At 36.9% G+C, this 144,179-nt stretch overlaps 2 protein-coding genes, 4 long non-coding RNA genes and 3 pseudogenes across 7 annotated transcripts; 5 read left to right on the top strand and 4 right to left on the bottom strand.

Annotated features, from left to right (window-relative positions):
* Nucleotides 1-16,064: 16,064 nt before the first annotated feature.
* On the top strand, nucleotides 16,065-18,936 carry LOC144343791 (zinc finger protein 862-like; annotated as a pseudogene).
* A 1-nt stretch (nucleotide 18,937) lies between these two features.
* LOC146747862 (zinc finger protein 862-like) lies at nucleotides 18,938-19,468 on the top strand. The gene is made up of 2 exons (XM_085497154.1): nucleotides 18,938-19,115; nucleotides 19,228-19,468. The coding sequence occupies exons 1-2, from the start codon at nucleotides 18,938-18,940 to the stop codon at nucleotides 19,407-19,409; spliced, it is 360 nt and encodes a 119-aa protein (XP_085353280.1). The 3' UTR covers nucleotides 19,410-19,468.
* A 1,911-nt stretch (nucleotides 19,469-21,379) lies between these two features.
* Nucleotides 21,380-22,622, bottom strand: LOC146747861 (uncharacterized; annotated as a pseudogene).
* A 14,862-nt stretch (nucleotides 22,623-37,484) lies between these two features.
* Nucleotides 37,485-40,965, top strand: LOC100377344 (uncharacterized). The gene is made up of 3 exons (XM_002739492.2): nucleotides 37,485-37,577; nucleotides 39,396-40,362; nucleotides 40,844-40,965. Exons 1-3 carry the CDS (start codon nucleotides 37,485-37,487, stop codon nucleotides 40,963-40,965), a joined length of 1,182 nt encoding a protein of 393 aa, XP_002739538.2.
* A 3,794-nt stretch (nucleotides 40,966-44,759) lies between these two features.
* Nucleotides 44,760-73,274, top strand: LOC144360711 (uncharacterized). 2 transcript variants are annotated; one of them, XR_013422291.1, is made up of 3 exons: nucleotides 44,760-44,878; nucleotides 67,825-67,985; nucleotides 73,054-73,274. It is a non-coding gene; the product is annotated as an uncharacterized LOC144360711 (long non-coding RNA). The 2 variants fall into 2 exon arrangements; XR_013422290.2 differs by lacking the exons at nucleotides 67,825-67,985; nucleotides 73,054-73,274 and adding an exon at nucleotides 46,251-48,074.
* Nucleotides 73,275-85,277: 12,003 nt separating this feature from the next.
* Nucleotides 85,278-85,644, top strand: LOC146747860 (uncharacterized). Its single transcript, XR_014928992.1, has 2 exons — nucleotides 85,278-85,357; nucleotides 85,582-85,644. It is a non-coding gene; the product is annotated as an uncharacterized LOC146747860 (long non-coding RNA).
* Nucleotides 85,645-93,484: 7,840 nt separating this feature from the next.
* Nucleotides 93,485-97,983, bottom strand: LOC144360697 (uncharacterized; annotated as a pseudogene).
* On the bottom strand, nucleotides 96,539-97,793 carry LOC146747859 (uncharacterized). Its single transcript, XR_014928989.1, has 2 exons — nucleotides 97,548-97,793; nucleotides 96,539-96,699 (listed from the first exon to the last, which is right to left on the bottom strand). It is a non-coding gene; the product is annotated as an uncharacterized LOC146747859 (long non-coding RNA).
* A 27,357-nt stretch (nucleotides 97,984-125,340) lies between the features above and the next one.
* On the bottom strand, nucleotides 125,341-127,015 carry LOC146747858 (uncharacterized). The gene is made up of 2 exons (XR_014928890.1): nucleotides 126,906-127,015; nucleotides 125,341-125,574 (listed from the first exon to the last, which is right to left on the bottom strand). It is a non-coding gene; the product is annotated as an uncharacterized LOC146747858 (long non-coding RNA).
* Between the last annotated feature and the right edge of the window lie 17,164 nt (nucleotides 127,016-144,179).

Here is a 144,179-nt window from a genome sequence, read left to right as displayed (position 1 = left end):
ATCTTCTATTAATCTTGTATCAACTTCATCAGCATCAAATTCATTCATATGTCAAGTCACAAAATTTTGAGCGGGGACTGTGTCATTAACAATGACTTGTTGACTTTGTCTTGAAAACCATTGGCCAGATTGCTTTCAGATTTATAATGTAGATACTTGGGGTGGTCATCTGTTATATTTGTTCATTTGGTGACATCTTGAAATTTGTATTTTTGCTGAATTGTTTCGTTATTATTTTGTATATTTTTGACTTGTTATCAAAAACAGTTAGCTGGATTTCTTTCATATTTGCTGCATAGGTACCTAGGGTGGTACTCTCTCTAATTGGTTCATTTGGTAGCATTACCTTCAAATTTCTATTTTTTTGTGATTTTTTTTGTTATTATTTTTTGCCATTTTGGGTAAAAAACTGTTATTTTGACTTCTTATCAAAACTAGTGTATTAATTGTTGAAAATGCATTGTCCCTTCATTTCTCAAGGACTGAAAAAGATTAGTACACGTTAGAGTTTATGACATTCTATCCCAAACTGTGAGGTTTAGAATGGTAAACCCATGATGACTAGTACATTGGCATTGTATATCAGCTACACTTGCATTCATATTGGAATTTTGTACTTGTATTCATATTGGTATTGTATATCAGCTACACTTGCATTCATATTGGTATTGTAAATCAGCTACACTTATATTCATATTGGTATTGTAAGTCAGCTACACTTGTATTCATATTGGTATTGTAAGTCAGCTACACTTGCATTCATATTGGTATTGTAAGTCAGCTACACTTGTATTCATATTGGTATTGTAAGTCAGCTACACTTGTATTCATATTGGTATTGTAAGTCAGCTACACTTGTATTCATATTCGTATTGTAAGTCAGCTACACTTGTATTCATATTGGTATTGTAAGTCAGCTACACTTGTATTCATATTGGTATTGTAAATCAGCTACACTTGTATTCATATTGGTATTGTAAGTCAGCTACACTTGTATTCATATTCGTATTGTAAATCAGCTACACTTGTATTCATATTGGTATTGTAAGTCAGCTACACTTGTATTCATATTGGTATTGTAAATCAGCTACACTTGTATTCATATTGGTATTGTAAGTCAGCTACACTTGTATTCATATTCGTATTGTAAATCAGCTACACTTGTATTCATATTGGTATTGTAAGTCAGCTACACTTGTATTCATATTGGTATTGTAAATCAGCTACACTTGTATTCATATTGGTATTGTAAGTCAGCTACACTTGTATTCATATTGGTATTGTAAATCAGCTACACTTGTATTCATATTGGTATTATAAATCAGCTACACTTGTATTCATATTGGTATTATAAATCAGCTACACTTGTATTCATATTGGTATTGTAAGTCAGCTACACTTGTATTCATATTGGTATTGTAAATCAGCTACACTTGTATTCATATTGGTATTGTAAGTCAGCTACACTTGTATTCATATTGGTATTGTAAATCAGCTACACTTGTATTCATATTGGTATTGTAAATCAGCTATACTTATATTCATATTGGTATTGTAAGTCAGCTACACTTGTATTCATATTGGTATTGTAAATCAGCTACACTTGTATTCATATTGGTATTATAAATCAGCTACACTTGTATTCATATTGGTATTGTAAGTCAGCTACACTTGTATTCATATTGGTATTGTAAATCAGCTACACTTGTATTCATATTGGTATTGTAAATCAGCTATACTTATATTCATATTGGTATTGTAAGTCAGCTACACTTGTATTCATATTGGTATTGTAAATCAGCTACACTTGTATTCATATTGGTATTATAAATCAGCTACACTTGTATTCATATTGGTATTGTAAATCAGCTACACTTGTATTCATATTGGTATTGTAAATCAGCTACACTTGTATTCATATTGGTATTATAAATCAGCTACACTTGTATTCATATTGGTATTGTAAATCAGCTACACTTGTATTCATATTGGTATTATAAATCAGCTACACTTGTATTCATATTGGTATTGTAAATCAGCTACACTTGCATTCATATTGGTATTGTAAATCAGCTACACTTGTATTCATATTGGTATTGTAAATCAGCTACACTTGTATTCATATTGGTATTGTAAATCAGCTACACTTGTATTCATATTGTAAATCAGCTACACTTGTATTCATATTGGTATTATAAATCAGCTACACTTGTATTCATATTGGTATTGTAAATCAGCTACACTTGCATTCATATTGGTATTGTAAATCAGCTACACTTGTATTCATATTGGTATTGTAAATCAGCTACACTTGTATTCATATTGGTATTGTAAATCAGCTACACTTGTATTCATATTGGTATTGTAAATCAGCTACACTTATATTCATATTGGTATTGTAAGTCAGCTACACTTGTATTCATATTGGTATTGTAAATCAGCTACACTTGTATTCATATTGGTATTGTAAATCAGCTACACTTGTATTCATATTGGTATTGTAAATCAGCTACACTTGTATTCATATTGGTATTGTAAGTCAGCTACACTTGCATTCATATTGGTATTGTAAATCAGCTACACTTGTATTCATATTGGTATTGTAAGTCAGCTACACTTGTATTCATATTGGTATTGTAAATCAGCTACACTTGTATTCATATTGGTATTGTAAATCAGCTACACTTGTATTCATATTGGTATTATAAATCAGCTATTTTGTACCAGACTGTCTTCTGCACAAATTTAGGTTTGTGTATATTGAGCTTCATGAACCATCTTAATAAAAAATTACAAAACAGCAACTTTAATTGTATTGTCTTTTATTAGGTTATGTTATGGTTACACGTTTATGTATATTGCATACTGTCACTGTCACTCATCTGTGATTATAACATCAGCAAATAAATCAATTAGTATAAGATGTAACATACATGAACTGGTTTAGTGATGAATCTTTGTAATTAGTTAAAAGTATTGAGTGTTGTAACTGAAGTCCAACAAATAAAACCAGTATGAAGGTGGGTTCAGTCATCGGTGAGCTATCAGGCCATAGTGAAATTCAAGCTAAAAGTTCATCACAAAGTTGACCCTCCCTACCCTTTCCCTGCAACAATAGCAAATGTATGCATACACACCAAATTATAAGGTGCATTTGTGATTTACATGATAAGTCACCAACTCTAGTGACAATCTATTTACTCTCTAGACTCATTCTCTCTAAAATAATCCATATATTTTTGGCATATTAATTTTGTATTTTGTATGTGTCTCTGATTGTTTCGTAGTTTGTGAATTGTTGGAACTTTATTGCAATATCATTAGCCAATGTTGATGCTAACCCTGTTGGCACGTTAGATAGCATATTCTCGTGTTTAGTACTCTGACAGTAATTTTTGTACCGAGACCGTAGTTGATTCATTCAACATTGGTATATAATCATCACAGTTACATTTTATTTCACAAACATCACAACACAGGTGTAGAGGTCCGTTTTCTTCTGAAAATCTATCACATAAAAACTCTCTCCTGCATAACTATGTTTTGCAGTATTTGCGCATGTCCTCAGTCATGCCAGATGCAGCAGGGCTACTGTCGGAGGCATTGTAGTACATATTCCTAATGCCTGTTGCCCACCTCTTCCAGCACGACCAAGTTCTTATGAAAAGGTAAAGATAAATAAATAAACTGCAATATTCTTTTTTAATAATTAAGAGATGCATCATTGAAAGAAAGATGAGCAATGCTGAGAAGCTGCACAATTTGTCTGCACAGAAATTACTACAAAATATGAAGATACACTGGAAAACTTGCACATCACTGTAAATTTAGTCTTACACTACTGTACACCCTATAAATCTGCTAGCCACCCTATCAGATTTAAAATAATCCAGCTTTTAAAAATTGACAACTTACTTTCCAAGCATTTTGGTGGTCCTGCATGTATAATCCTTGCAATATCAACATCATTGCTCATTGAGTATGCTTCTGAAGCAAAGAGTAGTCTAATTGCACCTTTCTGAATGGCAGTTCCAACTTCGGTTTTCATCTGAAAATTATATAACAATTAGGAAATACCAACCGACAAAGTACCGGTAGTACGAAAGGCTTAAAAAGTAAATTACAATTAAACTTGCAAAATAATGTTCCTTTATTTATTTCAGGGAAGACACATTTGGCTATGAGTATTTGTATAAAATCTGCTGAAAGTTTTATCTACACATGATAGTGTGGAGGCTGAAGGGGGAGCATTGTCATCCGAGCTGGGACTTTTCCAAACAAACTTTTTGCATATGTTATGAATTTCAATGTGGGTCGACCAGGTTGGGGGGGGGGGGTCCAGATATTTGGGGGTTGAGGGTGATTTGGGGTTTTCAATGACATTGACTTTGCATTCATGTTTTGTGGGTCCATTTTCCATTGTCTTATATAATAAACACTAATCAAGCATTGAAATAATTTACAAATAATATAGACTATAGTATCATAATTACCTTTGCAGTGCATGGTTTGTGGAACTGTCCTACCAGGGGTATAATCTCTGACAAAGAACCATCTGTATCTCTCCTCACTGCCATCTCATGGCCATAGCCACACCACTTGAGAGAGGAATAGACTATTGTCTTGGGGAAATTTACTTTGTTTTCCTTTCAGTTCTTTAATTAATGGCATGAATGTAGCTTCAGAACTTTCATTGACCGTGGTTTTCCCAGTTGAAGGTAGTCTTGTCTTGACTGCTAATTTTATATTTGGTCTGTCCACAGATCATGTGATAACCATAGCATTTTTCATGTTTAGGGCTCTGGAAAGCTCAGTTTGTAGATCTCTTGTAGCAGTGGCTATAATGGCTAATTGTACTGCCTTGGGGAAGACTGACTTTAAACGACATAATTCTTGGAAGGCTGGGCGGAAATCTGGTCCCCACTTAACAATGCAATGTGCTTCATCTATAACTATAAATATTTTCTTCTTTTTCCACACATCACTGCCACAAATATCTAACACTTCTTTTTTAATAATATGCTCTGGATATCAAAGAAAATATTTGAAATGCCCTGTCAACTTTTGAAGCCTTCATGGTGTGTCAACAATAGTAGATGTTATGATTAATGCATCATCTCCATACCTGTACATATGAAAATATAGTTAATAATTGAGAAACTTTATATGGCAAATGTATTTGACAAACTCGCAGTATTTTTTGTTTGTTGTGATTATTGGTGATTGTGCAAAGTGAACTGACTGACTATATACATGTACTCTGTAACATGATCAAAACACAAAGTTCAATTTTGCCATCAAAGATAAGAAAAACAAAAATTGCACTCTGGTAGATATAACTCTGCCCATTGATAAAAATAAAAATGTACCTCCAAATAGAGATAACAAAAATGTGTAACCTCAACTACCATCTTTGTATGACAAGTATTCTTCCCCACCCTGGCTGAGAGGACCCTGGTTACGACATTATATAAATTATATATATGTAAACAAATATTTGTCACACATTTTTTGGAGATAATTTTTTTTTGATTTATTCAGGAGTTGTAAGTTTCAAAAAACTATTTACAACAATCTGACAAAACGTAGAAATGTTAAAAACCTAACGTAATGTGAAATTATAAGTGTACAGATTCATTCAGAATGCATTTTAATAAATAAAATAACTACACCTAAGGGGTAAAGTTTTCCCACTTTCTATTGTAATTGGACATGCAGTTATTTTGGGGGGGGGGGGTAGAGGTCAAGTACTCAGTTCTCTTTACATTCACAATTGTTGTAAGTAACAGATTAAAGGATGGGATCAAAGCTTTAATTTACATTCAAAGAGTGATTTTTTGACAATAATCAGATATAGTGAGAATTTATAGCCTTTACCCACAAGTGTTGGAATGAGTTCCAGATTGAAAACGAACTTTCACAGTAAACAAAAATATCATGTCTATTAGTAGAATTCCTAAAATGTGTAATTTGTGTATAAAATGTTATGAGCAAGATTCCACTGAAATTCATTCATGTACATTTTAGAAGGTAGGTAAATCATGGAGGTACATTTTGGCGACACTAACATACCTTTGTTTCTGCTCGTTAATAATAGAATTAAGTGGACTGACCACAAGTACTGAGCACTGCGCCGCCGATCTCCCACTTGCAAACTCAAGTGCTTCGTACACATGTGGCAGAAGCTCGAAAATCAGCGATTTTCCATAACCAGTGGGAAGAACGCCAATGACATCTCTTCCACTAAACAATTCCTTCATGCATCTAGCTTGCTTCGGCTTTAGAAATGTAATGGGAGAATATTCCTCTTTGATAGGGCAATTTTCTTCGACAACATCAGATTGAAATTTGCCGCCATGTTTGAACAAGTGCCCCGGAAGTACTATTGAATAGCCAATTAGAAGAACCCATGTCCCGACCAATCAGATTTGAACCTACACCTTGTGACAAGACCATGCGACGGCCCTCGGCTCGCTGTTATGTTTGCGGTGAGTTGGGTCACCTGGCCAGGAAGTGCCCAACCAGATTCAAGAAGGTCACCTGCTACATCTGTGGCAAGCCAGGACACATCTCACCCAAGTGTCCCACTCGTACTGCGGAAGACAGGAAGTCTGGTAATGATGGTTCGTTAAGGTCCGGTAATCGGTGTCACATAGTTAAACGGCAAAGACGCGAGCGAAGGAAACCAGCCCCGAAACACACCAATAAGGGCAATGGTCAACCTCGCACTGATGAAGGCCCCATCCCTGCCTAAACGCCTTGAAGACATTAAAGTAAAGCCCCTTGATGATTCCTTTGTCGTCACAGGAGCTAGCGGTGAGAGATTGCCTTATGTAGGGTATATATATTGAGGTCCCCCTGTTTTTTCCTCGCTCGATGTTTGATGACGAGCATATCACACATTGGTGTTGATGGCGGTCGATAATGAGTACAACCGTTTGATTTGTACTTGGACAGCGATGGATTATCTGGTCAGTACAATAGGATAATGTCCATGCGAATGTCACAGTTGGGTAGAGAAACCTGTTGCGCTATCAAAGCCAGAGACAAGTTTGTTGGTCCTACTGGTCATATTGGTGAGGTTAAAGCTATGTGCAAGACGCCGCTTACAATGCAACCTGATACTGACCGCATTGTTTGGGGCAAAGTGCATGGTGGGACTCAGCGTGACAAGTACGTGGTCATGGTAGAGCCCAGCGACAAGACGACGTGTGATATAGCGACGAGTCCAACGGCGTGCGTGTTGAGTTGCCACAAGAGGAATTCGCATGTGACAGTGATGATCAGTAACACTACCGACAGGTCTGTGGTAGTTAAACCTGGTGCGATCATGGCATGGGAGAAATTGATGATGTGAGTAGGCATTTTGATGTAGACGGAGTGAACTTTGACATCTCCCAAGCCCAGCTCCATCAACGTCAGTTGGCTGAAGGGAAAGATTGTTTCGAACACAACGCAGAGGTTTTCTCCCAAAACGACAATGATTTAGGATCTTGTGACCTGGAGAAGCATAGGACAAATGACAAATGACAAATAACGAGCCAATAAGAGAACGCGGCATAGGCATGTACCACCTGGCCATTATGAAGAATTAAGACAGGTGTTGCAGGGAATGATTGACAGTGGTGTTATAGGCGAGTCGCACAGTCCCTGGGCGGCTCTGATTGTGATGGTGACTAAGAAAGATGGGAGCACGGGGCTGTGCATAGACTATCAGAAGTTGAATGCACGCACTATCAGAGATGTGTATGCTCTACCGCGCATTGAAGAGTGTTTTGATGCTTTGAAGGGGACGGCATTGTACTAAACTACAAGACCTGTTTGGCCTACCAAGATGACATTGTGGTGCACTCTGATACTTTTGAGGAACACTTGCACAGACGTCAACAGGTGTTCCAGCGGCTGGTAAAGGCACGTTTAAAGCTCAAGGCTAAGAAATGCAAGTTCTTCCAGAAGAAGATCAAATATCTTGGCCACGTTGTGTCGAAGGATGGCATACAGACGGACCCAGGGAAGACAGAAGCCCTGAGGGCCTGGCCAGTGCCTACCAACGCCAAAGAGATGAAGACGTTTCTTGGAGTAGCGGGATATTATCGCCGCCTTATTGAGGGCTATTCGAAAAATCGCTAGGCCACTCAATGAGTTAAGCACAGGGTTGTATGCGAGAACAGGTAAAGGGAGTGATGAGAGCTGGAAGAACCTGAGAAATGGGTGCATGGTCCAGCACTTTGCACTGTTACCATGGATGAATGGAGGGAACTACAGCGGAAGGATCCGGTGATTGGTAGACTGTGTTGGTATGAATGAAGATCCCACAGACCCTATCGGCAGGAGAGAAGCGGTGAGATTGCTGAGGTTAGGTTGGCGCTAAGAGAATGGAATCGCTTACGCTTCAAAAATGGAGTTTTGCATAAAGTGCGAACAGATGCGGAAGGAAAGGAGTGCTGTCAGCTGGTTTTGCCTGAAGCATACCGTGGTACAGCCATGGAAGCGCTTCACGACGACATGGGGCACCCTGGCAAGGAGAGAACACTTGACTTGTTGCGGTTTAGGTTTTATTGGCCCAGAATGGAACATGATGTAGATGCAAAAGTGCAGACCTGCCATAGGTGCACAAGGCGGAAGTTGACCCCCGAAGGGAGAAATCGTGTCCCGCTGGTAAGCATTAGGACAAGTCAACCCCTTGAGCTTGTGTGCATGGACTATCTCACCCTGGAGCCATCGAAGGGAGGATGTAAAGACATCTTAGTCATTACAGATCACTTTTTGCGGTATGCGGTGGCGGTGCCCACGAAGGATCAGACTGCAAGACTACAGCAGTGGCGTTAATGGAGCATTTTCTGCTCCACTATGGTTTTCAAGCCCGACTCCATTCGGACCAAGGTGATCCAAGAGTTGTGTAAGATGCTAGGTGTGGCTCAGTCCCGCACCACCCCAGTGGCAGTGTGAGAGATACAACAAGACCCTCGTTGACATGTTGGGTACGTTACGTGAAGATCAGAAAACTGACTGGAAGAAGTATGTCAGCTCGATGGTGCACGCCTACAACTGTACCAGAGGCGAGACCACTCGGTATTCTTCGTACTACTTGTATGGGAGACAGCCACGTTTACCAGTGGATATTTATCTTGGTCTGCAATCAGACAGTTGTGAGGGAGATGATCATGATGACTATGTGTCGCGCCTGAAAGAGTGATTAAAGGTTCCATATGACTTAGCATCAAAGGAGGCAGTCAAGCATCAAAACTACAACCGTAAACGTTGTGGGTTGAAGGCCAAGGAAGCGGCCCTACATCAAGGCGATAGGGTGCTGGTCGGTAATGTTGATATACGGGGGAAGCACAAGATCACTGATAGATGGGAGAAGGAACCCTATGTTGTGGTTCGTCGCATGAATCCTGATGTGCCTGTTTATGAACTGAGACACAAGACTGGAGGTGGAACTACCAGAGTGCTGCACAGGAATCTACTCCTTCTGTGTAGCATGTTGCCTATGCCTTACCCTGACAGACCAATGAGGGAAAGGGCTAAGAAGGTGCAATGGCGACCAGGTGTAAGGACCAGGGCCAGGTGCCCCCAAGCAGCTCAGAATCTGAATCGGAGTCAGAGTGAAAGAGTGCGAGTTCTGATGGTGGGTTTGTCTATTGGGTTGAATGTCCAGAGCCACGCCAAGTCCCCACTGAACCCAGGATAGCTGAACCAGTGGTGGTCACCCCATGGAAGCTGGTCTGGGCCAGCCATGCGTGGAGCCTGTAGTAGCCGAGGCTCATGACGATGTCCAGAATGAGCGCTGCAGTAGTTTGGCAGGTGAGGTTCCAGCTGTTGATGACGCCCATCACAGTCTGGAAGCAATTAGTGAGCAGCAGGAAAGGTCAGAGCTTGTTGATACATGTGCGTCGTGTCAGAAGTGCACGCGAGCGTAGGCCCTCTGTTAGGTATGGCTATGATTGTTCAAGTAGGTTTCGTTCAGGCATGTGCGACCCTTGTGATTTACTGAAGTTGTATGCCGAGTCGAAGAGGCGAAGAGGCTGCTTGAGATGAAGGCTGGTGAGGCAGATGTCATCTGTGGTGAGATGACCTGTCTGAGGGAGATGTTTAGCAATCAACTGTTAGATCACATAGAGACTCTCAGTTAGCAGACAGTCAGGACATTGTGTTGGTTTTCTTTTTCTTTTGTGCTCCTTGGTCGTGTTGTTCACTCGAGACATTCATATGGCACGTGGGTTGGGACATTGTGTTGCATTTCTGTTTGTCATTAATGGGTGCTTCCTTCTTTATTCTTTCTTCCTTTCTGAGTTGGACGCATCATGAACAGACGAAAGCCTGCCTGGATGGGTGATAGGCCAAGAGTATGGGCAGATTTTGTGTCTGGGGACGGTAAGGCTGTCGGTAAGGTGCAGCCCTCGCCTGTACACCACGACCAGTGTGCCACCAGGGCTATAGTAGACAAGCTAAGGAAGGAGATGAGTGAATTGCACTTCAAGCAAATCACTAAAATGGATGATAGAAGGTTCAGTCTAACCATTATGTCACAGGCTGAGCGGGCGGAGATTGCCAACTCTGCTGAGATCGCTGCCATAGAGATATGATTGAAGCGCTCACGGCTCGTATAGATGTTATGGACGACACACTTTTCGGGAGCAGCGGCTGGAGATAACGGACCTGAAGAGGATCCTGGCATCGTGTTCAAGTGGTAAAGCTGCGCCTTTGCCAGGGCCTCTTCGAGATGAACTCTCAGAGCATGAGAGAAGGAAGGTCACGCCATGTTGTTTTTGTGGTGAGCTTGGACATGTAAATAATCGCCAGAAATGAGTGGACAAGATGGCCGACTTCCGCCCTGGCCAGTGTTCCCCAGTCAAATAAACATCACAGAATGTGCCATAGAGAATGCATTGCATAAACATATATTAAAACAAAATTTAATTTTCAGTTTATATTTTTCATTCTTTCACTTTTGTGTGCTTCGTAATAGACAGGTGACGTTCCAAGCTTTCGATATGTTATAGAGGTTTCCATTAAAACTCCACCATTAAATGCCCAACTTGTCGTAAAACCTGATGATAAATTCTACACTGGCCCAGTGTATTACTAATGGACGATGTGTAATTGTGCCAGACTCTATTTTTAAAAATAGGAAAATGCAGTAACGCAGGTAACTGTTCAAGTTTGTTTGCTTCGTTCTGGATACTCTCTGGTTCAATGAACACGGCGATGCAGCTAACGCAGTTGTAGATGCAGTATTCACTGCCCAAATTAGTGTTGAAATTCATGCATTTTTTACACAGATGTACGATCCAGTTGATAGCAAATATAACTGTTTTAATCCAATTAACATCAGGAAGCAACCTGAATCAGAATTTATTTTATGTCCGTTATTCAATGTTAAATCACCCCACTTTTTGAACGCGAACCACTATCGCCATACTGCTTTTGATGCTAAAGGTCAGACCACAAGATCAATATATAAAAGAGTGGTTTCAGCACACTGCCTGTCCGTGAGTTGTGTATTGTTCCACGACAGTCTTGACTTTTGTTTTATAATGCGTCAGACAAACGTAATTTGCATACCAATCGCCGTTGACGACCACAATGATATTTACAAGATTAGTCTGTTCACATATTTTTGTATTAAGTATATAACGGGTGGCTGTCTTCAATGCCATCTTAAGAGTGTACCTAAGGGTATCTCGTCCTCTGGTAACCACAACCATTTATTACATTGCTTCATATGATCAAGAGACAAATACAAGTTGGCACAGAACAAAAAATTACCTCGCTTACTATTGTTTCCAACCCCAAGCTGTGAACTACTCAACATTACAATATACTCTCAATTAGACTAAACAATAGACCTTTAAAGTCTATGACATCATCCGGTGTCTTGAACAATTTTGCATGTAATTATAGTCACTGCAATGGGATAGACAGGAAATCTCTACTTGACCAGATTCTATTGTCAATTTCTGGCAATGAAGAAATGCAACAAGATGAAGAAGCTTTCCACGGTTCCAGACAGCCACATGACAGACAGAGAGAGAGAGGGAAAGTTGGTGGACCAATGGAGGGATCCCTATGGCTGGCCATGCGTAGATGTATGTTCATCCCTGTTACTATCGCTGGTTCTCGGGGACTCTTCTTGGTGGATACTGGGGCAACTGATGTTGCCATCTCGACCACTATGTTGAATGGTATGGTGCCGCACTTTAGGCCACCGCTGAAGTCCATCCCGTCTGGTTGTGGTGTCTGGGCGGCTAATTCTACTCTCATAAAGGTGCATGGGTCTGGTTACTTCTCAGTGACCCTGGGTGGACGTACTATCTCCACTCTGGCTATTGTGGTGGATATACCTATTGATGGTGTGATTGGTATGTTGCTGCTGTGTTCAATTGCACAGTCGACTTTGGCGCCAATGTCTTGCGTATAGGGAGGACGGTGGTTCGTGCTGAGGTCAGCAAGAAGGGTCAGCAAGCAACGTCGTCACGTTGAAGTTGGTTGTGCAGTTTCTTGGTGTTGAAGCAGCGTCTTTTAAATGTTTTTTATACTCTCTTTATATATATATATACATCCCTCAGTTGTATGTTTTGTTGGTTTCAGAGGATGTGTGTCTCCGGCTCTGTGTTTTTTTCTGCTTTTGTGTGGAATGCCCTCTTGAAATTAACAAACTAGCGTTGTTGTAACTTTATTGTTTGTCTGTCTGTTTTTTTGTTGCTCACAAGCCTTTGGGTGTGTAGGCAGCTAGTATGGTGTGTGTCTGTATGCATGTGTTTCACTTTGGGGTTTGGGCCATGAAGGATGATACCCGTAGTCTGAAGGACGATACATGTACCTGGTTCGATTCGTGGGTGTGGGTGTCACCTTGATGACCTGGGTTTGAAGGGGGAGGGTGTAACCCATGTTTATGCTGTGCTTCGGCCCTCTGGTTGTGCCAGCTTGTAGTCCTGTAGTCTGTGTGCACTGAAGCATGTGTGTGATCGGTTAGTGAGGGCGCCATGCAGCTCTGTCTACTGTGTATATTACCTTTGTTGGCTGTATGCCAACCTCTTTCGCGGGAACCTTTGTTATGAGTGTGATGTAGAGTGACTGTTGTTGCACCTATGATACTGTGTGCTATACTCTTTTAGATATGTAATTATTTAGAGGTTGATTTAGAAAGTAGTTCTTATGACATTTTTATGAGCATTTCTTGTGTTGTAGTTTACTGTAAATTACGGGACGAGGTAGTTTTTTGGGGTGTACAGGGCTGGGAGCCAAAGGACTCTCTCTCTCTCTTCTGGCGCCGAGCGGTTAGCAGCACTGAGCACGTTGGCAGCAAGCTACATTCTTTGAAGAAAAGAAGAAGAAGCAGGAAACCGGACGTGAACCACTGTTGTTGCAGTGCTACGATGGACAGCTAGATCAACCCGTGGCGGAACCTTGATCATGACTGGTAGGTGAACTATCACTATTCGGAGAGGGGCCCCGAAACATCTTTTGATTGCAATCAAACGTTGAACAATTATCACATTAACTGTTATTGCGTCAAAATTTTGTGATTTTCATCATTGTAGCTTTTTGTGGGTAGTGAGAGCACTTTTTCCCGTGCTGTGTAGTTTTTTGTGCGTGGCCGCGAGATTGCATCATTCCTCCGTTGCACGCCTCGTGAATTTTCCTAATGCCTTGCCTCGGCCGTTGTTAACTTTTTTTTATCCACACGCCCTGCTTCTTGTATAGCGTGGGGCTGGTGTGGGCGGCATTTACTGCTTTGTTCCGGCATTTTATTTGTACAGCAATTATTGCATTGTGTTCGGCGTGAGTGTTAGGCACTGCCAGGTTAATTTAGTTTATTTATAAGCAAGTTCTTGGCGGACTACTTTTATGTGATTTTATTTTTCAAGTGACAAGGTGCCACTGGGTTAATTTGGTCAGTCTGTTGGATTGGCTCAGTTTGTTCATTGAGCTGGTTCATTTGACCAGATCCTGTCAGATTATTATTGTACACCATCTTATAGCTGGTTTTACTTATTATGTTATGTGGTGAGGTTAATGTTGACGTTATCCTATTAAATCGGCAGTATGAGCCGTCTCTGTTTATAACCAAAATATATGTGTTGGCTGGTTTGTTTGAGTTGACTGATTCATTCCCTGACTGTGTCTGCATACCAACTCCTCTACCCCGGACCATCAAGTCTGTCTTTGGTACGTGAGACAGCCCCTGTGATCGTGAGGAGGGAGAAGACTATTGGTATCCTGCTGAGTTTATTTAGATTGGTGAACGGAAGTTTCATCATCTGCCTCGCCCCGTCGGAGTCCCATGAACGCCGGATGGCGGGGTGGCAAAGGCTCTAATGAAGGCCTTGTACTTCAAAGGATCTCCTGAAATTGGGGTTATTTTCTGTGATGGCAATGAGGCTCGCTTGTTGTGGTCAATTAGCATCTTCGCCACCTCATTTTGTCGATTCATTACTGCCTGAGGTAGCACTGCTGTGATGACTAGTACTCGATTGCGTTTCAAGTTTCCTGTTGTCACCATTACTGTTGTGTGTCTTTGAATTATCATCTCTAGGATTTACCTACACTGGTTCTTAGTCACATGGATAACTTCTTGTTTAACAACACCCACATTCGGCAAGGGTTTCCGTGGAAACAAACACTTTGCGATGTCACCTGGATTGTCTCCATCTTCATGTTGTTGATATGTTTCAATTTTTGCATTCTCTGCTGCAATTTGGGTTTTCAAATCTAACATTTCCTTTTTTCTTGCGTAATTCCTCCAGCTGGTATTTTTCTTGCAAATAACGCTCTTCTGTTTGTCTTTTTAACTGAGCTTCCTGCTGCTCCAATAAATACTTTTCTTCCATAGCTGCCATGTATACCAGCAACTCTGCTCGCCAACTGCAGCACTGACCTTTGAAGTTTCAGACTCCACACTACTGGTGCATGACACTTTACTACAATGGGATTTTGATGTAGTAGATGTGTTTCTATGTAGACTAAAAGCACTGTCTTCAGGCTTGATATCATCAAAACTCAAATTCATGTCATGGGGAGTATTATCATGAAGCCAGCCTTCAGTATGTACTCGAAACCTATTAAATTCCACCGAACGGGGCATAGACCAATTTATTATCAGTTTGTCTGAAGTATTCATAGGTAGTCTCCCACTCCAGCAACTTGTGTTTAACCTCCAACACATTGTTCTTATCCTTAACCAGCTCATTAATTTGGTTATTTTTTTTGCGTAACTTTACCGCACAAGGCTGCTCTACTTAACTTCAAACGATCTCTCTCTGCCTGTAATGCCTTTTCAGTCATGGCTGGTACACGCTTGTCAGTTTGAGACGCTAATAATAGACTGTCATTATTAGGAGAAGCCATTTTAATTATGCTGATAAGTAAAACCTAATACAATTACAATACAATGAGAGAATAGACAATACCTGAATTTCACCACCAAATGTAAACAAACAGAGACACCTCTAAATACCAAATAAATACCGAACAGATGTAATGTCACTAGTGGACCAGCCTAGCATTAGGATGTTGTGAATAAATACACTACACTATTAAGAAACAGAAAGCTTAGACAGATGGGAAAAGACCAACAGCCAAACACCAACAGCGAAAAATGCAATTAAATTTAATTAATTAAACTGCAACCTGAACAAGCCCCAGTGTTCTCCCCAGGGCCTTGAAGGATCACGATACCGTGACGCTTGGTCTCTCGCCCGTGATCCTTGACGGCTGGCCGTGACGCATGAAAAACACGCCTTCCCCCAAAAAAACAATAGCAAGGCACGCGACTGGCATCACTGTCGTGTGCATTTCCGTTGTGAAAACAAAGAGTTGATGTACAAGTATCGGAGACGTGTTAACGAGTTGTCTGCAGGCAACCTATCACGTAATCTTACTGGTCATGTGCTATCATGGTGTCTCATTAGGTGCGAAGTGACCCAGTGTTCGTTGGAGCTCGTGTATTGTCATGGGTCAGACAAAACAAGATTTTCTGTCTGGAAATAGGCATAAAAGTAGCCTGGCTAACAGGTACTCTCAGTTTTTGACGTCGATCGCCTTGAGAAGACATCACCATGCATCGTCGTGACATCGCTAGTTGGTTTTCTCCTCGCCCGCCGCTGCAGGCTGTTGTTGTGTCTACCGATAACACCGTTGAAGTTGGTCCGGTTGTTGATCGTGATGTGATCGTATCCACCGCTGCACAGAAACGTAAACGGTGTAATGAAGCTTCGAAAGATTCGCAGAAGAAACGTAGAACTGGTATCGACCCACAGTGGTTTAAAAAATATTCATGGTTAAAAGAAACTCCAGATAGCAAAGGTTTGTACAAATATTTTTGCCGGGTATTTTTGTTGACGTTTCATAGCGGGTCAAGAGATTATCTGAACACGAGGTCACGTACTGTGGATCTCCCGGGGTCACTCTAGGTTTATAATTTTCCAATGCTATCAATCATTTATCATTAATTTTCTTTCGAATTATGCACAATCTGTTGTTATCTCCACATTGTTTATACTTGTTCGAAGAAATGATTGTTTTTTTTTTTGATTTGCGACTACCTCCCGTGACGCAATTCGGTTCAAAATGGCGGCAAAAACATCGGTAAACAATGAGAGGTCAGCCTTGTATGTTGGTCTCGTGTACGTCAACAAACTATTTCCGTGTCGTTTGTAAGCTGTTTAATGTTTTCAAGATAATTCAGTATATTAATTTTATTTTTAATAGGAATGTTGTGCAAAGTTTGTGGTCGTTTTAACTTAACGGCACAGAGTGGATCTAAAGTCTGGAGCTCCGTCCCGTGTACGACGTTACGGAAGGCCAGTCTCGATAAACATGCAAAATCGGATATGCACAAGACTGCACTGGGGTTAGAATGTGATGCTATTGAGAACACTCCAGTTGATGAGATATTCAATGTCCAGAAAAGCATGCAAAGGATGGCACTTGAAGGAGCACTAAAATGTATCTATCGGTTAGCCAAAAATGAGATTGCGCACACAACTAACTACAGTTCACTGATGGAGTTGATGAAAGGCATGGGTTGCTCATACTTGCAACATTTAGACCAGGTAATTGTTTTCACAATCATAATTCCACTTATTATTAAACTATATAGGGTGGTAATGCAAACTACACCTCAGAGAGAATTCTTCAAGAATTCTTGGATGCAATTTCTGAAGTGATCAAACAAGAAATATTTGATGATATAAGACGCAGTCCTTGTTTCAGTATACTCATGGATGAAACTACAGATATAGCTATATTAAAACAGCTCATTACCTATTGTAGATATGTCAAGATTAAGCACTTTTCTTAAGCATTTTTTATTTATTTATTTTTTATTTCTCAGTGATTTTATTAATGAAAACATAAATATATATATTTTATTTTATTGTTAGGTAAAGACATCATTCATTGATATTGATGATTTACCAGATGGCAAGGCAGAAACTATTGTGCAAAGTACTGAGAGAATGTTTGGTGCCAATGATTTAAACTTCAACCAGTGTGCAACCTTAGGCTCAGATGGGGCAGCTGAGCAGTGATGGTTGGAAAGAGGTCTGGTGTAAGTATTCAGTAGGCTTTAAATACAAACAAAAGGAATGATCAATTGATGCCAAAATTATTTGGCAACTCTAAAAATTAGCCATGTTTTAGAAAATTACAATCCACTCACAATAATAAATATGTTTTTTTTTAACAGGTTGGTCAGAGATTGAGAGAAAAAAATGAGAAATTGTTAAATATTCACTGTGTCGCCCACCGATTAGCACTGGCAGCAGCTCAAGCTATGCGGGACATACCGTACATGAAAAGATTTAGTAACACATTGCAACAGCTTTATAAATACTACCAGAATTCATCTGTACGTATGGCAGGCCTCACTGAGATTCAGGTTGGTTTTATATAATGTTTCAGTAAAATTTTCTTGTATTTAACAGTTTATTGTTGTAAATGAATTGAAGGTATAAAAAATGAGCAGATGTAAGTATTTGTTTTATTTTTTGTAGAAAATATTGGGTGATCCAGAACTACGACTCAAAGAAGCAAAGGCTGTGAGATGGCTTTCACATCACAGAGCAGTGGAAGCCATAAGGAAGTGTTTTCCATCCCTTATTTTAAGTTTAGACAGAGAAGCCTCAGAAAGAGATGATCCAACAGCTGCTGGTTTACTATCTTTTGTGAAGAATTACAAGTTCATATCTACATTATACATGCTGTGTGACATTTTACCACATTTGTCAAGACTGTCACTTGTATTTCAGGTAAGAACTAATTTGTGATATATTAACTCAGCTTTGCTTATTCAATTAAATGATTTAGAATCTCTGTATCCTAGTGTTGCACTATGGCTGTTTATTTATGTATTTTTATTTTATTTTGCCTTCAGAGAAAAAACATTGACCTGTCTCTTTTGGAAACTATGCTCAGCAGTACAATATTCACAATCAAACAGCTTTTGACACATGATGAACAACATATGCAGAGTCTTGACAATGTAGTGGAGGCTGAGAATATCAATGTACCTAGACAAGGAAAAGAAGATTTTAGAAGTCAGGTTAGTAGTATATTGTTGTTAATTGTACCTTTGATTTTAATTGACAGGACAATCAAAGATCTTGGTGAAATGTTGTGCAACAATTTTATTAAAATTAATATTTTTATTTTATTCAGATATACAACAAATACATAGACAATGTTTGTTCTAATCTGAGTGAAAGGTTTCCAAACATGAATGTAGTCTCATCATTGAACTTTTTTGACCCAAGCTCAATTGAGGTTGAAGATGGTGTTGTATTAGATGCTTCACACAGAGAAAAACTTGAGGTAAGTATTCATTGTTTATTTACTAAACTGGTTTACATGATGTGCATATAGGTTGTGAACTATACTAAATGGTTGTTTAATTACTTTTTTCTCTCAGGTATTATCTGCTCACTATGAGATGGATGATGACATTGTATTTTCTGAGTGGGATATTCTCAAGAATGTCATCACTACAGCCTATAAAGATCTAGATTATAGGTCCATGCTAGATGTTATTATCACCAAATATAGAGATATAACTCCAAATATGTTTGAGCTGGCATGTGTTGCAGTCACACTACCACTATCTACTGCAGGTAAGTCAAATTACTAAATCACAGTGCACTGTCTGGTGATTGCTACCATCCTAAATGTGATTATAAAAAAATAAATATTGTCCTAATTTCCCCTAATCTTTGTTGTCAACAGACTGTGAGAGAGGCTTTTCAGCTGTTGCAAGGATAAAGACTATATTAAGGAACAGACTCAGTGAAAAGACCCTCAAACAGCTTTTATTCATTAGTGTGGAAGGACAGAGTGTAATGGACTTCAACTTCAGTAAAGCTGCAGATATATGGGCTGCAAAGAAGAAGAGAAGATTGGAGTGCTGAGGTGTGATCATGAAATCCAGAAGTCATATAAATATAATTGTAAATAAAAGATCACTGCTTGATATGTACATAACAGAATTTGGAATAAAAATAGATTTTGTTTCTTTGAAATCGGTAGTCTTTTTTTTATTGTTAATCAACTAATTTGCATATGCAAATGCTATGCAAATTAATTATGCAAATTTTCCGTGATGCTTGGCGTAATTCCTGGGGAGAACACTGAAGCCCAAACACAACAATACCTCCTGGTTATTGAATATCGTCAAGACTGGGTTCACATTCAAGTTAACAACAAATGTACGATTTACTTGAATTCTTGCTTTGTTGACCTCGATTATTTACCATATGTTGACGCAATAATTCTGGTTGGCGATTGCACTACTGCATCTACATAGAGCTTGACAGTGTATGTTATCTGACGAAGTAGGAAGCTATGTTACAGCAAACCGTCAATATGTTTGATAATATTCACGCGATTCCATTGAATAAGAGAGAAGTCGGCCAATCGCCAAGTCGGCCTGCAGGAGAAGTCGGCCAGTCACCAAGTCGGCCTGTCGGAGATGTCGGCCGGGTGGAGAAGTCGGCCACTTCAACTCTACTAATAGGCAGGGAGACTGTACAAATCTATGTTCGTAAGCTACAGAGCAAATTGCTGAGTTCATATAGGCTACCTACTATAATAGTACAACCACTGCATGTAGGGCTGTTGGGTACCAGGCGACCCCTACATCACAGCATTCGACAAGCAAAAATATTGACCATTCGCCGATACATGGCAGTTTTGGGACTCATTCAGGGTGATCGCAATGAAATACTTATTAGAAACTTTTGACAGATATTTATTAGTCATACGTTATCATTGGATCTTCATTTTTTTAAAACGAAATCTTGCAGTGACACACATGTGTGCCATGAATAATAAACAATGCGAACCTGTAGTTGAGAGAACGTGCCGGCGGCCATATTGTTACGTGGATAGCCTGGCTTTACCACCCTTTTCACGGGGGTGGCAATGTGTCGGTGCATGGTGATTACTAGAACAATGTTTGATTTTCTCTTTCAGTAAAATCTTATGGCAAAACGGAAGTTCAGTGAGGGAAGATTACCTGTAAGGTCATAGTTATTTAGCCAGAAAGAACTAATTATGTTTTGTGCATAAAATATAAGTCTTTTCGTTTTGCACAGAATACATAACAATGACAATGATTTATCTAAAAGGAACAAATAATGTCGTGTTTAATCACAACTATACTCATTGTCTAAACTGTTAATATTTGAACTTCCCGAGGGTGTGAAAGTGTGAAGTTATGCATCACAATGGAAGTGCTTGAACTGCCTATTTGAACTGCTACCCGTGAAGTGCGCTACTTTCATAGTTGTTATGTAAGTTCACGTCAACTCAACTGTTTGAACTGCCGAATGATTTTATGAAATGATGTACATTAGAAAACGTCATTTGTTGCCATTTTGCCGCTGAAAAAAAAAACACTAAAGAAATTTATTAGTCAGCATTTAAGTTTATTTCAAAACATGAAAAGTACATAACATAAAGGTAATCGAGTTGCGATGATAAACGAAAGTAAACGACGCTGAAAAAAAAACACTAGAGAAATTTATTAGTCAGCATTTAAGTTTATTTTAAAACATGAAAAGTACATAACGTAAAGGTAATCGAGTTGCAATGATAAACGAAAGTAAACGGCGCTGAAAAAAAAAACACTAGAGAAATTTATTAGTCAGCATTTAAGTTTATTTTAAAACATGAAAAGTACATAACATAAAGGTAATCGAGTTGCAATGATAAACGAAAGTAAACGGCGCTGAAAAAAAACACTAGAGAAATTTATTAGTCAGCATTTAAGTTTATTTCAAAACATGAAAAGTACATAATAACATAAAAGTAATCGAGTTGCGAGATTGTAATGGCAATTTCATCAAAGGACAGAAAATACATTACCGACATGGTTTCATCATTCTGTTGTCGGTGCTGCGATGTAAGGCGCTGCCTTCATCAATCTGGACGTTGTGATTTCTTTTCTTCTGTATCTCCGCCATAACTTGTTTAATTTTCCTTCCATGAGCCGTGTCTGTTTTTGCTGATAACGTCGAAGTTTGTCCTCACTGATTAGTTGTTGCTGTAATGTAATAAGTTTGGCATCTGTGTGGAGCAGCTGAACTAGTAGATAAAATTGGATATTTCCGCGTTGGGCTTTGGTGTTTAGTCGGTTATGCCATCCCTCCAGGTCGTTGTTGGTTCTAATAGCTCGTCTAAATACGCACCAAGTGTGTGGTTCCCATCTCCCATTCATCCATGTTTGCTGAACGTATTCACATAGCGGTCTGAGTTGGTCGTTAGCGGCGGTGGTCAGTTGTTCTAGAGTCGGCTGTATGTGTTCCACTGGTATATACGGTAACGCGAAAAGTAATCTAATAAAATCTTGGGCTGGTCCAACTAGGCGGTAGATTCCGGAAAGGCCAAGGTCTTGCACTTTCCTCCATAGAGCTTGTTTCCAATGAAAATTACATCCTCGAATTTGAATTCCGGGAAATTCGCTCTCTGCGGCGCGCCATACGGCTGTTTCAAAATCAACAGTAACGGTCAAAACTGAAAGAACGGGAAGGACTTCTTTGACGGCGCGAAAAATTGCCTTATAATCACGTTTACGGCGTCTTGACATAAAAAAAAGCTACCGGTACTTGCTTAACGTTGTCGCCATTATGATCCCCGAGAAAAGCGTGAATAGAAAAAAGTTGATAAAAAGGTTTGCGGATTACCTTAAAAGTGCCGTCAAGGAAAATACTAGTGGCCGCTGCTAGTAACTGTAGTTGTAAAACTGTGGCGAAAAATAGATGGCGGGCTCCTTCAACTACGATGTCTTTACGGAAAAAATCTGCGGGTATCCAATTTACGTCGAGTTCAAAATCAAGGTCCGTTGGTTCTGCGGGTCGCTCTTTCTGTCTCTGATAATTACTGCTTCGCGCAAGGTTGGACGGATTAGGACGGCTTGATGCAGGGTCTTCAGGTCGTAACTCGGCTAACATGACTTCTTCGATTATTGCTGGCGCTGACTGGAAAATATTTTCTTTTGCTTTCTGGTGTACCTTTTTGGTGACTTGAATCTTTGTTTTTATTCCTGGTTCTGCTGGATGTACGAACGAAGTCTGTACCGAAATGGCCGACTCCTCACTTTTGTACTTGACGCACGAAAACATATTTGTAGTCAATATGTAGTAAGTACCATGTCCAGTAATGATCGACTTTTCGGGAAAAAAAATGTAAATATGTTTGAACGTAGTATGTACGTAATGACCAACTTCTCCGATGTTTCACCGGCCGACTTCCCCACTGGCCGACTTCTCCGATGTCCACTGGCCGACTTCTCGCACTGGCCGACTTCTCCGTTGTTTTGCTGGCCGACTTCTCCTGCTGGCCGACTTCTCTTGTTACCGATTCCAACACAACAGATTGTATGCAAACATAGCAACACAAGTAGTACCAAGAAACTTCAATCTTTAATACATACGTTTAATTGCAGACTTCAACTTGACAACTTCACAAACCCTGCCACTGTACATGTTTTGTAAGTTTCCGTAAATAATCATACAAGTCCAAGGGCCTAAATATTACCAATCGCCAACTTGCCATCTATTTCCCTCTGACCTCTCCTAAAACATGACAGGTTTGTTCGCCCTGTGTTACCTCCACTTAGAATTAAATGTGCTGTGTTGGCGCCTTACCGACCTGCCAGCTAATAGGCAAATTTTGCGTCTACAGATAGTTAAATATTTCTTATTGAAATTAATAATCCCCATAAGCGTTTTCCAATATAGATAAATTGTAGTACGTAACAAACTGTATAACCCAGTCTCAACAATGAAATAAATAAATGTATATATATTTATTTACATTATTACTAATGCATTGTAGTCCAACTAATTCAAATTGAAAGAAATTGCAAAATAAAATATTCCATCAGTTATACTCCACAAAAGCATATTGCGGTCAGTGTTATTAACAAAAATATTTGTTTATAATTTTATAAACTGGCTTGGCAATACCAACCCCAATTAGATATAATGTGTAAATATTTTAATAAATAAAGATATACTAACAAAAATGAAATATTAATTATTTCATATTTTATTATATAACCTGCACAAAAGTAATCAATATCTAGTCTCATCGACTTTCGAGCGAAAAAGGGTTGAAGCCAAAAATAGGATAGGTTACTTTTAGAGGTGCTCGGGGAACCAAGATTTGTAACGTGAATCACTCGGGCGACGAAAAATCAGTGATACCTGTAATAACTACAGTCCATGTGTAATAACTAAGGGTTGAGAGACTATTTACCAAATCAAATATTTAGCGTGAATGCCTTTCCTAGCGAAAAATGGTTTAGGTCAAAACAAAAAAGATAAAGATAAAAGAAAAAAATTTCGCCCAATCATCCATTTTGGGGTGATATATCATTGATTCAACCCAGTGGTAACATAGCTTGTTTATTAGTGTCGCCCTGGAACCAAAACTTGGGATGTGAATGACTTGGACGACAATATAACTAAGAGGTGAACGACTACTTACCGCGGCGATAAGCTACGGTGATTTGCAACCCCAATAATATTTTAATTTTAGTAAGCGAAGGTAAAAACCGTTTCAGATCTTGAACGTTCTTTAGTGTAAATACATTGATGGTCTAGCACGGCGAATGCAATATAATGCAAGTGAATTACCCTACTAAGGTTTAAATATTGTACATGTATTTGTATGGGATGTCCAATATGGCGACTCAGGGCAAAAGCATTGTTATGCAAATTTGCTTTGGTTGAAAATTTGTTCGAGTTCTCTCGGTGATAGCTACGTGAATTTGAACCAAAATGTTATTGGCAAGACTCAGTCATTTTTGTTTGATTACCTAACGTTTTTAGGTTCATGTGCTGCAAGTTACAGAGCACATATCTAAGCAAATAATCAAGTAAAGGCATTTTCGAAGTCGAAATTGCCAAACTCTCCCTTTTTACGCAAACTGGGAAGTTAGAATTACTAAATTATATTTCAAAAGTGGTGTATTTTAAGTCCATGGAGGTACCTCCATGTTAAGTCTAACCGGACCGGAAGTGGGAATTTGTTAGTACTCTAAATATCCAAACATATTTTAGTATAAGGTAGTAACCAGCAGGATATAGAATTTCCACACTGCTATAAGTTAAGGCAATGCATAACTAGGTATACAGAAAAAATAATAGAAGTTGGATTTTGTGAAAAAAAAATAATGTAAACATATTCTGTGTAAAAAAAAAAATCAAATTCCTAATTGCAGGTCACGTGTTGCGAACACCTATTGGTCGTGTCTTGTACGCGCTAGACGTACGTTTTCTAAAACTCTGAGTCTGAGCAAAACCACTACATGTACGAGTTCGAGTCAAAACATGTCACCACGGTAATGCTCATAGTACTGTTTTATCATTTCTAGAATGTTACTATTAAATAACTAATTATATCCAAGAAGGAAAATATTTATGTATTATTTCTAGTATTGTATTAACCAAGGCACTTTTGCCTACCGCCCTTGAGCAGAAGGCAAGACGCGCACAGTCAGCTGGCAGCAGTGTCCTTGGTGTATATGATAGAGGGAAGTTGAGCAACCAAAAAAATAACTAAAACTTGCGGTTTTCATCATTTTTGTAATAAAGACATTGTTCGAAAAACCTGCAATTAGACAGCGAAAGTAGAACATTCCGGAGGGGTCAAACGGAAGTGCCAAATACAACTCGTACAAATAGAACGTATCGTGTCCAGCCATTGGTTGGCCACATAGAGGTCAAAATACGAGTTTTTGCCTTAGTTATTTAGTCACGCTAGTTAAAAAGGCTAGATTGACGATTATATTTTTTGGTAAAACGACAAAGAAGTCACTTTGCCAGTCTACCTGAAAAAAGGAGTATAGTTTATTTCCGGTTTCCGTCTTTAACATTTTCTCGGATCTGAAAATCCTAAATGGGTGTTTTTGAATATTTTTATCCAAAATAACCTCCCAACACCACTGAGCCTGCTCAGAATAAATAATTAGCTTAGATTGTAATGTAATTTTGGTGATGACCTGATCTTGATCTTGATCTGTGAGGGGGATTTTGAGAGGAATTATAGTGGTGATACTGAAACAAATTCAAGTCCTGGTAATAAACAAAGACCTGAATTAACTAAGTCAGGTTGTTATTAAAGGTACATCAAGGTTTACTCAGATTTATGAATGCAGTTTCTTGAGCATGTATTCATGTATGAGATATAGTTTGGTTGCACTTTTGTTGTACTCTGAGTTTTTCGACTCGGATCAATGGTAGTTTTCAGTACAATACTAGATTAAGGGAAATCACTTTATGATGAGTTGTACCCACATAGAGTACATAATAATTCAACTGTTTGCAGATGTTTCATGTATTATTTTAACACGAGTATTTTATAATTAAATGACGGGGGACTGTGACATTCAAGTTTTGTTTTCTTGTGAAACTGTTTACTGTGTACTCTCATCACACGGGAGTTTTTTCTAAGCTTCTTTTGATTGTGTTATGGCATATGTATAATTATTGTTCTTATGCTTAAATAGTGGTATTCATTCGATGTTTACTGTGTTGCAATGAATACGTAACAATGGTTACTGTATTTAGATAGAGATGTTATATGACTACTATTCCAAAAATTGATTAACTTTTTTTTATTACTATGATTACTGTGTTATGATGAATAAGTAACATTGGTCACTAATTTGAGAGAGATGTTCAAAGATTACTATTAATGATTACTTGTGACATATATTACATTGGTTACTATGTTTTGATAAAGATGTTTAATGATTTTGTTACGTTATGGCAATTGCATGTATGCAACCTTAAACAAAACAATATTTCTTAAACTTAGTAATTAACAAAGACTGCAATTACTTGGTTACAGTACCATGAATAAAGAATGCATTGAAAATCCCCACTCTGTATTTAGTAATACTAGCAGTGATTAAAAATTAATGGGCTTCTTGTGGCTATACCTCTTTGAGAAACAGCTCTGGACACACCCAAATGGATATTTATTGCATTTGCATCAATATTGACTGTTTATTGTTCATATTAAATCACATCTCAAAACAACTATGGTGATAATCCATCTCTTGGTGTATTGCTTGAATGAAATGCCCATCTCAAAGAAATAGTTATGGACACATTTGCAGTTTAAGGATTTTAGACAAAAAGGGCAGTAAATTCGTCAAATTTGATTGAATCGCAAAATAACAACTCACTGTATTATGTGTGAGTATTGTGTGCAAATTTTCAACTGAATCTGACAACGTTTGTGATAAATCGGAATAGACATGAATAAAAACAAAATGACCACCAGTCATCCGTTTTGTTCAAATCTGCAAAAAAGAAATGAACATGCACCTGTAACCCAATGTGCATAATCAGTTTGAATGAAATCGTTCTATCTTTGAAAAACTGCTTTTAAATATCGGAATTTAGCCACCAGTCGATCATGTTTTATCAAACTGTAATGAAAATTGACGTGCATATGCATGTCCCAATACATTATCAGGTTTGAACGAGATCAGTCGAAGCATGTCAAAAAAATGCCTTGTTCATACCCTATGTTCCGAAATCCCCATGTTCCAAAAATTGAAAAAAAACAAACAAATTACATGATAATTAAAACACCACAACGATCGGTCACTACTGAGGGCAGACTGGATATTAACGGGTCACCGATAGAGGGCTTATATGTCGTCAATTACCTTAGCGTCTCTATTGACCAGAATATGGAAAGCTCACATTGATAAAATTTGCAAAATTATTGCATCAAAAATTGGATTAATTTCACAACTACGTCATTTTGTACCTAGAAATATCCTTATTCTCTTATACAACTCCTTAATTCTACCACACATTACATATTACCTCGAAATCTGGGGTAATACATATGCAACTCTACTTCAACCAATATATCTCTTACAGAAATAATAGTACGCCTCATCACTTTCTCTGATTCGTATTCCCATGCTGCTCCTCTTTTCAAAAAACTGAAAATACTAGACATTTTTTCACTTTGCTAGTTACACACCTGTTTATTTGTCTTTGATCTCAGCAATAAATATTTTGTACATGATATTTACTACTATTTGGACCCATTGTCCCATAATTATCAAACCCGTTTAGCATGTAGCTTGAACTATTATACTCTAAAACTGAATCTTACACTCAACCAACACAATCTAAAATACTCTGCAACAAAATATTAGAACTCATTGCGTGATGAATTTAAAACCACCACTAAAAGACATATATTTAAAGCAAACATTCAAAATTAAAATAAAAAGAGAACATATTTTGACATTCTAAACATTTAATTATCGTGATCAATAAAATAAAATACTCTAAAGAGAAAAAACGACAAATCACAGTTACTAAATAAACGCTGACTTTCTGTTGAAAAGGATAAGTGCGTAAATGGTGCATGGTGTTTGATGGGATAGCCGGTAGGCTAGTTGGCGATCAGCTCCGATAAAAAAACGTCAATTTATAACTAAATGGGCCCCGTATACGAAGTTCAAAAAAAATTATTCAGTCTTTAGAAGTCACTTAGTTTATTACTAGAATATATTCTGCTGTTACAATTATTATTTCTGACCGTTTTGCGATAGTGTTTTCTAGAATGAAGGCAGCATTTACAGTTCATTCGAAGTTCAAAGTTGCGTTGATACGATTCGTTCATACAGTGTAACAATGTCGACGCCGGTGATCTCTTACCAGTGCGCAACGTAGCCAAAATAAAAAGCATGATCATTTGAACACTGCTATTACAAAACTGGTAGGAGGTAATAAATTTGGGGCGAAACTATTAAAAAATCAGTTTTTGGCTGTTGCAATGGCAGTGGTGGGCCAGGATTTTTTTCCAATTAGTGACGGTAATGATCCACCTGTCAAGTATGAACAAAATCAGCCAAGCCAAAAAAATCACAGAAGAATTAATACGTGAAACACTGGAAATCACACACACACACACACACACAAGTGATTTTAAGGGCAATCCTAGCGGAGCGGATCGCCAACAAAGTCAGAGTGGATTCGAGCAAAGATAATGCATTTTTTTTTTACATTTTTTTGGTATTGAGAAATCAGCACTGGTTATATTTGTGGAAATATGAGGGAATCATGTCAAACTGTCGCGTCATATCCACGTGCCGTCTATTAGGCATCTGTAAACATAAGAGTGAAAGTTTAAAACGCAGAACATAGTGAGCGTCAAACAGCAGTTTCGTCCGCGTGCGCTTTCAGTTTTCATCGGCGTCGAATTGGCAACCCTCTGCTTAGGGTTGGACCATTTAATTTTTGAGGGGGTCAGCTCAGTGAAAGGCAAATTTTTTTTATCAGTAGGTTTGCTTGCATTTTTTTTAGGAGTCCACCATATCCAACATTTTTTTTCCATCATCTTCAACGGAGATAGCAAAGACTTGATATTTTACTGCCAGGTGGGATGGATTGAAACTTTGATAAGGGTTGGTCCCTCAGACCATCATAAAACATCCATCCTCTCCTTCCATATCGGAATGCTGAGGTGTAATGGCCCATTTTAAAGAAAGTTACTCCATGTAATGTATACCTATAATAACAAAAATTACGATATTTAGATTTATGAAGCGAAAGTTTGCAGAAAGCACAAAGCTACTAGTTTAAATACAATTTATGTTTTCTACAAATTGCTGTTGATGTGCAAAAACAGAATAACTTCATAAACTCACATTTCTCTGTCCAGTTTCAATGTCCTCGGCAGATCAGATACACTTTGTAGGTGGTCAGACCACATATCAATGGTCAGTGGCAGTATTGGGGGAGTGGATGTGATAAATCTCCTTTGTCGATACTTTCTTAAACCACTACACTGGATAGGTTCACTGAAAAAAAATATGATAGAATTCCTGCATTAAATCCCACAAATGAAGCAATGTCATACATGAACCATACATGATATACAATATCAAATGCATAAAATTAAACAAAGACTCACTCTGTAGAATTTGATGCATCAGGGATCACCTTCCCACATGGTACTTTACACTCATCAGCCCATCTGTCCAACATGTTCTGCACTGGATTGTCACATTCATCTGTGGCACTGCAATCAAAGAAATAAAATTACATGTATATTCAGAAATATATGATACCTAACTAACTAGCTCCTAACTAATACTGCATTTCTGTCAAGTATGTTTTTATAATATTGTTGAAAATATAAAATAAATTAAATGGTATTTACATTATAGCAAGTACATTGTACTATATAACTCACCTTAAGACAAGTTCGTGTGATATCATATTTGTAACTCTTGATGGACAGTTTTCTGACTGGCACTCACTCCACTGAATGTTTTTCAGCCATGGACCAAATTTTTTTGTAAAGAGCTCTTCTTCTCCCCATACATCAATGGTAGCTCCATGGCTGAACTGAAAATTTAGAAATATCTTCAGCCATTCACATTTTCCTTCCGTAAAAAGTCCATGATCAAACATTTGAAACACGTCCAGTAAAGTTCCACAAAACACTTCAGTGCAGGTTGACAAACATTTAAAGAAATGTGATGAAGGATTCAGTTGTATATATATATATATATATATATATATATATATATATATATATATGTAGCATTGTTAACCAATTATCCACAGGACAAGTGTTGACAAGTTTTATTCTCATTCCTTCCACGGTGCATTCACCTCCCCATTTTGGCACAGTTGGGTAGTTATATGTATTTATTTGGTGTAATTGTTGTCAGTGAGGCTGTATCATCAATTATGTCATCAGTACTAATTTGGCTATAAACATGTTTGGTGATGATATCTTTTTTCTGTTGTACTTTGAAGCCTTTTTTCATTACTTCTTTCTTGGATATACCCATGATTTCCATTAAATAATTATTCAGGGTTACTACACGCAGATTTTTGAATCCTCCATGAACAATATCAAGCCAATTTAAATCTATTGCTGACTTCTGGTCCTGTTCTTTACTTTCTCTCTGTCTCTCAATTTCTTTTGCACATGCTTTGACTGCCAAATCATATTTGTGTTCTACTTCTCTCATGACCACCTCTCTAAGATCTTCCCCAGTATATTTTAGTATGAATTGGGTCTTTTGTATCATTTCCTTTTTTTTCTCATATGTATTGTTCTTGTCAATTTTAATTTCTTTGCCATTTTTACACTTAACTTCAATAATTGGATCTCCAACTTCTGCAAGGATCTTATGTAGTTGTACACTTGGGCAAAAATCACCAACTTCTCTATGAAGGGTGTCACAGAAAGCCAAAAGATCAAGTCCATACAAGGCTGGTAAGTTTCCTTTCAAGATTTCATCATTAGTTGCATACTGACATCCACTTTCTTTCTCGGCAGAATAACGAGGAACTGGTGCAGGTACTCGTTGGACATGCCCCTCAATATCATTCCAAGCATTGGAACTGTGTTGTTGATGAAATGTACACAAATTGTTACATGCAGATGAAATGCCCTCAATACGACAGTCATACACTCTATAATGTTTATTAAAAAAGTCCATTTGTTGACTATAGTATGCACTACCTGCACAAGCGGCTGATATGGCTACTGATGATGCTGACGAATACTTAAGCAAGTATATCTCATCGAAAAACATTAGCTGGTGTTTTTCATATTGAGGTGTATATGCCGTTATGTTGGATTTCATTGATTTTTTTCCATCAATTCTTGAAGCAGCTTGGTTGGCACAATTCCTACCAATTGCAACTTTGATATCCTCATCATACTGTCTGCGTTCTTCAACACTCATAGCCAGCTTTTCAGATCTAGTAGCTTCTTTAAAGTCAGCAGGTAGATTACAGTGTTTGAATCTGCCATCCCCAAGAGCTTCATTTATATCTCTCATTACTCTTTCAACAACATGCATCTTGCTATCTCTGGGAGCAAAATGAAACCGCACTTGCATCAAGAGATCATTTAACTGAAAATACTCAGAATTTCTGATTTTGACAACCTTTTCTTTGCATGACACACCAGGACCACCATCTGAACTCTGGATATTGATTGGTTTGTGTTTAGGCAACTTCAGTGAATCTAAAAACTCCCTAAAAGTAATACAACACTGAACTGCATGTGTATAGATTTCTTTTATTTGACTGGTTGTGAGAGCAGTACAATTATCTATTGTATCTTTGAGCTCGGTTGCCACTGTTGACAGAAATGTTGCCAACTTCTTTATCACTGCTGCCACAAGTTTCTCATCACCATACTTTTGAAGAGCAGTTTTTATTCGTTGAGTTAACACATCCAACCTCATTGTTTCTCTTTCCTTGTGATCACCAGGCCATGTATGTAAATGTGTCGAAATGGGCGTAGTGCGAGTGGTTAGTGCTAGTAGCACTAATCCGAAAAAGTACTAGATCTAGTACTAAAACGGCACTAGATCTAGTGCTAAAATGTGCACAGTGCGAGTGGCATTGTTATCGCATTGTCAACGACGTCGAATAATAAGAGGGACATCAACAACCACTTTCACCAGGCTGATTAATTCGCTGAAAATCCTGCTCTACTGTCATCAGTTCAAACTGAAATAGTGAATCTCTCAGGAAGATTAAATCAGAAATGCACAAGTTTGGCAGTGGTAGCAGTTGGTTATCTTGTACAGGTACCTCATGTTTCTCTCTGAAGGAATGTCTCAACATATACAAGTCATTTTGCCAATTAGTTGCACTGCTTGGATAGCAGATTTTGGGTTTGCATATTACTAATGGCTTACAGTTTATCAATTTCAATTTGTCTGATTCAGGAACTTCTTCCTTTTCATGGATTAATATCACACCAGGGGATACATAGCCAAGTCATATGCTGGTGTATCAAATTGTAATTTCTTATCTGTTGGCTGCACTGGTGGATGTACAGGATTAGAAAATCCCACAGATGTGCCTGCTCGTATATAGCTTTTATTATCCAGTGCTCTCCGAATTATATATTTTCGCAGGTGTTTGTTGCAATTTTTGAAAGCAAATCGTTCATAATTCCGGGCAAATGCACGGTTATAATGAATATTCACATGAGCATCTGCATAATTTTTCTTTGTTCTAAGGTAGGCCCATGCCTGTCTCCCTCTATGTTGCAAGCTTTGACGAGACCGTGTATTTTTTGGTTTGCCCCAAGATCTAACAGTTTCACTGGATTTTATCAGACGTTTTACTCCCAGCTTTTTCAGTGCTCTATTGGCTATTACTAATAAGTCTTTGTTGTACAGTCTTCTGTCCCTACCAACAAATACAGTGTTCTGTGGACCATGTCTCCTTGAATATGCTTCTCCTTGCTCACATAACACATCAATGATAGCATCTTCTGCCTTTCGGTCTATACGAAACAAGCCCTTGCCTTTCTGTGACCACTTTGACTTCTTCCACTCTGTTATCACATGCCTTCTAACATTTTTTTTAAACTTTTGTTGACCTGACAAAGATTTAAAATTTTTTAAGGTAGCGAGAAGGGAAATTTTCACTTTTTTCTTCATTTTTCAAAAATTGATAAAACGGTTACTTTAGACCTTGATACATCACCCCAGGTTTACAAAAGATCGAAATTGCGAAATAACGTTGCTCAAATTAGTGTTTTAAAACACTAGCAGAAAAGACTACAACTGCCGTTTCGTGGATATTTGCATGGTGTTTATCTTTGGAAGGAATTAAATGATAAAATCTTATCTGTATACTCTGTTGTTGACGATTCTGATATAACGGGTGATAAGCTTCCAGTTGCAAACAATGCGTGTTTATCTAACGTCCATTGTCAGCATTATTGTCAGTCGAGACTTCGTCGGAGAAACATGGTCATACAGTACTCATTTCGCTTAACCTTCCGCTATTACATCGACCGCTTATCGCTTAATTTCCGACCACGCGGTCTTGTCCGACCGGAAACCGACCGCATTTTAATCGCGTTTTTTTTTTTCGCTCGCTCGCTTATTGAAAACAACATTGACCGCTCGCCCAAACACTGAAAACTGGCACATGGGTGGTCGAAATGGTGGTTTTGATAGTGAAGTGTGAACATACAACTAGTATTAACTATTATTACATTCTGAACGACACTTCAAATTTAATAGCTGTATTACACTTGTATCGTGAAAGCAACTGAACTGGGACCTCTTGTTACGTGTTTTGGGTGCTTGTTCTAGATGTAATATTTTTATTTTAATTTTAATGAGACAGTTACGTGAAAAAAGCCTAGGTAACTCCTTTTGACAGAGCAGAGAAACGAGGAAATGTTAGTGATTAATTCCAAAAATAACGATATCGAATCCACATCGGTCCAAGTCTGGTAAAATTTGACATTCAATTTTTAAAATTAAGTCACGATCATTGAATGAGCTCGGTCTATACTGTATACGTACCGCAAAAGTGTTCCCACAAAAAAATATTTTCGACTAAAAACGGCCACATGCCCTGAAAAAATCAAACAGAGCTTGACATGTACGCATAATTTAATGGGCTTAAAAGAAAAATGTGTCAAATTTAGTTATAGCCATAACTATTTGGTGGCCAGTCGATGAACAATTCAATGTCCTTCAGGGCTGAAAATCATCGACGCTACTCTGGTTTACTTTATTTCACAACTTGCAGAGAAAACTGATTCGCGTGAGCTCTAATGTATCTTAGCCTAGTATGTTCTTTTTGAACTAAGGTCAAATTCCATCAGTTTGTCAAAATATATGTTTTTCAGCGAATAATTTTGAAGCCTGTCACAGCACAAACAACTATGTGAATCGACGCCGGAGATTGGATTATACGACGATCCTTCAATTAGCGTCAAATATGCTTTGTTACAACATCATTGATTGGCTGAGAGTCACCTGATCGGAGCACGAACTGGGTCACAGAACCATATTAATCCGTATTATCAACAGGACTTTGCAAAATAACCACACCCACATTTTCAATCTTTTTTAGCGCGGAAGTTGCCAACAAATGTAAAAAAAAATCGTGAATTTCATAGATTCGAATAAAATAAAGCAAGCGATTGATAAGGATGATTATTAATATTTTCCCCGATGCTCTTCGAATTTTTATTTTTTTTATTTCAAGGTAAGAAATGGCTAGTTGAAGTTGCATCGTCTTCAATGCGGTTGTTTCACCGCGAACAACTCTAGCTCTGTTTTGGGCATGGTTTAGTTTTGCGATGTAAAATAAAATATATATTAAAATAATAATACTTGATTAATTATTTGGGGTTTCAGCCCACAAATTACGGACAAGATCTCCATGAATTACGGTCAATGTTTGTCTTCTCTCGGCTGATTGTCACGGTGTTGATCGACGCCCTTCCTAAACTCAGTATGGAGAAACCAATGGGGATCGACATTCCAAACAAACAATCGAAATTATCAACGAAAGACGAGATTTTTCTAGATATTTACAAACATACTGTCATGACAAACATATGTAAAATTAACAAATACACAAAGATGTGTAATATTAGGTTTTATTTTAGGCTTAGAAATATTTTCTTTCACTCAGCCCATGCATGTAACTGCCATTTAGCTTTACGGTCCTTCAGCATCGGGGGAATACAACAATAATTATACAAAACACATTGCGAAGACTCAACAATCAGGAAAGAAACCCCAGACAACCATGTCGTACTTGTGTTGAAATACATTTTGTATTTCACGTCAGAAGATTGTTTAAAATAAAATATTCAGTCCACGCCAAAATCGAGGTCAAAGGGTCAGGTTGCGTGCATATAATTATATATAGTTAAAACAAAAAAGTATTTGAACTTTTGTCATCTGTTCAACATCTATAAAAACCAGAAAGACAATTATAAGACAATGTGAACCTCGGAAATTATTCTGTTAGTCCGAATTTTAAAAGCGCGCGAGCGAGCAGGTGGGCGGTGATATTTCGGGGTTTGCGCGGTCGAAAAAAAACGGAAATTGTCCGGTTGAATTCAACAAGCGGTCGCAAAAGCGAAAGAAAAGGGTGATTGGAAAGCGGAAGCGGGCGGGAGGTTGTGCGAAAGGAGTACTGTAACTTTGCACAACTTTCTTTTAAATCGTTTTATTTTCCAAGTCAATATTCTATTTTACTAATACATTTTTTTCTAACGCAATGGCGAAGAAAAGAAAGAAAGCGTTGACAGACGAGGCAAAGAAAAATCTGCCACTCAGTGTCGCACTCTGACACAGCAATTTTTTTTCAAACATCGGCCATTTTGTTTCACCATGAAAACCGTTTTATTAGATGTCTTATCTGAGACACTTGAAGGATTAGCTTGTTTGTAAACTGTCAGCGTGTACAGTGGGACAGTAATGTTTGTCAGAGGATTATCCCTCGTTGTTCGTTTGCATAACAATAGAAAACCCGAACGTTCCTGGAGTGCGGACTCAAATGCCAGCAGTTTTCTTCATTTTTCGCGCTCGAGCTTGAAATTATTCATTATCTGACACTCTTTATGAGTTCTATGATATCAGTGGTTAATATGTTTGGCCATTTTTAGTGTATATTTATAATAATGCAGCAAATCTACAGTGTTTTATTAACCAAAACTGTTTTTCGCGTTTTTCTCGAGTTGAAGTTTTGATCGAGAACGACTCATTGGGACCGCCGCCAAATCAAGTGCGTTCGGACTTGGACATTCAAACTCGCAGTTATCGTTCAAAAGATAATGATGGTGCGAAATATGTCTGGGTTTTTAAAGAAAATGCTTTGTCACAGAATAATAGTCTGTTAAAGGTGCCAAGTATGAAATAATTTGGGGACAAAAAAACAAACCTGCATAGAAATCGGAATAATAGGTCTTTTGATTATCGGAGACGCATTTCAATGGACTTGATTACGGACAATGCATAACTTAAATTTCACCAGGAAATTCCGCAGTGTGCTCTCGCAATCGCGTACTTAGTCATTTTTACAAGGTTCGCCATTTTTGATGTCACGTGATAATTATGTAAACAATGTCTGTCCAGTTTGTGCGAACTTGCACCTCTATACTTAGTCTTTTGATATATATAGCCTAAATTACTGTTCTGAACGAGACAACAGACAGAGAATGTTTTATTTAAAAACGTCACAAAACCTTCTCGCTACCTTAAGTGCTCTCCATGTACTTCAAAAATCTCTTCCTCTGAAATATTATTTTGTGTCATCAGTCTCTCAAGCCTATCAACGATATTGCTATACCTAGATTCTGCAGTCTTGTCTGCATCTATATCTACTGTTGTCAAATCATATTGAACTTCTTCCATTTCCTTTTTGACTGATGCAATGAAATGTTCATTAATATGAAAGTTATGACGTATGGCAGTTGAAGACATTATTGATGATAATAAAAACAACACTTATTGATGATAATAAAAACAACACAACACATCGATCACGCATGCTCTTATGTAAATAAGACATGTTTCTATAGTCAAAATACATCATATTTTAATAAATCAGTATACAATCAATGCAATTGTTGCTGGACATGTGCTTCTATCGGAGATGCTCTTCTAATAGAGCATATATGGTATAAAATCTAAATGCAACCAGAGTGAAATTGTTTTTGAAAATAATATTGAAACGCAGATAATAATTTTCCCTCTGCTATTAATTAATCCACAAACCAGAATCATTGACATCCATTGATATATGACCTAGTTTCTTCTTGTACTCTGTGCTCCCTTTTCTTGGCAGGAAGAATTGGCATATTATTATGACGCAGTAATTCAAGTGAATCTACTGTGTTTAGAGATGACACGACAACAGCTGATGGAAACATTTTTTTCCCAAAGTCATATAGTGACATTTTTTTTTTTTTTACACTGGTGAAGTAACAATTTTTTTTTTGAAGAACCCTTCACTTTGCAATTTTTTTTTTTAATTCTGACCTCCCCCCTCAAAAATCAAATGGTCCAACCCTTAATTGGAAACTGTGTTTGCGACTCGACTCTGCGCTACGGTCGTCTGGTAACTGTCAAGAAGAAAGTTCTTCACATCTCTTTGATTGTTTCTGCATACGGAGGCCTGTTGTCGTTAAGGGCCATGGCGTTTCTCCAGCCAGGATTGAGGGGCGGAAATACACGATGGATACAGGTACCAAAAGAACAAGGTCTGGAAACAGAAGATTTTCTGGAGGTGCTGGAGACCAACGTGCAAAGCTGGATTGCAGACACTGCTGTTCGACGAAAGAGCGGCGCGGTCAAGAATACAAGTGATTGATGTAAGTACAATTACAATTGGCACTTAGAATCATAGTTAATATAACATCAAATTTTAATGCATCCCTGGAAGATGTCTTGCTCTTACGTTCTCATCCTTTCGGGAAGGGCGCGAGATTTGTTAACACTGGCTATCCTCGGGGGCGGAGCTACGTCACGGACGTTCTACGTTGCTAAGACGCACACCACTGTACCACGTAGACGTTGTGATTGGCTTAGATGGTTGTCAATTAGAACACTCATTAAAATAATTACCCGTTGAAAAATCTGACGGGTTCCTGCAGTGTCGATAGAGGGCTATGCAGAATAAACCAGTCGGGGTGATTTCGGGGTGATTTCGCAGTTACAGGTGATTTCGCGCTAACACCATTTTGCGATTTTTTTTATTGTATTTAAACTACAAAAAAAATTAATCGCCCCGACTGCGCCAGTCTATGCGCACTGCTGTGGAACGCCGGTGGAGCCGGTTAAAACTCGAGAAAACAACACAAACTAAACTTTGAAGTAATCCTGAACAACCAAATTCATATATGTTACACACGTAGGGCTAATCTTGTTACACTGTTCAGGGGACTCTCAACAACCATCGCAAAGCGTGGGATGATGTCACACGGGGTGGGATGACGTCACAATGGGGAGCCGTGCATAAATTAGCATAAATGAGCGACCATGGCCGTAAAGGGGTCATTTTAACAAGGATGACGTCACACTTGGATACTCTGAATACATTTGCATACATAAAATACATGTGAATATAAGGTCGTAATGAGGTCATCGTGAATACATTTGCATAAATTACCATCAATTGTTTTAATTATTTTTAGGGGCCCAAGCCTGTAGGGCGTGGCCCCTATTCTTATTGTTCGGTTTTTTTAGGGGTCCAAGCCCATAGGGCGAGGCCCCTATTATTATCGTCCGTTTTAGGGGCCCAAGCCCGAAGGGCAAGGCCCCTATTATTATTGTTCGGTTTTTTAGGGGCCCAAGCCTGTAGGGCGTGGCCCCTATTCTTATTGTCCGTTTTTTTTAGGGGCACAAGCCTGTAGGGCATAGCCTCTATTCTTATTGTCCGTTTTTTTCTTCTTTCTTCTTCTTTCTTCCGTAACTTTTTTGAGAAAACCGCTGAACCGAATAGTCTGAAAATGCTCTGTGCTGATAGTCTCTGATATGAACTGGTCCAATTAGTTTTGCAGCCATATTGGATTGACCACTTTCTGAGGGTCTAGGCGTCTAGATTTTTTTATGGTATATAGTACAATTCATGTGTAGTGAATATCAGGAATAAAAACTTTAGCGGTCATGTGACTTTTCCCGCCATTTTGTTTTTTACTATTACTATATGACCTATTCTGAAGGTAAGAGAGGTCGCTAGGATGTAGCTAACGTGTAATGGGTGGTAGTCGTAGCACCGTGCATGTGGGGAATTTGTATGGATAAACATTGATTTTCCCATAATCCAATGCGCTCTTCTAATTGAAATCACAAGTGTGAGATTTGAACTGGACACGACTTGCACTAATTACAGCCGATCACTCCTTTGATACCTTCCAATCAGCTGAAAAATACCTAATTAAAATTTAGTAACATCTCACTTTGTGCTCGTTGATCTGCACAACAGCCATCTTTGCTTATATGAGACCCATAAATCTTGCGCATGCGTGGCGCTACGACTACTGCCCTTTAATAACTTGATGCAAGTTGGCTGATGAAAATTTCTATTGTTTTCGTTTGATTACAGGTGTCGCCGCATGAGAATCATGGCCCAGAAGACGAAGCCATGAAAGCAAGAGCGGTAATATGTCGGATGTCGGAAGCCGTGGAGGCCGACCTATCCAGACCCGCAAGAAGAGTCTACAACGCATGCGTGCAGGACGAGCAGCAATTGGAGGACGTGCCGAACTTCGGGACCGTCCGCACCCAGTTAGAGCGCCGCCGAGCTGCCCATGTGCCCCCCATTCCATGTGACATAGAAAATGTGGTAATCCCAGGCGAGTGGGCAGAGACGTGGGGTCGTGGACGGCAGTTTCTCAGCCACCAAGACAATGACTGGGGGATCATGGTCTTTGCTACTAACAAGAACTACCGAAAACTTCGGGAATGCAAAGTGATGTACATGGATGGTACATTTAAAACGTGTCCTCGCCCATACAGTCAGTTTTTCACCATCCATGGACTGTATCAAGGTAGAGTACTGCCGCTCGTCATGGTCCTCATGGCGGACAAACGAATCGGTGCATATCGACAGGTGTTCCAACACGTTAGAGCCAAGGTACAACAACTAACTGGCCATCGCCTGCATCTCCAGCGAGTGGTTGCTGACTACGAGATTTCCTTGATGACAGTAATCGACACAGAGTTCCGACGTACCAGAATCTCCAGCTGTTATTTTCATTTTTGCCAAAGCCTGTGGCGTCGCATCCAACGCCTCGGCATGGCAAGAATGTACAGGCAGGACCAACGCCTTAAGAAGTGTATTCGAATGTTGATGGGTATAGGGTACCTGCCAGTGGCAGTCGTGAGGATGAACTTCCAAAACTTTGTGCGCCGCCAGTCCACCCAGCGCCTGATTGTGTTGTACCCAGCCCTGGAGGACTTTATCCACTACATGGAAACAAACTACATCAATGCAAACGTCACATTCCCTGTCCACCTGTGGAACGTGTTCAACAGAGACCAGGACACAAGGACCGACAATCATGTTGAAGGTAACTTCAATTACTTTACCCAAGAATGTTTTGTTTTTGGTAGCGTGTGTATTGATGCATTAAGTTTGTTTGGATGTGGTTTAGCACCGATTGGTTGGATGTGTAGTTATTACTCTCCAGCTGTTTTTGACTTTTTTATGCCTCTTGTCGGGCGTTCTGTATTGTACAATTATTCGTCTCGCGGCCAAACAGAGACATGAAAACAGTATAAGTAAGAACGACTGACAAAAATGCCTAAAAACACGGCAAAAACAGCTGGAGCCAAGCATCTGGCTCTGCTGGGTACTATAGTAGAACTTCCCTTTTTCTTGACTCGTATTTTGGACATGCTAGGGTCACGATTTTTGGGTGGCAAATAATTTTTGGACTCATTAGAAGGTAGTAAACGGTTATAACTCATTTCAGAATCAGACATAAAATCCAACGTTGATAACAAATTAGAAAATAATCATTGTGTTTTGTCCATTGTTGTCCCTATTAGGCTTCCACACAAGATGGAACAACAATGTTGGACGCGTCCATCCGTCCCTATGGTTCTTCATAAGAAAGATGAAAGATGAGCAACGACTAGTCGAAATGACACTAGCAGGGATCGCCAGATGAGACCCTTGTCCCCCGAGGAAGCGGAAATGGCGAAACCTGCAGGCCCGAATCTCAAGGCTCCGGGAGCAGTACAACAACGGGGATCGATCCCTGTGGCGTTATTGGCGCGCAATAGTTTACAGTATGAAGGAGTTCGTCTGATCACAGTGATCTCAAGCATGGAGGTAAAAGAAAGTTTTTTTTTATTATCTCCATGTCTCAAGTAAGCTCACTCAGTCGGCCAAATAAAGCTGTGTGTAAGCAAAATGTGCATTTGCAAAAGATCTTCCATAATCTGCATGAGTTTCTTTCGTTTCTTGACCTATTTCTTGTTTGTACATCCTGCGTATTCCAGGGGTATTTACCCAGAATGTTCTAATTACCGATGCCTACGTATGATGAGCAACGTAATAGTTGATTTGTGTTCTATTTTATTCATTCATGATCAAATGTTGATTACGATCCTTCGGACGTTTAATATTTGATTTTAGGATGAACATCAATTGAAAAGCGATTCCTTTTGTATTTATTATGCCATATATATTGTACTGTTTTTAAAATAATAAACCTTGTTTTTGTTTCATTGATTTCATCCGTTCGCTCTCTTCATTTCATTCTCGACAAACTTGACATGCGTGTCGGACTCGTGTTCCAGAGCTGGGGTAATTACTCTTCAATTACTGGTGTAAAGAAAATCTCGAAATTTTTGCGTCGACTAAAAAATTATAAGCTATGAACTTAAAGCACCGAGACTTTTGCATCTGGTGTAAAGAAAGTCTTCAAATTGTAAAGACAAAATTGTGGGAAAATAGTATATTTGGGCGTAAGATTTTTTTATAAAACCAGATGTCCAGCAGTCAGACACGACACATACTTAATAGCGTATAACTAGTTGTTTATTTGAAGCACGTGAACATAACATAGAAAAGACATAAATCAGATACATTGAGTGCTTACATGTTTATACCCTCGTGGGGATTCTGAACTTGAGCGGGAAACGTTGATACAAATATTGGCGATCCGCTCCGCTAGCTCCGTTTTGTGTGTGTGTGTCTGTGTGTGTACATTTCCAGTGTTTTCACGTATGATTTCTTCTGTGATTTTTTTGGCTTGGCCGATTTCGTTCAAACTTGGCAGGTAGGTCACACCTTCACCCTAGTTATTAGGAAAAATCTGAAAAAACTGATTTTTGGATAGCTTCGCGCCAAATGTATCTCCTCCTACAAATTTGGGATAAAACACTTCAGACATAGCTCATTCTACTCAGCTTGAGTGTGGGCACAAAGTTACTATTTGAATTTTTGATATCTGTTTTCATTACCGAGAAATTTGACCCCAAAGTTGGGGTAACTTTTCACCAGCAATGGCTTTTAACTCCTCTGTGATTTTTTCGGCTCGACTGGTTTTGTTCGTGCCGTCACTAATTGGAAAAAAATCCTGGCCCACCACTGCCATTGCAACATCCAAAAACTGATTTTTGAATACTTTCGCCCCAAATGTATTACCTCATGTATTACCTCCTACCAGTTTTGTACACAGTCAGCTGGCATCGGTGTCGCTGGGTGTATATGATAAAGGGAAGTTGTGCAACCAAATTTGTCGAGTTCGCCGGTTTTCGCCAATAAAAAATTAACTAAGGCAACAACTCACGGTTTTTCAGTATTTTTGGAATAAAGACATTATTAGTCCCCGTTCGGACGTAGTTCGATTAAGTTCAAACTTCACTCATACATCACACATTATATGGGACATATGCACATGCATTTTTTTCATGATCCGATTAACGATAGCCGAATAGCGGCCATTTTAAGGCCGAAAATGCATCAAAATCGCACATTTTCACCATTCCGGACCCGGATCTCAGTTATGCATGGACAGATTTTGTTCAAATTTGGTACATACATTAAACATAATAGGACCTTGATGCACGTCATTTTTTTTGGATCGGGTTCGAAATGGCCAACTGGCGGCCATTTTGTTTTAAAGAATTCAGTTCTGGATCCGTATCTGAGACATGCTTGGATTGATCGAGTTCAAACTTCACACACACAAGGTACATCATGTCACAAATATGTATGTGCATTTGTTACATGATCTCATTAACGATAGCCAAATGGCGGCCGCTTTAAGGCCGAAAATGCATTGAAATCGCACATTTTCACCATTCCGGACCCGGATCTCAGTTATGCATGGACGGATTTCATTCAAATTTGGTACATACATTAAACATAATAGGACCTTGATGCACGTCATTTTTTTTTTCGGATCAAGTTCGAAATGGCCGACTGGCGGCCATTTTGTTTTAAAGAATTCAGTTCTGGATTGATCAAGTTCAAACTTCACACATACAAGGTACATCATGTCACGAATATGTATGTGCATTTGTTTCATGATCCGCTTAACAATAGCTGAATGATGGCCATTTTAAGGCCGAAAATGCATCAAAATCACGTATTTTCACAATTCTGGAACCGGATCTCAGTCATGCATGGATGGATTTTGTTCATATTTAGTGCATATATTAAACATAATATAAGCTTGATGCACACCAATTTTTCTTCGGATCAAGTTCAAAATGGCCGACTGGCGGCCATTTTGTTTTAAAGAATTTAGTTTTCGATCCATATCCCGGACATGCCTGGACAGATCAAGTTCAAACTTAACATACACATCATACATTATATCATACATAAGCCTGTGCATTTGGGCCAGTCCTTTTAAGGTCAAAAATTCACCAAAATTGCACATTTTCACCATATTGGAACTGAATCTTAGTCATGCATGGGCAAATTTAGTTTAAATTTTTTTTTGAATTGTGTTGAAAATGGCTGACTAGTGGCTATTTTGTTTTACTGAATGCAGTTCAACATCCACATTGTTGCGTATAAGCTAATCAAGTTCAAACTTCATACACACATCATACATCATGGTATACATAATGGGACCTTGCAGCACATCATTTATTTTGCAGATCTTCATCAAGTTTTTCAGATGAAATTTTGACTTTTAACGAATGTTGTATCATGGAGCTTTTCTCTGAGTGCAATCAAAGCATGTTGTATTTTCAAGGTCTGATTCAATATGTGTGACTCATTTTAGTTTTGTTTACTATTGCATAACAAAGATATGTCATGTAAGGCAGGAATGACAGAACTCACTTCAGTATGTGTCATGCCTGTCATGAGTGTCATTCAAAATAATGAATAATAAAGAATATTATGAGTGAAGTGGAGAAAGAATCACACAACTGACTCCAGTATGTATAATTGCCTGCATGTTGTATCATGAGTAACAGAATAAATATATAAATGTCATGTACAGAATAAAGGAAAAAATGACACATCTAACTCCAGTTTGTATCATGCCTGTTATGAGTGCCAGTCAATCAAGAAGATGTGAATATCATGAGCGAAGTAAAGGAAGAATCACACAATTTACTTCAGTATAATGCCTGTCATACGAGTGTCAGACAGAATAAATAATGGAAATATAACTGTCATGTACAGAGTGAATGAAGGAATTGTGAAAACTGAATCTAAATAAATGCCATCCATGTGATTTATGTGCATCAGTAAAGGTTGAAAGAATGTACTGAAGTATATATATAACATGCACATGTTGGTTGAATTTTGAAATACATTAGTTCCAGTGTTAGCCGTAATTTTTTAGGTTGACATTTAATTGTTTTTAATTTTTGATTGAATTATGTTGGTTTATAAATAATAGATGAAGTACAACCTGTGATCTCGCGTATTTCTTTTACGAATTTGGCTTCTTATAAAGACAAAGTAAATGTCACCATTGTTATAGAGGGCGCTATATATTCACATGCGTCACTCTGTCATAGCTCCAGCCATATGCTTGGTATTTCTCGGTCGTATTCATTGTCGGCGTTGCGCGGAATTGCTCTATTGTTAAGGATCCGTAGAAAACGGTGAGTTAATAATTATGAAAGTTATGTGTATTTGCTTGTTATTTGAGTCTTTATCCTGCGTTACTGAAAGTGATTATGAAAGGTGTGCGACCACGCTTTCAAAATGGCGACTGCGAATGAAACAAAAACACGTGTTTGTCAAAATGCGTGTTCATGTACGTAGATGGTTATTTGTAAGATAAATTGTCTCTTGCGTTTAATCAACTTTCGTAAAGCCTTCGACGTTCTCTATTATTATAATGCTATTGAATATTCTTTGAGTTGTGTCGATATTTACGATTATGGAAGTCAACAACCAAATATGATGTTGGAATTGCTGCTGTTTTAGCATCTCGGAATGGCCTACGCTAGGCAGTTGTTATTAGTTTGTACAACGAATTTTATTTTAAAGTTAAAATGTCGTATATATTATCCAAAAGTTTGACATTTTCATTTATAATTGCGTTATTGACAAACATTTAAAATACTGTATGAGAATATCGTTAACAGACTCAATCACTCATGGTATTTTCCGATTAATTACTTTCACCTCAACATCATAATTTACAGATTCCATGGGATGGCCCACTCGTATGCAACATGAATAAAACATTTCATCCCTTTGACTGCCACATTGCTTTATTTGTTATTGGTTTTAGGTTTTGATAAGCATTTTGGTGAATCAAAAATTGTGGGTTCCACTTTCATTTCAGCCACGGTTACTAAAAAAGACTGTTAAGAAACGCCATTGTTAAAAGTTGTGAATTTGCCTAATCCCTCAAGGATTTGCGTCGCTGTGTCTCTATTGCTTGAGATTTCAAGGCCCACCATTTTTTTCATTTTTGTGTCGATGTCCCGCGAATTTGAAATTTTAAGCTCGTTTTCGATAGAATATCCACGTTTAGTGCACAAGCTCTACGAACTACACGTACATTTCGGATGAGTACTCTTTGTGACTGATAACATTCAGAATCGAGAATCGTCATTTATCGTTTTTACTGTTGTCCTGAAAGTAAGCTTGGGTCCCGGAAGAAAAAGTGACGAAAATTCTAACCCCTATTTGGTAATATGGCTAGTAATTCATCTCTCCCAGGGGATTTTTACAATACTCTGGAAACTGCCTTAGACATAGTTTTCGAGATTTCATCGTACAATATTATGGTTATCAAAGGCTTTGGTATTGCAGTATTTACAAATATGTCGCGTTTCTATGTATTTGATCCTCATAGCAGGAATAATGAAGGACTATTGCATTCTGATGGACATGCAGTACTTGTTGGACTTGATAACAAAAATGACCTTTGTGCTTATTTGAGAGAGTTAACATTAACATTAACAGAAAATACACTTGATATGGTACAATTTGGAATTGCACCAGTAACATTTATTCCAGGCGAGCAAGATAATTTAATGGTACATGAACTTGATGTAATGCAGGTTGATGGTAGTTTTTTAACAAGTATAGAACAGTTGCATGGAAAGTATTGCAGAAAACAGTTGGATGACAGTGGATCCAAAAAACTTTCGAAGAGGGAAAAACAAAAATTACATAAAGAGAGGGACAGAATAAGAAAGAAACTGTTTTCCACAAAACAGACTTCATGTGCTGCACAAAAGCATGCAACAAACCACACTAACACCGATTGTTTCATTATTTGTGAAAAACAAGAATATTCAATTTTCAATCCAGTTGATCAGTCATGGCAAACTGAAAAATCTATTGTTTTTAGTTTATCCCCATCTGAATGTATTTTTAATCAACGTGGAAATGGCCTCCCATTAAGAGAGCCTGTAACAAAAGGCATAGTTGCAGATGGCAATTGCTTTTTTAGAGCTATATCTTACATTGTTACTGGTTCTGAAGTACATCATGCAATTGTCAGAGCAAGAGTAGTGGAACACATGATCAAACATAAAGATAAATTCAAGAATATCCTGAGAGTTCCAGGACAAACTGTAGACGAGTATATACAAACCAGTAAAATAGCAGACTTGGGTAAATGGGCAAGTGAAGTTAAAATAGTAGCTACATCTCATTTACTAGAAACCGGTGTTTATACATACATACATGACTGACAAACGTTGGGTACAGTATTCAGGTCAGATGGTAGACGATTCTATGGATGTTGAACAAAGGTCAATTTACTTAAAACATTGTAATCTCAATCATGAGGTTGTTACGCAAATGAAAGATACGGATATGTCACTCATGATTAATAGTTATTTTAATCAACAACAAAGTCAACAGCTTGAACATGAACGCAAACGCAAGGCTTCTTTTCAGCATGCCACACCACTGAAGATTAGTAAAATTGAAAATGATAGTAAACAAAAGACTCCTACAAAAAGACAGAAAGAGCAATTAAAAAGGAAAAATCACAAATTAACAATGCAAACTCACAGAGCAAATAGATCCAAACTGGAAAAACTAGAGGACAAGAGTAATGACAGAAAAAGAAAACAAAATGTTAGAACAAAAAGATCTGAATCACAAAAACTTGAAGACGAGAGTAATGACAGAAAAAGAAAACAAAATGTTAGAAAAAACATCTGAAATAAAAATAAGTGAAGACAAACAAAACAAGAAAAGGATGTAAATGACTAGAACAAATAGATCTGAATCACAAAAACTTGAAGACGAGAGTAATGACAGAAAAAAAAACAAAATGTTAGAACAAATAGATCTGAATCACAAAAACTTGAAGACAAGAGTAATGACAGAAAAAGAAAACAAAATGTTAGAAAAAACAGATCTGAAATAAAAATAAGTGAAGACAAACAACAAAACAAGAAAAGGATTTACATGACTAGAACAAATAGATCTGAATCACAAACTTGAAGACGTGAGTAATGACAGAAAAAGAAAACAAAATGTTAGAACAAATAGATCTGAAATAAAAATAAGTGAAGACAAACAACAAAACAAGAAAAGGATGTACATGACTAGAACAAATAGATCTGAATCACAAAAACTTGAAGACGAGAGTAATGACAGAAAAAGAAAACAAAATGTTAGAAAAAACAGATCTGAAATAAAAATAAGTGAAGACAAACAACAAAACAAGAAAAGGATGTACATGACTAGAACAAATAGATCTGAATCACAAAAACTTGAAGACGAGAGTAATGACAGAAAAAGAAAACAAAATGTTAGAACAAATAGATCTGAATCACAAAAACTTGAAGACGAGAGTAATGACAGAAAAAGAAAACAAAATGTTAACAACAAAACAGGACAAGAATGGCAGAAATAATTTCTAATGAACAAAAACAGATATTAATATCAGATTTCCATTCAAATCCTTCAACGAATCATCTTGCCTTTAAAATGGTTTTAGAAGAATATTTCAGTTCTATAAAATCGGGTTCAACTTGTATATGTAGTTGTTGTAATAGATTCATGTATAAAAGTGCAGTAGTTACATTTAGGAGAGATGAATTCAGCCATGTTGATAAAGATTTACTATCGCAATGTATTACTGATGATGTAGAAGAGGGACATGTACAGTGGCTGTGTTTGACCTGTAAAAAATACTTAAAATCTAGTAAGCTGCCTGCTCAAGCTATTGCTAACAAATTGGAACTACACTCAGTGCCAGATGTATTATCATCACTATGTCATTTAGAAAGGCAATTAATCAGTAGAATTATACCATTTATGAAAATAGTAGCTTTACCAACAGGTAGTCAACATGGTCTAAGAGGTCAGGTAGTTCTTGTTCCTAGCAAAGTGAGAGAGACTGCATTAAGTCTGCCAAGACAAACTTCAGAATCACAAGTTATAGCACTAAGTTTAAAACGACGTTTGTCGGACAAACATTCAGTCACCAAACAGTTCATTCGGCCAAAACATGTCAACAATGCTTTAATGTACCTTCAGCAATACAATCCACACTACAAAGATGTCATTACAAATACTGAATGGACTGACATCAGTAGAAATGAAAATCCTGAATTTTGGGAAACAGTTACTGAACCAACACGTGAAGACAACCATGTCCCTGAAACTTCAAATGATAAAAATGAAAGTGTTGAACAACAATCGGGAACATCTTCACCTGAGGATGACACTGCTTCTATCATAGACTCAGAGGATGAAGTCGATGAAGACAATCCAGAACATGTAAGAAGTGAACTTGCACTGAGAAAATCAATGAATTCATCGACATGTCTTTACCCTAAAGAAGGTCCTACTATTAAAACAAATGAAATATTACATCTTGCGCCTGGAGAAGGCCAAAGACCTACACATATTTTCTATGAAAAAGACTGGGAATCCTTGACATTTCCTACATTATTTCCGTGTGGGAAAAACACATTTAGTGAAAAGAGAGAAACACAAATCTCTGTTAGGAAATATATCAATGCAAGGCTACTTGTAAAAGATGGACGTTTTGCTGAAAGTACCGAGTAAACTTTTCAGTGCTTACATTGGGCAGAAACAGTTGATATAGCAAATAGTATTACCATGATACTAAAAAAGACAAGAAAGGGGGATGATCTAAATGCTGCTAAATTAAGGAACCCTGAACATATTCAAGCTATGTTGAAACAGGATGAATTGTTTGCCTCATTTAAAAAAAAAATACGTGGTCCACAATACTGGAAGGGAATGCAACAGGACATGATAGCAAAAATAAGACAATTTGGACCTTATACATTTTTTCTTTCTGGATCAGCAGCTGATCTATATTGGCCAGAATTAATACAAGTCATTGCCACACAGTATGGAGAACACTATACATTGGAAGAAATAACTGAAATGAATTGGGTGACAAAACGTAACTGGATAGCAAGAAATCCTGTAACTGCTGCTAGACATATTGATTACATTTTCAACAAAACCTGGAAGTCTGTAATATTGAGTGGTATTCACCCCATAGGGCAAATTCTGAACTACGATATCAGAAAAGAGATGCAAAACAGAGGTACGGCACATTTTCATGCTGCTGTTCATGTTATAGATGCACCAATATTGGATAAAAATACTGATGAAGAAGTCATTACTTTTATTGACAAATATGTAACATGTTGTATTCCTAGTGAATTAGATGATGCAACTCTTTATGACCTCGTGATTTCACGCCAAACGCACCACCATACCAAAACCTGCCGAAAAAAGAAAGATGTTGAATGTCGATTTCACTTTAAAAAACCACCATCTTTCACAACAATTATTGCCAGAAAAGGAACATCAGATGATTCAATTTCAGCAGCAAAAAATGTTATCAGTAAACTTATGGAAGCTTTGGAAAACATTGGTACAGATGTTACATTGTCACAGTTACTAGAAGATGCTAATGTATCCGAGGATGATTACAATACTGCAGTGTCGGTGTCATTGAAACGTGCAACAATTATTTTAAAGAGAACCCCATCAGAGGGAAGTATAAATCCATATAATCCATACATTTTGAAGGCACTAAGAGCAAACATGGATATACAGTATGTTACTGATGTATCGGCATGCATTGCATACATTACTTCCTATATGTGTAAACCTGAAAGGGAAATGTCTGAACTTATGAGGAATGCTGTCAAAGAGGCAGACACAGTTATTGACAAACTCAAATGTATTGGAAATACATTTCTGCGCTCACGGGAAGTTTCACAGCATGAGGCTATTGCACGATTGCCACTAAAACAAACCAATACAGCTGTACAGTTTGTTTCTACAGGATATGAACATGAATGTACTAGAATGTTGAAGAGTATGTCACAACTAGAAAAGATGGAGGATAATGATGAATGTGTATATATGTCAAACATTTTTGATAAATATGCTGCAAGACCTAACAGATATTTTCCTTGCTGAGTTTGCTTCAAGATACACCTACAAAAAATCAGTTATAGATGACGACGATGACAATGATCCGGATGATGTAATGCCTGATATGAATGAATCAGAACCTAAGTCAAGAACAAAAACAACATACATTAAACTTTTGAAAGGACTTGGGTGGATTCGTAAAAGACAGAAACCTGTTGTACTTCGTTATTTTTATGTGTCAAAGCAGAGAGATTCAGAACGATACTAACTGAATGATAGCTATGAAGCTAAGTTTTTGGTGGTACATCATTCTATAGTTGACACCATTAAGAAATTTGAACCTTGTATAGACGAGATACAGGATGCTTATGAAAATGCAGTAGATACTTATGAAGTTGATAAGGAAATATGGGACAGAGTAGCACCTGTTCACGCTGAACAATGCAGAGATGAGGAGATTGCAGATGACAACAATTATAATATGTTAGATCCATCAAACTTGGAGCCTGATCAGATGATGCAACCACTTATTACAGTCAATGCACCATCAAACTCAAAGCATTCGGTTACATTACAAGATATATTGATACGTGATATTGACTATTACAAGTCAATAAGAACTTTGAATGATAAACAGCGTAGAATTCATGATTTCATCTTTGTATGGTTTACTAAATGTAGACTAGCTAAGATACTTGGCAACCCTTTATACCATTCTTCTTTATACTGTCTGGTGGTGCCGGAGTCGACAAATCCCTTACCGTTAATGCAATCTTTCAAAGTGCAATACGACAGCTTCGTACAGTAGGTACAAGTCCTGATATCCCTACTGTCATATTGACTGCTTCCACTGGTAAAGCCGCAGTGAACATAGGAGGAACTACACTTCACAGTGCATTTAAACTTCCTTTCAGAAAAAAAGGTGAATCAAGTGAATATCACCTAACCATCTGCACAGACATTAAATAGCTTAAGATCAAAATATGCAATGTTGAAAATAATTATTATTGATGAAATATCAATGGTTGGTGGTCAGACATTTTCAAACCTAAATTTAATACTCCAAGATATTTTTGAAAATGAAAGTCCATTTGGAGGTGTTTCCATCCTTGCTGTAGGAGACTTATTACAGTTAAACCCAGTGGGAGAGAGACCTATATACAAACCATCAAGGGTAATACATACCAATGTTTTCGCAGGATCTCCATGGCTAAATCTATTCAAACTACACGAGTTAACTGAAATTGTACGTCAGCAGAATGATCCCGAATTTGCATGTTTACTTTCAAATTTGTACTGATGTTATAACTATTCATGCACAGGATACTACTAAAGACTTACATACTGGAAGGGCGAAAGTAACCATTATTTCAAATAATATGCATGACACAGGTGGACTAAAAGATGAAATACAAATTGCAGTTAATGCTAGATATATGCATTTGAAAAATACAGATCTTGCTGATGGTCTTGTAAATGGAGTGACAGGAAAGATAACGCATATAGATATAGATCAACAACAGCCATTGAAAGGGATAATATATGTAAAATTTGACTGTAATAGCACTGGAAAGGAGGCTAAGAAAACAAGTAAATACCCTGATTCAGTTCCTATTAAAGCTGTCACAGAAACATTCTCTTTCTCAATAAAAGCTCAATCAGTTAAAGTAGATAGAACACAGTTTCCTGGTACTCTGGCATGGGGAATAACTGTTCATAAATCACAGGGCAGTACGTATGAGTATATGATTGGTGACATGAGTCCTCCTTGTCGTACATCACCTGGTCAAATGTACACTATGTTTAGTCGAGTAAAATCAAGATCAGGACTTCGTTTAGTTGATTTTCAAAAGAAAAACATCAAAGTCAACAAGTCAGCACTCAAAGAAATGAAAAGACTACAAGATACAATGCTACTCAATTATAAGTGGCCTATTGAGACAGTTGAAAAACAACACTTTCTTGCTGTTGGACATCTAAATATAAGGTCAATGAAATCACATCATGCTGACTTGAAATGTCACCCCTTTACAAGTAGACTGGATGCAATTTGCCTGACAGAAACAAGGCTGAAAAATGGAAATAACTATAAACTACAAAATATGGAACATTTCTCTGTTGATAGTGATCATGGATGTGCTATTTACAGTGCAAAACATGTTGTTCATGATTTTAATTATAATGCTTTTATTGAAGCTGTTGGCATAATTACTGGAAAAACTCTTATAGTGTGTGTATATATTCCCCCAAATCAGCCATGGTATAGAATTAATGATGCAATAACACAGTTAATTACTGATTGTATAACAATTCAGCACAGTAAACAATGTGACACTGTTGTTATAACTGGTGACTTCAATGTAGATATAAATGATCCAACTGAAAAGATAACTCAAGTTTTTGAAAACCATAATTTGCATCAGCTAGTTAATGAACCCACACATAGATTGGCTGGCACTCTTGATCTAATGTTCACCAACCATACTGACACATCTCAATTCTGTTATCCAGTATATTTCACAGATCATCATTACATTGTTACTTATTTTCACTGAACAATTTCAATAACACAATCATAAATTTTAACATATACAACGAAAGTATGTACTGTACATGTCAAACATTACAATATTGTAGTATATAGCTAATATATGAACAACATGTTATTTGATGTCACTGAAGTATGCTCATCTTACCAATACCTCAACAAATGTGAAATTGATTAACTTGTGGTGACTTTATTGTCATACATGGATATAGGTTCAATACAAAGAAAATAACACTGAATACATCATATTTGCTTAGCAATGATGCAACATCAGTGTGCTACATTCATCTGTTTACATCCTTAAGACGGCTGCAAACAGCAGCATGGGATGGGCCAATTACTGGCAACTGTTGTACTGTCCTACATGTATAAGCCATTCATATAGGACATGTACTACAAGCCAATACATTTTACAATTATTCAGTATTGGCATCAACTGTTACACCACTCTACTGCAATAATCTACAATCATACTGGTAACAAGAATAGTTACATCACTCTACTGCAATAATCTACAATCATACTGGTAACAAGAATAGTTACATCACTCTACTACAATAATCTACAATCATACTGGTAACAAGAATAGTTACATCACTCTACTGCAATAATCTACAATCATACTGGTAACAAGAATAGTTACATCACTCTACTGCAAGAATCTACAATCATACTGGTAACAAGAATAGTTACATCACTCTACTGCAATAAGCTACAATCATACTGGTAACAAGAATAGTTACACTACTCTACTGCAATAATCTACAATCATACTGGTAACAAGAATAGTTACACTACTCTACTCTACTACAATAATCTACAATCATACTGGTAACAAGAATAGTTACACCACTCTACTGCAATAATCTACAATCATACTGGTAACAAGAATAGTTACACCACTCTGCTGCAATAATCTACAATCATACTGGTAACAAGAATAGTTACATCACTCTACTGCAAGAATCTATAATCATACTGGTAACAAGAATAGTTACATCACTCTACTACAATAATCTACAATCATACTGGTAACAAGAATAGTTACATCACTCTACTGCAATAATCTACAATCATACTGGTAACAAGAATAGTTACACCACTCTACTGCAATAATCTACAATCATACTGGTAACAAGATCAGTTATATCCACAAAATAGTTCTATTTATAGTTTTATCGTTTCCTCATAAAATCTGAAAGAAAATCACAATTCGCCTTGTGTGACAACAAAAAACGTAAAATCGTGAAAAAACCCCGAAAAGTATTCCAAAATATCACAAAAAGTGGCCATAAATAACAATAATAGGCATTAGTACAGCCACAATTCTGTTTTTGGCACAAGTTCGGCGCGGAGGAACATGCACAGAAGCAATGCGCAGTGATTCATCTACCCATTGTACCGATTCGACCATCCTGTACGCAAGGGTTCTACGCAGCGGACGGATGGTAGAGATTGTGATTCGACCTATCACAAGCTATCAACTAATCACGTGCGTGTTGCCCATGCGCAGTGAAACTATTCTCGTAGTTTTCTCGCATTGATGTGTGCACGTTTTAGTATTGTGTGTTATAATATCACATATGTATAGTAACTGTAGTAGTGCAACCTCTCTTGAAAGAGAGTACTATATCTGTTATGACCTATGACCCAGGTTGTTGTTGGCGGCAGCCATTACGGTCAGTCTCACTCGTTGTAAACCAGACTTGTTTTTACTTGAATTAAATGAGTTCAAACCTTCATGCTGCATCAGAAACATAACATTGTGGTCTAAGTTTTGTCCACTAGAAGTTTTCGTTTACATACAGAAACATGCCTAAAAGTGCTAAAAACTCTGTAAAATTATTTGTAATTGAACCCGTTGACCGTCGACTGACCCAATATGGTTCTACCGGTTATGTTGGGATGGTGATTGCCAGTGATGCCACGGATCACATCAAATCTCTGAGATGTACTGTCTTCCAAGAAACTGACAGAAATAAGGAGTCAGTACAGAAGTACAAGCAAGTCGGCGAACAACGTGAGCTTCTCAAGGAAAATACGTTTGTCCTACTGACAAATGTAAATAACTCATCGGATATCATACGATGCACGGAAAATACAAAGGTAGGCTAACTTTTTTGATAGTCATACGACAAAATCCTGTTCGCGCGTTACTACCAATTGTCTTAACTTTGCGCTGTGGACGTTTCTCACAATATTTACTCTACTTCACATCTTTATAAAACTATTTGATATTAATAACGTAATCTATGTTCCTAACTATTAACGGAAGCTTACGACACTAGCGTAATCCCTCCCGCCATTTTTATTTTTTCGTCACCAATGCCACAGAAATTTGAACAATACAGAGCCGCCATCTTCTGATCTTTATCGGTTCAAAGTTTTCTCGTGACAGAACGTTCCTCCCCTCCAACATTTACAAAAGACGTTCCTACACTCCATATGTTTACAAAAGCCTAATTACCAACTAACTGCCAGAGAAACTGTACGAAACTTAAATTCGAAAGTTATCTTGATACAAAAGACGGTTTAATTTTTTTGGCGCCTTTGCATTTTGGAGTGGTATTTTTGATGATTTTGACTTTTTGCTATGCATTGTTAAACTTTTTCTATGAAGATCAACTACCGGTCCGTGTGTGTGTGTATCGTTCATTTCTGTGGGCACTTCTGCGTTTTCTTTGGCGCTTTGCATGAACACGAGATACCTACATTCCACTCGGCTCTATTTCTCATAGTATCTCACGAGATTGTATGAAATGAAGTATGAAAGTATCGAGTGATTTCTATATTTTAGCAATTTAGACCAACAGATTGTTTTAGTTAATACGATTTAAAAAGTAACCCAAACGTGTCAAGCACTAGATGAAGATGCTGTGTTGCTAGTCTGTTCTTTTAGTTGTCTGGCGTTGCTGTGACTATGACATCCTTCATGAATATTTCTTAAAGTCAACCTTCCTCCCCCAGAATTCCTAATTGTCAAATCCTTATTACATCTGTTTAAATAAAAAAATCTTTACTGACCTAGTATTTTTTACTTGCTCATATTTATCATATGTTTATTTAACTGTCCGGTTACTGGAAATAGCATTTATATTATTTAGTCAATAGTATGTTGCCTCATACTTTACCTATTTTTGTTCACTATCTGTTGTCATTTGGTGAATTAAGTTTCAATCAAACGGTAGATAGCTAAAGTCCCTGAGTAACCAATTCTCCACTATATTTGCAGCAGTTTTATCAGCTGCAAACTGGCCTACACTTGAGCTATATGGCCTGGGAGCTACAGTTCCATTCCTCTACAAGTGATATGAGAGTGAACACATACTATTCTTTTCCATAAATAATCCATTATAGAGTTGAATGCAAGGTTCCAAGTGATAACTTCGACAAAAATTGGCAATGATGTTGACTGCCAAAAAATCCAACATGACAGATATGAACATGTTGATCTATAATCACACTTTCCAGTGCAATCGTAAGTTATATGCACACAAAAATTACAGCAGTTTATGAAGTGATATACATGGATTTGTTTCATTTTGAATGTTAATGTACCATGAAGTACCAATTTGTGACACATGTTAACAGCCCCGTATTGGTAAAAAACTGCACATTACTCTATTAATGGAACTGCTGCTCCCAGGCTGTATAGCCCAAATATAGGCTATTCGGAACAACTAAAACTGCAGTAACAATCATACACAGCAATACTTCTAATTTACAAAACTGTCTTGCAGGTATTTATGAAAACTTCTTCATTTCAATATGACAAACAAGTTGTTGAGGAGTTTAAGACTCCACCAGTCATATCGATACCTGACATTAAGTGTTCGCCTGACAAAAGAAGATGCTCTGTTGTTGCCACCATATCTCAGGTAAGAATATTTTTTTAAATGCCATCAACATGGGTTTTAGACATTGAAATAAATTTACTCCACTATTGCTTATACCCCTTACCCCTTATGTATGGAAAGTAAGAATATATATGTATTAAAGCCGCAGTAGCTGCAACTGGAACATTTTTACTTGTTCAAAATGTTCAGCCTTCGTTCTGTCAGTCTCCCTGTAACTAGCTGTAAACCAAGTGCTAAATCCCGTACGTCACCTTACTCGTGCTCTACACAGACTACAAGATAATTTAGAACTGGCCCTAAATTCCAAGAGCCTCATTTGAGAACCGAACGAAAAGGACACCATCAGAAGATTGGTCTGATCTCTGACGATTTTATGTGTCATTTGCCATAATTGTTTGTCGTTGTCTACAGTCCTCATTACGTGACTGGTATAAAACAAAATGGTGACTACTCTACCCTTAGTTTTCACATCGCATTTAATGTAATATTAACCTTGTGTAGGTTCACTATGCACATCCAGTCATGTTCAAAACAATATTTCACTAAGATTTGGACATCTGTATATGATTATTTTTAAACTGAAACATGTTCAAAGTCGCAGCTATTGTCGTTTTAATGGACTAAATGTTTTTTGACAAAAGTTTAAATTAGTAAAAAACTATACCAGTTTTTGTAACCGTTCCATGTCTCTCTATTAACAGGTTAAAGATTTAGACACAAGCACTGTTCCACGTAGAACTGTGGTTTTGAAAGATGACTTCAACAGAACCATAGATCTTAAATTGTGGGGGAAGAGAGCAGCCGAACCGGAGCTCAAGGAAAATGAAACTGTGATGGTCAAACGTGTTATGGTGGATTTGTGGACCCCGAAAGACAGCACTCCTCGGTGGTCATTAACAACAACTGCAGGAACCAACTTTCAGGTACTATTAGCTCTTCTACAAAACTATATATAATATCGTTAAAATCAGATTACAGACTTTAGCAAACGGCCAATAGCTCTCAACCAATCACAATCTCGATGTCTGCAAGTGGGCGGCAATAATTAGGATCTAGTAGTTGTACAATTCAGGGTACCATTCAAATAACTACTCCAGTTCAGTAGGCAAGTTCCTGTGTTCTAATCAAACATCTTTTAACATGAAAAGTATTTGCTATATTATTTAAAGTCAGTTCTCTGTTAAATATGATATCCTGGAGTTAATTTAATTCTTTTAGTCATAGTTCAAAAATGCGAAGCTTTATGCATGTATCTGTCCTCGTCAGTAGAAATTCATAGATTATGCAGATTGGAATCTCTTGATATATCAATAGAAAAATTGCATTGCTGTCCAAACAATAAGTCAGTTTATTTCACAACCTTCATTCCTTTTAAACTCATTTAAAACTTGATTTGAACTTGACATTCACGGGCTAGGTCAACAGTAGTTTTTTCTATGTTTTGTATTGTTTTTATCAAAGTTTAATTTTACTTTTTGCAAAAGATATCCTTAGCTGCAAAATGAGGGCTTACAGGGAACACTGATAAGTGTAGTCTTAGTATAGTTTCTGGGGCTCCCCTTTGTATTCGATCTTGCTGTACACTGTAGTTTATTTATTTTTTACTCTAGGAATATACAAGTGATGATGAAGACGATGATGAGGATGAACTAGTTGAAAAAGTTATAACTATTGTAGCTTACAATGACAAGTAAGTTGTCTTGTTCATGCCGTTTTTTTGTAATCTAAGGCTACACTGATTTAATTTTATGGATGACATCCTCTGGAGGCCCCAAAACTAATGCGAGAGGGCGAAGAAAAAAAAATCCTGCAAAAAAAAAAAAATGCTTCTAAAACCATAGGACTACGATGTTGGTATTACGAATTGAACCACAGAACACAGTGTATCAAAAAAACAACAAGAAGTCTTTATTTGTAGGAGGCACATGTTGATTACACATCTCGTACTGTATTACTGTCACAGGTATCATCACCTTTGATTTTGAAAAGGCAAGAGAATAAGGCAGATGTTAGCTTTGCCAAAGGCATACACATCAACTCAATAATAAAGAAAAACGTACTGTGTTGTATTGAAACAAAAAATTAAAAATGAACAATAAGTTTGTCAACAGCAACCTGGAAATTAACTTCTTTGACATTCAAACTACAGCTTTTAAAGTGACATTTCAGATAGTCTAAGTGTAGACAAAAATGCTCTAGACCTACTTCAACTATGTAACAAATTATAAGAGGCTCAATATTGAAAAAAAAACACCAACAGAGAATCAACAAAAATTTGCATGCAGAAAAATTATGTACATGTATCTTGATGAAAATTCGTCATATGATCAAAATATTACTCACTTATCCGAATCAGAAAATGCAAAAAAAAAAAAAATAAGAAACGCGGCACAGCCACTCTGGACAATATGTACTTAAAGTTGTCTGGGCGAAACTCGCTTGCCGCTACCAATCTCTCGTATAGCTGTGTAAACGTGACATCTCCCTGGTCGACGTCAATTGCGTACTAGTCTACAATTCGTCTATTTTTTCTCTGAACTTTCATGCTCACGTGTTTTGGTGGCGTAGTCGCCATGTTGGAATTCCGGCAACGCAATACGCATGTGCAGAAGATCATTTACAACAAAATTTGCACATTTTGAGGTAGTCCAAAACAAATTTTACGACAAGCCAGCGCTTTGCGCCAATATGAGTCAGCAAGTTCCATGCAGAAAACCGATCTGTGAAGACTCGTCGTTCGAGATTTTTTTTTTGAGAACAGGCGAAAACTAATGCGCGTGCGGATGTCATCCATAAAATTAAGTCGGTGTGGCCTAACTCAAACCTACAAATCTAAGAAAGTTATTCTTTGTTTGACATTTTGAAATCAAAAATCAATGTGAGAGGCAGGTTTACAAAATTTTACATCTTTGTCAGCCAAGGATAGGCTATTTGGCCACAAGCCTCAACATTAACCCCAGGCAGATCCTGCTGAGAAATTGTGTATTTCAGAGCGTCCTCTCAAGGTGATGGTGTAAATTGTTCTTGTTTGATAATCGATTGTATTATCTTCCATACGTTTGTCAAAATCCTGCAAACTTAGAGTGCTGCTGTTGTCAAACAAAGAATCACTTTGCGTAACCCAACCTTATTCTAGAGTTTGCCTTCAATTGAATCATCCTCATGATTGTTTTCAGAGAAGTTGTAACAGAGGATGGAGTATTCTATAAACATGAAATAAAAGAGTTGACTGAAATAACATTACCATCTGTGGTTTCTATCAAAGCAAAGAAAGCTGAAATAATCTCCTTTGTAGTTGGGTAAGTTCAACCACAAATTGATGTCCATATACGTTTTCTTTTGTTCTGTAAGGAGATTGTATTTGCCGAAATGTTATTTTCTGTTGGCATATCCAAAAGTTTTACACAAATGTTTGGGAGATATTTTTTTGAAGACAAGAAAATTGATAAGTTTGATGGAAATGTGAATCTTGTTGGAATCATTTTTACCTTACCCATAACATCAAAGATGGAAGGGAAAGGTATATTAAGGGAAAAATTTCTGTCCGGCGTTGTCGTTGTCGTCTTTGTTAATGTTATTGTGTGCATAATAACTTTATTAATTCTATTCCAAACTTTATCAAACTTGGTCACCTTATTCATCAGTATAAAGTCTTTCCTGGGTTCGAAGAACAGATGTCTTGTATGAGAATATCATGCAAAAATTGAGAAAATCTGATAAAATATTTTCTACTTGACTGATCACTGGTGATGCACATTCAAAGGTCCCAGTGTGAATATGCATTGCTGTATGTGTTCAATGAAGCAACTCATTTATCTTGTAATAATATCCTTGGTAATGTATATATATACTAGACTGGATTTCAATGCAAACTGATGGAGAGAGTTGTTGCACAGCAGTCTGATACAGATTTGCAAAACTACCAGTAAAATCTTAACAGAAAACAAGATGTCGGATAATCAATATAAGCACTCCTATGAATTGCGTACCAAACTTTTGGTCAAGATCTGAAGCCGATAGAAAATTATACTCAAAAATATGTATTCTGTATTTGACATACAGTTCATTGGAAAAAAACACAAAAACATTTCTTTGTTGAAGTATATAAATTTTGAGAATTAAAATTCACAGGAATTTGCCTCAGCTATTAGGATATAATTTATAGAGCTTTTAAAATACTAATTTAAAAACACACTTCAAAGAAATAGTGTTAAGGGATATCCCCACTTTGTACTTAATTAGAATACAAAAGACAGAAAATAAAACTATTTATAGTAGTGATTTCCATCTCAATAAATCAATTCAGTAACAATTAAACATCAATTGTACTTCTGTATTCTGTATTATTCAGAGTAATTCAGATATTTTAATATAAAAACAAATGCCTCAACTCAGAAAAAAAGTGCTGCATTTAGACATGTACACAATTGTACAACATGCAAGATAACATACAATGTAATATTTTAGTTGGATTTTGTACAGGTATCTCTGTTAAAAACTAATGATTTACTGAGACAAATATGAACTGTCTCATTATATTCTTTGTACCATGACAGTATTATTTGAAAAGTAAAAAGCGCCCTCTCAGGTTAACTATCATGTTGCCAGCTCTGCTTTGTATGCAAAGCAACTTCAGCCTTGAAGTATGTACCATGTTTATAAAATAGTTAGTTGGTGTCCAAAGAGAAGTCAACAGTACTGTTGCCTCCTGAGAATCTACATCTTTGCAGTGATTATTCTGTGTATTTAGTTGCATTTTCTGATTCTACAGACCAGATTATTCATGACATTAGATATCTTATGAATTGCTCTGAAATTCAATTAAATACTTTAAAATTGTTTGAACATTTTGAGCATTATAGAAATAATATCCTTCAATCAGATTGCTTACATATGATTCCTGCAATAAGTTTTCAAAATTTAGGCCTCATATGTTATCAAAATGTCATCATACAGGTATTAATACATTCTAAGTCTAAAAATCACTTGTGCAAAAAAGATCAGTCATGCTTATTATGTGATTTTAAGCATTTTATAGAAGACGTGTGTTCAGATAAACACATATTTATTAATCCAATTTGGCTTCAAAAATACATCCGATCGAAAAAACAGTTCAATCCATTCATACAAAATGATGCTCATGAATTTTAGTATGTCTTATTCAACTTACTAGATGACTGTGACTTAAACTGCAATAATATGCCAATGCACACTGTTCAAACTATATTCATTGGTGCATTTTGTAATTTTTGTAAATCCTGCAATAGATCTAAATGTACTTTTCAGACAGTGAATCTGGAAATGTTTAATGTTTTACAGGTTTCTGTTATAGATAGAAAAAGTTGTGAATCGGTTTCCCTTTTACAATGTCTGGATGATTATTTCTCTGAAGAAATAATACATAATTATGCCAACTATTTAAGTTGATTTGTATACAAAGCAGAGCTTGCAACATATTTATTCATAGAGGGTGCGTTTTACTTTTCAAATAATACAGTAGTCACACAATGAATATAATAAGGCAGTTCATGTTTGTCTCAGTGTATCATTAAATTTTGACAGACAGCTGCCTTTTGTCTAAGTATTTTGTACAGGTAAGATTTTATGTTATCTTACATGTTTTATGAATCTAAATGCAGCACTTTTTTTTCTGAGATGAGGCATTTTTTTTATACTAAAATATCTGAATTATTTTGAATAAAGCTGGAAATTATGTCCCTTAAAATAATTAAACAAATTAGGCACCAATGTTTGCGTAAGATATTTACATCTATCAAGGACATTTGGTAGACTGCTTTCCCACTGTTGTTTCAACCCCAAAAATTGTTTGTATTCAAAATTAATTATGACAATGCATATTCATATTGAAACCAACGATGATAAAGAGAAATCTATTATATAACAAAGGGCAAGGTCACCAGAGTTCAATGTTTTTTTTGGGGGGGGGGTTGTTTTATTCAGTTCCAAAAAGTTCTATTCAAAATTTCTGAAATTGTGTGGAACAGATTGCCCTTGCATACAAAACCTATCCTCTAGTTGTCAATGATATCTTTTAGAATACCGATCCAGCTTCTCTATCGCCCATAACCATATTTGACCATTTTCTTGTTGGCATGCATTACTTCAGTTATTTTCCCATATCATTTAATTATTACTAATACTTGGTCCACAGGCCCACAAGATTATATACACACGTAATCTGCCGCTAATCATTCTAAATCCTCTCTGATTGGCTGGCTTACAACCAATCTGAGAGCGGTGTATTTCGTGTTTTGAACATTAGTTTCTGCCTCCCAGTCTATTAGAATTAAATGACAAACAAATTTCCATTCATTATTTATCTACATGCTTGCTTCCTTTTTGATTTGAACGAGTCAAAATTACAATATTAAACTTTCATAGCAGAATACATTATATTCATTTCATTTCTATACTTTTTCTTAACAGAGATGTTACGGTACTGTTCAAGCATGCTATCATTACGTAGCGCTATGAAAGCAGGAGCAGGATCGACACGGACCACAGCAAATGGGCCGTCGAGTGCACGCATTTCTATGACTAAGCGGGTTATACCTTCACGTAGTGCGGTTTGGTTCTCACTATCAATAATGGTGGATGACGTGTAAGACGTAGCGGTTTCCCTTAGGACGAGTATGAGTTGGCGATTGCGTTTGATTACATCAGCTGCGAAAGATACTCCGACTGAGTGTGGTGGGTCCTCAGATGTTTGTTCTATTAGCGTATCAGGCAGCTTACTAAGCGACGTACAGACATGACATTGTTGTGACACTAACTCTATGGATTTGTCCAGGTCGAGAGCGTAGAAGTTGCGTTTAAAGACCTGCTTTAGCTGGTGTTTAGTTGGGTGATCTAGTTTGATGTGAAGTGCAGTTAAAAGTCCGTTAAGAACAGCGCGTGGAATGATTAGATCAGATGACACTTGGAAGGGTTAGTTGTGTTTAACGACGAGGAGACCATCTCTTGCGATAGTAGCGATTGAGGTGAGTTTCCTTAATGGTCTTGTTCCTTGTTTTAGGTGAGCGTGTGCACGTCGTAAATCTGGACACTGTGATTGTGTACTTAGCCACGCTGATCTGGTGGTAAACGGGAGGCGTAGTTTGCCGTTAATGATGTCTGTAATAGTGGATCCCCTTACAACCGCATCCTCAGTGCGCTGGATGAAGTGACAAATTTGGCAATTTGGTTCGTCACACTCTGGTGGATTGCGACTCACAAAATCGAATGGCACGTTGGCTGAACCTGCAAGGTGGCGTAATGCCACTGACAGTAGAAAGAAAGGAAGTGACACGTGGGCTTGATGAGAATTCCCCACGGCAGAGTTTGTCAACTGCCTGTACACATGGCTTGCTGTCAGTTAGAACGCAGGCTTGGTGCTCTGATTGGATAATAAACGGACTGAAGTGCTTAACTGATGCCGCAATACATAGTGCTTCGATTTCACATGGTAGCCATGTAACTTGGTGTTTGCATAGTTTGGCACTGAAGAATCCTGCTAGTGAAGTTTTGTCATTGCGCGTTACGTAGAAGGTTGTGCCAATGCCATGCTTGGTTACTGAGCCATCGGTTACAATCCATAGGTGATCTGAGGGACGAGGAAGAACAATTGATTTGTTCTGTGCGAGTGAAGTTTGTGCTGTTTTAAAGCTATGTAGTAAGCTCTCTGACCACTGAATTTTGTCTGGTGATGACAGGCCTGCAAGTGCTGACTCAAATGGAGCGATTATAGCTGCACAACCTTTTATGACACGGCTTAAAACTTTATAGGCGCCGATGAATGAGCGTAGTCCACGGACAGTGTCAGGAGGTGCACATGATGAAAGAGTTGCAATGCGATGAGGACTCACTGAAAGTTGACCCTCTCGCCAAATCCAACCCAAAATGGTTGTGGACTTTGGGCAGATCGTTGTTTTGCTAGCTGACAAGTGAATGTTACACTTACTTAAGGCTTGTAAAACGTTTTCCCAGTTTTAGAGTAGTTCAAGTGGGGTGTTCCCTCCGCAGTATAGGTCATCAGCAAGTTTTGCGACACACCCTTGTTGTATATAGTCACCCAATATGCGACACATTAGCTCCTCAAGAGCAGTTTCTGACCCGGGCATGCCCATGGCCGAACGCCTATATACTCTCACACCACGAAAAGGTGTTGCGACACCGCAATATTTCATCGAGGCCTTTGCTAATGGGATTTGGTAGAAAGCACTGGTTAGATCAGTCTTGAGCATGTATTTCCAGCATGCGATGGTTCGTAGTGTTGAATCGACATCTGGCATTAGCGAAGGTTGTGGTTTGCTGTAACGACCGACGTCGGCGAATGCAGTAACAAGTCTATAACCGCCGTTTGGTTTTTTTGACCAGAAATGATGGATTTAGATACTCTACGGTAACTCCAACGTCTTCAGGTCGACGGAATACCCCCAATTTTTCAAGGTCGTCAAACTTTTTCTGTAGTTCTACGAGCTTATCCCGAGCGTATTGAGGGACGCGCCCCTTTCTTTGAGGAGGCTCAACAGGGCCCATGTTGACAGACGTTTCAAATTTACCACATGCACCGTTGTAACCGGAAATTGATGGATTGAAGACATCGTCGTAAGTACAAAGTAGACTTCGAAATTGGGAGCGCTCAGCGATCGTCAAAATTGCGTCAGGGTCAAGGTCGACACCATCCAAGTGCATTGTTGGTGAGCGTGGACGAGATTTGTCAGGAGTGTCCTTGACTGGTGTACTAGATGCTGCTGATGGTGGTGATGTGGTATGACGAATTTGGCAAAAGTGGTCATTGCGCCGTATTACTTTTGGTGACATTGAGTTGTTACAAATGCGAATTTTGCCTGCGACTGATTCAATGATATCTGGCTGAGGCCATCTATGTGACGGTTTGAGGTTACACATGCTGGGTGAATCGTGACGCGACTCAATTGCGAAAGTTTCATCTTCTTCAATATTAGGTGGTAGTTTAATTTCTAGAAATTCGCCAGGCCAAATAACAGATGAGGCTGGTGGGGAACGCAATACCAATGCCTGTGTGCGACGTACTTTGTGTGAATGGAGTGTGTCGTCTTCGATTCCATACCTAACAACATGTGTGCCTTTGATAGTTATTTGCTGCATAGCTGGGCATACGGAAATGTCATTGACTGTTATGAACGGTGTGCCAGCTAAAATGTCGACATCCAATTCTTCGATGACGAGTGTTATACGAGTCTCACAGATAACTCGAAGTGGTGTCAGCCCATCGACCTGGAGTGCTTTTTGCGAACTATTTTGAATAGTAGCTCCTATATATTTAGCAAGTGAAGACCTAATCATGTTGGTTTCAGCCCCAGTGTCTAGTGTTAATTGCAGAGGGTGATGGTGGTAGAAAGCCTTAAAGAATGGTGACTGCTTTGTGTTAACTCTGCAAGTGCGAACACTATTTTTTGGTGGTTGGTCACTGTAGTTATCAGTGGTGATATCTTCACCGTCACTGTCAGACTCATCATCCTGGCAACTTATTTGTCGAGATTTGCTAATGTATAAGCGATCTTCTGTCGGAAATGTTTGTATTTAGGACGACCAGCTTGTTTACACAATGGGCATGATTTAGTGCTCTGGCGCTTGGTTGATGTTGTAGTCGGTTTTGGAGGGTCCTTGGTTGTGTATATACTGATTGGCAACGGAGCGCAAAACCTTGGCGTCAGCTGAAGCGTGAACCTCCTCCAGAAGCAAGTCTAATGCCTGGGAAATTTCTGGTTTTAGAGTAGCAAGCGTCTTTGAGCGTAATTCAGTGCCATACCGTTGTTTCACTAAGCTTGGTAGCTGTGGGTGTAATAGGCGTAACCATGTGAGCACAATGATGTTTTCTAAGGAAGGTGTGAGTTCTTCATCAATGGTGGTGGTTTCCCCATGATGTTTTTTATCACTGTCACGATGTAACAAATTGTCCTCAATAAATGAAACCAGGCGTTGGTATAGGTCTTCTGGGCGCTCGTCAGCTTCTAATTTAATATTATTAAAATCCAGGAAATGTGAACCCGAGGTCTGGAAGCCATAGTGTAAACGAATTGCTTGCCAAATTGATGACATGGATGTGGACGACTTTATGATGGTGTTGCGTGAAATTACAGGACAATAATTGGCAATTTGACCCAGCATTAATTCGAGATGCATGACCTTTTGTTGAGCGGTTCGACCTTTCGGTTCTCCGACACTTTCATCATCGTCGGTAAAACCACGCAGTGGCGTGGCATTAGACTTCTTATTCCATGTATAATCAGTGGCAAGAAATATATCAAAATTTGGATCCAATGACAAAATATACTGCAGATTTTGCCGCCAGGCTTCGAACGACGTTATTGACTCATGTTTGGTCAAACTCCACTGTTTTGGTACCCGTACATTATATGCCATGATGACAGTTCAATATAAAGCGACACACTAACTTAAAGTGGACTTCTTACCGCTATAGTAGAAGCAAGTTCACTGGTGATTACATGAATGGCCGGACTTCTTAGGAACGATATTTAGCGTCGATTTCGTATTCCGACGCTGCCACCACGCCAGTAACGATACAAACACCGGTGAACGATAAGAAACAGCTTTATTGAAAAGCAACAACAATGACGGAAGACACCCGTCATGCACAGCGCTACTAAAGGAGCGCACACAACTATAAATACAAGCCGCTGGTGAACTATAAATACTAGCCACTGGCGGCGCACAAAGGATTGTGGGACAGAGTCCTTTATTTGCTGGCATTCTTGACTTTTGACTGCAGGTTTTTTTTATATTTTAGAGTAAATGCTTCTGATATGCTCTGAGGTTGCTTAATATCCGTCTGAAATTCTGGACTGGTCATATTTTTCAATTAGGAGTCGTATATTTAAACAACTCATCGTGACTAGTGTTTTGCATTATGAAGTATATTATTATGAAGTTCAACACACTGTACTTTAGGTAAATATTTACCTTTTCGTTATTTCATTATTTCGCTTTCCAGCATTTACAGAAAACGCTTCATTCTAGAAAATGCTATAGCAAAACGGTTGGAAATAATAAATGTAACAGAATACGTCCTAGCACAGTCACTCTACTTCTCGAACCAGAGTCACTCTACTAGGAGAGTGACTGTGGTTCGAGTAATAAACTAAGTGACTTCTAAAGACTGAATGGTGTTTGCAAACCTCGTATTAGTTATACATGAAGCTAACGTCGGTTTATATGTCACACCATGGAAACAGCCAAAAACATGTTGCTTGTTTTTGAGCGTAACGGATCGCCAACCAGCCTACCGGCTACTAGAGATAGTACGCCCATGTCTAGACTGGCTAAGTTGGGATTTTTTTTTTGTTTTACAAAAAGAAATAATTAAATGTTTTAAGTCCTTTTAGCGTGATCGTGAAAAAGATCCCCATATATCCTATGTTCCACTTAGTCCGTTTTATATACATGTACAGTACATTAGGTCCTAGGACTACAAGTCGAATACAGATTCGTCTATATAAGGCACAAGACGTAGCGATGACGCAAATTCATTCAGTGGCGTGGTGGGGGGTCGTCGATCTTTTGACAAGCGAGGAATACACATCAAACACGCTACAGAGTACTCACAAGTCCGTCGATTTATTCCTTCATACACAATACTCTCTCCAGGTCTTTATAGTTCTCACACTACTTCTAAATACCCATAAAACGATTTTCTGTTTCCTTACTTGCACAACACAGTCGATATCTAAGCGGCCATCTTATACACACAAATCTGAACCCCTATGTTCGTTGTGTCGTCACCGGGAGCGCTGTCCCAGCACAAACGAGCGGTTGAATTTATTTTTGACTCCCGTGTGCTAAGCACAAAAGAGAGTCTTTGCAGTTACCCTGTCTGTATGTCTGTATGTATGCCATTTTTTTTGTTCCACCGTTATCTCAAGAACCGCTTATCAAATTTTAGTGAAACTTGGTACATAGATGCTCTGGGATAATGCGCAGATTTGATTAGGTTTTGGTAAAAATCCATGAATATTAGCTACTTAATTTGCATGATAATTAACTGATTTTAAGCTGTTCCATGACTGTTCCACTGATATTAGGAGAACCACTCATTGGATTTTGGTGAAACTTGGCACATGGATGCTCTGAACTAATGCGCAGATTTGATTAGTTTTGGGTAAAAATCTCTGTTTATATTAATTACCTAATTTGCATAATGATTAATCAATTTTTGGCTTTTCTCGAGTACTGATCATAACATTTCAATAAAAACTTGGTACATAGATGTCATATGACACTGCACAGACCTGATAGTTTTTAGGGTACAGTACATATTAATCACATATTCAGAGACCGAGGATTGGCTAAGCACGCGGGAGCACACAATGAATGGTGATGACAAAGTGTATACAGTTAACTAAGCTATTTTATTCTCTAAACCTCATCAACAGATATTCATACTCAGAAATTAACATGAAACTTGTGCACAAGAACTTATCACTAATAAATCACGTTAATCGACAATCGTTAATCAACGACTTCAATCTATTATCCATTTATGCGAAATACAACAATATGCTTAATACATAGTTATGTAAAACTAAGTTGGGCCATACAAGGCCTTCGGGTCAGGGAATTAAGGCAAAGCAAAACTTTGATAAAGTTAACAGTATCAGTGTTCTATTGTAGTCCTGCAGTGTTCTGTTACGCTCCTCAAAACTTAGCATCGACGATACTTCAGCTACCATCCACATCAAGTCCATAGAGCTTCTAACACTGCCTGTGCCACCAGTAACCGATCCGGGTAGATATAATAGAAACCATTCACCACCACCAGTTGCCAATATTAACGTACGTCCACGATACACCAGTTCACAATCACCAAGCCAAGGTTGATATGCCGTCACTCCTCCCTATTCTATTCAGCAAAGGACAGGACCTCTGAAACCAACAAACTCGTCCTGTCTGTACACAGGTATAAACGCTACGCTGGTTGACTATTAGTCGGGTTCTGCAGCATGAGCAAGGTGACGAAGAGCCTGAAATGCCCTTACAAACTGCTGCTAGGCAGAGCTGAATACGGTGCTCACACTTCGATGACTCATGGTGTACTGACTTGCCACGTCCACCACACAACTCCCATGAATTTACATAACAAAGCCACCTGCAAGACGCATGCAACCTTACATTCCCATTCATACGCAAATACCCACATCATACGCTGTACAAAGCAAATACAACACTTGGCTTGGTTAGGCTCGACCAAGGGTCGGGCCAATTTTATTTATAAATTTAGCTCGCATTTACATGGCATAAAAACTAGGCTGATTTTTCTACAACAATCACCTAATTTACATAATTAATTAACTGTCAGCTTTTGATATTTTGAGTAGTAATGATCACGTTTCAATGAAATGGTACATAGTTACTTGAGGACTGTGCAGAGACTTAATTAGTTTTGGGGTAAATGTTTGTGCATATTAATCACCTTATTAGCATAATTAGTTAATTTTCAGCTTTTCGCCTGATATCTCAAGTACTAATCATCACATTTCAAAGAGACTTGCGACATAGATCTTCTAGGACTATGCAGAGACCTGATTAATTTTGGGATAAATAATTTTTTGATGTTCTATGGCTGTTGAACTGATTTTTAAAGAACCACTCATTGGATTTTAATGACACTTTTAAAGAGTACCATCACACTTCAATGAACCTAGGACTATACACCATATTAGTTTTTGGTAAATAGTTATGCTTCTTAATCACCTAATTAGCATAATTAATTAATACTGATATCTCAAGTATTGATCATCACATTTGAATAAAACTTGGTACATAAATGCTCTAGGACAATAGACAGCCTAATTAAGGGACAACATCAAAAGTTAAATGTAGAATAAAAAAACTTAATTCCTTTAGTTTTTTTCCAAACCCCCCCCCCCTATGAAACTTAATTGATAAATATTTACCATGGCGTCAGATTACATTCACTATTAAATACAAACTGATAATCCGACAGTAGTATGGCGTAGTAGTTGGTTGTCGGATGGGTGTAAAAAGACTTTACACTCGGACCAAACCATTTTCTCGTCTTGGATGTTTTTTTTTCATTTTTGTCCATGATTGGATGAGAAAAAAAACGAATTACAAATACTCCAATATTTTTTTGATTTTATTAATAAATAATAAAATCGTTTTTTATCCGATTGACGTCGTCCTTAATTTTGGGTTAAAATCTGTTCATATTAATTTTCTAATTAGCATAATAATTACTAATTTTTTGGTTCTAATCATATTTCAATGAAACTTGGTACATTGTGCAGACCTTATTAGTTTTACACTTAAATCTGTTCATATTAGTTACCTTATTTGCATAATTAGTTTTCTGCGTTTCCATCAATATCTCAAGTTCAAGTAATTTGTGTCTCCAATACTCTCAGCACACGGGAGTTCTTTCTAAGCTTTCTTTGATTTTTATTTGATCACAAACATGGAAAAGGTATACGGCAACAATAATCGGTGTAGAAGACACCGAACTACAGCGTCAATGTCCCTATGTTAGTAAATATGAACACGACCCGGCAGCTACGCTTTGAGGTTCGATATGGCCTCTCGTCTCACACTGAATTCAAGTGAAGTCAAACTAAATTCTTAATTTCCGAGTTACTATTTTTCGCACGAAATTCGATAGATGGCGTTCTCAAAGTAACGGATGACAGTCCGTTCAACGTTCGTGGTGCATGGTGGGGTTGAAATTTAAGCAGCGTCTGCTGTAAGCAATATACTATTGCCGAAGTCTTATTTTTTGCAAGAATTGGTCAAAATGGTTAACTGGTATTGTAATGCCCCAGGCCATTCCCGGGGTTCGATTAAAAAGAAAAAAACAGCGAAATATCCTGAGATGAAAGGCGTAACTTTTCATACATTTCTTTTGTCCAAGAAATCAATACTTCAACGCCAGTGAACTCGAATGCGTCGTCGGGAACCTGAGTGGACGCCAAGCTATATTCCCGGGTTTGTTCACGGCATTTTCCATCCTGCGCCAGTATTTTTTAGTTCAATAACTGGAGACAGCCGTCTTTCAACCCCAGTTATACATCAATTGAAAAACGAAGACTCTGTCAGCTTCCCGAGACGAGCGCAAACGAAAACATTGAGCCGGATTTGATGGAAAATTCGCTCGTTGCCGATTCCCACATCGATCTTCTTGTTCAGAATCCTTATGATGGCATTCGTTGCGAAGTTGAAGTTAAAATAACTACGAAAGGAAAAAACGTGTGTCCATTTATGATAACTGCATCTGCTGATCGCCTGGTGAATAAAATATTAAATCAAACTTACTCTACACAGTTACACCAGAAACTATTTTAGAGTTTGATTTAATAATAAACCATGGCTTGTAAGGATTTTCCTTCATGGACCATTGCCGAATACACTCTGCCATAAAGAAAATAAATTCTGTATTCTGCACATGATGAAGCTTTACGAAAATGATGAAGTAAATAACCATTATCAAGTCGATATTCTTTCAGTCCAGTCACTTCGATGCAACAAATATGCGAACATATCAGCTATTTCAAACAAAGGCAAAGTATGAAGGTCTTTTATGAAGATTTTACGTTACACAGATCTACCAGAGTTATCGTCGACTCACCGTGTTTTACAGTACGACGATTGTTTGACTCTTGGCGAACATTTAACTCGTTTCCTAACTCAACAAGTTCAAAATGTTTAGCTTTATGAACATTGCTGCAAGTTATACTACGGTCCTGAAGAAATTTGCGGAGTTCTGGATTGTTTTTGCCTATCCAAAGTCAGAGTGAATTCAGACTGGTGAATTAGTTCATCCTAGACTTTGGTAGAACATGTTTAAAATAGTACAGTGTGAACTGCAATTTCTTTCTCACTGGTATAAATTTATTAGGTAATATTTTTTCGTACTAAAAAGACTCACATTTTTAATTAAATCTAACAGCCAATGGGAGCACATATACTACAACCTCTGCTTAATTTGGACTAAATGTTTTTTTCGCAGGTGCAGAGCCAGAATGTTTTCTCAGAAAGCAAAGCCACTGGAACTGCATGTATTACAAAAACATTTTGGTAATATTCGCTGTGTGTCTGACAATTGTATAAAGTTTCGCAGGTCCTCTTTTTTTTACTGCTGTCAACCAAAGCATAAATATGTGTTTCTCTGTACATAATATTTCACATGATTTGTTAATATTAATGTATGATAATAAAAACTTACTAATATTTGTCTGGATTTTTGCACTTTATTTGTATTATTGTCGTATGAGAAGTAATCTTGTCCTTATTAGAGATATTGAAACTAATCCAGGGCCACTAACTAGTTTATTCAAACAGACTCTACATATTTACAGATCTGATTTGTATACTTCCTTGTCATTTTACCTGTTGTACTGGTTTGGTGCTATCTGGTTTCCTTGCTGAGAATAATGCTGACCTACATGGAGAGTGCTATAAACTTGAAAATGCCATAGAAATCATGTTTGCAATTTATGTCCATGCAACGTTAGAATGACAACTAGCGAAGGCTAGTCATTCATGACTTGTTATCATTTATGTCACAAATGCCCTCGTCATATACCTTAATAAATATTTTCCAATATATTTTAGGGAAACATACTCGACTAGCCATATTGTGCTATTTCTGTTTCCCTGCCATAGATTATTGAAAGTTTATTATTATTATTCATTTATTTCCTTGTAATACTTACAATCTATGGCGAATAGATATTATTGAGAAATTGGTCTACCATACACAGGTGGAAAAAAACCTGTATATCCATAGTATGAAAGTGATGCTAGGCAAATCTTCAAGAATTGTATCAACGCATTGATACAGACAACAGTAAGCCCATAAAACAACAACTATGTAGATCTACTGCTTTGTACAAGAAGAAGAAGCACATCTCAAAACTATGCTAGAGTCTGGTGTAATTCAACCGTCAGTGTCCGAGTGGCGTCGGCTCCAGTGTAGGTAAGAAAACGAAATGGTAAAGTGCAATGGTGTGTTGAATAATGTCACTGTGAAAGATGTTTCCCCTACCATTAGTAGAAGAATCAGGTAACAAATGGTTTTCGAAACTGAATGCCAATTCTGCATATTGGCAAGTACCTATCGAACCAGATAGCCAGCATAGGGATAATTTTCGTAAAATGTCCTTTGGTGCCGAGAGGTGGAACGATTTGCGGGTTTGGCAAATTATCATTAGTCCTTTATCAAGGATTATGCCAAATTGGCAACCCCATTGTATAGTATCACTGGTTCGAAACCCTTAAACCCCTTAAATGTTAAGAACAACAACAGGTGGCTTTTGACGCAATAAAAAACCCATTAATTTCATCTCCAGTACCCATTAGAGTAGACCCATTTATCCTGGATACAGATGCCTACAATTTGACCAGAATTAATACAGGTCCAAGAAATTGAAGAGTGATCTCATGTGGAAGCTTTGCATTATCAAGCGAACAAAGACGGTATTGTACAACCCGAAAAGAATTGCTCGCCGTAGTACGTTTTACAATACAGTTTTGTCCTTATCTTTTAGGCAACCACTTTATTGTTCATACTGGTCATGGTAGTCTTACTTGGTTATTGCGATTTAAAGAACTCTGGAAGAATTAAGTCAGTATGACAGTAGAACATTTTCCCGGTAAAAACATCCCAAAGCTGATGTATTGTCAAGGATTTCCAGTGACACGGGATGTAAAGAATACCGCCATGGAAAGCGCCTGTGAGATTTACTATCTGGAAGGTGTGAATATCGTTTTAGAGTCCATGAGAACTGGTTTGGTTTTGTATGTGACGTAGATGACGTTATTTCAGCTAGAAAAGATAAGCTGGATGGTGTGCAGAAATATCTAAACCCTATTATAAAGAATCCTTGACACTAATAATGGCGGTTGTGAAATCCTAAAGAGATGAGAACGTGTACGTATTCTAACATTGAAATCGTGGTTGACCCAACCGAAAAAAAGGCTCTCCAATGGTATCAACGTGTGTGGATAACGACTAGGGTAGAACAAAATTAAAACAATAATTCTACATAGAAATATCCAGATGAGAATTCACAGCAAGCTCAGTTAAAAGATCCGGAACTCAAGACTTTGTTTGATTGTATGAAATTATCAAAACATCCATTTGAGAATGACCTATTCCCTGCAGTTAAGCACTACTGGAGTAATAGGGTGATATGGAAAAATAGGTTGAAAGATACTCAATTACTGGTTCCACACTGAAAAGTATTGGAATTATATCCAGCAGCAGAACATCAAGGGAGTAATCATACAACAGCCCGTATTATTGAAAAATACTACTGGTTTGTTATTTTACAAGATATTCAGAATTTCGTGTGTTGAATATGCAGAGAAAGAGAAATAAACACATGTAACCCATGTTTACGCTGCACTTGGGCCCCTGGTTACACCAACTTGTATTCCCATAATCTGTGTACATTCACGCATACACGTAATTGGTTAGAACTGTATGGCGCCCTCACTGTTGGTGGTGTCAATTACTTTTGTTGGCTTTGTGCCAACCTCTTTCGCGGGAACCTTTCTTGTGAGTGTAATGCTGTGTGGCTATTGTCGCACCTGTACTACTCTGTGCTATACTCTTTTTAGACATGTAATCATACGTTTATTCAGAGAGTAATTTTTGTAACATTTAATCATTTAATAAACATTATTTGTGCTGTAATTCACTGTACTGTAATTCACGGGACGAGGTAGTAGTTTTTGGGGTGTACAGGGTTGAGAGTGAAAGGGCTCTCCGTCGATATCATCGAGCACATCTGCGGGAAGCTGTAACTTCTTGGAAGGGGAAAGAGAAGATCAGAAGCGGATCCTGGAAACAGACTGAGACAGAGTACACTGTTGTTGCGGTGCACGTCCGTTAAGTTCAATCCAAATTGTAGACAAGCCTGTTTTATGATTGCATTCATTTTTTAATAGACCAAGCATGTGTTTCACCAGTATGTCTTTCCCAACACGAGCCTTTCCACCGGTATAATTGGAAACACGTAGAACTTCCTTGTCAGAGTTTATCTAACAGTTTAAGAATTAACTGTTGTCCAGTTGCAGATCTCGCTAAAAGTTGTTTGAATGTCTTTAATCGCATTTCTATGCCACTGTTGGCACTACCTAAAATAATATTGTCCCCGTTCAGTGCTGCAATGATGGTGTCTCTGTGTGTCGTGGTTGGTGGTGCAACGATGTTTCTCACATTCCTGACTATTATGGATGACGGATGTTAACTAGTTACATGCTCATTGACAGACTCGGCAGGATTTGTTGTTATCTCTGTGCCTGAAGCAGGGTTTCCTGTGGGTTGTGATGTGACTGGCTCGATGGTAGGGGCGGAATTCATTACTGTGGGTTGAGCCGTTGGATGGTTGACAGTGGTTGTTGGTGTCGGTGCAATTAAATCCATCGTCCACAAAATATTCCTGATCTGCTATTTTACTGACGTCATTTTCCAGTACACATTGTCTTGTATAGCAGTTATCATGGCCAATGCCAATTTGAGGGTTGCACCTATGTTGTCAGTTCCAAGTTGACGTTCTGTGGGTTGTGATGGTGACAGTGGAGAAAATGTCAGTTGCTGGAAAAACACGAACAAATGGGAATAGTTAAGAATTGGATAAAATCACATTAACTATATATGTATACTATAGAACCCCGTTGTCTCATTAAATAACCAATGAATATGTTGGGAGTGAGCCAGACCTCAAACAGATGCCACGTAGAGTTTTAGTGAATATACTGCTGTATTACTTCTTTAGTCATTGTTGTGTTATTAAATAAATATGCAATGAAACATTGAACCTATTACCCTGAAAAGTAACGAAGTGTTGCACAAATAAAGTATAGTAAAAAGTGTGTTTTGGCCGACAAACACCTATTGTGCAAGTATGCTTCCGTTTTTCTCGGTTAAAACGAAATAAAATATCAGTATACAGGTCCAAGCTGTTCAATTAAAACAAATTGTTTAAAAACAAACACAAAATACCAGCAAGTCAATGTCAAAAATGGCGACACAGCTGTAGGGTTTTGTTGATACTCGTAGTATTTGTCTACATGTTTGTTCAAAAATGCGAATACTAGTCATGTAGACTGGTTACATATTACCAGTTCCCTGATATTACTAATCCAAATCTCTGTATAACTCTGTATAAGAGTAGCTATGAATGAGCCCAGACTACAGCCCGATGGTGTGAAATGTAGAGCCATAGCTACGAAAATCAGTGAGAAATGTACAACGTACACAGCTACGTGGCCGAACTGTAAATGTGTATATAAAAACCTGTTTATATCTCACCATATAGTGCAACTATGTCGACGTCTAGTGTCTCCAATTTCTGTTTGTCCTTATCAAACCATCTTGTCTGAGCTGTTTTCTTTTCTTCTATGATCCGCTTTACTATCTTCTTTGTCGACGGGGCTGCTGACAGCTGTCAGCGTGAAATAAAACTAACGCAAATTTGGGTCGTTGTGAGGCTCGTCTGTTTGCCATGATGTTGAAGTCTCGAGACAGATTTTAGGAATGAAGTGTATACGATTCTGTGACCCCTTTTATTGTGTCAAACGTATTCATTGTTTTCAGGCATCATTGCGGGGCAATAATCAGGTCCTCTATTTTTATATACACTCATGAAAAAGTGACACGAAATTACATTTTTCATTTATTACATATACCTTAATGTTCTGTTAATGGATTATTTTTCTGTGCCCATATTTGTCCCTGGAATGTGAAAATGTAATTCGGACAATTTTAAGTCTTTATACTGCTGCATATACAAGTCCTTTTCTTCCAGCTGATCCACTGCAATGGCTTCCAAATGTGTTATAAAATGCCCGGGGTGATCTGTATTCGGTATTGGTGATGACCATTTCTGGCTCGAATGAAGACCATTGCGTTATTTGCTCGGACTGGATGTGTTGAACAGTACTGCCAGTCCCCGTCCTCGCATTTGTAAATAATCACTGCCCCCGTTCCCTTGTCGATGTGTTTGGCTGCGAATCTCAGTTCAGCAATAATGACCTTGTATTTTGCATCTCTGGTTCTGTCCAAGCTCCCCTTTAACACATTATGAACTGTGTCGTATTTGTGGTATGTCTCCATTTCTGTACACTCTTTATACGATGATGTTTCTGGGAAACCATTAAAACGACATTGGTTCCAGTAATTGTCCACCGTTTTCTGGGCACTGTCAAAGACCCACAAAGTGAATAAAATTATTATTATCAATTTAAAACACGCTTTTCTGTGGTATCATAATAAATTACCAGTGGACTATTTTACAGACGACGTGCTCGTGAATAGAGAAAAACAGTATTTGCCCTACACAAATAATAACATAGAATATGATGGAAATACGGCAAAGTAATTACGACATTGCTTTTTAGGATGCAGGTATAAATTTATATAAAGAACATAAAGCAGTTACATTCAAATACATATTAAAGTTTGTAATAATGCAGTACGTGTATTATTGGTTAAACCACCAGCATGGCTGGGAAATACAATGACAAAATATATTCCTACCTGATATTCTTTTTCTTCCAACTGGTCTTTTGTTAACTGCCTTCGTTGATCGTATGGCGATCAGTTGTCGCCCGGTACTGTGTCAGGGAGAACATCACCACCTAATTCGTTAGCCAATTTTGCCCATGTATATTATGTTAAAAGCAGAGTACCCTGGGCAGTAAGAAGTGATGATCAACGCATCCAAGTCTCTCTCCATAGTCTCTTCCACCATCAACCACGTCAACAATTATGGTTTTTCCGTCTACAATCAGTCGTAACACAGGGAGCAAGTCGTTGACATGCGTTTCAAAGTTGCATGTTTCGACCCTGGTAATCTCTGTCAGTGGGCTGGTTCATGGAAAAGAATAATGTTTTCTTCCTAATCTGTCGCAAGTGAACTTAGTGGTCTCGTCATCTTGTAGCACAAAATAGCCCAATGGTGTTATGAGATATCCAGGCTTCGGAAAGTCGTGATCATTGAAGTTAGGAATGTCGTCAACAATGAAAGAAAAAAAAGTGGCTTACAGCTGGTGTGCTGACGTGTAACGTGTACATGTTATCTGAAGACAAAGAACAGACTTCATTTTTGAACTGCGCAGCGAATTCCAAAAACATATTTCATACGGGCAAAATAACACTGGGCATCAACATTGTCTGTTCTTTGATTATTCTTATTTGTAGCCACCTTTGTTTCTATTTCTCTATCATACAATCGAGCTGCATTTTTTCGTCTATTTGGGGCAACCATCAACCGTGCTATTTGGGGAGGTCAGAATGTGTGTGTGTGTGTGTGTGTGTGTCTATTACATGTTTTCTTATTTCGTGTAGATGAACACCGCACTTCCCTGCATTTTCTCGTCGACGCTCGGTTGGAATTATCGTTGGATGTCATTGTGAAATCTTTCAGGGACGATGATTACATTTTAAATTGGTGCTGCATGGCCCTTAAAAGTACCGGTATTGGTTTTGTATTCTGACGTGTGACGACGAAACATCCAATATTCAGATAGAGCCATGTCAAGAACGTGTGCAATCTCAGGGCACTAAAATAAGTATACCTTACATAAGACCCCGTATTATCTCTATCATTAAAGTAAATATGTTTAACTTCCTGTCACTGAAAACTTGTGAAACCTGAATAGTAAATTGTATTGAACTGTTTTTTAGTCCCCGTTCGGACGAAGTCCGAAAACGGGGACTTATAATTCGGTCTCCGTCCGTCCGTGTGTCCGTCTGGAGTCATATCTCAGAGTCCCTTGGACCGATTCAGTTCATTCTTTGCATGTGCCTAGTACTTTATGTGGGACATATGCACATGCAGTGGTTTAGCGATTCGATTCAAAATGGCCGACTGACAGCCATCTTGTTTTTTGAAAATGTCGTATTTTGGACATGCTTTGTCAGTTTTCATTCAAATTTACTACATAGATCATACATGTTAGGATACATGTCCGTCCAACCGTCCATGTGTCCGTCTGTCCCTGCGTCAGTCTATCCAACGTCATATTTCAGAATCCTATGGACCGATTCCGTTCATTCTTTGCATGTGCCTAGTACCTTATGTGGGACATATGCACATGCAGTGGTTTAGCGATTCGATTCAAAATGGCCGACTGGCAGCCATCTTGTTTTTTGAAAATGTTTTGTCAGTTTTCATTCAAATTTGGCACATACATGTACTTTATACATGTTAGGATGCATATCCATGACAATTTGTTTCAAAATCTGGTCAAGGATGGCCGATTGACAGCCATCTGACTTTTTGGCCTTACTACTATATTTCCACAGTTTATGTACCATTTTCATTCGTATTTGGCACATACATCATACATATCAGTGTGTTTCATAATCAGATCAAAGATGGCTGAATAACGGCTGTTTTTATTTTGGCCATATTACTATGACACAAAACACGTGTTTTGACAATCTGTTGTATACTTGGAACTCAAGTTTCAAGGACACGCTCGCGACAACCCCTCCGCTTTAATATGACGAGCACAAAGAGAACTTAACGGGGACTGTGTCATTTTCAATGACTTGTTTTTAGCATATCTCAAGCTGTCATTACCAGAACTTTAATTTCCTGTCGCTGAAAACACAATAACGTACTGAATACATTCCGAGAGTAGAAAACACAGAAATTATATATACTGGTATCTGCCATAAATCCACCACGACCTCTCGTGCTATTTCATGTCTTTAATGGCATGGCCGTGTAATGTTATGAAAACATAAAATCAGGGCTCGCATTGTCATTGATAAGACTTACTTTATTCGTTTATAATTTCTGAACACAGGGACTGTGATGTGAACTCCAAATACATGAATAATATGACAGATATCATTTTGCACTACGTCTACCGATGAATTCGAAACGACAAATTACGGTTACTGTGGATAAATATAAAACACAATTTTTTTTTATCAAGTTGCGTAGATTTCACTAATTTTTTTACTCCCTCTTTGGAAAACTTATTTTTATTTCTTTTTTGATTGACTACGTGAGAATTTGTGTACAAATTAAATATTTAGGAAAATACGTTTCAAGGATGCCAAAATGAATACGAGACTGTTATGTCTAGACTAAGTACTACTACATATATGGCCAAACTCATGAAGCCCTAAAAAGCTAAATAAAATAGTATTATTGATATTATTCAAAATCCTGTTTTTAGGAATTCAGTTTGTATATTAAACTTCGTGTGATTCTGGTGTCTTTTAAAAAGGCCGAATGATGACAAGTGCTCGTCACCTACGCGAAAGTTTATATTCCCAATGAGCATAATATATTATGTAAGACATATTTACATTGGCTCAAATGATCACAATTGTGTCTTTCCGACCAAACGGAAACCCTGTTACAAACATATTCCACTTCTGGGATGAGTGGGTGTACGCTTCGCCAATTCTGAACATTTCCAGTTTGTTTTAGAAATTCCTCAACAAAACTCAATTTATTCATCACTCGTTAACATTTTCAAGAACATAACAATATCCATATCTGCAGAGCGGGTCACCACACTTGCCGGCTCAAGTCTTTTAGAAAACGGCGATAACGTGAATCTGTCTCCCTAATTGGATAAAGTATTTGATGCCTGTCAACTACAAATTCTTCTCTTACTTCCCCCCAATTTTTGCCATGAACTATGATTTCAATATGTCGACTTTTAGAAGGTCAATTTGCGTTCAAAATAAAAAAAAATTAAATCGCTGTAAATTCCTCGTCCGATCATTTATTTGAACAAAAAGCACCGTTAAACTTTTTCAAGGATAGTACTCCTCCTGGCCTCTACCATGTGTGGAGGTAAAACCACTTCCATGCCTCACGTAACAGTGAACTATTTGACCTTTTTGTTCCGGTGCGCACTGCTTGATCATATACTATGGGCACACTGTCGCATACGACTTGTTTACCACTTCCGTGTGACTGACAATGTTCTAGAAACCGTACTGTGTCTGGGTGGAATTTTTAGATGTTGATTGAATAGGTAATAGGACACTGTAGAAGGCAATAGAAGGTAATGGAACATTCTAGAAATTTGTAGTATGTTCCGGACTCATTATTTATGCTGATGTAATGGTCTATTTATAGACAGTGTGGGTATATATAGGGGAGTTGTTCAGCACTGAGGTCAGATCGGAGATCTCGTTGAATTGTATTGGAGTTTAAGTATCTAGTTATTGGAGTAGTGGAGTTTTACCGCGTTATTGTACTTGATGTTTGCAGAGTATAATAATACCAGTACCAATTGAAACCTCATCTGTTGGCTCTGTGTTCGTATTTTATCATCACCGCCAGGGAAGTCTTTTTGTTACTGTTGCCATTTTGGTATTTGAACCATCACACCTGTACTATACCAATTACGGTAATATTACGTTGCGTGTGACACACACGCACCGGAGAAGGTGCTTTTTAGGACGATCTTCCAGAGAGTATTTCCCTACAACTACATGGAAAATGCGGCCTTTATGAAGATAAGTTATGTTTATTCACCGTCACGGTCATTGATGACATACCTTCATACTATGCACATAGCTGTCACATGTCATGTATTTCCATTCTAGTACTGTAAATGCCGAGTTTAATCTTTGATTCTGTTTTGTCGTCTCGTCCCGATCATGTTATTTCAATCCGGGTTTTGACATACATATACGTCTTCGATAACCACTTGATTTTATCAATGTCAGAACAAACATGTCTTGGCGCTTTTACGATCAGTTGACAACGTGTTAAATTTGATCTAAAAACTTGACACACTAAAGTAACTACGATCCATTTGAAAGTCACAATAAAATAGTGGCTGTTAAAAGTAAATTACATCTTATACCTGTTCCAGATTTGCGTTAATTTTAAAGGTCAAAACTGAACGTCTCTCTGACACAACCCCCACGTTTTGAATAAGTTTCAATAACAAACATTTTTCCTTTCGTATCAGGGAACAAGTTTTTTTATTCGGATGCATATGGTAATTATTCCTTTGTTTCCGTTTGAAAAGTTGTGTATTTTTCAACTGCGTCTCCCCCAGCCTTTATTATGTTAATTTCAGTTGCTTGCAGCTTCCTATTATTATGTTTGGAACCGTACCGATTACAGTTAACTGCAGTAACTGCGGTCTAAACCGAAAAGTTGAAACTGATATGACCCCTAAGACAGGTGTTGCAGGGAATGATTGACAGTGAAGTTATACGCGAGTCGCATAGCCCTTGGGCGGCTCCGAGTGGAATGGTGACTAAGAAAGAAGGAAGCACACGACTGTGCATAGACTATCGGAAGTTGAATGCACGCACCGTGAGAGATGCGTACCGCGCATCAAAGTGTTTTGATGCTTTGAAAGGGGCGCTGTTCAGTATGTTAGACTGGAAGTCTGGGTACTGGCAGGTGGTCATGGACAATAGAGATGTGGAGAAGACGGCATTCAGCACACCATGCTTCCGATTGGACTGGCAACCAGTGCCAGTTAGTTTAAGTGGGTTATGGAGAAGTGTTTGGAAGGACTAAACTACAAGACCTGTTTGGCCTACCAAGATGATATTGTGGTGTACTCTGATACCTTTGAAGAACACTTGCACAGACTTCAACACGTGTTCCAGCGGCTGGTAAAGGCGGGTTTGAAGCTTAAGGCTAAGAAATGCAAATTCTTCCAGGAGAAGATCAAATATCTTGGCCACGTTGTGTCGAAGGATGGCATACAGACGGACCCAGGGAAGACAGAAGCCCTGAGGTTCAAACATCTTTCTTGGGGTTGCTGGGGTTGATAATATCGCCGCTTCATTGAGGGCTATTCGAAAATGGCTAAGCCACTGAATGAGTTGTACAGTGTTGTATGAAAGAACAGGTAGAGGAAGTAAGATGAGACTGGTCCCAGAGAGTTAGCGGCCACATTTTGAATGGACTCCAGAATGCCAACCAGCATTCAAGACTTTGGTTGAGCGGCTGACGACCCCACCGGTTCTGGTGTATCCTGACTACAGCTAGCCCTTTGAGCTCCACACAGATTCGAGTTTGTTGGGTCTGGGTGCGACCTTGTATCAGAACGAAGGAGAACAGTTGAGGGTTGTGGCATACGCAAGTCGAAGACTAGCCAAGGGTGAGCGCAACTATCCAGCTCACAAGTTTTTGGCGCTGAAGTGGGCTCTCACATAAAATGTCACACCATTTGTTAATATTAATATATGATAATAAAAAAAACTTGATAACATTTTTGTGGATTTTTGCACTTTATTTGTATCATTGTCATATGAGAAGTACTCTTGTCCTTATTGGAGATATTTAAACTAATCCAAGGCCACAAACTAGTTTATCCAAACAGACACAACACTGACTCTTCTACATATTCGCAGATCCGATTTGTATACATCCTTGTCATTTTACCTGCTGTACTGGTTTGTCACCATCTGGTTTTCTTGCTGATAATAATGCTGACCCGGATAGAGAGTCCATGCGAATTTAAAATGACAACAAGTTAGTTAACAACTTTACTCCCACTACCCGGCCAATATGCAGATTGCTGTGTGTGTCTTTACCCACAACATATTCCGCAACTATTTGGCTACATAAAGTTGTGACATAACACCCCACGTTTGGACAATTCTAGTAACAGTTTAATTTCTTTGCATCAATTTTTTTCCAAAGAAATTGCACCGCAATTGACAATTCATTCGTATTTCCTTCTCCTCTCTTAGGTTTTATTTCGTATCTCAGTTTAAAATCCACTTTCCACTGAATTTGTTTTCCATTTCAGCGTTATCTTTTACAACCCTTAACTACGTTTTTTTCCGGAGCTGCCACGCTGGTTCCCTCCCGCCTTCAAGTTAATTTCTCCGTTTAATGTGAAGATCAACAACTTGGTTCTCTGTGATCACATTGGTTTGAATCCGTCCATCTAAACTGAAATTGCCCACTTGCCTATCGGCTTTTAACCCTTTCAAAATTCTAAACACTTCCTATACGACGTAACTTTAGTTTCTTTCAAAAAAAATATATTATTGATTTTCGTATATTCAGTAAATAATAATATTCGTCCACACTTGTAATTTGTCACAATTCCACCCTTCCACTTGTCAAAACCACGTTTTCAATTGTATTAATTCATTATTTCATTCATTACAGTGAAAGCACTAAACAACAGTTCTCTTTTCTTTATGACAGGTTTTCCCGCATGCATCTCCATTCTATTACAGTCAGGAGACTGACAGCACATAATCATCCACCAATGGTCAGCATACCAGATGTGCAGACCAGCCCAAACAAACGTCGTGTTGCTGTAAAGGCTAAATCCAAAAAGTATGTATTTTCGCCCTTTTTTAGTTTTAGTTTTTACTTTTTGTCATAACAAACTAATAACATTTGCAGCCCACTATGTAATCATCTCAAATAAGAAACTGTTTGCTAGTAAGTTTGCTAAAGGTATAAAACCTGATTTATCAGCTACAGCTTAAACTTTTATTTTGATCAATTTTTAAAATGTTTATATTTCTAATCTTTCATGTGTTTTACATGGGTCAAAGATATGGTTGTAGGACCACACCACAAAAGAAGATTGGTAGTCCCAACATATGAATTTGATAGAACAGTAGAAATGAAGTTGGGGGGCAAACATGCCGAAAGTTGTACCCTCACTGCCAATGACTAGTATACAGTTTATTTAACAAGAACAAGCCAAGTCTGGATACCACTCCAGACACATCTATAGAGGCAAGTATTCTACTATTTCTTGCTAATTTCAATATGCTCTTTTATATAAACAGACATATCCCAAATATATTATACATTTTTTACATCCTACAATACTTAGGTCATATTGCTTTAAATCTAACATGCATATCACCGTTTCATAAATATAATTGTTAATTTCTAGATAAAGTCATTGCATTTACTGACAAGTAAGTTTGTAAAGAGTATATTTATACTGTACTCTCATTAACTGAATACAATTATAGCAACAACAAAAACATGCTACACTTAACATCTAGCCCAATTCATTGCACTGATTACCATAAAATCAATCAGATGCACAAACAAAAATACTCTAATACCATCAGAGAAATGGAAGTATTTTTTGTAAACCTTATCCAGCAACATAAAGCTAACAAAACATTATATTAATTGTAAGTATAAATCATACAGATTGTCTAGCTACTCTACAATATAGCCATAGTTCATTAAAGTGGTTTCCTGTACACAGCATAATGTATACTTTGCATTCTTTGTTGCATCTGAAATACCAGTTTTTTTTTACAAGCTTGTATTTTTCTTCACCCTTCACAAGCTGTATTTCTCATGTTTCCAGTGAAAAACTTACTGAAGATGGTTGTACATTGAAACCCGAAGGGCGTGATTTGCTGTTCTCTGTGAAACTGACCATCACTGGAAATACAATTACCGAAGTTCATGAAGATTAAAAAGCACTGTAAGTTTAACTTTTGGGACCTTGCAAAGAAAAGACACCATTGGACACTGAAAATATATTGAGCCAGAACAAAAAATGTTCATATTTAAGTTACTAGTTTTCACAGGGAAGCCATGAAGCTGTTATTACAAACCTTATTGATTCCAGGAAATCTGCACATGCATCAACTAAGTTAACCTCGTGAGCGTTTAGACACCTGACGGGATAATATTAGAACACTGAAATGCCACTAAAGAAAAATACTGGAAGTGAGGGTTCAATGGGAAAAGACAGGCAAGAGAGAAGGGTCGATAACTTGATTAAAGCGAACAATGAAAATCTGGTGATGCAAGACCAAGCTATCCAATATGGCGACCTGACGAAAGTAATGAAGATGACGAGTAAAGACAGGTCAGAGATAACATTGAAATTGTTGTTTCAAATCAAAGCAAAGGTAGATAAGTTTGAATCTATGAGTGCGCCGCTTCAAGAAACTAATCGCAAGGTGACAGAAATAGAAGTGTCGTTGAATTAAGTTCATGAACGAGTTGAAGAGGTAGAGAAGACGTTGAACACGGAATCAAGTGACAAGGAAATAGACGATTTGAAACACATTTGTAAAAGAAATGGAAAACAGGATGCACAGGGCGGAGAAAAAAAAACGAAGATATTGAGACGGTTAAATTTCCTGGAACTTTCCAGAGGGCGCTAAAAAAAGTTCATTAGGAAATTTGTCACCGAACACATGAAAGTTAGGGGGATCGACCAACATGTCGCAATACAAAGAGTTCATAGGGTGCCACCCTTTCCACTGCGGTCTGGTAAATCGAGATCAATAAGAGTAGCAATTGTTGATGCCAGTGTCGCCCGTACAATACTGTTTTCTGCTTCTAAGTCGCTCAAGCAAAACAAGTATTAAGGAAATGATATATGACGTCAGCAAACAGCTGCTAAAGTTCCGGAAATAATTTCAGAAAGAAAACCCAAGAAAGAAAAGTTGCATAGCCTGGAAAGTGCCCGCAACTTGCATGATTGAAGAGGACAATGGTCGTATGAAGGCAATCACAGTGAAAGAACTCGCATGAACTTGAACAAAGAGGAATTCTAGTAAATCAATTGTGGTAAAACAAATCCCTGTAATCTTTTCTTAAGAATGCAGATATTATAACTCGGTGTAATTACATGTTTATAAAGGGAATAAGGTATAGTCAGATGGCAGAAATTGAGTTGATGTATAATTACAGTTTTGAGGCCGTCCCAAGTTGTAGATATGAATATTGTCAGATATTGTCTATGATTGTTTTGTGTTTGTTGTTTGTGTTGTGTTCATATGTTTGTATCCAAGGCAGAAAGAATTTATGTAGGTTCGAAGTGAGTAATATTTCAGAGCAGGCTTAATTTTTGTCATTATTTCTGATGAATTACAAAACATTGTCAAAACGGTTGAAATTATTCCAGAAATTTGCTCTGACCATACTGCCAAGATTTTATTCATAAAGAGTGACTATCAAAAAAGTGGGCCAGCATATTGGAGATTTAATTCATCTCTAACTAAGGATGGGATTCATAGTGAGTTACTAAAAGAAAATATGGCAACTGGGCTAGGGAATTGAGGGATACTCAAGATAAGAAAACTAGATGGGATATGATGAAATATAAAATAAGGGAATTTTCTATGGAGTACAGTACAGTAGGAACAAAGAAAAAATGAAGGAATTGGAAAGTAAAGTTAAAAACGCACAAACAAAATGTTCAGAAACCCCAGACGGGGAAAATTATGCAAATTTGGAAGACTTGGACAGAGAATTAGACGAATACTATACATATATAACAGAAGGGCAATTTATTGGATTCAGTGCAGCCTGGTATGAAAAGGGTATTTTCTGGGATTAGAAAAGTCTAACAAAAAGAGATCGAGTATTAAACAATTAAGAAAGAACAAATATACTACTATTCTGAATCAACCCAAAGAAATCAAAACTTTCTATTCCAAGTTGTATACAGAAGGAAAGGCAAATACAATAAATGATTAGTTTTGAGGAAATTTGGAATGAACCCCAATTGTCTGAGCCTTCTCAAAAAGTCTGTGAAGGTCAATTAACAGAGGGAGAAGTGTTTAGTATCTTAAAATGATGAAAGAAAATAAAAGTCCAAGAAATGATGGTCTGACCATTGAGTTTTACAAGACATTTTGGCCGCTGGTTGGTAAGATGGTGGTAGAATCCTTAAATTATGCATATGATAAGGAGAGTTCTCGGTTTTACAAAAACAAAGTATGATTACTCTAATTGAAAAAATCTAGAAGAGACAGGACGCCAGTTTTTCAATTGTAGTATATTTCATTGATGAATGTGGATGTCAAGTTGGCTTCTAAATGTTTGGCAAAACACCTGGAGAAGGTCCTTCCTGAATTGATAGATCTCACACAGACTGCTTTTGTGAAAGAGTGCAATATTCAGGACTATGTCCGATTAATAGATGAGATTTACCTCTACACGAGGGAAGCTGAATTGAATGCTGTTCTTTTAGCAATTGACTTCGAGAAAGCTATTGATATGGTCAGTTGGGTGTACCTATTTAAAGTTTTTGCTTGATTTTGGGCGCGATTTTCAAAACTGGATTAAAACACTTTGTAATAATATTGAGGGATATGTCATGAACATTGGTGTCAGTACTGATTTCTCAACTGCAGAGAGGAGTGCTTTTGTTTTGATACTGGAAACATTATTGGAAACGATGTGATATTTGGGGTGAAATGGTCCACTTCCCCTATCCCCTTATCAAGATTGTAGGTATACATTTAACCTACAATAGAGAGGAGCGGTTAAGTGATTTTGTCTCGGAATACTCGGGGAAACAAAACCGTATCTTGAGAATACGAATCAATGTATTTGGAATAATAGGAATATTTTGATAAGGAGTAACATGATTTCCTTTGAAGACTGAGCAAAAAGGGATAAGTAGAGTATCAGATCTCTTCAATGGAAATCTCCTGATACCTTGGCAAAACATTGCTCTCATTACTGCAAAAATTGAAATGGATTGGACTAGTATCAGCCATTCCTAACAAATTAAAAAACAAAACAAATGTATTTAATGGAATTTGTATAAAAAATATCAGACATCCCTACTCAACTAGATGCAATATCCCCTCAAAATTTGAAAAAAAAAAAGAAATGCGAGACAGAGCCTTCACCCTGCCGATTAATGAAAACAAACTATGTGAGGAATTGAACATTAACACGTCAATACATTGGAGAAAATTATATAATCTCACGTTAAAAATTACTACTGATTAAAAACTCTTCATAACATTTTGTATACAAATAGAGACTACATAGAATCCACCCAACAGAAATATCCTAGCCCACTGTGCACCTTCTGCCAGAGCGAAGCAGAGACCTATAAGCATCTCTTCCATGACTGTAGATATACAATGTCCCTATGGAACGATTTGCTGTTCTGTTGGAGTTCACCTCCCAGCAGGCATTGTATGATTGTATCAGACCCAGATAAAACATTTTTGTTGAATTTTGTCTTCTTGTTAGGAAACATGTATATTTTTCAAAAATGAATAGAGGAAAGCCCCAATTTAGAAGATTCTTGTATTTCGTTAAGCGAATATATATTTGTGAAAAGTATATCGCAAAACGAAATGTCTGGATGATACTATATTTTAAAAATGGGCCTCCAAAAATAACATGTGTTAGATAAATTATTGGAAAAACAGAACACTACAGAAATGTAATTTTTCAAGTAAAATATGTATATAGAATATGGTAAACAAACAAATGTAACCTCGAAATAAATGTACCCAATAAAAATTATATTAAAAAAAAAACTGTATTGGTCCCTTAAAGAGCTGCAACAACAAATGGCAGATACATTTTTGGCGGTGTTTCTGAAGTTTGGAATAGTCTGTATTCACAATTTTTAGGTACTTTGTTATATTTCCCCAACAATAACTATGTTATATTTAAGAACAACATTACAAGAGTTGTTACATTGTTGTTTCTCTGAACATAAGTTATTACATTTCTGAATAAATATAATATTTACAATCAAATAGAGTTGCTTGTTTTCATTTTAAACTAACTCTGATTTAGGCGGGTCACAAAAGCACTATTTCTTGCTTCTTCCTAAGCAATTACCAAAGTTCATTACAAAATAGTACGCAAGGACACACGCAGGCTCAAGTGGCACCAGCCGCCCACTCCTTCAACACAACTCTGCTTGCCGATATCACTGATTTTTTTGAACAGAACTAGCATAACATTAAATTTTCGCTACAATATAGAAATGAAAATTAAAGTTACTCCTGTCCATTTTAGTTATTTTGTTGGGTATATTCTGCTCAAAAATCTGCAATAAGAATAGGTTTGTTAAAGCGGGAGGGTCGTCGCCTGCGCACGCGGGGGAATTGAGTTTCAAGTGATGATAACACGTCGTTCACGTAGCCTACCCAGTTTGCATTGCGACCTCAATGTGTTCAAAACAGAAAGTCGGCTCATTCGACGCTCGGCTGTCATGGCTAGTACATGGCTAGTACTGTATACAAACTATGCAACAACAAATGTCAAGAGATTTTGACGATGATTCTCGTCTACTCATTTATGCCGTAGATCTTAGAAAAGTATTCATATATCAACCACCATGCGCGGCTTCATTGTGTATTGAGCTATACATGGCATCAGCGAGTTTTTTGGACAATTTGTCTCATGTTGGACACGTACGTCTTTTTGAGGGAGGATACGCTGGCCGCGATGAAAGATAGTGTTTTCGCAAACTGTGGAAGTGACCAATGGTTTTGAAATGGCGGTAAGTTAGTTAAAGGCTTCTATTTATGAGCATTAATTTTCTACGGATTATTATACGTCTTTAATGAAAATACGGGAAACAAACAACAATAGACAAGTACCATGTCCTGTCGCGGAAATAAACAATAATGCCTACATTGAATGCACCCTTGGACTTTATAAAAAGTGGGATAAAAATTCACACCTTGGCTGGTTTAACACCTTGACGGAAACGGACCATAAGTTCACTACCTACTAAATGATGTATTAAAGTTTTAACTTGTTTCTTTTTACGATTTTCCTCTGTACAAGTTTTGGGAACAATTATTCTATTTATTTTAGCATGTTTTCTTCTCTCATTAGAATGTTGGTCATTACACGAGATGTGATTTTGTCCTGAATTTATTCATGCTTATTTCTCAATAAAAAAAATATGGGAATATCAATTGATGTTCCGTGGTCCCTATACAATTCAGTACATTTATTAGAGAGCATCCCACAGTATTAAATAAATTTATATATATTTTTTTCTGACAGGCAGTGTACAGTCATGATGATGATGGGCCAGAATTTCAAACAGACTATGTGAATAGTTGCTTGTGCATATGGGAGTGGAAAAATCTCAACTACACTACAGTGTCAATGAAGAAAAAAAATGAAGCAAACCAGTATTTAACATCCTTGAAACGAGATTATATTGAATATTCAGGGGATGGAAGAGTGGTGCATATAAACATCAGTGTGAAAGACATCGAGAGAGTTGGCTATGAGAAGAAAATCAACCGCCGTAATTCTACAGAAACCACCACATCAACTGTCGCTACAACACCAGCTCCAGCAGCTTCTTCATCAATATGCGAGTCAGCATCCAGGACCAACAAATTATTACAGGGAATAAGAAATCAACAAACAATACACACTGAACGATTTGAATTAAAAGGATGCAATATAAGAGAAAGCTGCCAAATTGCCCTGAATAAGTGTAGGGAACTCGTGATAAACAAAACCTATTTTGAGGTGAAAGATGTTTGTGAGCCAGATAACGTTGTGGATACAAATGCATTGAGATTTGTAGCCAAAATAGATGGTAACTGGGTATGTTTCAGTGTCAAAAATGACACATGCATTAAATAAGCCAGAATTAGTCTTAACAGCAAAAGTAGCTGGCTATTTTGCCTTTGTTTTTGTATCCAAATATAACCGTTGGGCACCAGATGTTGCAACCAACACATATTGTGTAAGATCCTAATAGGGGCCCACAACGGCTAGGATTGTCAAAATTGCAGCAGTTAACATTTTATATTGTTATAGGCTAAAAATTAAAAAAAAAATGCCTTTCGGCTTTGCCCTAAATCATTTCATTTGTTTTGAGTAAATTTCTTTTGTATGTGAACCACTAATCTTTTTATTAGTTTTCAGTATAGATTTATTTTACAGGAATTGATACAAGTCTAAGTGAGTGAATCATGTTGGACTTGATGCATTTTTGTTTTATTACGGTTGCATTATATAACGTTGGAAAAGATCTATCAATATGACAGAATGGTTACCAATCAACATGACATTGAAATACAATTTCTGTAAAATAAGTTGTAAGCGTTTTATGTCCAGTAAATTAAAAGTATTTCTGGAAAAGAATTTTGTTCAATGCTCAGTAAATTATACTCATGATAAAAAGAATTGCACAAATTCTGTAAAAAATGTTCTCCCGCCCATTAAGTTGCAAACAAAGAGCTAGTTCTGTACATTGCTCAATAATACTCCCACGTATTAAAACCTCTACAGAATAGCTAAAAAATACACGTTTTTCAAACAAAGTTCATAAACATTGACAAAATTACAAACCCAAATTTGCTAGTTGGAAGTGTCACTGCTAATAAATTGCTTTAGCCAAATGGAAAGAAAAGTAATCTCAGTGATGCCAGCAAAGCCCCTCAACTCCATAATTCTTGATAAACAATAGATCATAATTACTATATCAAGGGAAACAATATAAGTGATTAACAAAGTGATTAGCAAAGACACACTCTTCTTGGGCAAAGTTCATAGATGTTGGCAAAATTGAAAAAATGCAAAATGTTTCTGCTAATAAAGTGCTTAGCCAAAGTGCCAACAGGGTATGAAACACAGTACAAAATAAAAAATGTCCTTGAAATAAGTTTAAAAAGTGATATTAGTTTATATTTGATTAACAACACCAGGTGAGTTATGGGAGAGAGATAGTGATTAGTACACATGCTCAAGTGTTCTTTCATAGCATGGAGGTGGAGGCAGGTCTAGTGCTGTTCTGTGAAATCTTGCTCTCACTGGTAGGTAAGCTCTTCCAGCTGTAAAAAGAGAACCATCCTCTCTAGATTGTAACCTCACCGAATGAAGACGCTGTGTTTCATCTTCATCGTCAAAGCTGGGTTGATCTTCATTGGTATAGCGGGAACTTACTGTATGATTAAAAAAAAGGGCAAATCTGGACTTGCTTTCTTACAAAACTCTCTGTAATGAAAAAAAAAAATATTTTGTGAGTGAATACAAAATTCAAATACTGTAGGGTATGACCCAGTTTTCCAAGTTATGAATTTTAGCAAAATTTTAAACATAACCTATAAGTGATCTCTTCAGTAGTATGTAACTTACCGACACATTGCCCTCCAGCAGCACTTGAACCCTTTATGTGAAAATGAATCCCCAAGCTTCCTTCTAACCATACTGAAAAAGCACTCAATGTCATCAGTTTTGCCAGCTCAAGGATACTGAAAGTTGTCACTACATATGTCTACTTCGAAACTCTTGTGATGATTCAATATTTTTTACAATCGCATGCAATTAAAGACTCCCTCGATAATCCTTTAACACCCTTCAAAGGCCTGAAAAATAAAAAAAATTATAAATTTTGTATTGAGATGTGAGAACCAATTACCATAAGGCTGAGAAAATAATATCTATATTTCCTGTTTCCGCGCACATCATTTTGAACTATGCGCCTCGGACGTGTTTTTTCTATCTAAAGCATTCCAAAATGTGCTTGTACTCGCACAAATTTCCCCTATCTTAGCTCAGTAACAAAAAAATAGTCTCGCCGCCTCATTTTAAAATTTCCATGTAGCGAGAAACAGATATTTTTTTTTCCTGGCCTAACATTAACTATAGTCCATTTGCATTGTACTGAATATATGAAACTGTAAGATGACTAACCTCACGGTACGAGGTTTTACCCAGAATTCAACACGTTCTGTACCAACGCATATTGCTATGCGCAGAACTGAAATTCTGGCATCGTTCTGCGCAAAAACCGTTTTTAGCGCTTGAGTTGTTTCCGGGTTAGCCTTCCATGTGCTTATCGTGCGATTTATTGTACCAATATCACATTTTCTGGACGTATTCCTACACAATCATGCTAAGAGTATCCAAAAGAGTCAAGCAGGCAAGTTTAGCCGCAAACTTACGTGGGAAATTGGCTTCAACTGCTCACTCGATCGCCGATGTTGTCCGTCGGCACACAAGGTCGTTCGCTTTCTGATCTTTGACTCGAATATTCGGGTTTTGTTGCTTTTTTAATGACAGTGATGACTATATATCACAGTTCGAGAAAGTTAAAACGATGTGCTCACTTCGAATGGTTTGTAGGCGATTTTATGCTATCGCGTCGAATGATTTGTTCGTTATGGGAATGACGGCAAGCTCTATTGCCAGCCGTGCTTTTCACAGATTTAAGCTGATGAAGGCGAGATCGCTCGTTGCTAATGAAATAGGGCAACTTTCCGATTTGATCATTCAAAAAGGGCCATCTCAAGTAAGACAAGTGGTGAGAAATTTGCTGTAAAATTTAAAGGGTCACGAATGGGATGATTCAAAGAAATATTTGGAAGTCTCTCTTGCAGTTCTATTTAGCACGAAAAGATCAGCAATTTCTAAGAAAGCCACTGGGAGTCGAGCCTACATCAGTAAAATTTTAAATCAGCACCAGGCAGTAGGTGAAAAGTTGTCTGGATTTGATGAGAGTGCCCTTTGGCAATTACGATTAAATAAAGATAAAACATTTGCCAAATCAGTATTATCTGTATCATTTTTCAAGGAAGCCATTACATCAGATATTCTGCCTCCTTCTGTTAAATTGGCTTTATTAGCAGCACCATCTTCCCAGAAATTAGATCAGACTACAAATGACACTAAATTATGGAATGATTCTGAAGCAGAACACATATTTATCCATCTAGGGGGCGGTCTATCTGAATCTGACAATGATGGTTTAGAGAAATCTCTGAGAACACAAGAAAATGTTTCAAGAATTCTCAAATTAACCATTTTGTGAAATAATTTGAAATGGTGTCAGAAACTGCCTCTCAAAATAAAAAGGGCTGGTTTGTTCATGATATTGAAGGCCTGGTTTGGAGAAGTGTCCTCAACATATTGACTGAAAAGAAATTGGATTATGACCTTGATGATGAAAATGAGAGACAGAAGTTAGAAATAGTTGTAGGTGAGGGTGGCCACACTTTCCAAGATTTCAAGGGAGTGTCCCAAAATTTCAAAGTATTTGCCATCAGTGGTGCTATACGTCTGATAAAATATCATGGTAATGAAGTATGGAGAAATCCAAATCCAGTCTTCTGATGCAAGCCGCATTCCATTTGCCATTATAAATGCCCCAGAAAGTGATGCACTGATAGAAGTTGATATTCTTCCTGTTCTGGCATGCACTGAAAAATTTGCCCAACATGGTATAAAGGGGATGAAATACTGTAGAAAACTGGAAGGAGATGAAAAGTATAAAAGTTTGGTCTTGCAGGGAAAGAATACCAGTTTTTTCTGCAATTTATGTTTGGCTACAGTTCATAAATGTCACAATCCAAATCATGAATGGGATATGTCTATCACTCTTGCGGATATGAATTCATGGGCAGCAGAAGAAAAAAGTAATGGTCAGAGTATTCATCCTCTTATAAAGTATGACCCCCATAAATGAATACACTATGGATCACCTTCATGCTAAATTGAGAAACGTGGGTAAACTAATTGACGAGCTCTTCAACGAGGCTCAAAAGATCGACCAACAACTGGAATTTATACAACAGTTTGCAAAGTTATCTGAAGATCAAAAACATGATGTGAAGCAATATGAAACAAAACTGGTCGACCAATTTGATACCAAGGTTGAAATTAATGAAGCAAATCAATCAGCAAAGTTACTTCAAGTTACTAAAAAGGATGATCTTAACAAACTTGATAAGAAATTTGAAGCAGCTTCACTAGCATTTGAAATTAAATACACTGAACACATTGAAGTGAATTTGTTGGATTCTGCTGAATCACATTTTGAAATTTTATTTGGCACACACAAGGAATACAAAACACTATGTGCATCACATCTCCATGTTGTATATAAAATCAAGCCAGGTATCACTCGTCACATGCAAACTGTCCATGGTAAGTTCAGCACAAAAGATCTGAAACAAAACACAAGATGCATTACTAATCTCAATATTTAATATCAAAAATCTGTCATAATAATAAATTATTATTTACACTTGGTAAAACTATTCCAAAGTCAGCCTAAATTGTCAAATTTGTAATGACACTATTTTCTATGAAGTCTTTGACTGTAAAAAATGGGGCATGTGGAGGGGGCCTGGCACATTTTCTTTGAAAATCATTTATTAAACTAATCTCAATATTTAATATAAAAAATCTGTCATAATAATAAATTATTATTTACACTTGGTAAAACTATTCTAAAGTCAGCCTAAATTGTCAAATTTGTAATGACACTATTTTCTAGGTATTAATTCTTCAACTTCAAACACATCAATGTGTGTCACGTTTACTGGAGAAATGGGGCAAGTGGCGCCTTTTTTTTGAAAATCATTTGTTATTAACTATATTCAGTATATTCTCACTTTAATATTACATAATTTATTATGAATAATATGTCAGAAAATAATATTGAGAGAAACGAATGAAATGCATTGGTATCAAAAACAGATACATGAAAAATGTTCATTTTATCCCTATACCCATAGTATCTCAATAGTGTATATATTATCTCAATAGTGAATATATGGTATGCAAATTAATGACAAAATACATTATGACACTTTATTCACTACTCCTATGAGGGACATAACGTGTATATGGTCGATCTACATATCGTTGTAAAGCTCTCGAAATCCCCAACAAAATTCATTTTCACGACCAGCATTATTGCAACAAAAAAGGCGCCAACAATTGAAGAAATCGAACGTTATTTTCTAAAAATTGCTTTTTTTGTGTGTAAAACGTAAAAAAAAGGACTTACCGAACGTAACTTTGTGAGCCGCCATGTTGACAATCCATAGGAGGCACTCTCGCGGTAATTCTAACATAACAGTGAGAGGAGTAGGCCAAAAACCACCAAAAATGCAGTAATTTCGCATAATCAATTATAGTCTATAACTATTTATTGAAATGGTTAAAACGATCCGGGTAAAAAACTTTAAATACATCAAAAAAATGAGAATTCCAGTATCAAGTTGGGAATGAGGCTGGTGGGTCAATTGAGGTCATAGAATGGAAATAGCGTGTATGCTAGTTTTTCTTTCAATTTGAAATTGCGCCCTCGTGCGGAGATAAAGTGTATATTGGATGGTACAAAACGCATTGAACTCTGGGATATCACATCAACCTGTTCACATCAATAGTGGCAAAGACATGCCGTGCCATGGCATCAGATCCTGAAGTATATAGTTTAACATTTTATAATTGCTTTTCTGTCGTTGTAGCTGAGACAAGCCTCTTCCATCACTTGCTTAGTGCCATTCAGCTACCGCTTTAACATACTGTGCAGTTTCATCAAACCCAACAGCAAATAATAATAATTTCCCGGCATCTTCAACAACCCTCTTGTGGGAACTGGTTTTGACGGATATGTTGCAATACTTAAATTGCACTGTTGGTCTGTCACTTGTGGCAATGTTACTTGAAATACATACCTTCTTCAGTGATAATCATTTCTAATAAACTCTTTGCCTGCAATCTGGACATCTTATCCTTGGCCATCAACAATCTAAAGTTGGTTTACCAGTGAGTCCATTATATCGACAACGGTTGAATTCTCCATCAGTTAAACTACCTATTGAAAATACTGTAATGTAAAACTACTGTAATTTTCCATTTAAAAATTAGCTTAGGCTAAAAAACATTCTGGTATTATTAATCCTACAGCTGTCATAAATCTGGGTAACAAAATTTTTATTTGGCTGAAAATTTGATTAAAATTGCAACTACATGTAATTCATAATATCACATTATTAAAATTGATCAAGGATATTGTAAACAATCTAAAACATAGTTCCAGGAAATGAGATGAAAACAAAATTTTCAACATGCCAATTGGTTTTAATCCAATTTCTACCATATCTTACAGGTATTGCATATGGGTTTGTTTTACGCTGCTCATCCGCTATCATGAAAACCAATACATGAGGATGCTTTCCGCTTCTTATATAAATAGCGGAGGTAGTTGAACATCTCCGAGAGTTCCTCATGGAAAGCCATTGCAATATTTGGGCCATTTTGTATGTTTTCACTGATGCGCAGCAAATAACCTTCAGTGACCACAATTTAGTGATGTGAGTACTGATAACTGGTAAGCTGCATTCATGGATGAAAATAAGTCATGCATCACTGATGACTTATCAGCACCGGACTGCATATACATCAGGGCTGTACATCATGGGTTGTTAGTAGTTTTAAGGTAGCGGGACTATTATTTGCATACTTCTTTTCATCTTCTAATTGTGACTAAATGACTACAAATAGACCCAGGAAAGTATATATTTTTAGAATCGCCAGACTTCAAGTTTTTCACAAGTGTATTTTGCATGCCCGTATCTGCATTCTACGACGCGTTACTCAATCAAAGGTGAAAAATTACTTTTTCTGTAAAAAAAAATAATTACGCATTTATGCTGACGATAAGAAGTATTTTTTTCACTTTTCCTAGTTGTTCAATAGTCTGGTAAATTGAATGTGTCTGGTCAGTTTTATTCAAGCAACGCGTTTTAAAAAATAGTGTGCTGAATTTCAATTACTGTTTTAGTCGCATTGCCCCCAACTCAAACCACAACTCGTTGGTAAATAATCGATGAAATAGTTTGTCTGGACACATTCAAGTTCCTCTCATTGTCACCTTAAAGCTGTGAAAATTTGGTGTTAATCTGACGACAATAAGTATACGTTATTTTTTATTAAAGACCTTGTATTTTGAAAAACATAAACTCCTAGAAAACGTCCATGAAGTAACAGCAAAGATTTTCAAGCTTGTTTATCGGCACAATCAATTTGTTTTCCCATCAAGGTCTGTTTTAACATGTGTAGGGACATCCAAATGTGTAAGGCTATTGGAAACCAAAAAAATAAAGGAATGGGATAGCTATATTTGGATAAATTCGGCATATGAAAACACCAAAATCAATGATTTTTTTCAGTGGCTGTGTGACCTTGTGTCTGACACATTCATATGCAAATGACTAAACTGTGAAACAAACAGGGGCGGAGACAAACCACTCAAATGTTTGGAAACACTCATTGTGTTTCAGATAACTACTGATAACACATCCTAACATTGCTTTGTCTTGAGTTTATCTTTGAAACTTATAGGCACACAGATTAAACCTGTGTTGTTGATTTTGGAAAACACTACTGAGGCTGCCTTGCTTTCCTTCAGAAAATCTACATTTTAACCAACTTACATGACATTCTATGTTATGTTAACTTTATCACATGAAAGTTTATAGTGCATTTCATCAATTAATAAATAAATGTGAAAATCGTAATTTTCAACACAAATAATAGTCTCGCTACCTTAATGGTGGAATATCTTTATTTCTTATTAGATATGGTGTAGACTTTGAATGTGATTGGTTGTTAGAAGCATTGTTAATAATGTGGTTAGTGTTATGGCATATTTCATAACATTCCCATACATATGTCACTTCAGCATTTTCCAATGTCCTATACTTGGACTTAAGAGATTTTTCCCCATCAACAGTGTGCTGTCGACAAGCATCAACTAAAACAGAAAAGTCAAATTCAAATTGTTGAGATCTGTATCAGTACCTACAGTGTGCATGGTTGGCACTACATACTACATATATTTCTTATATGCACTAGTACATAACTTGGCCAGTAGTAGATAGAGAAAAGCATAGAACTTCTACACATAACAGGAGCTCTCATTACAGTTTTTGCTCTGTCTAATTTTACTGTAATGTTTAGCCACTGTTGCTAACTCAATTTCATTATTATAAACTTTAGTCAAAATTATTGTTGTACAATATGTTCCCCCACCAAATCCTACTTTATTCAAAGAAACTGTAGCATCACACCAATATTTACTGCTCCCCTTCATGTATGGCCATTCATCAAATTCAAATTCAAGTTTTGATAAGCTAATATATTGCACAAGAGCATTCTCTTCATCCTTTGTCCATGTCCATTTTATGACCTCTTCTCACCTGCCAATGATATATATATTGTGGTCTGACCGTTATAAAAAAATAATTTTAATATATCTAAGAAACATAATATTAACTCCATTTGCAAATAATTAACGGTTTACCCGAACGCACGGCAGGATGGAAATAAAATAACATGGCAGCACAAGCCATTTCATAACTATTCCAAATATTTAGACATTTGAATGTTAATAACGAATTCTGATGTGGAAAAAAAAAATAAACACACACACAAACTCAAAACAAAATTATTTAAATTAAAATGAAAGTAAATAAAAAAATTCTATCAGGAAATAGATAAAAAATAATACTACCTTGGTAATAATAATTTAATATTTAATAACATGTTCAAGTGACGGCTACAAAAGCATGTATACTTTCGATGCAGACAACAAACCCAAACTCTGCCTTTTGAACATCTCAGAGAAAGCTATGTATCATAAGTAGTGCAGCTGCAAGCTATCCCAAAGAAACTGGACACTGACCCATCAACATGGATTTGCAACCATGTTCACCCACGCTTCACAGGTAATGCAGCAACAAGACATTAGACAGAACAATGAAAATACTGCACGATAACTTTATGAACAGGTAACTGGACAGAAGGTACAAACAACTGGTTTAGTTGTATGCACAAAGAGAGTTGGCTTGGCGCAAGCTTCGATGGCATTCATGATTGTGGATACCTCAACAATATTAGAGATCAAGTGCCCATGCAACTGAAAGAAAGCTGCAGAAACATGGCGGAACTGTTCAAGGTCTGATCAAGAGTGGAAATTATGATATAGGCTACAGTAAAGATGCCAAACAGCCGCAGCCAGCGGTTACTATACCCAGTACAATTTGCAATGTTTTGCCCAGGAAGACCAGAACAAAGTACAAGTTTCTTGTTTGGGCTCAAATTAATGAGATTGCTGATGTTCCACTAGATTTACCATGAGTACAAGAACAACATCACCATGCACCTCAAGAGGTTTTACTTTCATCATCTTTTGCCAACACTTACTGACAACAGAGCTTAAAGTCATTCATGTTGTAGTTAAATACTCAATTATGATACTTTTATTTACATGCACCTTGTGATATAAAAACAGCCAGGGTTGAAATTCGGCTGTATCGCATAGCAAAATGCTCCACATTTTGAAGTAACTGCTACCCAAATTTTGGCTTGTATAGCATTTTTACAATGCGTTAATATATAAAAGCACACCATGTGATAAATCAGCTAAAAACTGGTATACAAAATTTTCAAGTGAATTTGAGTCTTGTAAAATACATTAAGGGGTAAGTTTTGACATCATGTACAGTAATTATAAACACCGACTCTGCATGAGAACTCAACATGGTGCTTTACATTGTGAAAATACACCAGTAAAATACATGTACAAACAGTTGAATTGCAAAATTACAATGAGAAATCTAAATGTTCATTATTCCAAGTGGTCCACATTTCTTGAACAGGAAGGGTCCAACACTGTTTTACGTCGAATAGTTCAATAGTTCAGTTGTAATCACATTGAATGCAAAATCACGAATTACATTTACATTAACATGTTTGTTTACAAACGAACCAGAATAATTAAAAGCTGCCTTCACGTAATTTCATATGATACTGCCGGTGTTGTATTATGCTTCAATACTCATACTGCTATTACGAATACAAAACAAACGATGTGGATCGGCGAAATTTGCTTTGTTCACAATTTTGTGAGACGCGAGCTTTTCATTTGTATCGCTAAACATTCATTTTACTGCTATAAATCGTTCTATTTCGACTTACCCGAAACATTCCTTAGAAAGAAGTCTTTCTTTTGTATAATCTGCTTCTGTTGCTTGGCAGATTCCCTTTTTTTTCTGTTAAGTTGGAAACCAGTGCATTTGGTGAGGCTGCCTCCGGGGTGGCGGGGTAGGTGGGATCACATTGAAGTGCTATATGTATATGTGCCGTCAAAAGGGGTTCCAAACGCACCACTTCTGTCTGAAAAGGGGTATGTTATTTTACCCTGTCTGTCTGAAAAAGGGTCTCCTTCATTATTTCTGTCTGAAAAGGGGTCCATATTTTCCAAAGACTGTCTCTAGAGCTTGAGTGATCCAACAATCAAGAAAATGAAGCTGGTTTGTTCTTTCTGTAACTTCATTTCAATCTAGGTAAATAGAAATAGCTGACCCTGTGTCAAATATCCACAGTTTGTCTGAAAAGGGGTAGGCAATTTGAGTTTATTTTTGTCTGATAAAGGGTAGGGGTTTCAAACTACCAGCTATTCACACCCCTGTCAGTATTTTTGCCTATACATGCACTCCTCATGTGTCTTTCAATCGTGCATCCTAGAAACTTAGTTTCCTGACCCTCCCACGATCATAAAAACATTAAAAACACTAATTAAAATTACGACATGGAAATTTGATCAAACAATTTTACATTGGCGAAAGATTTCCACTTGTTGCCTCCCAGTAATGGCGGCCGTGAGTGCGCCGCCTAGGGGTAGGGGTAGTTCATCTGCTACTCGGATTCGTCTATATTCATTATTTTTTTAATGCTTTTTATTAGTATTCGTCCTTGGCTTTTAATATTATCAACACTTTGAAAAAGTTGAAATAAGTATACAGAATAAAAAGAAAAGCCAGAACAAGGAATATTGTCAGTTCTCTACTATGCCAATTGCCCTTCACGCCAATTGATGTATGCATGGAATTTGTGTAATTTACCTGTGCTTTTCCCTACACAATTCCCTTCTATATTGTTTAATACTATCAACCTGGAATGAGAACCAAATGCTGAAATCATTTTATAGTCCTATACAGAGCAGAATTTAAAAGACAATTTGGCAGAACTAGTTTTTCTAATACTAGTGGAAATGGAAGAAGATGACAATCTTAAGGTGAATGGGAGTGTCAATGGTTATGCAGTTGCTGCAATTGTACATCAAATCGCCAGTAAACTGAAGTCAGGATCGCTGTCTTTGCTATTTCTGGTAACTCAATTTTCCGCACAACTATGGGAAGCAGTGACGTCAGGGGATAGGGAGAAAACATATTTGGACTGGGTTTTATCAAATTTTTCAACAAAGCCACGACACAGTCTTTAACATTTTCAAAGTATGTTTTATTGATAATGTCCAATATGTACAGCTGTTTCAAACAGTATTATTGTGTTTACTTAATTTAGTCACCATAGTAAAGCTTAAACGAGACAGAACAGACTGTTTCATTGAAGCCAATGAGTGTTGATAAAAAGAAAGCTCTTCGCTACTTTTCTGGTTACTTACCATACAATTTAAAATTGAAATATTCTAGAGGCAAAAAAAGCACAAGTCAAGCCTACGTCACTGTGCTTGATGATATGGAGGATACTTGCCACAATAATGTATGTGAAAGTAAACTGTGGGTCAACTTTCTTGCTTTGTAAAGAAGTCAACTCGACTGACCATGTTGCTGCATTTAAGCTCCATTGATGAAAGAAATTTTAGGGCGACAGAAGATGCATCAACTATTGTCAAGTGTTGCACGATAGGTCATTTGCGAATATCAGGTGTTTTTCCTTTGCACGTAGCATAGTAGAGAACTACAAACGTTTGAGATGACTAAATGGTAAATTGTGAAAAATCATTTTTGCATGTTTTATTACACTAATAATAAGAGTGGAGAGAAGGTAAAATCTGTTTCATTTGCTGGAGAAAATGAGGCATCTGCCTATATTGAGGTAAATAACAATGCAAAAGCTGAGGATGGAACTTTTTACAATTTAACTATTCGATTAGTTGATTTTCTGCTGATAACAAGACAGGAATAGATGCTGTAAGTACTCATCTTATAGATCAATGTTATCAAAAAGAAAATGTCGGGGCCAAGAACAAAGCATGCGTACAGACACTCATTGTAAAGCCAGTATCAGGTATCTTAACAAGACAAAATTACAAGCAAGAGCAACACATTTATACAGAGAGAGATCAAATGTGAAGAAGTCACTCATAAGTACTGAAGGTATTAGTGTGGGGGGAATCCTTACAGTCTGATTTAAGTCCTTTAATGAAAGACAATTATAGTGAAGTTACCAAAGCATATTCAGAAGACTGTTTCCAGCGCTTGTTCTGTGAAGAACAGTTGAGGCATGCCAAATGTACTGCTGGCAGACAGATGCGATGCCATCCAACTATTATACTTTGGTGCTTGTTTCTTAGAGACAAATCAACAGCTGTTGATGATGCTCTTCGGAGTTCTGGTTTTATTAAGTGATTATTCCAACTTTATAAAACCTAAGCCAGGTATTAACAAAGTTGTACTAAAAGAACTGATCAATGAAATAAATACTCATGGAAAATCTGACAGTAACAAATGGTGATGGTGCATCCTGGAATAGGAAATTTTATAAAATACACTGTCATGGGTGCACCAAGAGACACTTGTGTTCAAGTGCTGCAACATCTGGACTATTGAAACCAGACCTATTTTTCTCTGATGTGCTCATCTAGTTAAGACAACGAGAAACTGTTGGGCTAACTCTGAAGCACAGAAAATCAGTAAGTTTTTAAGGGCTTGTAATCAATTTAATACATACAACATGCGGTATTTACTATCAGCCTTATTATTGTACCTGTTAGAAATGTGCCAATCTAAAAAACAATTGGCCAAGTCTAATTTTCATATTTTTTTGTGATTAAGTACACCTGATTACAAAATAAATTCTTGGTTAGATGAAAGTAGAAATTTTGCACAAGGAGAAAACACTGATGGGTAAACACTTAATGTATTCTGTGTATACAGAATGGGCACCCACTATTGTGGAGTCACCTGACCAAACTGGTAATAGAGAACCAATCTAGGGAAATTCATTTACTACATATAATATAATGTGACCATATAAATATTACTTCATTTTCAATTATGATTGTGAATCTTGTAGCCCAGGCAAGTACAAATTCATCTGCAACATTGATTTTAATTAATATATATTAAAAAAAAACTATAGATGAAAATACTGTTCAACCCATGTGCCAAAGCCAAACCTTGCTCTGTATACAGATGTAAATGAGATCCTCGACTTCAGGCAATATGTTAATTATAGTGGTTCTGTGACATGCAAGCTTTCCCAGATATTTGTTATACTAAAAATGAAATTATTTTAAAGAATTTATGAAATCTAATGTCAAAAATAAAAATGTTCTGTTTTCTTTTAGTGGCTTGAACATTTTTCTGATTAGAAGGAGCAGATTGCAAGATGGCGTGACAATTACACAAAATAACAGCAGTACTAAGATTATCAGCCACCAAACAATATTTAATGTATTATTGCATAATATATAAATAGTCGCAAAATTATTTTTTTTTACATAGGTGGACTGTCAGAACATTATGGAACTTTATGTTTACCGTAATTGTGTATTGACAAACAAGTCAATAAATATAAGGAAACACAGCAAAGTTAAGTTGTCTTTACTAGCAATTTTAGAGAGCAAATTTGGTAGCAACTGTTCAGGCAAGAATATTGTTCTGGTCATCAGCCCTTTAAATCTGATCCAAGTGGATCAATTGATGATATTAAAATCTACACCAATATTATAAACGGCATGTAAGCTTGATATAGAATGTATGTGAGCAATGATGATAGTGATTTAGATAACAGTGCAGTATATAATTATAAATTAACAACTGAAGTTAGTATGACGGATATAGCTGATGGGGAAGTATGACATCATCGTGTGTCATCCAGAAGCACTATTGAGTACTGCAAAGGATAGAAACCTTCTGGATAGTGAACAATTCCAAAAGAATATCTCAGCAATAGTCATTGATGAATGTCACACCATTGATATGTGGTTAGTATATTTTTATTTTACATTTGGTTTTCAGGAGCAAAAAGTTCAACTCTGCTTCGTATTTATTGAGCAGCATTTACATTTGCAATGTACATGCGAGAACTGTCTCAGCTCTAAACTTGGCCAGGTTTAAATCACAGTTTTATAAATGATCCCATAACAAATCTTGCGTGTACAGTTGCATTCCCACTTTGCATATAACTATATACATCACTTCGAATATGTTTGGCTGTAAATCTTGAAAATTTGGAGTACTGAGCAACCACAACATTTACTCTTAAAGAACCCTATAAATTCAATTTTGGGATATTGCTGGTAAAGGTTGCTAATTTGCTCACTTCAATTTATAGGTATCGTAAGCTTGAAGGGACAGCCATTCATGCTAAATATGTAATTCAGATGATAGATAAATACTAGTACTGTTATTGTGTTTTAAGGTTGTCATACTCTGTGTATTTGATTGAGAAAATTAATTTACTGTTTGATATTCCTTGCAAGTTGGAATCTCTTTTAAAGGTAAAAATTGTTGTTTCTATAAGTTTCACCATAAATGTATTACAATACTAATATTATTCATTCATGTTCTATGGAATAATTTATTGATTTTGAATGTTGAGCTTTCATAATTCATTCTAACGGCATTTTAAATTCAAGTGACAAAAGGGTTGCTTTGTGGATGTTAGCACTGTCTAAGCTGATACAATGAGTAAAAAACGTAACCAACAATGGCTTTTACACAGGATGACTACCCACTTTAAGTATCGTTCATGCAACCTCCTTTGATTCATGTGTTTTGTTCAGCTGGTTACCCCAACATAAGGCTAAAAAAGATTTTGTAACGCCATGAATCCTTTTGCTGTGGTAACTATCAGTTGTATGGGGCAAAAATTCCATTTCGTAATTGCTCTATTAGAAAGGTGTCTCAAATAAAACCTCTTATAAACTACAACATGCATTTATTGTATACTAAAATACGACCTTAAGTACACAAGCATGTGTGCCACTTAGTTAAAATACCATTTTCAGATTAGCAATTGTGTTGTATTGTATATAAGGCAATCACTGTCAGTAACCTGTAAATGAAAAAATCATATACCTTTTACAACTGTGCAGCTTTTTAATTGTTGCATATGATGACAATAACTATCTTCAGAGGTAGATATAAATTCAGCTACTACATTGCATTGATTATTGCTATTAATATTTTGTGTTTTTTTTTCTCACTTAAAAAACGTTTGTTTTAAGTTAAAGTGGTCTGCAGTATAATACAATTAATGATGTAGTTAATGTTGTGCCTTCAGATCACATGTAGTCCAAAACGAATCAGCGGCCTTGGTTTGACAGACGATGACAGCATTGAGAGGCTATTGTCTTACTTGGGTCAGTTCTCGTCTATAACTAAAGAGATGTCTTCTGAAAACAGAGTTAACCTGCTCACAGAAGCTCTTCTGTATCAGGGCATGAAGTTCAAGTCAAAGATTGGCAAGTCTCCTTGACTTTTAATCAGTGTGTGAACGTAGGTCCAGGCATGTATAACAAACTATTTTGTTCAAAGATAGTAGTGTATATCACTAAAAATGTGCATGTTGATAAAGATTAAACTGTTTGAACCTAAGTATCTTAAGTCATCTTCATGACTTTAATGCTTAATCAGCTCAAAAAAGTCATTAATTAAACAGCTGCATATGCACAATTTAGTGGAGTTTGAAACCTCCTTAGGGGTCAGCCATTTGATAAGTGGGGTGGGGTCAACTCCTAGTCCTTCCATTAGTATGATTCAGAAGCTAATTCAGTAATATTTATCCCTAGCAACAGCGATACATGTAATACCATGTAGCCCCCACCCCCTGCTGCTTGTACATGTAACTATATTGTAAATTTGTTTTTTTTTTCCTTCAGGAAACTTATTGGTAAAGAAGTTGATGAGTGCCTATACTATTATTGAAGAAACTGAGTCAAGCATGCATAACATTTTACAGAAACTGGATGGTGAGTACAGTACAGTATGCTGACTTTTCTTTTTGCTTGTCTGCATGATAAGCCCCCCCACTCCAAAAAAAAATATTACATGTAGTTGCATATTATGATATGTGTACCTTAGTAGTTTAGATATCTGTTCCTTTAATAAATATCGATATCCAGCTACAGGGAAATTTTTCGAGTGTTTTGTTGGAAACATTTATTGCGTTTTGTTTACAATAGTAAATTAGGAATGAGACAAATTGTTAAATCTTGACTAAAATACTCCGAAACTTTTTATTTACATTTGAAAATAATTGATATACCAAATATAATCTAGGATATGTTACACCATTCTACCTTAACCTTTAGGTGTGAACATAGACAATGTGAAGCAATGGATTATATAGGAACAAAGTATGCCACAACCAAGACTACAAAAAAGGTATACTCCCTAATTATCTAAAGTAACATTTAACATGCAAATATATACAGCTATTCAAATTTCAGTATCTCTGTTATTGTTTATTGTTTTCAGAGAAGCTGTCAAACGAAGAAGAATATGTCATTCTTTTGGAGAAGTACAGGTAAAACAACATTTTTTTATAACTGTCATCTTAATATACATTTTTGTTTTGTTGCACAAGACATATCAACAAGGTAAACTTGTCATTAACACCTGTCTTTCAAACATAATCCCGTGTGTTTGGAAAGTGGGAGAGACTGTCCTCTGATTTATACTGATGAGTGAGTGAACATACCTCATTTCACTGTAAGGGCATTCATTGTTCAGTAGATTTCAATTTTGCTATGTATACGTGAAATTTTCTCAAGTAAATCCATAGGAACATTTCTAATTACAATGGAATTCATTGCTTCATCAAAAAATCCATGGCAGGAAAACATAACTTTAAATTTTAAATTAGTTTTCCATGTTTTCACTACAGTTGGTCAAGGAATTGCAATACAACTGTCGAAACAATTAAAAAAATCCAACCATCATGTTGAAGAAGAATCTGGAAAGTTATCATTTGATGATGTCAAAGAGCCAGAATCACCATTGTTGCCCAGGTTCCAGCTTCTACTAAGCGAGAACTCATCAACAGCTACTTAAAATGTGATCGTGCAAAAGAGGAAGTTGTTCTATGTCAACAGGAAATGAAATCAGCGTGATAAACTTAATAGTATTCATGATAGGTTAGAATCCGAATATGATGTTGGTTGTAAAGGTTTACTTTCATACAAAATTATATGTATTAGCAGGGGAATTGCAAATCTTTCAAGTAGTTTCTGTGGAGTTTGTTGAATTCGCAATAGCAAAAGATGTTGTCTTGCCGATAAATGCAGAGTATAATGTGGTAGAGTTGGGGGAAACTGATCCTATTGTACAAGAGTTGTCACTTTATTTTGAAGAAGAAAATGAAATTGATAATAAAGGCAACAATAGTGATGTTTATAATGAAAGTTGTAGTCATCTGATGAACTATGAGAAAGTCATCATTACAATGACGAATACATTAGCTATGTTTGCATGACAGCGTTTTTATTGGAGCCAAACTTTTGCTGCTCCCACCAATTGATTGCTTTGGCGCATTTATATGCTAGACTAATTTTGGTGATAGCTATACTGGAACAGTACTTGTGATTACTAACCTGTTCTGTTTACAGTCAGGGCCATATTTGTAAAAATACAATATTTTTCTTGGACTCCAGATTTCACCAGCAATTACATTGTACTTTATCATTCAGTCATGATTGTGGTTCCATACAAAAAAATGTGTGTTCTATTTGTTTATGCTAACTTAGACATAAACTCCTAATTTTGGTGGGGCCAGGAAACTTTCGTGAAGAAATTGTGTTCGTCACTAATAAGTGCATTGCAGCAATCCTGTAGACAGATGTGTACTGAATTTGTTTCTGGTATTTGTTAAAAAACACCTTGCATATGTATAAATGTGTCTTTCCATGCAACTTCATGATTTGTGAATTTTAAAGAATTTTAGCTTTGCTGTTATAAATAAATGTGAGTTCAGCCAGATGAAATGAGCATTCTGCTGGGTCAACTTTTCTAATGTAATACCAGCATATTTGAATTGGCTTCATTGTCATGTATAAAGCATACAATAGAACTTGTTGTAGTTACCATGTAGGCGTTTGATATAAATATTAATCTAACCTTAAACTATCACCACCCCCACTACCAAGCAAAGCTGGCTTGGTATTACCCTATCTGTCGCAGAGTTGTATTATGCTAAAATGCAATTTTATATATAATTGTAATTTAGTTGTGTTTAATCAAGTTCATATCACAACTGTATAATATTTATATGTATATTAGTACCCCCCCCCCCCCCAGTGGGCAGGGCAGGGTGGGCAAAACAGCCTTTAGGGAAGGGTATAATAAAAAAAACGCATTGGGGGAAATAACATCTGCTAAATGAGGGCAGCCGTGTGCTATCAATAACTGAAAATGCAAGTCAACCACTGATCTGCCAATGTATTCAAGAAGCCGATAAAAGCAATGACTCGATGAATTACGCCACCAATCGGCACAGCAATGTAGGCAAAAAAGTGTTTTTTAATGAGGGGAGGGGAAAGATGAATTTGATCAATAGGAGGACTAGAAAGGCAAGTTAGTAGACAAAAAGTATTTTTTTTAATGAGGGCAGGGGAAAGATGGATTTGGTCAGCAGGAGGGGAAGACAATTTATCTTCAGGTGGAGGGTAGCTTTTAATTCTCCCCTTTCCTTTATATTAATTAGTCAATTCTCTGGCCCTTTTGAAGTATGCTATTTCAATTTATTTTATTGGCTGCACCTGATGTATGTATGGGTCAGACCGATGGGTGCGTGTGCGCGCGCACCTGCTTCACAAACATTTCTATATTACCTTAAAGGGGAGCAGAGGTGTGGCTTTTGACACTCTGTACATGAAATCTGAGATCTATGAATGGATTCTGTCGATAAAAATATCTTATATGTGCTGCGAAATGCCCTAAATATCGGGTATAAAACGGGCTGTGAAGCAGACGACAAACTTCCGCTTTTCCTGGTGTCATTTCGCCTCTAGAGGGCCAGTCAAATGACGTCATCAGTGAACACTGATAATTGAACGCATTCGTGCTAGTACGCCAATCCCATAATGAAAGACCTTGTTAACTGACTACTTAAAAGTTGAAACATGGCGAGGTGTTGTGTTATGAATGCCGTAACGATTCATGTTATGTTTCTCGAAATCCCAAATAAAAAATCACGTTGTTGGTTGCGAGAAATCGGCGGAAGAACTAACCTGAAAGTGAAGACAGTACAGCGTTCTGGCTATAGTAAACAGTAAGTGAATAAATATTCTATGAGTTAAAACTAAATGAGAAATATGCTAATATCACTTAAACCACAGTACTCATTTTGCCCAACTTCCCACTTTTTAAACGATCGCTTAATTTCCGACCGCACTGTATTTTCCGACCGGAAAACGACCACATTTTTACCGTTTTTTTTTCTCTCGCTCGTATAATGAAAACACCGATCGCTCGCCCAAACACTGGTCACCGGCATAGGAGTAGTCAAAATGTTTGGGGATATACAACAAGTGTTAACTATTATAAATTCTGAACGGCTCTTCAAATCTATACCACTCTGTATCGTTCGCGAACAACTTCATCTGTGTCAAATACTAGAGCCGGTACAATATTGTAAACAAATGCCATGATATCTCAGTCATATCGCTATTGTATACACTACCTTTTTTATTCTTGTTTGCACAAACATTCAAATATATTTAGTTTTTAACTATCTATAATTATATGCACGCACTTTGACCCTTTGACCTAGATTTGATTGGGATGGAATATTTTATTTTAAACAATATTCTGACGTTACTTACTGCCCCCAAAATGTTTCAACACAATTGCGGTATGACTGTCCGATTTACAAGTGCATTGGGTAATATATTAATAACCATTCTCACCAATCGCTAGCTTAGGAGAGAGTAGGAAATCAGACAGCCGCAGGTCGCCCAGAAATGACTGAGAAATTAAAAAGATTATATTTCCACAAAGTTAAATAAATCTGGCTGCATCAAAAGCTTGGAAACTAGTTATAATATTTTGCAAAATACTGAGTGATCAACGACATCATTTTAGGATGCAATTGAATTTTAAGTACTTTCATTGCGTAACTTACTGCGCGGCGATGCTGACATCAAGTGTGTGTTGACCGAAGTTTGACCCCCAAGTCACGCACTGAACAGGCGCGTTGCCTTAGCAATCTTTTTCTTTCATGCTCCGCGCGTCGATCTTGTAAAATTGTTATTAGTTCTGACGGTGCTGTACGCAAACTTGTATATTTTGAGGTCGTTTACTTAGCGCGCTGCTTTTCTAATTACGCAAATTTGTTTACAATGTTGTACCGGCTCTAACAATTTCAACATTGTAATATATCGGTTTCATAATAATTACACAAAGTCAGTTATTTAATATTGGACACAGGTGAAGTTTCCTCCGCGAATGATACAATGTGGTATAGATTTGAAGAGTAGTTCGGAATTTAATAATAGTTAGTACCCGTTGTATCTCCAAACTGTATCACTCAAAACCACTATTTCGATCACTACTCTGCCAATGACCAGTGTTTGGGCGACCGGTCGGTGTTTTCAATGGGTCAGTGAGAGAAAAATTACGATAAAAATGTGGTCGTTTTCCGGTCGAAAAATACAGTGCGGTCGGAAATTAAGCGATAAGCGGTCGATTAAAAGTGGGAAGTTGGGCGAAATGATTACTGTAATGATATTAGCGTATTTCTAATTTATTTTTTTAACTCAAACAATATTTATTTAATTACTGTTTACTATAGCTAGAGCACTGTACGTGTCTTCATTTTCTGGTTAGTTCTTCTGCCGTTTTCTCGCAACCAACAACGTGATTTTTTATTTGGGATTTCGAGAAACATAACATGAATCGTTATGGCATTCATAACACAAGTAGTCAGTTAACAAGGTCTTTCATAGTAGCATTTCTATGGAATTGGCGTACTAGCATGAATGGGTTCAATTATCAGTGTTCACTGATGACGTCATTTGACTGGCCCTCTAGAGGCGAAATGACACCAGTAAAAGCGGAAGTTTGTCGTCTGCTTCACAGCCCGTTTTATACCCAATATTTAGGGCATTTCGCAGCGCATACAAGTTGTTTTTATCGACAGAATTCATTCATAGATCTCAAATTTCATGTACAGAGTGTCAAAAGCCACACCTCTGCTCCCCTTTAAGTCACTGGATGTATGTGGTTATTTCTACTTAATTAAAACTGTTGAGTTGCATTGTAATTTAGAATAATTAATCTCCAATTAAATCGCAACCCTCTATAGTTGCGTTTTAACCCAAACGTAACACAATTCAGCTATATTAGAAGATAACCCAATGCATGTTGTCACAACAATGGTAATTAATACTTGTATGTGCACCCCTGTCAATATTCTGTTACATCGATATTCATTGAGTTTCAAATCAACTTGATTCGTAAACAATGGAACATCAAACGTGTATCTAATAGTATATATCAACAATGAATAAGGTTTGAGAGAGTATGCCTCACAGTAAAGAAAATGCCTGCTCTTCCAGTGGGATTGGTAAAAATTGAAACTTAGTTACTCAAACTCGCACCTAATAAAAAAATATAAGATTTAAATACGTCGAGATCTAGATTTCTAGTTGAAACCACATCTACTGTCACATACCGTGCAGCTAAAAGTGCCATCCAATCCCAACCTCGCACTAAATCAAAAAATACAAGATTTAAATACGTTGAGATCTATATTTCTAATTGAAACCACATCTACTGTCACATACCGTGCAGCTAAAACTGCCATCCAATCCCAACCTCGCACTAAATCACATAATATAAGATTTAAATACGTCGAGATCTATATTTCTAGTTGAAACCACATCTACTGTCACATACCGTGCAGCTAAAACTGCCATCCAATCCCAACCTCGCACTAAATCACATAATATAAGATTTAAATACGTCGAGATCTATATTTCTAGTTGAAACCACATCTACTGTCACATACCGTGCAGCTAAAACTGCCATCCAATCCCAACCTCGCACTAAATCACATAATATAAGATTTAAATACGTCGAGATCTAGATTTCTAGTTGAAACCACATCTACTGTCACATACCGTGCAGCTAAAAGTGCCATCCAATCCCAACCTCGCACTAAATCAAAAAATACAAGATTTAAATACGTTGAGATCTATATTTCTAGTTGAAACCACATCTACTGTCACATACCGTGCAGCTAAAACTGCCATCCAATCCCAACCTCGCACTAAATCACATAATATAAGATTTAAATACGTCGAGATCTATATTTCTAGTTGAAACCACATCTACTGTCACATACCGTGCAGCTAAAACTGCCATCCAATCCCAACCTCGCACTAAATCACATAATATAAGATTTAAATACGTCGAGATCTATATTTCTAGTTGAAACCACATCTACTGTCACATACCGTGCAGCTAAAACTGCCATCCAATCCCAACCTCGCACTAAATCACATAATATAAGATTTAAATACGTCGAGATCTATATTTCTAGTTGAAACCACATCTACTGTCACATACCGTGCAGCTAAAACTGCCATCCAATCCCAACCTCGCACTAAATCACATAATATAAGATTTAAATACGTCGAGATCTATATTTCTAGTTGAAACCACATCTACTGTCACATACCGTGCAGCTAAAACTGCCATCCAATCCCAACCTCGCACTAAATCACATATTATAAGATTTAAATACGTCGAGATCTATATTTCTAGTTGAAACCACATCTACTGTCACATACCGTGCAGCTAAAAGTGCCACCCAATCCCAACCTCGCACCAAATCAAAAAAAAGAAAAAAGTCCAAAAAAGTAGCAAGAAATTTTGCAATGTATTTTTTAATGCAGATATCTTGTCTCAAGACTTGTTATACTGATTCCCTTTTGAGGGTTTACATTTAATTCAAGTAAATGGAAAACAAATTAGAATACTTGCAATCCTGAATTAAAAATGATCAACTGATATGTTCTTAATGTAAATCTTTCCAGCAAGCTCTCAGGTTGTGCATACCTTTATTGTTTCACTGAAAATGGTCAAAATTTTCATTTTACACGATATATTCTATAGTGATATTATTTATATTTATTTCTCAAAACTTTGCTTGGTGACATGGGGTGAAATAGCTCCAAGTTACAGGGGATTATGTTGGTGTTAGGGATGTCTCCCAAAATGTAGGAAAAAAGGAAGTAAAACATGTCACAGAAAAGTCACAAAACAAATCATGTTGCTTTCCAAATTTAAAATCAAGAGTGGTAGAACCCCTGACTGCTGTATAACTGGAAGGACTTATAGTCCTGAGCACTTATATATATCCCTCGCAACTAATAAATAGTAATACAGGAAGTGCTCCTTTAGGTCTGACCATGGAGGTAAAAGACATTTCATTTACCTTAATGGTCTGAATAAGGTCAAATTGATAAATGTACTCGACCATTGTTTTGTATTCATAATGTTATTGTTGCATGTGTTTGAAAGCGACAGCAATATTACAGTTCTTAAAATATTTTTAAAACATAATCTGTCAATCATTATTGTGTGTTACTGTCATTGCACCATGCAAGTTATTTGTGATATCAAGTCCGAAATTCTCATATTACACAGGTACAATGTTCGATTTGACATTCTTTGCATACTGTTCAAGCACACAGAGCACAATTAGAGTTAACAACTGTATACCAGATGCTATCTCCCGGCTCCATGACAAGTGGCAAGTACAGAATCAGCTTTAGACCAGCGTGTGGCACAGCTCCAGGCAGCTACTTTTTCTCTGAATACCAAACGAGCCTATCGATCCCACTGGAATTCTTACCTTCGTTTTTGCTTCTCCATGGGCTATCCACCTGTACCAGTTAGCAACCAGGTGTTGTGTCGCTATATTGCCTTTCTCTTGCAACGTCTTAGTTTCAGTTCAGTCAGGCAGTATTTAAATATTGTTAAGTTAATCCATTTAGAATCAGCCAGTTATCCGATAGAGGATTAGCAAAACCTAATTACCTCAATTCTTAGGGGTGTTAAGCGTATCCTTGGAGACGCACCTAAGCGCAAACTTCCTATCACACCAGTTATTTTGCTTAAGCTCCATAGTTTATTGGACTTATCTATGCCGGTTGATCAAGTATTTTGGGCAGTATGTGTGTGTGCTTTCTTCGGTCTTTTTAGGCTATCCAACCTCCTTGTCTCTGGGGTTTAATTCTCCAAGTACGGTGGTCTAAAACCATTCAATTTCAGCAACGTCAGCTCTCGATACATATACCACGTATCACATCCCACCCACTCTGTCCTGCCACTTTTGGCAGCCCTCGCTTCTACCCACGAAGCAAGTGCCATTGGGCCTGTATTTTGCCACCCTGAGCCACCCTCCTTCCAACCCATGTCCCCAGGTCAATTTCGACGCAGACTATCTCTGTTCTCTGGGGCTCTCCCATAAGGAGTACTCAGGGCAGAGTTTTCGCAGAGGAGGGGCTACATGGGCCTTGTGCAATGGGATTCCAGGAGAAGTGGTTTGTGTGATGGGTGATTGGAAAAGCACATCAATAGATTATTTAGACAAGTTTTCTGTTGATTTCAAATTCCTACATTTAACTAGCTTCACCAATAACCTACCTTCCAACCTCAAACTACTGTCCCCTTATTGGGTCTTTCATATGGTAGCTTCTGCGCATGCACCAACGAAGCGCCGGTTTATGAAATAAATTATCGTCAACAGTCCCTGACTTAGCCTAGTTTTGACAGTTTTAAATGTGTCATCTTTTGTTACGTAACCTTTAGTGGCAGATTAAGCAATGTAATCTTTTCTCTCACTACCAGCTGTATAGCAACCAGCTTGTTTATTGGTATAGACAATTTCAAGCCAATGCCAAGGCAGGAAAAGATTACAGGCGCCAATGCTTGATTGTTTTTAAGCTCAACGTGTGATTATCTTAGCTAGCGTGGCTAACACCTTAGCACTATATATTGCGGCATTACAGATTGAGGGTATTGGCTAGCTGGCTCGACACGCACGGCAGGCGTTGTTTCCCCAACCCACCCTCCCTTTTGTTTATTTTATGCCTGTAGTTTTTATAGATTTAGTTTGTAGTTACAGATTTTGAGCTTTGCAGTTTATAGTTTTTTGAGGTACTTTATTACCTCACAGGGATGTATCCTTCCATATGGGGTTTTTCATATGGTGGCTTCTGCGCATGCGCCAACCAAGCGCCGGTTTATGAAATAAATTATCGTCAGCAGTCCCTGACTGCCCAAGCTTATTCTCTGTCTATTGCTTCTTTGACTTTACCCCAGACCATTCGTCCCGGTGTTATCGCTATCGCCACACGAGACTCCAGCTTGTCTCCTATACAATTTGACTGCGCACATCCAGAAAGTAGATGTAGCTGTGATTGGTGGAATACTACTCCCACGCTATCTTTAGTAAACAAAGTCACGTGACACGCGCCATTTTAGTTTTGATTAGTTCATCGGATCGGAGTGGTCGGGCAGGCGATTTCAAGGCAGCACGCTTAACCCTTTCGTTCACAGGTTGGGAGATATTAGAATGACTGACAATTTCACGCCACTGTTTTACATTATTGGCGGATTTTTCTGCGCTATCAATCTTTCTCTTACAAACTAGACATAGATGAGACGACAGAGTCGCTCCTTTCACAACGTCGCACTGGATCAAATTGGAAAGACGATTTCCATAAGTTATCCCTTCTGCTTTTCCTGGCTTGAATAAATTCACACACGACTTTAACTGTCCACAAACTCGAAGACTACACGAACACAGTCTACAATAGTCGTCCGCAACAATATGTATGTATTTCTTCGGTGTACTGATGCACGAATGCACCGTGACACGGTGTTTCTCGGGTGTCGCCATCGCTGAGAATGCCGCCGGCGCAATTTTTCACCCAACTCGCAATTCTGTTTTGCAACATTTTATCAATATTCCCTTTGACAAAATCGCCGACAAAAGCACCGCTTTGCTGATCTTTTGTTCTATAATTCTTAATGCAAACACCGACCCTAGTAGTAATTAGTAACGTCGCCTAGTACATATGAACGGTCGTCATTGCAAATCGAACATCCTTTTGAAATTTGGACGTCGGGCAGGCGATTTCAAGGCACCGCACTTAAATATTAGCAACATATTTTTCTGAGCGGTTGTTTATTCTCTTTCAAACGAGACATAAATGTGACGACATAGTCGATCCCTTATCCACCGCTAAGAATGCCGCAATGTTTCGTTCGTTTTGCAACATGCCACAAATCGTCGAAAAAAACACCACTTCGACGGAAGCTTGCGTAATAAGGGGGTTAAAACAAGAAAACAAATGCCATGTTTAATACATATCGACCTGTTTTACTTGCGAAAGATAACGGAACATGAACTCGTTTCGTGCGACTTCGGAACACACCAACAACGTTGAATTTACCCGCTATCTTCCAAATATGGTATATTAATTTATTCAGTTGTTTATTTAGAGTGACGTCCGCGGTCGAATGCGATTGGCTATCGATGTCAGTGCAAAGGTCATATGAATATTAAAATTAAGTGGGCGGAAGGAAAATTGTATAGGAGACAAGCTGGAGTCTCGTGTGGCGATAGCGATAACACCGGGACGAATGGTCTGGGGTACTTTGACTTAGCCTAGTTTTGACAGTTCATTTAATTCGAAATATTAGTGATGAAGTCACTATTATGAATGATAGGCACCTTTTTCCAGATCCGAAAATTCTAAGACTTTTTCATTAAAAATTACCTCTCCCAACAACACTGAGAGATCGACTGAGCATGCTCGGAATAAATAATTAGGCTAGATGTAGTGCTAGGGTTTTCAGTGACGTCATCATGTCCTTCATCTGAATCAGTGACAGAAAATGGACCACAGACCACATGAAAAAATAACTCTGAAATCCAAAAAAAAGTTGTCCGAAATGGTGTTGTATATTATATTTTTAAATTGTAAAAAGAACCATCGCTGAAATACCATATATAGACTCAGTTTGATTGCTCTTGTGTACTATGAGTTTTTGGACATGGGTCAATGGAAGTTTTCAGTTATCAGTACAATACTAGATTAAGGGAAATTACTTTATGATGAGTTGTACCCACATATTAATTCATCTGTTTGCAGATGTTCTATGTATTATTTTAACATGAGTATTTTATAATTAAATGACAGGGACTGTAACATCATATCTTGTTTCCTTGAAAAACACTGCATAAGAACTATGCCAAGGTACTAGTAGCGCTGATCTTTCAAACAGCCTAGTTACCCATCTATTTTATGGGGCCTTCGACCTCTCTCCATACTAGTCTGGAAACTTTGCCTGGATTTTGGTCAGCGAGTCACGGTGACTGTGACCATGATTGGTTGATAAATATAGCATTCTGCTAACCTGAATAATCTAATATCTAGAACAATGAATGTTACAGTCATATACTTTCTATATCAAAAAATATTTGCCACAGTGACGATGACGCGACTACCCCTTTTGTTGTGATGTTGGTATAAATTTACATGATTAATGAGGAAAATTGTGGCACCGATTCTAGAATAGTGTGGAGGGTCGAAGGACCATAAAATAATCGGAACCAAAAGTAACCAGGCTACTGTAATTCATTTAAATATTGCTTTTATGTTTACGTAAGTTTTTACACACACTGGTAACAAACTGTTCCCCAGTGGATGGTCTTGTTGGATGATACTGAAAGACACAATTTCTTGCTCACTTCTTTCCCCTAATGTTTCAAGCCTTGTATGCATCTAAACGCATTCATTTGTTACAAATTCCACTATAGTATCAATTACTTTTCAAGGTTCAATGACATTTTTAAAATACATGGTAAATGAATGAATTTGTATTTTTCAGTTACTTCAATTATTATTAATTATTCTCACAAAAATTATTCAGGTCAGCTCGGAAACAATTTTATTGAGATAAATAGACACCAAATCCTTGTAAAATAAAGACATTCTATCCAAATAACAGTTTTCTATCCAAATAACAGTTTTCAATGATCCTACCAGGGTCCCAGCACCACATCTCACACACACACAATGTATTTAAAAGTCAGCTTGTCATTATTAGACTGAAAAAAATGGCAAAACTATGTATTCAGTAGGTTTGTATTTCGCTATTTTCGTTGATAAATAAAATCATTAAAGCAAACATACATGGAAATAAATGGTCACACCATCAAAATAGCAGTCAAGGTAGTTCACATTTTGATACACTGTATTTAATCACATAGATTACAGCTACAAGAAAGGAGGTGTTACCACTCTGGCACCAAGAGAGATGTTTTTTTATCTAAAGTAATTAACAAAAACATACCATGATGAATGTAGTGTACAAACCTTTTTTCAACAAGAGGGTTATTTTTATGTCATATTTGTTCGTATCTGTGTTTGTTTGATGATTGTGGGTGTGAGTTTATGTGTATCACAGACCGGATAACAAAAACAACTTACTTGGTGCAATGGTAGTAACATGCAATAATGATTCTGGTTATTACTATCATTCCATGTTGTATGTAATATCCTCTCACCTGAGCTTTTGTAAATATGTGAATGATGCTCAGTAATAGGTCACAAGAAAAGAAAGTAATGAAAGAAAAAAAATTACAGGAATAAAATCACAAACCAGTACTGTGCAATAAAGAAGATTAATTAAAAAAGTTTGATCCAGTTGAACAAACTTAAAATGTGGCATACACCCTAAGAGTACAGTTGTCAATGTCTTTGAACAGCAGATATTAGCGTCGTGTGTGACTTTGTTTTGGCCCTACAGTATTAGTTTTTGTTTTGTTATAGTTCAAATGTATGGTAATATTATTTATTGTATACCTTTGTCACTTACACATGTACAAAATACAGTATTTGTAATGTTGTTTAATATTTCTAGAACTGGATAGGAAATGAAGGTAGAAAAAAAAGGTTATAAATATCAGAACAAAAAGATATCTTACACTAAAGGGCCTTCTGCATTCAATATGTTCACAAGCAAGAAAAAGAAAGGTATTTATAATACTAGTATACATATAGCAGTGAAAACATTAGAATTTGCAGTTCCGCAAAAGCCAAATTACACTCGCTCCATAACGTATCGACACTCATTTGAAGGTTCAAACTTTACCTTAATATGGAATAAAGTACATCACTGACAGACACGCTCAATAGTATTTACGTCATATTTAACATTTACATTCAACGCAGAAGTACTGCGACATGCGACAAAATGCAAACATTTGCACAGCGGAAAATGTTTTGTCTTTGCAATTTTGGGCTGTTATTGCCTTACGAAGTCGTGTTAGTGCTCCAAACTCAACTCACGCCTGACAGAACGATGTAGTTTTTCACTTCCCCCAAACTGTTTTTGTCTGTACCAATCAAATTGCAGGACCATCATATAATGACAGCCATCAAAGAGTAACCAATAACGGCAGAGTTTACTTTTGTTGTTGACATAATGCGTGCTGGCAAATTTCCACCCAATGTTTATCATCTTGATGAAAACAGTCTAATTTTGCCGGCAATGCAAACATCACATTGATTGACGGTGTTAACATGACACCAAAATGAATTTTCATTGAAAAGAAGGCGTGAACTTTGCAAATTCACAGTATTGATCTTGTCAACGAGATATACTATTCTGTCAGGCTAGGGGTCCTATTAAATTATTGCCACAAGTAGCTAAAAGAAGTATCATAATAAGGTCAAGAGTAAAGTATGCAATCAGGCAGTATAGTAATAACATCGACCTCTGCTACGCCAATGAAAGAAAATAGACTGTGCATTCAGGATTACATTTTGTTTGCTCACGAGATCAGCATACGCAAAATGGACACTTTGAATACAGTTACAGTACAGTTTGTCTTTTGATGCACTTTGTGTACAAAGCAGAAAATATCGTAATTGAGGTTTGATAATAAGCAATATTACACTTTACTTAAAGTTCAATATAATGCATGCATTTTATTTATAGTTAGTCCAGACTCTGCCATGAATTTTAAATCAAGGGGCAGCGAGTGGGGCGACCTGTCAGATGACCAGAAATTGCAATACAGACAGCTGGCAAAAAAAAAGGAATGAACATTTGTCGAAATTATCAGAAAAAGACAAACAGCTGTAAGACAAAAGATGAAAGAAGTATAATGCTTGTTACATTATTTGAATAAAAGTAACAATAATCTAACACACACTAGACTGAGGCCTATATAGACCTGTCAACAGGTCTAATTTGTTAGTACACTAATTTAAATCAGCAAACGCCGAAGGCATTTACAAAAAAAATGCGGCAGACATTTCAGCGTAGGCCAGAGGCATGAGGACTGTTCACTTCTGCATAGTTTCTCTTGATACTAAAATATGCATGCAATCGAATGACGTCACTCGGTTTAAGTAATAGGCGGAACATGGCTAGGTTCACTTCCTCTTTAGAGGTCAACAAAATAAACGTCACGGATTCATGTGCTTTTTTTGTTGTTCTTTCATGCTTGTGATCAGCAGATATTTTTAAACTGGAGACCAGCGTATTTATTATCACTGCAGTGTCGGATATTTTGTCGGTTAACGTCTAAGTGAATAAATTGTGCGATGAAATGTCTTGGCTTTGTCAGCTGATTGTCAAAAAAACACTCATGATTGATTAACCTATAGCAACATATATTTTATTTACCTGAAACAATGTGACATAATATCTTCGATACAATTTCAATAAAATGTGTACCACCATGACTCATCTACCACCTAGTTCAAATGTCGAGTGTTCAAGTATTAACCTTTTTTTTATTAAAGGTTGAATGTTCCACGTTTTCTTTTGTCAATTCCGGCAATGGTGGGGCCAGCGTGTTGCTTATTTGCTGCTGCATGGGTTCAAGCAGACGTTTATATCTTTGAACTGGGTTGCCGATGACTGCGTGATGTGACAGGCCGGTCGTCAAAACCAGCATTGAATAGCTTCGTCGTACATGATACTGGACACATATTTCAATTGGTTGTCTATTTTTTTTACAATCGCACTGCTTTTCGGAAGTCAAAAGCTATTCTTGCACGACGAGTTCATGTGCCTGTATGATCATGAAGACCAACTCTGGATCAACTGTTTCAGAAAACATCAGCTCATCCAAAACGAGAGCAGCTCCTTTGCAGAGTCATCTTCATTAGGAGATGGTGTGTATTCATGTCAAAATCTCTTTTTCCTGTAATTGTCCAATACGGACCCAGTCCTGACTTTATCTACTATACCACGTGCTCGCAATTTAGCTATGTATACTTTAATCTACAGCTAGCAACTGCAGAAAGTTAGCAAGTTGGATTTGGCTACTTTGCAACAAACTGTGAAATATCAGAAGCATGGTAGTATACTGCTGCGGCATTCTCGAATTTTAAATCTATTCTTCTTGTATGGCTGCAACACAAACTTCTCATCTTTGGCACTGATAAACAAAAATTGGATGCGACACCATTCTTCACATCCCTGAAATGGAAAGCCTTAACTGCTCCACAAACAAGTCTTGCAGTACCTATTGCACTCCATCCGTCTGAAGCTTGATAATTATTCTGAAGCAAAGTTTGGCAGGACATCTTTGCAAGTTTTGCTTTATTCACATAATATATATATTCCCCATTCTTGGCAAACTCAAATCATTAACTAGTACTATTAATTTATCAGCTGTGCAGTGATGGTTTCTTTGTCAGCACTGTTACTTTGAAAGCAATAACACCTGCTGCATACCAAGTGTCATGATATGATCAGCCACGAGAGAGTGAAACTTGCTTATTCCGTCTTGATGGAATGAATGCTTTGAGGAAATTGACTTTGCCTCGGCTACTTTGACAGCTACAATGAGTTTCTGCAGAACAGTTGAAATGACCTAATTTATGGCATTCTGCTGACACTCATTGTCTATGACAATCTCTTTGAGTTCATCACTGTATTTTTTATCACAAAAAGTTTAAATCTCCCTACTCTCCATAATTTTTACATAATTTTTACATAATTTATGACACATTCTGCTGACACTCATTGTCTATGACAATCTCTTTGAGTTCATCACTGTATTTTTTATCACAAAAAGTTTAAATCTCCCTACTCTCCATAATTTTTACATTTGGGCATTATCTCATCAATTCTTTGATGCAAGTCTTTAGTCAGGAGAGAAATATTCTAAACTCAAAACTCAGCTTTCTTCATGTAGTATGTGTCAACTTTCAACAACTCTGTAATCTGCTCCGGGATTCTCTTCTCTGCTTCAGGTTGTTAATAGTTGAATCACAGCGCTTCAATTCAAAAATGTGTTTTGTTATGTAACATTACAAACACATCACATCGCTCAATTTGTTAGACATTGTCAGAATTCAGACCACTAACACATTATTAGTTATTCATATTTAAACAAGTCATGAATGACACTGCCTTCGCTAGTTGTCATTCTAAAGTTGCATGGACATAAATTGGCAAACGTGATTTCTATGGCATTTTCAAGTTTGTAGCACTCTCCATCCAGGTCAGCATTATTCTCAGCAAGGAAACCAGATAGCACCAAACCAGTACAACAGGTAAAATGACAAGGAAGTATACACATCAGATCTGCAAATATGTCAGTGTTGTGTCTGTTTGGATAAACTAGTTTGTGGCCCTGGATTAGTTTCAATATCTCTAAAAAGGACAAGATTACTTCTCATACGACAATGATACAAATAAAGTGCAAAAATCCAGAAAAATATTATCAAGTTTTTATTATCATACATTAATATTAACAAATCGTGTGAAATTTTATGTACAGAGAAACACATATTTATGCTTTGGTTGACAGAACTTCTCAAAGTAAAAAACAGAGGACCTGCGAAACTTTATACAAATGTCGGACACGCAGTGAATAGTACCGGTATGTTTTTGTAATACATTCAGTTCCAGTGGCTTTGCTTTCTGAGAAAAAAAAATCTGGCTATGCACCTGAAAAAAACAAAAAAAAAAACAAAACATTTAGCCCAAAGTAAGCAGAGGTTGTAGCAAATGTGCTCCCATTGGCTGTTAGATTTAATTGAAAAAGATATTTGAGTCTTTTTAGTACGAAAAAATATTACTTAATAAATTTATACCAGCCAGAAAGAAATTGCAGTTCACACTGTACTATTTTAAACATGTTCTACCAAAGTCTAGGATGAACTAATTCATCAGTCTGTTTCCACTCTACAAAGTTGTCAAATTAATATTTACGGGATTAAGAATGTGCAAAAAGCCACTTGAGCTGAACCAAGCTATAAAAAAAAATTAAAAAAAAAACTATTGAGAAAAATAAAAAAAAATACATTTAATATAAAAGCAGATAGAAGTGCATAAAAAAACTAATCAGCAGAGGTAGTGATCATGTAATCAAATTTCCTTTGAACTGGATTGCATCGTCTCAGATTGGCTGCTAATTTGCATATTAATTTGCATACTAATTAACATATTGTAGTTGTATTAAAATATATAGAATAATATCCGAAGTTTTGAAAAAAAAAAATATGACTATTAAGTCAACATCATTAAAATTGAGGATTAAGTGAATTTGATCCCCTCCCTAATATTGTTTCACATATCCCTTAAAACATGGCCGCCGTTAAATCCATCTCAATCAAGGTCCGTAATTTATTTTCCTGCTTATAATGGAGATAAATTATGGTAGCTAAACATTGAAATTGCCACCCTGACTTCAGTACCGAAATAAATAGCTGATTGGGAAAATGTGTCTCTGTTGACAGAGGTTCGATTTACCGATAAACTTCAACACCGCATGGAGCATGGAGGTCCCGGTCACGAGTGTAGTAACGCACTCGGGTATCATGTTTACTTCAAAGGTAATTTAAAAGAGATGATAGATTCATTGATATTTAATTACAGTACTTTTCAATTTCATCATTGCTTTCGGTTGGCCGAACTTGACTTGTGTTTTCTCGATAATTCTAGTTTAATATGTCGTCACGAAACCAAGTTTCAATCTGCTAGCAGTTGCCAATGAACACCGCAACAGCAATCGTACATAACAGAATCACGATCAGCGTGTTCTAAACTTTTACGTTTTTATTATTTCTAGTATTTTATATGCCAAACGTTATTCCCAAGCCTCCTAAATGACGAGATAAACTTTCGATTTACACGTTTCATAACCAGTTCTTGAACTAATAGCAGGACTGTTTTTCTGGCAAAGTGTGACACTGTGCGATTGCTAGTTTCTCACTAAAGTCAGGACACAAAAGGATAAATCAAAGTTCATAATAAATACCATAAGCACAGTTTCTTACCTTTGAGATAGAATTTAATCTATGTAAGCTATGTGCAAAGAAAGATACAGTCCCGGAATACAATATCCTCAGACGAAATCGACGGCGATTTCCTTAGCGGTTAGACTGGCGCATGCGCAATACGGTATGCCAGTTCTTTTGCGAGATGTCGTTAAAACTCGGATTTTTCCGGCAAATTTCGACACTTGTACAAGTAAAATGTTGAAAAACACAATGAAACTTTGCCGAATCAAAAAAAATACTTGGCGTACATATGTATGGCATTCAGAATTACATTTGCACCAACTTTGAAAAAAATTGGACAGAGCATATCAAAGTTATAAGAGATAAAAGACGGACGGACAGAACCCAATCTATAAGCCTTCAGCAGACTTCGTCTGCGAAGGCTAAAAAAGACACCAAAATTACTCTGTCAGCAAAATCGAAAGTCTTGACAAATGGTTGGCTGGCGTGGGTAAAAACAAAATTGAGTTATACCACTTTTATCAGGGGACCTGCGCAGAATGTCAATCACTAAAATGCGTAAAATTATGTAAAATGCGTTGACAATGTTAATTTTATCAACCGATTTTTTTTTAGTTCCCAGGTAGCTATACTCGCATTCTTTATCATATGATCCGATTGAGTTTTGCCTCATGCAGTATAATGATGTTATGTTTCACTCGACTTCAACAAATATTTGGCGTCGCACGTACAGTGGACACATAAGCTCAATTTTGTGGAGGTTTCTGACCTTGCTGCTCTGTAACTTTACCTACAAACTGAATGTGAGATGCATCTATATTTCAAACACTAATGGTTTTTCTGCAAAACCAGCGTGACACAGTTCTGTTTTTGGTTCTTGAATATTATATTCATAGGACACAATGCCTTTGAGGTAAAAAACGAAAACTTGTTATGTAATTTCAGTTTAACTCGTTATTTTTATTGTATTCATTGCTATAAATTGATAGAAGCTGGCACATTTTTAAAGATGCAATTATTCTTCTATTGTAATTCTTATTAGGACATTATGGATGCTATGTACTCACCAAATAGTGGTGGCAGTCGTAGTACACTCTACAACATACGTACGGTTTTCAAGCACATGAATATGAAAATACTTGTCATCGATAATTTTACTACTGAAGGTTTTGTGATACTTCTAGGACATGCATTACTACAATTGGAATCCTTTGACATCATTCCTATAGACTCACCTTATGGTCTAGGAAAAGAGTTGATTTGCCATCCAAATATTGCTATCTCATCTGTGGCCAGAGATTGACAAATCATCCATTTCCAAAGCTCGCAATGCAGATGAAGATGTTGAAAAAGATTGTGTTTGTGATCCTGGTAAATGTACTTACTTACATGGCTTAAAGTTAATAAAATGTTTTTTTTATTTCTCATAAACTTGCAGTTGACTGTATCTTTGCGAGATGGTATCACATAGTTTGTGTCAATATCATGATGAAGAATGGCGAGGCTCAACTTACGTTTTATATTGTTGTAAAAATGTATAAACCAGAGGTTATTCTGACTAAATGTTTCTCGGGAAAGGAATGTTTGAATGGTGAAAGGTTAAATTTATATGCAGAGGACTAGCTATATATATATATGGGTAAATTATAAGTTGTAATAACTCGTATAATACGTAGATATTGCATTACTTTATTCGAAAAACATTGATTACTGGTTCTGCTCTTATGAGTGTACGAAACACAAATGAATAAAAAAAAGTCACGTGGTAGAGTACACAAGCGCTAGCATGGAAAGAATTAAAATAAATGTGCGAGAAAGATGGCGAGGAGATGGTGGTGAACTGGAAAATTGGGATGCTAGATTATTTGTCTCATCACCATCATAAATATAAAATCCTAGTACACAGACATATAGGTTTGAATTCTCTACATATAGTAGAGAATGTTCTTGCATGGCCTTAGAGATGTTACGGATGCAAATGATATATTTAATGAGTGTACATCAGTGTTCCTTAATAAGAGACACTCATTTCTTTTACTCAAGAAGATAATATAATAGGTATATTATTCACTGAAAGAGCAGCCATTAAATTGTTGAGTAAGTTTATTTTATGTTTAAATTCCAGGTGTGACTGGTTGGTTGTCACCAAGATCGACACATGATTTGAAATGGCAAGGACTGGGGCAGGTTACAACATTCCACTAGATCTGGTAAAGATTGCTACAGTCAGAGTATGAAAATCCATATTTGAAAATATGTCACATTTACCCCCATAACCACAATGAACATATCCAAAGGAAAACTAGTTGGGTTATGTTTAAATGTGCAATTTTTAAACTTATTTTTATGCTGTTATACACACCAGTTTTTGTGTGGATATTTCGATGAAGAGAAATCGCGACGTCAGTGAATCACATACTCATACTATAAATGCAAAAGCACTGGGTGCCCGGCGATGGGACCAAACACATGCAAGCAACTGATCATCGCCTAGGATCATCGCATTGCCCGGGATCGTCACATCAACAAATGACGCAATCTTTAACTTTAGCCTGTAGTCACACTCACAAATGTCACAATAGTATTGTCAAATGAAAAACAACCAATAACAATATGCAGGGTTTCTGCCTGGTAAAGTGGCATAATGTGCGTCTTGAATGGTTTTCTTCAACAAGAGTAGCAGTTAGAGGTGGACTAAGTGGAGCAAGATGCAGTGATATTCTTCTTGGATCTTGGGGTTCCAACTTTTTCATTTGCAAAGCTATCTTAGCATTGTAACTCTAAGGATTTATACTGTTAGCAGAGGCTTTTCTAGAAAAAAAATGCAAGAGGGAGCACTGCTATTCAGCAGTGCCACAGGGTGTGTGGAGTTATTGATAATTCTAAGTTAAAATGGAGCATTATATGGCTTCCTTGGGGCAAACATTACTATCAGACAGGTCACAGTTGAAAACTGTGATATTCCTGGTCAATGAGAATTTTATGGTTGCCAAAATATCTGCTCCCAGAGTAAGGGCACATGTCCATAGCATGAGGGCGCTGCGCCCATGTTCCCTTGTTCAAAAAAATCCCTGCTGTCAGAATCTATATCACCATCTGCTGTAATATCTACTGTAACACGTACGGCAAAATAAACAAGTTTTAGTCATCTGATTTGCACGACAAATTTCTTCACTGTTACTGATAACAAACCAAATATACTTGCATCAGTCATAATGTTTTTGTCATTACTAGTGGAATCATTGAAATTAATCATTTAAGAGCAGAGGCAAATATACTTAATCAAATGGATCAATGAACGAAGACAACAGTCCGCTAGAAACTTTTCGTTTTGGCCTATAAATAAAATGACACTGTAAAAATTGAACCCACAAATGACCATTTACAGATACATACAGCAGTATAGCAGTCTGATCCATCTGGTCAATCCCAGACACAACAACACTCCTAACAATATAAGTCTGTATTTCATAAGATACAATACATGTATCATGGAGATGACAATATCTGAAACAACTACACAGAAAATATTGGTATCGATATAATTTTTGAGAAAATAATCTGACAAAAACTCACTTTTCAGATTCAGCAGAGGAAATGTCTGACACTTCTGGGGTTCTAAGTATAGGAACGGTTTTACTGGGGCCTGGAGTGAACGATGAAGTAATAACAGACTCATTAGAATAGTATCTGACCAAGTAAAAATTAAATATTAAATCATGCAAAAATAGCATAACCTGTTACAACTGTACATACAAAAACATGAATAAAACACATATTTTCTGACATTGCCAAGAAGTGAATATAGTAAATAAGACATGATGATAACAAGAATCATACCTTTTAGATTCAACAGCTGTTTTTCAAAAAAATTCTCGTCTTTTCTATAGCTGCCACTGCGCAAAAAGTTGAATATTACAGGGTAGGCAAAGTACTGGTTGTAGAACATCAAAGGAACATGTTTGACTATGTTTACACAACTATGCCACTTGTATTATGGATGCATATCTCAACCTTTGACGGGCCACCGTGTATGAGAAAAAGTGTCAGTTTTGTCCGCTGTGGTTAAAATAAGACAAATTTTGTACTATGGGTACATATCATATATGTGACAAATGCATGTGGTAGTAGGCAATTGGCACTCAATAATACTTGTGGAGTCAAATAATGTGATATTTATCACACATTTCACTAGTGGCAAAGGTGGTACAAATGTATCACTATTCATTCAATCTATAAATAGGAGTCAAATAATGTGATATTTATCACATATTTCACTAGTGGCAAAGGTGGTACAAATGTATCACTATTCATTCAATCTATACATATGGGTCAAGTAATGTGATATTTATCACATATTTCACTAGTGGCAAAGGTGGTACAAATGTATCACTATTCATTCAATCTATAAATAGGAGTCAAATAATGTGATATTTATCACATATTTCACTAGTGGCAAAGGTGGTACAAATGTATCACTATTCATTCAATCTATAAATAGGGGTCAAATAATGTGATATTTATCACATATTTCACTAGTGGCAAAGGTGATACAAATGTATCACTATTCATTCAATCTATACATAGGGGTCCTCTAATTTATCGTCGTCATTGTTATCTTGCGTCTCAGGTGTCGAGTCCGAGTCTTCCAAGCTCATATATTCTGTCTTTAGAACAAGCGTTAAAAAATGTTTGTCATTCTCATTTATGGAAGAACTACTTTGTAGCGCTGATTGTCTTCTGCTGAGATTCTGTTGAAAAAAATTCTGATCAGTTGCTAGATTTTGCTGGAAGTTGAATGACCCAGTTACAGAAAATCCCACGAACAGGAAAGTAAAAATATGGCTCAGACAATCCTCCAAGTCAGTTTTGTTGAAAGAGGTTAGATTGTTCATGTTTGATCTGTTAGTTCCATGATGAATACCACTATTTTCACCTGCACAAACCTATGAATATATTTCCAATAATAATTATTATTACTAAATTATTGTAACATAATTATGAGGAATGAAGCGACTGGACAACAGAAAGTGCACTGTCTGCGTATAAGTGATAACATTAGTAAACAATGCCTATGAATAATTAATATTGTTTTCCTGTTAAATGCTGGTGTACATTGCTGCTGTATGTTGTCAAACTGTCCAAGAAACAAGTTGACAAAATACGTGCCTCAACCATACTTGATGCCGAATTGTTAGTGTGTCAGAGGGCTATTTGTACTTTAGATTAGATAGAAAAAATGTGTTAATGCTAGAAAATCCTCTGGTGGTATAATTGTTATGTTCAAGTCTATATTAAGTAAAGGCCTAACAACAATTAAAAGTAAATGTAAAGAAGCCATATGGGTGAAAATGGATAAAGATTTCTTTGGTTTAAACAGGAATCTCTTTTTATGTAGTCTATATGTCCCACCAGTTGGGTCAACCTATTATAAAAACAATGACATCTCAGGTGAAGATATGTTTGATATTATCACTGAAGAATCTCTGCATTTTGCAAATCAAGGAAACATATTCATCCTTGGAGACTTAAATTCTAGAACTGCAGGACAAGTTGATACTCTAGGAGATGAGAAAGGAACATCAGAGATTCAAGTTCCATACATTCTGCTGAATAGTGTTAAAAGACAATCAATGGATATCACGAGTAATAAATATGATCAATATTTATGTAATCTTTGTCTTACTACAGACATGGTAATTGCTAATGATAGAGTAGTAGGTGATCTGAATGGAAAAGTGACATGTTATCAATATAATGGTGTCAGCCAGGTTGATTATTTGATTGTACAAAAAGAATTTTATTCTCAAGTTAAATATTTTAAAGTTAATAATTTAACCCATTTATCAGATCATTGTGCTTTGTCTTTAGCCATTAATGTTAATTATAATTATGATCAGAGTTCAGACATCTCAATGATCCCATACAAAAAATATATTTGGGATAGCTCATCAAAATCTAATTTTATGTCACAACTAAGTTCTGCTGAGTTAACCAGAAAAATGAAAAACTTTTTGGCGAGAAATTGTGTGGAGAACAATGACATTCAGAACATGGTAAAATCATTTAATAACATAATATATTTTGCAGCAGATAGGGCGCTAAAATCCATTACAATCAAATATAGGAAATCAAATACAACTAAAAAAATCAAAACAAAAATGGTTTGATAATGATTTGGGGTTCATTAGAAGAAACCTAAAAGAAACTTCAAAGAAAGTAAGCAAATTTCCATTTGACCCCAGTCTTAGAATGCAGCGCCAAAGGCTAAATAAACAATACAGAATGGTTATTAAGCAAAAGAAAAATTCTTTTAAAGAAAAACTATTGAACAATTTAATGAATTTAAAAGGCAATAATCCAGCATGTTTCTGGAATGCAATTAATGAAATTAAAGAATTTAATAATTCCAATAAACAACAAACACCATCAGTCTCCTCAACAGAATGGATTAAACATTTCTCTGCCCTTTTCAATATAAATTCAGATGCTATTAATCACAATTCAACTACTGATCAAGAGGTAAAAGAAACAATCAAGAAGCATGATAATACTTCAATTATTAATCCTGATCTTGATAAGGACATCAGTGAGCAAGAAATAAATAGTGCTCTTAAGAAAATCAAAACTGGGAAATCACCAGGTCCTGATGCCATCATCAATGAGATGCTTAAGTTTTCAAACCCTTTATTAATAACCTGCTTGAAGAGACTTTTCAACCAAATGTTATCAAATGGCGTGTTTCCAACTGAATGGAATACCAGCTACCTTGTTCCATTACATACAAGTGGAAACATCACAGATGTCAACAATTATAGAGGCATTGCACTTTCAAACTCTATATCAAAAGTTCTGAATATTATAATTAATAACAAATTACAACTATTTTTGGATAATCAAAATTATATGAAAAATACACAATTTGGTTTTCGAAAACATCATCGTACCACAGATAGTATTTTCATTTTAAAATCACTGATAAATAAATATGTCAACAAAGCAGGTAAATCTCATCTATATGCTTGCTTTGTAGATCTGCGCAAAGCTTTTGATAGTGTCTGGCGAGAAGACATGCTATACAAATTACTAAAGGCTGGAGTTCCAGGAAAAGTGTTCAACTTGATAAAATCCATGTATTCAGTAACCAAATATGCTATCAAAACTGCTCATGGTTGCACCAATTCATTCTCATCATCTTGTGGAGTAAAACAAGGGTGCAATTTAAGTCCTATTCTATTCAACATTTTTATCAATGATCTTTCTGATAGTATCCTTTCTAATCCAGTTAGCTTAGAGAATAATTTATTTAACTGTTTATTATTTGCTGACGATATTGTGATAGTGTCAAATTCTAGTAATGGGCTTCAAAATAGTCTAGATAGTCTTAATAATTACTGTAACAAGTAAATACAAAAAAGACACAGGTCATTATATTTAATAAGCAGGGAAAATTTATTGACGGTGATTTTTATTTAGGGAACAACCAAATACAAATTGTTAATTCATACAGTTACCTTGGAATTGTCTTTCAAAGTAGTGGCAATTTCAAACTGGCAATGTATTGAAAATTTAGTGATGAAGGCACAACGAGCAATATGGGTCCTTAAACAAACACTTAATTTACACAAGTAACCTGTAGAATACTGTGTGGGTAATATTTTTTATATTGATTTTTGTTGCATTTGCAGCAAATAGTTACCAAACAATGAGAAATCTATAGGATTGAATATACCCCACAGCTGGCTTCACATGCATTGTTCATAGTTCATATGGTGCTCACACCAGGATTTAATTACAGCACCTAGGCGGTATGTGGTTACAGCTTAATGTTCGAGTAATCGCAAGAAATTGACATGACAATAGAAATTCATTAAAGACTGCCACTCCCATGCAATTAACAGCGAGTGAAATTCCTGGGATTGAAACATATATTTTGAAGTCACTGATGTAGGCAACGAATAACTGCAAGTTGACATAAAGACGAGGTAGTTTATTTAATCAGTGGTCAACTAGAGGCTGAAATTATAATTAATTTGTTTATTTCAATTTCTCCTGACGTCAAATAGAATACACTGGTGAAACACGGTAGTAACTGTGGGTGAAAGGATGTTTTGGGGTGTAGTTTACATTGTATATGGAGTGGTAGGGTCGGGTGTAATGTGTTCATTTCCAACTAATATGAAGTCACGTAGAATTTCACTTAATTTATTTTTGCTGACATGTTTTCAAGCATTACATGTGAATCTAATTTTCACTGCGCTGTGTCTCAATATAGTATGAGGGAAATGGCATATTCACTGGAATTTATTTCAGGGGAAAAATGTTTTCAGTGATAATGAAGTATTATGACAGATACCCTCCCCGTGGCTTTCATTGCGTATGGAAGTTATTTTCACGAGTGATGCGGTGTATCCTGCTGCAGTACTTTCACGAGCGAAGCCACGGGAAGGGTGTGGGGTTCTGTTATTATACACATGTCCCATATTTGATTATTTCATATTAAAAAAAGAACGTGCAACAAACCGGGATAGAAATTTAGATCGGGGAACCCAATTGCCCATTAATATGCTCCAAGACCTATGCTGCGACCTAGCAACGCTTGTAAGTGTAGAACGCGTGTCGCTGTACGTGTGAAAATAAAATAATCAGACGTCTAATTTAAGTCATTGTCCGAATAAATAACTCGTGGATGTTTAAGCGCGGTGGTCGTAGCACAGCGCGTGTTCGAATTTCATGTAAATAAACAATGTATTTTACACGCGTTGTATACGTCGCTGTGAGTCCCATATCGAACAGGACGCGACACGACGACTGTCGCCCTTTAGTTGGGACCACGACAGAACCAGAACTTAAACTGGGCGACTACGATACACGGTTGATGTTGAAGTTAAAGTTAAAAGTTCCTCCACAGATCTGTACATTGGCAAACATGCCGTGCAACTGCGGTACTCCACTGACGGAATGACTTTCGTTGAAATCGGTCGTCGCTGACTCGTGAGCTGCACACTACAACCTCGTTTGGGATGTTGCTTGCTTGTCGTGGATAGACTGAGTCTTGGTTACCGGTTAAATTTTGCTAATTTGGCGTTGGTAATCTTTATTTGGAACTGAGTAACGCCGCAACGTCGCCAGCAGAAACCTCATGGTATATCGATGTTGATGGTTGCGGCTCCATATTAATCGGAGATTTTACTGCGGGTCCAGGCAGCGGGTGGATCTTCCGAGAGCCCTTCAAGATTTATAAAACTCAGATTCCAGGTGGTCAACAAACATTACGTTCTCCCAATCCTAGTATTCTATGTGATGTACATCTAACATGCCAAAAATGCTGGTGAACGATTTGAACCTGACAAAAATACTTGAAATAGATACCAGGAAGGGGAGGGGGGTAAAAGAAAAGTTATATAACATTTTTATTAAAATACGCAAGTTTGTCCAACTCCCTGTGATACAACACCTCAGACATAGCTCATTGTACTCGGCTGGAGTGTGGGCAAAAAGTTACTATTTGAATTTTTGATATCTTTTTTCATTAATGAGAAAGTTGACCCCGAAGTTAGAGTAACTGTTCAGCAGGAATGGCTTTTTAACTCTTCTGTGATTTTTTTTGGCTTGGCTGATTTTGTCACGGTTCATACTTGACAGGCAGGTCGTACCATCACTAATTGGAAAAACAATCCTGACCCACCGCTACCATGGCAACAGCCAAAGTCTTGTAATAGCAGTGCCCAAATGATCATGCCTTTTATTTTGGCTACGTTGCGCACTGGTAAGAGATCACCGGCGCCGACATTGTTACCACTGTCAACGGAATCCCAACGCAGCTTTGAACTTTGAATAAAATGTAAATGCTGCTTCCAATCTAGAAAATACTATCGCAAAACGATTGGAAATTATACATTTAACGGCTGAATACGTCCTAACAATAAAATAAAGTGACTTCTAATGACTGCCATGTTATTTTGCAAACCTCGTATAAGGTGCCCGGTTTTAGTTATAAACAGACGTTAGCTTCACGTTCATGTCCCTTCCATGATAACAGCCGAAAACATATTGCTTGTTTTTTACCGGTTTTCATTGGCAACGGAAGTATTTTTATTTTGTAAACAAATTTTCGTCTGCTATTTTTATTCAGTTCAAATCGTTCAGCAACATTTTTGGCATATTAGGTGTACATCACATGGAATACTACGATTGAGAGAACTTGATGTATGTTGACTGATTTTTATCATAGTACGAAGTACCAGGAAGTTACTCAGTTCCAAATAAAGATTACCAACGTCAAATGAGCAACATTTGACTGGTAATCAAGATTCATGTAATCCATGGCTAACAAGCAACATCACAAGCGAAGTTGTAGCATGCAGTAAGTCATCCCGTCAGTGGAGTACCGCAGTAACACGGCATGTTTGCCATCAGCATTGTATTCAAACGAATCACGTGGTGTGCCGTTCTCGTTCAAACCCGGGATTCGATCAATAGGAGAGTCCCATTAAAAAAACACATTGCAAATCATGCAAGTTCAACATTTTCAAACCAATATACTAAAACAGAAATGCTCAGAGATGTAAATGAAGGATAGATATTACTTTTCACTATACACATCTCTGTTGATACTATCCCTCACATATTCTACTCCCAATTACTCCTGCGTAAAATGGACTAGCCTCTTCTTGTTGACATTCAGACTAAAATCACGTGACAGGCTGTTAAAATTGGCTGTTGCATACTCTTTCGCCGGTCTGGAAAATGTGTTTAATTAACTCACATTCAAGCAACAATGCAGATTTCCCAGTGGGAGTGAGACTATTCAAACTCTGCCACTAAAAAATAGGGGTGTTTTCAGCAAAAAACGAATAACCCTGGAATACACACAATATACTGAATTTCGGAACAAATCGTGCATTACTTACAGCAGCAGAATACCACAGAAATATCAGACGAAACATGAAAACACTATATATTGTATTTCAGCCTGAACCCTCTATATTGCAATTCAAGGAATTAACCCCATATGTGCATCCATTTCCCACCTTGGTATCACCCACCCCTGAAAACAAACTCTTAATACCACGCTGAAGCGTTTGGTAATAACCATTATTTATCAGTGAGTAATGCTTATACACATGTTTAAGAGATCTGTTCTGCCTATATTAATGTATGGATCTGAAATCTGGGGAGCTTTCACATTCAAATTGCACAGAGCCAATGTTGAAATTACAAGCGAAAAATTCATTCAAAAATTATTTGATGATAAAACTTGTTTTGAACAACTACACATTAAATTTTGTAAAACCATACTTGGAGTTCACAAAAAATCTAGCAACATTGCGACAAGAGCTGAACTTGGAAGCTACCCCATTATCATTGATATTTGCAGACAGATGATTAGGTATCATGGCATAATTGTAACAGATGAATGTAATGTGTTAGTGCATTCTGCCTACAACAATGAAAGCAAAAGTACAGGCAACACATGGACAAATTTTGTACGTAAACTACAAGAAAATACTAAAACCAATGAGATTGGCCATGATGTTGACAGTTTTGAAAATAAATTAAAGCAAAAATTTATAAAAGATTTGTGGTCTCCTACCTTACACAAAAAAGAAAATAACAAGCTACGTACATACAACAATTTCAAATCTGAATACTCTTTGGAACCATATTTGGAATATGTAAATAATGTCAAACACAGAGTTGCCATCACTAAATTCAGAATTTCTGCACATAAACTACCAATAGAGAAATTAAGGTATTTACAAGTACCACCAGAGGAAAGGTTATGCATGCTATGTGATGATCTAGCTGTTGGCAATGAGATGCATGCTTTCTTGCAGGAACCCAGAGATTGAATCTGCTAGGTGCAAATTTATGAGAGTAATCTCAATGCACAAAGAATTTCAAAGTTTGCCTAAGCAGATCATGTTTAAGAAACTGATGAATTCAAAAGATAGTTTCATTGCCAGCAGTCTAGGAGTCTATATACATAAAATCTTAGAAATGTATGCTAATTGTTAAACATCTTTTTAATTTTTTATTTTTATTATTGTTGTATTTGTGAGTTACTGTGTTGGTTTTTGGCCATAAGTTATGTAATTTCTTACATTATTTCGAGTCAAATAAAATATTCTATTCATGTATGGGCTGCTTCCGGTCAAAGACCACCCCTAAAAATAATCTCAAACATCAACAAAACAACTTATCATATTGATAACGAAGGGGAAAACGATCGTCTGTCATTTATATTTGTTTTGTGTGTTGATGAAAAATAAAGAAAATGCCACGAAAATAACAGAGCACAAAACAACAATAATCATGTATTCGCATACTGCAAGTTTTCGACTTACTACAACCTTTTCTGTAAAATTAATAATCAGGATTCATGTAAACATAAATGCAAACAACATCACAGTTGGAATTTTGTCTAAATACATGTTACTCACCTTAATTTTCAATGGTGTTTTTTTGTCTTCTTTTTTCCGGTATCGTCATCGAGTTTTCGACGGAGCTCTGCTTGTTGTTTTATAAGAGTCTCTTGGTTACGAAATAGTTTGGCAAGATCGGATTTTTTATAGATAAAACGCTATTGGCACCGTCGTTGGATATCGGGTATAACGCCCGTCTAGTTGGTATCCCGCCACTCGAAGATGGCGTAGCTGCGGGTGTTGGAAACTCGAGTGGAAGACCCATGGTGTGATCACCAGGATTTGGAGAGGTACTCATTCTGAACGACGTTAACTCAAACTCAGATGCAATTCAAATGAACCGCTCTACTGAACTGAACCGTACATATCATCTGATCTTGCTTCCATTGTGGTACTGAAAATTATGGGTAAGTCTTCATTCGAGCGTTTGTATTTTTTCAAAAAAGTGAAGGTTGCATTGACAGACATAATTTTTAGAAATAATAGTAGTGTACAAATTTTTGGTCACTGCTTTATTCTTTGGCAAATATGTCAAACCATTCGTATTTGTTTATGTATTTGTTTTTGTATTTTCATCCTCACACTGAAGTTTGAAGCCATAGTAAACCTTGTGTTTATTTTTTAATTACGTAATTGCAATGTACTGTAAAATACTTTAGCTAAAATCAATTTTGGGTAAATTTGTTTGGAATTCATTTTCACAAATTTTTGACAAATTGACTATAAATTATAGGAAATATGGCATATTCACTGGATTTTATTTTCACTGAATTACCTCTTTATCGAAAATATAGTATTTTATGTACAGTATGTCAAATTTTAAAGCAGTTTGAAGTATTATATGTTCACCTTTACACATTGTTTAAAGGAAAGTCAAGGCTAACAACATAATACTCCTTGCTGAAAGAGCTCGGCAAGCAAATGTAAGGACATGCAATTTACATTCCAGGACCCACCACAAACAAGAATAGACAATGCATTAAAAATTAACACCCCTGTTTTCCCCCACGCTAACGAAAAGATATGTTGTTTTCTACCAACTTCCTGTTGCGTTCCGTCTTCGAGAATATAAAATAAAACTTGTTACAGTGCATCATACATGATTCCCAAATCCATTGTGGCATGCTTTCTGATAAACTAATCTCAATATAGTCACCTGAAAGGCTTTCATACCCAATCATTTGAATGCACGATTCCGTCACAATGAGTGAATAGTGATCATTTTTTGAAGCAAAGAAAAAAGAGCAAATGCATGACACCACCATATATACAAAACCATATATACGCATGGTACCAATGATTTTATTTTTACGTTTCAACATATAATTTTACAAACTCACGCTTATACATTATTATTCTGAGCCCAAAAACAAACTATACATACGCCATGCTCTCCCAGAAAAATGCACTACACATGGATAGAAACGGAGGCTACATAACCCATGTATTGAACTACACGATAACACATTGAACACAACTCACCCATCGATTAAAAACTTGGCTACATTTGCGTCTGAACAATAATAATGCTCCAATTTTATGGAAATCCATCTGTCAACTTCTTGGCCAAGATAAAACTTCTTTGCATTCTTGCTTGTCTGTCGTCGTTCTTTCGCAGATTTGCTCACACTTCGGCGACCGCGCTTCTAGCCCTGAGTACAGTCCTGTAGCTTGGCCTTCTTCAGCTGATCATTCGGCCCCACAGTCCTGAGAAGTTGCATAGAACGGGAATTCGACACTATTGTGAAGGCATGTATCGGGCGATTTAAGAGCTTTGCAGTTAAAACATAAGCAGGTCGATACGTCTAACTATTCTAAATACACTAACTGAAAGCAAAATTACATAAGATTTCCCACTAGGGTCGATCAAATCAACATTTTCCAACGTCAACCGAAAATATACGCCGCCATCTTGTTCTTGACGTATTTATTAACAAAACGTTGTTTCGTTGCGTAAAACTAGCTTTCGCCAACGTTCCAGTACTGTAGGTTCATTTTTCGGCCACAAAAACGGTATTTGTGATCGCTAGATGTTTTAGATGGTTACAATCATTAAAACGGTTTTCCGCTTTAAATGTGTGGGCGGGTGTCGAATCCGCGGTCTATGCGACTTCTCAGGACTGTCCTCAGGGCTACCGCACTTCTTCAGCTGGCATTTTCTGAGATGGTACTGGCATGCTCTCGGATTATTCTCAGTTTTACGGCAATGCTGCGCACTAGGATTTTGCGTATTTCGGATCGTCCCGAACTAAATTTAACTTGATATTTGTGCGTTTTTAACACGTTGATAATGTTTTCGCTGCCCATCACAGTTTATAGCTCTTTCGTCGCTATGATATTGAAAAAAGGCTAAATATAATAAAAAATACGAAAAAAAAACGCCGCTAATGGCCATTTAATCATTGTGTTAGTATGAGGCTATCTTAGCCCCGGATCGTAACTCGTGCATATTTACAAACATTTTGCTGTGAATCAGACACCATACAATTGTTTTCAGTGATGTGATGGCTTTGATCGGAATCCGTGACAGAAATAATCACAGCCTAGTTCTCCTGGCGTTCATTGTGGTGTTTTTGTTTGTTTTGTTTTAGGTAAACAATGGTCAGAAAATGTTGTATTTAGTTATACTGTACGAAAAACTATGGGGTACGGGTTATTTGTGTTAACTTTCCTGAACAAATGAAGTGAGCCAAAATTCTATTTAAAATCTTAACTGATGTGCCGAAATACACTGTTCTGTGCTGTGCTGTTTAGAAAAATCGGCCGAAAGTTCAACTTGCATCTAAATCTGTCGAATAGAAGTTATACCTGAACAAAATACCTAGATGAAAATAATAACAGTGAACGCACGTATTGTATTGTGGGTAGTCAAAAGGACGTTAAGCTACTTACTCAAAATAATGGAGAATCAACTGACTATGTTGGCCTGCATACAAGAAAAAAATAATGGAGAATCAACTGACCATGTTGGCCTGCATACAAGAACAAAATCATGATAGTTGTGACAACAGCCCAGGATTGATGTTTGATAGATGACTGCTGGATGAAATATTGACTAAAATTCGTAACATTCTGTTAAAAATTTTTTATGCATTATCACATATTTTGTACAAAATTGAGTTCAGCCTAATTATGTCTTAAAATAAAAGTTATATTTTTTTGTCCTAGTTGAGAGGTTGAATCATTCTGAAATCTCATATGCAATTAAGCAAGGTACGTATTTTTTTTATATTTTAAACTACATAACACTGTAATGGGAGACAATTCTGTTTCCTGTTCATACACTTACACCCAATCTGCTGCAAAATATATTTTTTATTTTATGCATTTAAAATTAAATTATTTCCCACATCTTCTCTAGATGTGCTCTCTGTTAAAAACAGGCATATTGTATTCTTTGTCACTTTCATTATTTATTATTGGTTGGTCTCTTATTGTTCATTTTCAGTAATGGCCATTATATGACTGTGGATGCAAGAGATCTATTGGATGATCCTGGTATGACAGAAGACATTCCAAAGGAAAGACTTCAGTGCAGTGCAATCGGTTTTGATAGTGTCATGGTGTGCCCCTGTTGGAAAGAATTCATGTGTAAAAACAAAAAAACTGAAAGGAAATAAATGTATGAACTGCTAAAGGAAGTATGCAAAGGCAGATATGCTTGTTTGTATGCCTGCGAACAAGATGGGAAATTGCACTTTCTTTTGACAAGATCACAGGTTATTGACCGCTCATAGTAGCTCAAGGTAGATTTAAGCTTCCCTAGAAACTGCCATATTTGATGGCACAATTCATTGTAATTTTCAAAATAAATGCATCACTAACCCAAAATTCAAACAATTACTAGTATTTCCTTTTCACTCAGGATTAGTATTTATTCAGCTTTATCTAATGAGCTATAATGAGATCACTTGCCCATTACCATGTACATTGTGTTACAATACCTTAAACATTTAACCTAATGTTAATATTGTCTTCCAGTCTTCATGAAAAAAAACACTTACTCTTTTGAATTTTTACAAGATTCATTCAATCTTACTTTCAGTTTGAAGTCATATTTATTCTTTATTTTGTCAGTTACACTTTGCAAACTGTCGGTTCTAATCATTACTACAAAAAAATGTATTTTTCTACTTGCAAATAAAATGTTTAAATTCAAATGTAAGTTTCTTCATTAATTATACTTGAATATATCTGAAACACCACTTTTAGTACTGTGGAATACTATATTTTTCGGCTGAAATAAATTCCGGTGATTAGATCTACACGTAATGCCTGAGAACTTTTCAGCAAAAATAAATAAAGAGAACTGTGACTTCATGAGCAATTGGAATAACAAATTATATGACACCCACCTCTACCCCACTATATACACTACACCCACTTTAAAACATCATTTCTCTGGTGTATTCTATGAGAAATTAAAATAAATAAATTATATGACAGCGCCACCACCACCTCCCAATAATCACAGAAAGGTAACTATAATCTCAGTTTATTTAATCAGTGCTGAACTAGAGACTATCTTTATGCAAATTTATCCATTGCCCACATCAGTGACTTCAAAATCCATGTCACAGAAATTTTGCAGTCAGCCAGTCTTTTGTTTTCTATTGTAATGGTAATTTCTTGCAATTACGTGAAACATAAAGTTGTAACTGAATCCTGGTATAAGCAATGGTTCGGCAGGCTTGAACTATGCATGTGAAGTCAGCTGAGAAGTATATCCAATCCTATAGATTTCTCATTGTTTGGTAACTAATTGCTGTAATTGCATTTCTACATATTAACTTTGCACTAAATGTAAGAATTTATTTTGAAAATGCAAATATGCATGATTGAGAACATTTCTTGTTGTTTGCTTTATTTAATGACTGGAAGT

This window comes from Saccoglossus kowalevskii, chromosome 3 (assembly GCF_978046115.1).
Source record: "Saccoglossus kowalevskii chromosome 3, keSacKowa6.1, whole genome shotgun sequence".
Lineage (NCBI taxonomy): Eukaryota > Metazoa > Hemichordata > Enteropneusta > Harrimaniidae > Saccoglossus > Saccoglossus kowalevskii.
This window is presented reverse-complemented; position numbering and strand designations above follow the sequence as displayed.

Excerpts from the sequence above, each read along its gene's own strand:
- LOC100377344 (XM_002739492.2), top strand. The coding sequence starts at position 37,485 with ATGGCGTTTCTCCAGCCAGGATTGAGGGGCGGAAATACACGATGGATA. Across the intron at positions 37,578-39,395 it reads AAACAGAAGATTTTCTGGAG|GTGTCGCCGCATGAGAATCA; the intron begins GTGCTGGAGACC and ends GTTTGATTACAG. Across the intron at positions 40,363-40,843 it reads GACCGACAATCATGTTGAAG|GCTTCCACACAAGATGGAAC; the intron begins GTAACTTCAATT and ends TGTCCCTATTAG.
- LOC146747862 (XM_085497154.1), top strand. The coding sequence starts at position 18,938 with ATGGATGATGACATTGTATTTTCTGAGTGGGATATTCTCAAGAATGTC. Across the intron at positions 19,116-19,227 it reads ACTACCACTATCTACTGCAG|ACTGTGAGAGAGGCTTTTCA; the intron begins GTAAGTCAAATT and ends TGTTGTCAACAG.